Genomic DNA, 112,387 nt, shown 5'->3' on the forward strand with positions numbered 1-112,387 from the left:
TATGGACTTTTCAAAAGCTTTTGATATGGTGCCACACAAAAGGTTGATACATAAAATGAGAACAATGGAGATAGAGGAAAATATGTGTAAGTGGGTTAAGAGCTGGCTTAGGGATAGGAAACAAAAGGAGGTTATTAATGGAGTGTGAGGGTCAGCCAGGGCCATAGTCATGGCCAAGATTAATGGTTCAAGCATGCCCTGACCTCCCATCACATATAAACAGTGTCCATTACTCTGCATACCTGTGGCTTCACTTTCTGTGCCGTCAGGGTCCTCTCTGCATTGCTGAAGGTCCCCTATAGACAGTTCCGCATAAATAGAGACAGTCCATTTCAACTTTCAAATGAACAACTTTACTGGTTTCTTTATGAGCACATCCATATTCTTCACAGTATTAACAACAGGTTCCACATTGCACATTTCTTCCTCTTTCTCTGCACTTCTCTCTCTGTCACACAGCACGTACCCGGGTCAGACTGTATCATACGGTTCCATAGCGTCCTCCCTGTGCAGCTCTGCTATGGTTAGATGTTCCCTAGTCTATTTCGCCCCAGACATGAGAGTATCAGCCTCCAAAGTCAGCTGCCACATGGTGAGCGACCTGCCCTTCTGTACTGTCTCCTGCAGTGACACAGCATCCTCACAGTCCAAACTCTCTGCACCTGGGAGTTCCCTCAGCCATTTCACCCTGGATCTGAGGGCATCAACCCATGCGATAAGTTGCCATATTATGGAGCTACCTGCGTCCCCACACTGTCACTGTCTCTGTCTTTAGCCTCTGTTCCAATCCTGCTGTAGTCCGCTGCAGTTCTAGCCTGCTGCTGTGGATGGCTGGGCTCCTGCTTATAACGTTATGGGGTCACAATGATGCCCGGGCTATAGAGCCCACCCGAGCTTAACGGGTGCCCGGGACCTGACTGACCATAATCAGGAAGTCCTTCTGTCTTTACCATAGTGATCCCTCCTATATTAACTATTTACAGTGCTATATCTGAAACTATAATGTACTCCAACTTGTGGCTAAATTTGGGTACTACACTTTCCCTATGAACATACTCTTATAAAAAGCAGAAACATACACAATAGCAGTATTCACATATAAAAAATTTCCTTATACATAACTATACACTATAATATATGGTACCAGGACAAGCAAGGAGTGCAAGGACATAATATACATTTATACAAATATAAACAAAGGGAGTATTTACTCGGTCCTGGTACATCCCTTACAGGAACACACTCGGACTGGGTCATGGTTAGCAGCGGGGTACCACAGGGGTCAGTATTTGGCCTGCTTCTTTTTACCATATTTATTAATGACTTTGTAGGGGGCATAGAGAGTAGAATTTCAATATTTGCAGATGACACTAAACTCTGCAGGGTAATCAATACAGAGGAGGACAATTTTATATTACAGGAATATTTATGCAAACTAGAAGCTTGGGCTGATAAATGGCAAATGAGCTTTAATGGGCATAAATGTAAGGTCATGCACTTGGGTAGAAGAAATAAGAGGTATAATTATGTGCTTAGTTGTAAAACACTGGGCAAAACTGTCACTGAAAAAGACCTGGGTGTGTGGGTGGACAACAAACTCACATTTAGTGGCCAGTGTCAGGAAGCTGCTGCAAAGGCAAATAAAATAATGTGATGCATTAAAAGAGGCATAGATGCTCATGAGGAGAACATAATTTTACCTCTATACAAGTCACTAGTGCGACCACACTTAGAATACTGTGTACAGTTCTGGTCTCCAGTGTATAAGAAAGACATAGCTGAACTGGAGCGGGTGCAGAGAAGAGCGACCAAGGTTACTAGAGACCTGGGGGTCTGCAATACCAAGACAAGTTATTACTAGAGTTGAGCGAAACAGGTCGGTCAGATTCAAAAATCGCCGACTTTCGCCAAAGTCGGGTTTCGCCGATCGAAACCCAACCCTAGCGTGAGGTCGGCCATGAGGTCGCCGATCAGTGTGCCAAAGTTGCGTTTCAAATCATAGAATCATAGAATCGTAGAGTTGGAAGGGACCTCCTGGGCCATCTGGTCCAACCCCCTGCTCAAAGCAGGATTCGCTAAATCATCCCAGTCAGATGTCTGTCCAGCCTCTGTTTGAAGACATCCATTGAAGGAGAACTCACCACTTCTCGTGGCAGCTTGTTCCACTCATTGATCACTCTAACTGTCAAAAAGTTTTTTCTAATATCTAATCTGTGTCTCCTCCCATTCAGTTTCATCCCATTGCTTCTAGTCTTTCCTTGTGCAAATGAGAATAAAGATGATCCTTCTACAATGTGACAGCCCTTGAGATATTTGTAGACAGCTATTAAGTCTCCTCTCAGTCTTCTCTTTTGCAAACTAAACAATCCCAAATCCTGCAACCTTTCCTCATAAGACAGGGTTTGCAGACCGGTAACCATTCTGGTTGCTCTTTTCTGAACTTGCTCCAGTTTGTTGATGTCTTTTTTAAAATGTGGTGCCCAAAACTGGACACAATATTCCAGATGAGGTCTGACCAAAGAGGAGTAGAGGGAAATAATGACTTCACGTGATCTAGACTGTATGCTTCTGTTAATACATCCTAGAATTGCATTTGCTTTTTTTGCTGCTGCATCACACTGTTGACTCATATTCAGTTTGTGATCTATTAGTATACCCAAGTCTTTTTCACATGTGCTGTTGCTTAGGCCTATTCCTCCCATTCTGTATATGCTTTTTTCATTTTTATTGCCCAGATGTAATACTTTGCATTTTTCCCTGTTAAAAACCATTCTGTTAGTTGCTGCCCACTTCTCCAGTTTAATTATATCTTTTTGAATCCTCTCTCTCTCTTCTCTAGTATTAGCTATCCCTCCTAGCTTTGTGTCATCAGCAAATTTAATCAGTTTACCCTCAATTCCTTCATCTAAATCATTGATAAAGATTTTGAACAATACAGGGCCCAGGACAGAGCCCTGTGGTACCCCACTTGAGACATTCTTCCAACTGGATGTGCAGCCATTTACGACCACTCTTTGGGTCCGATCACTAAGCCAATTATGAATCCACCTAACAGTTGCCTTGTCCATTCCATACTTAGTCATTTTTTCAATAAGGATTGTATGAGATACTTTGTCAAATGCTTTGCTGAAGTCAAGATATACTATATCTACAGCATTTCCTTGATCCACCCAATCAGTGATTCCTTCATAGAAGGAAATTAAGTTAGTCTGACATGACTTATTAGTTACAAACCCATGCTGACTCTGTTTAATCACTTCATTCTTATCCAGGTACTGACATACATGTTGTTTAATAATTTGTTCAAAGATCTTTCCTGGTATAGAAGTCAGACTCACCGGCCTATAGTTGCCTGGGTCCACCTTCTTCCCCTTTTTGAAGATAGGAACAACATTTGCTCTTCTCCAGTCTTCTGGGACTTCTCCTGTTCTCCAAGAATTTTCAAATATTATGGAGAGGGGTTCAAAAATTTCTTCTGCTATCTCCTTCAGTACTCTGGGGTGTAATTCATCTGGACCTGGAGACTTGAATTCATTTAGGTTAGCGAAGTGTTTCCTCACTATCTTTCTGTTTATAGATATCCTGGATTCTTCTATTCCCTTAATAGGACAGTGAAGAACAGTTGATGTCACATTTCCTTTCTGAGAGAAAACAGATGCAAAATAGGAATTTAAAAGTTCGGCCTTCTCAACATCCTGTCTTACCATTTCATCATTTTCATCCTGTAAAAATCCTATAGTATCTTTGACTTTTCTTTTACTTTTGACATATCCCCAAAATCCTTTATTATTGCTTTTGACATCTCTTGCAAGCCTCAATTCATTGTCAGCTTTAGATAATCTGATTTGTGCCCTGCAGGTTCTACAGACAGCATTATATTCTTCTTTAGATATGCCTCCCTCTTTCCATTTTATAAACATTTTTTTCTTCCTTTTTAGCATGTGCTTAAGTTCTGTGTTCATCCATCCTGGCTTCCTTAAATGCTTCCTATTCGTCCCTCTTTTCGGAATTGTTAACAATTGTGCTTTGAGAATTTCATTTTTCAAGATTTCCCATCCTTCCTGGACATTTTTGTCTTTAAGGATATCCAGCCATTGGATCCCTCCAATTCTCTTTCTGAATCCCTTAAAATCTGCCTTTCTGAAATCTAACCTTGACGTCTGAGTCTTCACAGGTCTTCCTCCTCTAGTTATCCAAAATTCTAAAATAGCATGGTCGCTACCTCCTAGGGTCCCAGCCACTTTTACCTCCTCAACCATTTCCTCACTGTTTATAAGGATTAGATCCAAGGTAGCAGTTCCCCTTGTTTTCTCCCCTACCTTTTGAAAGATAAAGTTGTCAGCAAGAGAGGATAAGAATTTCCTTGACCTGTTAGTTTTGCCTGAGAGAGATTCCCAACAAATGTCTGGATAGTTGAAATCTCCCATGACAACTATGTCATATTTTTGGGAGAACTTGGCCATTTGATGCATAAAGAGTTCATCCATATCTTCAGCTTGCACAGGTGGCCTGTAGTAAATGCCTACAATGGTGTCCTTTCCATTGTTCTGTCCTTGTATTCTTACCCAAACAGTTTCCACAGAACTCCCAGTCTCTGAAGCTTCAATCTCTGTGCAGATATACGCGTTTCTAACATACAATGCGACACCTCCTCCTCGTTTATCAAGTCTGTTTCTTGCAAATAAGTTGTATCCTTCTAGTCTTGTATTCCAATCATGTGTATTGTCCCACCAAGTTTCAGTGATTCCAATGACATCATATTTCTTTTCCTGCGTTAGTAGTTCCAATTCTCCTTGTTTGTTGCCCATGCTTTGTGCATTAGTATAGAAACATTTTAGTTTGTGATTGGTTTCTCTTTCTCCAATATTTTTATTAATTAGATTCTTTTGTCTTTGTTCTTCCTGTTCTTCCTTTCCACTTCTAATAGCAGAGTTCTCAATAGCATTTGTCAGGTGTATGGCTTTTTCTAGTCTTTTGCTTCCCTTCCCATGTTGTTCTAGTTTAAAGCTCTCCTTATGAGAGATAATGCTTTTAGCGCCTTTTCTCACCCAATGATGGAGGATGCACACTGTGGACAACGCGATAACATGCGCAGCGGCCAGCACCATCTTAGAGAAGGGCATAGAAGTGATTGGCTGGCTGTGTGTGGCGTCACAGGGGGTATGAAAGGCTGTGAACGCCGACCGCCATCTTACTTCTGCCGATCTTACAATAGGGAGAGGTGCTGCTGCTGATTCTGAACAGGGAGAGCGTTAGGCAGGGAAGAAGAAAAAAAAAAAAACTGCTTCTGTTGATAGCGCTTTTCACTGTACAGTTAGTGTGCAGTGAAAGGGGAGGATTTTTGTTGTGTGCAGCAGCACTGGTGGTGATTAGGCTGCCTTTTAAGGCTACCTGCTAGCTGCATTGCTGTGTGCACACTGCTGTTCAAACTGCTTTTTTTCAAAGCACTCCAAATTTTATTATTTTGTCCTGGTGAGTTACTGAGCGTTCATTTTTTCACACACCGTCTAGCAGTGTACGCTCCTCACACACTACCGTGTACCGGCTGATATCACGGACAAATAGAAGCTATCTGGGTGTGACTCTGGAAGATAAAGCTGAGGAGTTTGTCCGTTTTTCCAGACCTACACCTTAGAGTCGTGTCCGTTTTTCAAACAGTTTTGAATATCTGCTGTTTGATTACAGTCAAAACTAGACAGAGACAGCGTGTGTCAGTCCGTATACAAATACACGGAGGTTGACAATTTTACATACACACACCGTACAGCGGTGTACGCTCCTCACACACTACCGTGTATTCCGGCTGGTATCACGGACAAATAGAAGCTACCTGTGTGTGACTCTGGAAAAAAGAAGCAAGGAGATTGTCCTTTTTTCCACACCTATGGGTCGCCCTCCCAGGTCTGTGGGGTACTCGGCCCTGGGCGCCCAAGTAAAAGGACAATTGCAATGGTGGAATGTGATGGATTAAATGAATAGTTCGTGACGCCACCTGTGGTGTTCGGCAAGGGAGGTGTTACGCCGACGCTGCATGCAGATCCGCTGGGACTGATGGTATGGTGCAGCAAAGATGTAAAAGCTCCTCAGAGGTGAAGCTGTAGTCCCAGGGCAGTGTAGATGTGGTTGGCACGGGGATGTAGCGGTGCCAGTAAGGTAGAAAGCAGACAAAGACAAAGCGGGGTGCAGTTTCTGTACCTTTACTTGACAAATGCAGTCCAGGGTCCTGATTACAGATGGTACCAGAGCAGGCTAGCCTGGAAGCAACTCAGGGATTCTCTCTCAGCAGATGGGCTGTGCAGTCTCCTTCCTAGCGCTTACTTGAGGGATCTCCAGTACCGAGTTACACTGAAGTTCCTCCTAATTCTCTTCTCCTAGCACTCCTCGTATGGCAGACAGCTGTAGCCGCTATTCCTCTCTTGGCTCACTCTGTGCTGTTGTGTCTCCGAGTCTTGGATGAGAGTAGTGCATTTACAGCCTCCTACTCCTCTGGTGTCTGTTGCAGGACCATTAGTATCCATACAACTGTGGAGACCAGGCTCCAGTTCATGCGCTCTCACTGGAGATGAGCCTTTCCTCTCTGCTCGATCTCCGCGCTTCTTCCTCACGTCTGCACACTTCACCCTCCTCACACTAACTAACCACTCCTTCCTCTTGGCCCTCAGAGAGCACTCCTCCCCTTAATTCCGGTTCAGAGTCCCCCCTGCTGGCCTGGAGTGGAACTGTGTTGCATGCATAGACAAACTGCTGGAGAGACCCTTCATTGCCTCCAAGCCTGGCATTACCCTCCCTGGAGGAAGGCAAAGCCACTGTGGCGGCCATACTCCTGGGGGCGCCACACCTACACCTTAGAGTGGTGTCCATTTTTCAAACAGTTTCGTACATCTGCTGTTTGATTACAGTCAAAATTAGACAGAGACAGCGTGTGTCACTCGCTATACAAATACACGGAGCTTGACAATTTTACATACACACACCGTCTAATAATATATATGTTGATTTAATTTGTTTAACCCTGCTGTTCTGTTCGTTTCCACTATACACTTATACTGCCTCGGTCATTTTTGACTGGACCTATTAAAATCCTGTTTTAGCTACTTAAAAAAACATTTTTGAATACCTGTTGCATTATTATACTGTATGTGAACATGGTTGGTAATTATAAAAAAAAAATACGTAAAAAACTCAATTTTTTTATTAATTTTGTGTTTATAAAGGTTACAAGGGCTTATTGAATTCTGCACAGAAATTACAAATTTGAGCTTAACTAACTAAAACAACTACTACTACTACTATAACAACTATAACTAACTATAACTATAACTAAAATTAACTATAGTATAAAATGCGTGCAAACTTTTTGAAAAAAATAGTAAAAATAAAAAAAATTAAAAAAAAAAACAACTGACAACTGAATTTATTTATTTTTAGAGGAAAAGCAGGGTAAATAACATACAGAGAAAAAAAATTGCACAGAACTGTACTGAAAGCCAATGCGTATGGTTTGTACTGAAAGCATGAGTAAATCTGCACCTAAAGCAACTGTTTACTTCATAAACAATAGTAGATGCAATAAGTAGTCTCAAAAGAAATTATAACGCATTTGTTTTACTCAAAAAATGGCTGAAATTAGCATAAAATGCTATTCGGTCATTTTTGACCAGAACAGTACAAGTGTAAAAAAAATGTGGCGCAAAAACTAAACCAAAAAAAAAAAAGTACCCTTAGAAAAAGAACCCCTCAAATTAGGAAAATAGAAGTAACCACAAGTTTCAGAACCGAATAATGAATTTTTTTAAAAATATCAAAGTTCAAAAACGGTCATTTTTGGCCGAACAGAACAGCAGGGTTAATACACCTTACACAGCTGGACGCTTCTCATTCAGTACCATCTCTCTGCTGATATTTTTGGTACATTTTCCCAAACATGAGGAAGTATGGTGGAAGAGTCCGCGGACGTGGCCAGGGGGGCGCAGCTGGTACTGATGGTGGCAGTGCATCGGCTGGTTCTGGAAAGCACAATAGCAGCTAAGGCAGGAGGTGTTGAGCCGGCGTCATCCTCTGGCCCAAGAAGGCCTTTGGAACTGCACCCAGCTGTGTCCTCTAATTTTTCCTGCATCACCTGCCCTGCACCACATCCAACAACATTATCTTTAACATCTACATCCAAGCTGCCCTGGGATACAGCTCTACCTGTGGAGAGCTAAACCATCTCTGCTGCCCTGTCATCATCCCAGAGGTTCTGCACAGCAGCGTCGGTCCCCTGACCGAATACCACAGGTGGCATCATGAACACTTTATTATAAACATCATTACAAACTTTATTCCCTTGTAAATATTCTTTTAATTGGACGCCCAGGACCACGGACCCGGTCACCGCTGCCGTGACACTGCCCCTTTAAGAAGCGGCCCGATACTGAGTATCCCCACTGCCCTGGCGGGCGATCCATTCAGACAACTGTAATATTTGTCCAAGTGCTGCCTATGAAAGAAAAATAAGCCTGACCTCAGACAGAGCTCTAGGAGCAATGTTATGGAACTGAGCTATTTAGATTACAGCTTGAAAATGTATGTGTGAGAAAGATCACAGCACCCACCGGTCTCTTCTGTATTTCGGATCAGACTCGCTTGTTGAAGTCTATGGGTGTGCAAAAATAAAAAAATTGGATCCCATATGAATCATCCATATAGCATCCGATTTTTACGAATACATTTCCATTACTAACACAGGACACTGTATTTCTTTAAAATTTATTCACTTCTTATGTCTAAAAATGGATGCCATACAGATGAAAATACAGATTGAAAATCGTCTTTTTCTAGATGAAAATAACGATTCTTTTTTATACGCTCATGTAAACTTCATCACATAAGCAACTGCTTTCTATAAAGTGACAAAATTAATATTATGCAGAATTAAGGGTGATCCGAAACCAAAGGTGACTTTCGTACTAAATTTAATTCATAATCTAATCACTTTACTAATATATTTCAGTTAAAAAATTTCTACCTTTCTCTACTCTAACTTCCTGTCTGCTTGTGTTTTTTTAACTTCCAATGACATTTTGTTTGAGAATCCCAGTGCATATTGGGTCACTCACATGGGACATCATGAGGGGGCAGAGGATGTGCTCACTGCCACAGCTGCTTTACCCACCATGAAAAAAAGCGTCATCTATTTCAGACACTGGACTGGTCCATGTCGGGTCATCTCTTCTTCTCTGAGAGCTAGCAAGGGAGCGCACTGTCACTGTGCATTCAAAGGAATATAGCACAGGGAGCTCATACTGAGTATGCGTCAGAATTTACGTACGACGCATTATCAGGGGAGCAGGACTAGCTGAACCTCCAAAACAGACATCAGTGATGGCGCCTCATTTTAGAGAGGTCTCAGAGGCTGTTGCAGCGTCCGCGGGGCCTGCCCCCTGATGACGGCTAATTTGAGTATCACAGCATGCACTGGTGAATCTCAAACAAAATGTCATGAGACGTTAAAAAACAAAAAAAAAGACAGTAAATCAGAATGTAGAGGATACGTTAGAGAATTTTTCATTGAAGTATATTAGAAAACAAGATTAGATTATTACACTGAATACATTTAATATGAAATTCACCTTTGGTTTCGGACCGCCCCGTTAAGTTCAGCCGATTGGTTTGGCCCTCCACAGCAGTGCCAGTTTCTCATGTGGCCACTTGGGAAAATTAATTGCCCACCCTGTACTACAGTATAATTTTTGCTGTTGGTAATAATATATGCCTGCATATGTCTAGTCTCCACATGGATCCAGTTGCTAAACTTATCAAAATGATATAAAATGATATGCCATACCATTTTGTAATCTGCAGTATACCTCTCTTTTTTAATTCTGTTCTTAATAATTCTTGTTGAAATAAAGATCTATTTGTGTCTATTTGTTTCTTATGGGATTAATTCTTTGTAGATTTTCTCTGGTTTAGACCTAGTAGAGAATCCAGTATGCTTCACACGCAAATACTAATTTCTCATTATTATAAATATACAAGAAAGGCCAAAGAAAGCTGATGACCCAGAAGTAAAGCCAGTACTACAGTACTTTGTTTGCTCTCGGCAAAGCAGAGAGAAGTGCAACTGGGCCGGAGCACGATCAGGCCACTGTATGGTCGACGTAGGACGCATCATCCACACAAAGCAGGGCAGGAGGATGGCGATCGCAAAAAGAGAAGATCGAGATGAGACACATCCATTGGACTGAACTGCAGTGTATGTCAGTATAATAGAAGCAATTTTTTCGGATCTGCAGACTGGATTGGGGCTTTTTACATTATTCCAGTAAGCTGTAAAAAAGGCTCCAATGTTGGCGACTGTACTTCATATTGTAAAAACCTGGTGACTGGTTCCTTTTAACCACTTTCCGACATGGTGCATAATAGTACGCCGATTTTAGACTCCTCCTGTTTGGTGCGGGCTTCGGCGCTGATCGCGCACCTTTCCGGACACATGTCAGCTGACATATACAGATGATATGTGCCGGCAACAGCCGCGGCGTAAGTGGAATAATAATCCACCCGCAGCTGTTAACTAGGTAAATGTAATGTCAATCTCTGACAGCGGAATTAACTCGCGCTTTCATTAAAAACGTCAGATCGGCGCACAAAAAATAAGCCCTCACCCAACCCCTGATTACGAAAAATGGAGTGGCTAAGGGTATTGGAAAATGGAGCAATTTTTCATTTTGTGGAATTTTTTTTTCACCACTTAAATAAAAAAGAACCTAGACATGTTTGGTGTCTATGAATTCGTAATGACCTGGAGAATCATATTGGCAGGTCAGTTTTAACATTTAATGAACATTGTTTAAAAAAACTTTGGGATTGCACTTTTTTTTGCAATTTCACCTCACTTTTTTCACACTTTCCAGTATACGATATGTTAAAACCAACGGTGTTGTTCAAAAGTACAATTCATCCCAGCAAAAAGAAACCCTCCCATGGCCATTTTGACCAAAAAATAAAAACAGTTAGGGCTCTGGGAACAGGGGGAGCGAAAAATGAAAATGCTGTCCTACTTCTATACAAGAGAAGCATTGCACATTCTCTCTGTGCTGCTATACGCAGTGCACTAATGTTCAAGTGCTTATTTACTAACCTCTATAATACTGTAATTCTTTACCCAAATATCACTAAATGACTTTCAGCATGGAATAATGTAGACCTAAATTCCTATATTACGGTGACGGCTCAGGCTGCTTTTTAACAGCTTCCTTCCACCATAACAAATCGTGGCTTGGTTAAAAGCCATGCAATTAAAGCGTTTGGCATCCTTGAAGCCTGTCAACTCCTCTCCTCAATACACAGAAGCAGAGTTGCCATTAATTACCTGCATTTTTTTCTAGATAGTTTGGCCAAAAATGAGGGAGGAATAGTTAAAAAAATTACAACTAAGTTTAGAAAATTAGTAACAGGTTACCGTACTTAGTTGTAAAATAGTAAATAAGAAAGTGATGATAGTTGATAAAGTACTTGTTAGGCTAGTTTCACACTAGCGTTCGTGGGCGCAGCGCAGGGCCGCCGCTAAGCCCCGCCCCTCCAGTCAGTTGCTCCTCTGATTGCGTGACACTGCATGCAATCACCGTACCCTATATTTAGCGTTGGGTACACTGACCGTGCGCTGACCATGCGCTGGTATGCGTTTGGTTGGCGCTGCGCCCAGCGCACAAAAGTGTGCTGTGTTGCATTTTTGTGCGCTGGGCGCAGCGCCAAAAGGGTGCAGCGCCAGCGCAACTAAAGATAGAGCGGTATCAGAAAAGGAGAAAAAATGGATTGTTTTTGTTTTATAAAAGTACAAAACTTTTATTAACACAATTGGACAAAAAACAACATAACATTTCTAAAAAGTGCAAACAAGGACACATAGTAGTGATGCCCAGCAATGTATAAATTTATTATCACTTATTACAATACATCATTGTTTGTACTGGCAAAATGTGCCATGTAAATTTTTAACCATCCTTGGCACCCGACTGGGATTTGTGGCAACTGCCTCGATCCCACTCGCGTGCACTTGGATGCTTTGCCGGGTCGCGTGGAAGTGGCGCATCTGGCCGTGGGCGCATGCGCTGATTTGACACAGCCAGTGAGCAATCCGATTATGTGACTCTCACGTGACCAGTTGCTCGGGATACAAAAGGTCCTGTTCGGGAGCACTCTAACACTTCCCCTTTAGAAAGCAAGGCATATTAGCAAGCGAAATGCGCATCGGGGTTGTTAAAAGGTCTGAGTGATCTGCCCTAAGTAATTGGTAAGATGATCCATATCTGTACTATTGAATATATATATATATATGATAGCTTTGTGTATGAAATTTATGAACGGTTTAACTCTTCTTTCAATACCTAGTTATGTGAACATGCCCCTGTAATTTATTGATCCACATATACTAAAGACTGTTTTACTGATGGTGGATAAGTGGCTATTATCTAATGAGAGGCACTGTTTCACAAATGGCTAAAAATCTACATGGCACATTTTGCCAGTAAAAACAATGATGAATTATCTGACTTTTTTTCTTGCTACGCCGTTTAACGATCAGGTTAATCCTTTTTTTTATTGATAGATCGGGCGATTCTGAAAGCGGTGATATCAAATATGTGTTTGTTTAATTTTTTTTTTAATTGTTTTATTTTGAATGGAGCAAAAGGGGGTGATTTGAACTTTTATATTTTTTTTATCTTTTAAAAAAAATTTGTTTACTTTTGGCATGCATAGTGGCATAGTATCAAAAATTTCATACCAGCTATGATGCCAGTAAAATTGTGGCCAAAAGTAGAGTCTGACACACAAAAAAATGTTCACACAGTTTGCTGCTTCAATATTTTTTGATCTCTTAGATGCTTCTGTGGTTACTGACGTACAATAGTCAGTATTTCATAAGTTTTTAAACTTTTATTGACAAATACATTAAGTTTATGCAAAGATGCAATATTGACAGGGTTAACCCTTTTTTTAAAAAAATTCTGCAGTTCACATTGGCAGCAGGATATCAGCTCCTGGGCCAAATCTTGACTTATTTCTTGTCTAATCAATTGCCCATTCTTGACTAATCAGTTTTGGAGTTTATCACAATTTCTGTTTTTGTTTGGCATCTGCTTTTTGGAGGGTTCACAATGGGTTTGAGCATTGGGCAGTTTCCTAGCTGAGAACACAAAATTGAAACATTTTGTTCACATAGGCACTTAGTTATCAACACTGTCCTTGATGATGTTCTTTGCTGCCCTTCTCAACAATAGGCCAGCTTCTAAAAGCCTTTGTCTATGGGCCCCGTCACATATAGGGATCTCGCTAGCAAGATCGCTGCTGAGTCACAAGTTTTGTGACACAACAGCGATCTCACCAGCGAGATCGCTGTGTGTGACAGCAATCAACGACCGGCCCCCCTGCCGGTATCGCTGATCGCTGCTCTCCCGCTGGCCGCACGCATCGCTGCGTGTGACAGACGGGAGACCAGCGATCAGCTGGTAACTAACGTACACATCGGATATCCAAGGGACGCGCGTCCCTTGGATACCCGATGTGTACGTTAGTTACCAGCGAGTTACAGGTGCCGCCGCCACCTCACGCTGGGGACCAGGAGCTCATGGAGTGTGTACCTTATTTGCCGCTGCACGCTGGGGACCAGGAGGCAGCAGGACGCCGCCAGGAGAGGCCGGGGATGCAGGCGCGCCCTCTGCTGGTGGAGGACTGGAACAGCAGGCGCACTTGTCCACTGCTCCCGGGCTCGCTCCTCACCTCGGCGTTGGCGTGCTGATCACTGGTGAAGCTGTCTGTGTGACAGCTCACCAGCGATCACATAGTGACTTACCAGCGATCCTGACAAGTTGATATCGTTGTCGGGATCGCTGGTAAGTCGCTATGTGTGACTCCAGCTTAACTTTATGTGCAGATACATAGACACCTGCCTGCTGCCATTCCTGAGCAAGCTCTGCACTGGTGTTGCTACCCTGAGTTACCATCCATTTCAAAAATTACAGACAGATGTTTCTTACAGACAAATTTGAAACCAATGATTTGTAAAGATTCTTAGTGCTATGTGTGTATACTGTTAGGGTCGGCGGAACGCACCAGATATAAATAATAGGAGGTGCGTTCGCCGCCCGGGGTCCACCGTGCGGTAGGTGACAAGACCGCTGCTGAGTAATGGCGGATGCACCGAAAGGTGAGGTACTGCACTCGGGTTAACGTCACCCGAACGCTAAGTACGGCTCTGTTCACACACAGAGTCGCTAAAACAACAGAGTTGTATGAGGACGCTGGCCCTGTTTACTTCACAGGATACCCAGCGAATGACGCAGCAACCGCAGACGCCAAGAACGCTGCAACCGCAGCACGGCAATAACTATCGCTGCTGAGCGACGGCGCCAGAACGACCGAGCACCGTCGGACGCTAGTGTGTCGTGCAGGAGGCACAGTGGCGTGTAGCTGGCCACAACCTGGAGCTGACTACCCAACAATCTGTCACCATTCATAATAACCGAGGGAAGGGGTTTCAAATGAGTCAGTCACCAGTCCATGCATCCATCACCATACACACACAGCATAATATGCTACACTAGCGCATGGCCGAGCCGCCATGCGGGCTTTTTATAGCCATGCGCTTCCGGGACCTTCCAGTACTATAGGAAGGACCAATTAGACCCGACATAGGACCTGCACATGTGACCCCTGCTCTCCACTGAGAGGACAAGTTGTGGGCATGCCTAGTAGCACGGCATGAGGACTTAGCCTCAGGAGCAGTTCCCTGCAAAGCAGGTTGCGTCACCATTGCTGCACCAGAGGTGGCAGCAACATCCAGGCTCACAGAACGAGTCAGAGGGAGATGCCTGGCCAGCTGAGATTGCTGAGCAGGTGTCCGAGCGGTCGGAGAGGAATGGGAGACCGCAGGATGTCTGGCTCTGGATTCCCGCTGTGCAGTGCAAGGAATCCGACGCCTAACATATACGTTACAAGAATTTTTATTGACCTGTAAAATAATTCTAATTACAAATGCAACAATTTGCAAAAGCCCCTCCATAATGATCAAATTGCTGATTCTTCATTATTCTAAAAAGATAATTTAATCTATATTAAAAATATAATTTACATACAGGAAAAATTATATCTACATAAAGTGGTACAACTAGTCTTGCAAAAAATAAGACCGGAGTCAGCTACACCAACGAAAAAAATACTAAACTGCAAAGAGGCAAGGTTAAAATTCAATTTTTTGTGAAATATAAGACAGCAAGTTATGCAGTTTAACTACTTTGAAAACATTTTTTTCAGACATTAAAAGGTAAATACATGTAATGATCACACATTTAGGACACCCATGCCCTTCTTCATAATCTAACATCGCTGCACCTGAATCTGGAATCTTAGACTTTCCAAACAGGCATCAAAGTTGACAATTTCTGAGAATTTGTGAACTGGAGATTTTCCAGATCAATAGTTTCTCCTCTGCTGTGGATTTGTGTAATTCAATGATCAGGAGCTGTGAAGAGTCAGATGATTGTCTGTCCCCTCCTGTCTGTCATTTTCTGAATCTCTTACATTTAGAGAAGCAGCCAAGCATTCAACTTAAAACACTTTTTAGGATTGTAGCAATTTAGCTCTCATTACCTTGTATATGCCCATTAAGGTCCCAAGCTATAGAGAGAGGAATTCTGTGCTACGGTGCTGACATAGACCTGCACAGTACAAGAAGAGGTCACAGTTATAAGGTTTGAAAAACTTTTTTTATAGAGAACAAACATCACATTATCAAACTTGTCCCAATAAAGCAAAAAGTTTAGTTGCCAAATAAAAGGGTCAGCCAAAAATCTTTGAATGAGTCAGCCGTAGAGGGTATGCAACATGTAACGCTGCTGCCGGCGACCACTTTGTCCTATACTGAGAATGGCTTGATGGAGAGAAGCATCCTGGTCGTGAAGATTGTGAGGTGTCATTTTTCCTTTAGTGGAAGGAAGTTGTGGTCCTGATGAGAAGTCGTGGGAGTCCGTGAAGAGGTGTTGGCTTCCAACTTCTCTGCAGAGAGTCCTCGCAGGCCTTAAGAAGAGGAGTCATAAGGGGGGTACTGTAAAGTTGCTGCTAGCGCCCCTGCATGGTGTCACCTTCCCACTCCATGCAGGGATTCCGGCTAACTCACTTCAGCCCCGCAGCGTGGTCCCCAGCGTTATCCTGCTTCCCGGTCTTGACTATGCGCTTGTTAGCCAGTGGTGTGCCTAGTATGCACGTGCCTACACTTACCCGATCTTAAAAGGAGCAGCGCATTATGCTAAATGTTCTCAGCTTGTGGCCGATAGGCATTTAGCAAAAGTAGTACACCTGCAAGATGGGACCCAGCCCGTAGCTGGGTGGAATCTTGTATAAGACTCCCTCTCACCTAGGGAGTTGCTAAGCAACGTAGTGAATTATTTGTTAGTAAGGTGTACTGCTAGTGAGTTGTGAGGTACCCTGGTCCCTGTGTGGCCAGAACCTGAACATTATCCCATGGTCCCACTGTGGCCCGCCTGTATCCTCATCCCCTGATCCTGAAGAGGCCAGCGCCTGAATCTCATCCCTTGGTCCTGCAATAGCCAGTACCTGAACCTAGTCCCCTGGCCCCGGAGCAGCAAGTGCCTGAACCTTGTTCACTGGTCCCAGAGCCACCAGTCCTGTACCCAAAGGCCCCTAGTCACAGTGCAGCCATTGCATGAACACTATTTCCCGGTCCATGAGTGGCCTAACCCTGTTCCTGAATCCTAGACCGGAGTGTCTAAACTAAGCCCTACAGTACTGTCTGCGTACCTGATCCCTGGAGGTAGCAGTTGCAGTACCTTGTGGCTACCTGCCACACAAGCCTGACCACATCACTAGATGCTCCAGTGAACACCAAGGTAGCCTCTTAGTTACCCGCCTTCCTGGGTAGGGCCGTTACTGTGTAAGTGGATCCACGAATTCTCCTGCACCACGGCTGAGCGTAACAGTCTGCTCGGCCATAATCTTAACATACTATATAATAAAGCTAGAATAGTTTTCCTGGGCATCTTAAAAATGCAATGAGCATGGGACTTGTGTAGAACACCATGGGATGAAGACATCCCAGAGTAACAGTTGTGTATTGATTTCTCTGTGGTGATTAGATAGGGAATGAAAATAGAACATGTGGAACGAAGAATTATTCTATAAAAAACAATGCATATTAAATTCTTTCTGCTTGATAGGTAATTATTGAACACTGAATAAGTGCAGATTATAGTGGAATGAACATATCCCATAAAACTGATGGGACAGCTGATAGAATCCAATGGCTTTCAATATCATCTCTATGCTGATGACACACAGATCTACCTCTTTGGACCCGATATCACCTCCTTACTATCCAGCATCCAACAATGTCTCACCGCTATCTGATCCTTCGTCTCTGCTCTGTTTCTAAAACTTAACATGGACGAAAAAGAATTCATCATCTTTCCCCAATCTCACTCAACACCTCTAACAAACCTATCCATCAAAGTCCATGGCTGCTCACTCTCCCCAGTCCCGCAACCTTACTGTCTCATGGTAAACCTCAAGTACGCTTTCATTCAAACCACATATCCAAGTTTTTTCCTCCTTCCAACTCTTTCTCAAAAATATTGCATGGATCCGTATATTCCTTAATCAAGAATCTGCAAAAACACTAGTAGTTGCCCTCATTATCTCTCACCTCGACTACTGCAACCTCCTGCTCTGTGGCCTCCCTTCTAACACTCGCACCCCTCCAATCTATCCAAAACTCTTACCTGACTAATCCACTGGTCCCTCAGCCAGTCCCTGGCCTGTTCTCTCTGGGCAAAGGGGAGCCAGAGAAAGTATTGGCAGAGACTCCAGTTCAAAACCCTAACTATGACATACAAAGCCGTCCACAACCTGTCTCAGCAATACATCTGTGACCTAGTCTACCAATACTTACTGTACCTAAACAGAACCTTCAATCCTCACAAGATTTCCTCATCTACTTCCATCTTATCTCCTCTTCCCACAATCACATACAAGATATCTCCTGAGCATCCCAACTACTCTGGAACTCTCTACTTCAACATATCAGACTCTCACCTAAAGTGGAAAACTTCAAAAGGAACCTGAAGACCTACTTTTTCCAAACAGGCCTACAACCTGCAGTAACCATCGTTCCACCATACTGCTGCACATCCAGCTTTACCCTCACGTACTGTATCCTCTCCCATCACTTGTAGGCTGTGAACCCTCGCTGGCAGGGTCCTCTCTCCTTCAGTACCAATTGGTGACTTGTATTGTTCAGGATTATTGTACTTTTGATTAAATTATTAAAATGTCCAAACAATTCAAACAATGGAATTTCAAATAACTAAGGTACACCTATTCCAGTTACATGTGCTTTACAAGAATGATGAAAAGATCCATTTGGATGTTAAAAACAAATCTTACTTATGAATAATAAAATCAATAAACTAAAAACAGGAAATGCCTCAAAAAAAGGAACGCTGAAAATCCTGATAAGAATGGTATATTCAATTGCAGACACTACCTTAGGGGCATGAAGTATGTACTGTTAATAGAAATAAGAAAACAGTCAAGTGACTTAAAAAATGGCAAGCCAACACAAACAACAAGTTTGGAATTGCCCCGTAATAATTATATAGACACAGTAATCACGAATTAAAAGTAAAAAATGAACCTTGTCATCAAAAGGTTAGAGAAAAAATTATCCCAATAGCTGTATACATTATACTGACACCAGTTAAAGTGCAATGAAATGTGAGCCAAAGTGCTGGGTGCATCTGTAACCCACTACTAGTAACCATCGGCAAGACTGGTAGTGAGTGTTAAACTAGCAATGATACTCTTTTCCCACTATAAGTAGACATAAGGTAACGAGATCTACAAGGTTAATAGCCACAGTTAAATACTAAACAGTGTAATAACGCTTAAGCTGGAGATACACTAGCGATTTAAAGATTGGTCCGATTTTGATGCAGGAAAGTAGGACAAGTGCAATGCACGTGTCATACGTTTATTCTGCAAGTATAATCTGATTTTTCACACCTAGCATCCGATTTACATCAGAATGCAGTGCGATTGCTATGCGATTTTAACATGAGCATTTACATTCATAAATTCTCTGTCATTTACACTTCGTTTTTAATAGAAATATTATTCAATCACACACATCATCACTGGCATGTTCCCATGGTCCTGAGGTCACAGCAGTTCAGGCCGGCTATGAGAACAGCTTCAGTGAATATCGGTGATGTCACTGATGCTGCGCTCCCTCACAGCCTGACCTGCGCTAAACTCTTGAGCGTGGGAAAATCAACTGGCATTTTCCCACGCTCAAGAGGTCATGGCAGTTCAGGCTGTGAGGGAGCGCAGACTCCGTGGGGTCACCGCTAGTCACTGAGGCTGCGCTGGCAGAATTTCATTCTTTCATCAGTAGTTTTACAGCAGGTACGGTGGCATCTTAACACCTTCCTGGTTGCAAACTGTATGTTCACCAAATATGGATTACTGCGTGGGACAGAACGACGGACAGGTATGGTATATTGTTGGTTTATTATTTTATGTTTATTACAGAATGAGAGCTTCAGGGAATTAGCAGAGGTTGTAAGCATGGTTTAATTAAGAGCAGTAAAGGAGTCTGTGTGCTTATTTCCATTAAAGGATTTTTTTAATGGGTGTCTGTGTTTTATTTACTACTAGCTGAAGAGCCCGGCGCTGCCCGGGCATAGTAACTAACTGTGGTTAGTTATAACAAATTATAATGATTATATCTATATATATATCTATATATATATAAAGCTGAGTGTGTAGCCCCGCCCACTCCGCATAGCCATATTCACTATAATATCCCACATCATCCCGTCAGCCAGAGCTACCGGACTACTACCCCTAATATCCCACATCATCCCGTCAAAGCCAGTAAAAGTAGAATAGTGAAATTGCACAGAAACATGGTTCACTAAGATCCAAGGTTTTCTAATGATCAGGCTGATATTCTCACTTATCTGCCACCATAAATATCACAGTCATGCTTTTCACCAATGGACAGGCACAGACCTTATACATTAGTAGAGAAAACTTCACACACATTTTCATGCACCATCAACTTGTAATTTGTCCGGCTGAGTTGCTCATGGATGTACAGCATCTGTGTGCAGTATAGTATCATATTTAATGGGTTGTTATGGGGAAAACATTATGTGTTATATGGGAATATTCAAGTGAATTATGGGGAAAGTAGCACTTTAAAAAAAACTCACAGCATCAGAGCACAGCAACACATCAATAACACATAAAAGTGTCTGTGAGAAAATATTAAATCCACATGACATTTAATATGTGCACTTTCCTACATTCATGTGTGTCACTTAATGATACCACACGGGAGGGGGGATTCATTTCTGTCATGTACTCACTGCTCCTTTCTGGGGGACAGACGATGGCTGGAGCTTATGTTCCTGGGGATGCTAGATTTCTCCCACCATGTCAGTGTCTGCTGAGGTGTTGGCAAGTGGGAAAACTTGCACATAGCAATCAATCACAGCTCAGCTACTTTTAACCAGCTCTGGTGAAATGAGAGATGCTTAGTGATTGGTTGCAAGGAAAACTGTTGGTCATAGCAACCAATCACAGCTTAGCTTCTTTTGAACAGCTCTGGTGAAATGAAAGATGCTTCGTGATTGGTTGGTGATACACACACACACATTGATTTTTATAGAGATTTAACTATGGGGTTAGTAATGGGGGCATCTAATTGATGTATCTTCATTACTAACCTCGGGGTTTCATGTCACAAAGGTGACATCAACACCAAAACCATTACCCCATATACCACCGCTACAGGGCAGTGGGAAGAGCAAGGCTGTGTGCCAGAACTGGCGCATCTTACAGATGCGCCTTTTCTGGGGAGGCTGAGAGCTGATGTTTGTAGCCGGGGTGGGCACTATCCATGGCCGCTTCCTAGGCTATAAATATCAGCTCTCAGCTGTCTGCATAGCTATTGCTGGCTATAAATTATAGGGGGACCCCACGCCATTTTTTCCCCATAAATAATCTTTTATTAATTACATACATGTCTCCTAATTTGCACACACACACACTACTAAGTGTATTAGTCACTGACATTTATATATCTCCATATTCTGCATGTATTTAGTGTATGTAAACCATGTCTTCTATCCTGTCAGCTCCTGCATTGTTTTTTCAGAAGCTGACAAATGCATTACCGGCTAGTCTTTTACCTAGCTATATATATTCAAACAATGTAAAAAACATATAGCCAGCTCACCATAAAGGAGTTCCTCTTTATGCAATAGTCGGTGTTCACCTTGTATTCTGCACGGATCCAGGCAGGGAGTATGCCCCAACAAATAGGAATAAGAGAGAATTGGGATCCAGCAAAAAGATGAAAGTTCACCAGAATTATAAAATCTTCTTCTTTATTTATCCATTAAATCATGTAAAAAACGTATGAGGAACTCCAAACAATTGGTAACATTCCAGCAAGGGACTGGAATGTTACCAATTGTTTGGAGTTCCTCATACGTTTTTTTATATGATATAATGGATAAATAAAGAAGAAGATTTTATAATTCTGGTGAACTTTCATCTTTTTGCTGGATCCCAATTCTCTCTTATTCCTATATATATATATATATATATATATATATATATATATACATACACACATACATACATGTTTTCTATCGTTTCTGTTCTAACCTGTCAATGTGATTATACAGCAGCCCCATATGAATTGCTGGCTTTTCAAAGGACACCGGTGCATACAAATCGGACAGCATTCGTATGGTGCGAGTGCTGTGCGAATTTTTTCTTGCACCCATAGACTTCTATTGCGGGATGCGACCCAATTTGCGATTACAATCGATTTTTTTCGATCCGATCTGGAAAAAAAAAAAAACAGATGAACACACAATCATTAATAATCATTATCAATTAACATTGGTCCGAATTCAATCCGATATTTTATCGGATTGAATTTGTCCGATTTCATCGCCAGTGGGCATGAGCCCTTAGAAATACAAGTGTATAAGGAATGCTAATTATGACTCTTCCTATATGTAAACTGAAGTGTAAACTTCATAAATTGAGGTAGCGCTGATGTGTTTAAACAATAATGGGTATTTACTTAATGGCTATTGAGAGATAGTAACCAAACAATAGCAGGATAAGCGTGCCCTTGCCCTGACAAGCGTTTTGCCACTTGCTTCTTCCGGGAGTGTTTGGATTCCATGTTTTTAATCAATTCTGAATAAAGTCTGAAATTTTTATACATCAGTGCAGAGCTTTCCTTCTTCTAAGCAATATTGGCTGAGCTTCACTAGCAGGACTGACACCCCCACACAGACTGCAACCAAGTCTATTGGACTGCACCGTGTGGCGAGCTCTCATTCTTTTCTTAGTCCATAATCTGGTTGACACAAATGTATTTAATAGAAATATTATTCAAAACGCGATTCAAAACGCGTTACAATTTTTTTCCTATGTCAGATGCCCTCTATTTTTCAGGGATCACATTGAATCTAGTTCTTTTAAACATGATGAATTAAAAGAAGTTAGAAGTTTTTTTGTTGTTTTTTAACTTTTTTCATGGGCGAGTGCAGGATTTTTCATTAAGCATTTTAGATTATGCATAGCAGGGTGTCTATCTATTGGTGGGGTGAAACACCCACTGTAGCCACAAAGGATGACCAGCATAAAGACCAACCCTGCACCAGTGGTAAATGAACCAGACATTAAACTTCACATTCAGCTTCCCACGATAGGGTTGCATCAAATGTAACCAACACCTGTGCTCCAACCACCAAAGAAAGCCTGCTATGCTAGCCACAATACAAGAACTCACTGGTGGCAGCATCAAAGACGAACAGAATATTGGGGGTAAGGTAACATTGACTACATACTTATTCTGTTCCTATAGAAGTGGAAGCCATATTTTAACATAATATATGTTTGTTTTTTCACTTGCCAGTTCGGCGTAGTGCTAAGAAAAACCTTCAATTCTATCACGCTAAGAGAATTTCATTCCAGCAGCATAGCCTGTTTTAAAACTGTTTCATCCATGATGGTGATTTTTTTTTTAACATAATTCATATATTAATCTTACTTACAAACAAACAGGAAGTACAAGTGTAGAAAAAATAAAAACTTAATAAAAATATTTTATTAATAAATTCAGATCATGCATTTTTTCCTAACAAAAATTGACGCATTTTGCTGATTTTATTTTTTATTGTACAGAAGAACATGTAGGTCAGACACATACAAACATTTACATGCTCAAAAAAAAGAGGCAAAATATTTTACCAACTGCCACATTGTAATAAGTGCACAATTATAATAAATTTTCTCTTTAAACTTTTCTTAATTATCTTTTTCTGTCTCATGCTCCTGTGTGACCACTAATACGCTGCGACACGTGACAATTATTAAAGCACAACAAAAAGAGTGAACAGCATCTCTTAACAGAATAAAGCAAGTGTGAACAGGTGTTAAAAAAAAATGACAAGTGCCCATAGGGTGACACTGTGTGGTATAATGGGGGGTGGGTGGTGATATGTTGGTCACCTGATGGAGTTGTGAATGCGCTATCTCCAATCAAAGTTTGTGTTAAAATCAGATACAGTCCAGCAGCAGGTAGGAGGATTCCCTATCTTCACACTTGTAGATCTGGATTAGCGGATAGGCATTTGAAGATGGCCGCGCTGCTGTAAGGGATGAGCGGGAGTCTGATTTGTAAAAGTGGAGTGGTTGGTTAGAGCCAGAAACGCATAATAAAATTACTTGAATCTACGTGGAGTGTGGAATCTCTCATCCCTTAGAGCAGTGCGGTCATTTCAAATGCCTATCCTCCAATCCATATCCACATGACTGCACAATATACTAACAAAGGCATAAAGCAGTACTTGGTCATTGAGCATACTCACTGTGTCATGGTCACCAGAGAGTGAGGGACAGAAGAAGGTATTTAAAGCAAACCGGTCACTCCATTCATGCTGCCAAAACGATGGGTAGTATGACTTACAGCTTGGTTGCACAATTGCATCCAGGTATGTTTTTCTATACAATGCTCCGGTGTTTCAGAGAAAACAATTTGAAGAAGTGGCCAAGGGCTATAGTGAGAGGCCTAACTATCTCATGCCACCTCCTGCTATTTGCTCGCTGCACCACTCTACTGGATTTACAGTTCTCTCCCATTTGTGGACATAGGGAGAGGCTGGTCAGTCACCTGGAGTGGTACAGGAGAAGATTGCTGGAGACCATAGGCAGATATGTGACAAGTCCAGCATTGCCCCCAGCCGGCTTCTCCTGTACGGCTCCAGACAATTGACAGGTCTCTCCCCATATACATATATGGGAGAGAACTGTTAATCAACTGGAGAGATGCGTAGAGAAACTGGCTGGAGTTGGTGTCTAACCAGCCTAGTCTCTGTCTAATGGTCTCCTGGCTGGCTTCTTTTCAAACTATGTTTTCTCTAAAACATCAAAACATTTCAGAGAAAAACTTACCTGACTACAGTTGGCAGTCATGCTTTGATTCATGCTGCCTACAATTTGGGAAGTATGAATCAAGTGACAGGTTCCCGATAAGGATAATAAGACACATTTTTTTTTTTATTGCAAGCTAAATCTTTGGCAATCCTACTGTGAAATGAAGGCACGGATGTTCTGAAGATTTCAGATACATAAATCTGTAATTATTATTTAGGTCACATCACAAAGTGCCAACTAAAAAATAAATCTAAAATAAAGAATCGTTATAGTGGACAGAGGGTTCAGTTTGGTTTCTTATGTAATCTAGCATTTATATTTTTCAACCCATACTAATAAAATATAATATTGTAATTCTGTGTTTTATTTTTTTTCCATATCTTGCTCAGTTCTGTTACGGCAGATATTTTTACTGTAATGACAACAGAAAGTGAAGCCATCTCAGTTGTCATTTTTTTTTTTTTTTAATTCTCTTCTCTACCAGTGGAGGAGACCTGATATTTTGTTAATGTTAGTACATTCTGACAAAATGACAGTTCTTGGAAATCAAAGAACAGCACCCAAGATTGCTGCATTTTCTGCCTTACAGGTTATCCTTGTAACTTCCTTATTTCCTAAACACATTGTCAATACTAAATTTTAGGACCTTCTACAGATCTAGTTACAGTAATCCCACTCTAAACAAGTGAGCAACAATACTACAGGGGATAATGTATCATTGACTAAGGAAGAAGCAGACAACTGTAATACGGCTGCGGAATGCCCCAAGGGAAAGGTCTGATTAGCAAACATAATGTAGCTTACATATTAACCTTAGAATGAATATTCCATAAAATACACTGATTATGTGCATTAGTTGAACCAAACAAGTCTTGACGGCAGCAAGTATAAAGAAGCACATGAAGAATTCCTTTCCATGTGACGATTGTGTGCTATACCGGCTACCTTATTAAGTAGGAACAATCACTGATCAGCCCATGACTGCTTTTTCTTATGGTGTTGGTCCATGGATTATGGACGGAAGACCAACATACTGGCCACTAATGTTATATTATAACATGATTTACTGTGCTCCTGTAATATAAGTCTTCTGAAATAAGGCACAAGAACAGACCAAAGTATAATAAGTCTTGTAATTTAACGTAAACCTAAGAAGTAAAATTTTTCCTTGCGGAGAAAAGCAAATCTCTATAAAGGAGACTTTTAGGCTGTGCAATGGTCTTCTTGGAAATTAAAGAAGGAAACATCCTCTTCAGAGGAAGACGAGGATAGGATTTCCTGTGTCAGCTATTCGATGTAGCTATACTAAAAGTCAATATTGTATTGACCCTTTAAAAAACCTTGCCACATGACCCAAGATAAAAAGCCAAACCAGAAGCTCCACTTGTTTCTGGGTGTTCCCCTCTTCAGAGCAAAAGTAGAAGAGCTAATCTGGCTGGGTGAGGATCTTCGACAGGGGATTGAACGGGTAAGGTTCCTCCTTGTGAAGATCACCTGGACTTACAGACCATACAATGCTTCTCTGGGAATGTAAATATGCAAATTGCCACTTCAGAGAGTAAACGTTAACACGCTTCAATGTCCCAGCGATCCCACCAACGATCCGACGCAGATGGGATCGCTGGGACATAGTTAGCTGATCGCTGGTGAGCTGTCACATAGACAGACCCACCAGCGATCGGGACCAGCGAGCAAGCTGATTTACAAGGTAAACAGCGGGTAACTAAGAGCCGCGCGGCTCTTAAATACCCGCTGTTTACATTGGAAACCAGCTCCCAGTGTCACTGATTGATGATCTCCCGCTGCCACACGCAGCGATGTGTGCTGGCCAGTGGGAGACAACGATTAAAAAATGGCCCAGGACGTTCGAGCGCGATCAGCGATACCCAGCAGGGGGGGCCGGTCACTGATACATGTCACACACAGCAATATCGCTGGCGAGATCACTGTGGCGTCACAAAATCAGCGATCTCATTGCCGATCTCGCTGTGTGTGACGGGGCCTTAAGAAGACAGGAAACTCTAATCTCATAAGCAGATATAAGATTAGTCTAGCGCTGCATTGCTCCATTCTCACTGCTTCTTATCAAACTATGGTTTCTCTGAAACCCCAGAGTGTTTTAGATAAAAATATACCTGTCTGCAATCATACGGAGAGGGCTAATTACATACAGAAATTTCCAGAGGCACATTGCATGGCTTATAAAACTCCTTAGACGGAGATGGCGCTCTCCAAAAGGAGAAACTTTGCACCTAAGGCCACCCTGTTAAAGGCACCTCTCACCCAGCTAAATCAGCTCTCTCCTGCTTTGTACTAATGAGGAGAAAACACCCCAATACATGTGTAAGCAAATGGAGTTTCTGATTTGGCTTCTTACCTGAAGTTACCAAATGTGGCAAGGAACTTTAAAGGGTCGATATTGACTATTAAGATTGCTACTTCCAATCCTCTTCTTCTCTAAAGAGGATATTATATTATAAATATTGAAAACACAAAGCTATTAGCAGGATTTTATGGAAGCAAGAACAGAGAATAATGATTTATAGTTTTGAGAGAAAAGACAGCACAATTAAAGAATATAAATTGCTTCTTCTGGGAGTGTAAGGCGTCCAGCAGGTGGTCCTACTGACAGCTTTCTTTGGCAATCTTCCTGTGTGAGAGCAGATACATTCATGGAGTCTGACCAGCTCTGAGAAGTTATACTGAATATTTTCCTACAAAACTAAATATCACTTTGTTCAGTTTTTCTAGAAAATTATCAGTTCATTAAAATATTGCATCATGATTAATAGGACAGGTTCCCTTTAACATCAAGAAATAATTTTGACATTATATCCTGTTTTTGTATCTATTCCTAATAAGGTACACAATGTGAAATATGGCTGTTATTTATTCACAACCACATAATTTATGATAATACAAGGAATCTGTTACAAAGAGGGTTGTGCTGCCATTCATCTACATATGAAGCAGGCAGCCAGTATGTGGCATAGTTATATTTCCAGCTCCCGCTCAGTGAGTGGTAACTTTTCATTAGGATCCGTAACCTCACTGATATGGAATGTACAGATGTGATGTTACCACTAGTATTTTTTTTATTTTGTACATTTTGAAAAATATATTCTTTGGTAAGAACCAAGAGTTTTTGTTTTCAGCTAGAACATGATAGAATGCATATGTGTTTTACAACATAAAAATATCAAAGTTAAGAAAACAACTATATAAAACCCATTAAAGAAATACAAATATAAAAACAAAAACTATAGTTTCAAAATTTTGCATTTTTTTTTTTTGTAAATTTGGCTGACACAAAAATAGAAAATGACAGATCAAAATAATATAAGCTGCCATCCATGACATTGACTGGCAATGGCTCAATAGGTTCAGAGGTGCTCATCATGTAGAAATGTGGCAGCAGCTGAATTCATATTCGTATCTTCAACAAGGAAATCACACAGACACACTGGAGTCCCTGAGTGGAAATCTGGGCAATTTGATATTTCTAGATCCCAAGCTGCTCCTTCATCTTCTCATACACGACATAGCTGATACTGACTGCAGGAAGCACTTTCAAGAAGTTTGGAGCAATTCCTCTGTACAGACCTAGAAAACCTTCTTTAGCTACTATCTTGCGGAAGAGGCCTCCCATGCTTAGCTGAGGAGCACCCTCTATGGAAGCTGAAAAAGAACAAAAAAAAAAAAAGTTAAGAACCACTGCCAATCATTTTTATCATTAGCAGTAGATTGCTGTAATAGTAGCATGACTTTAATAGGGCTGGGCAATTTTTCTAAAATAAAATCTTGATTTTTTTTTTCTTTCAAAGTTAAGGATGAGTTTTGATTTGATTTTTTTTCCGTTTATGGTTGGAGTTTAGAGGAAGAGTGTATCCAAACGCAGTCCAACAAATTCACAATAATCTATTCGAAAAAGTGGCACAACTTCTAGCACCGTCGCCTGTAGGCAGCACAGACGGTGGAGTACTTTTTTTGATCATGCTGATGTCATACCACTTTTTTGGGGTGGGGTGGATGGTGTTGGTCACACCGGGAAGAAGGGATGGAGGTGACAGACAAGCAATCAGAAACAATCTCTATTGCAGTCAGTTTAAGGAAAGCATGGAACACTGGCGAGAAGCCACATGGTCCAAATACAGAAGGTGGCACACGTGAGAAGGGGTAAACCGTACCCCAGGGAACAACACACAAGCTGGATGCAGGAGAGGAAAAGGTTGACGCTCTTGAAAGAAAAAAAAATATATATATAACAGTTCAAATCACCCTCCTTTTTGACCCATTGAAAATAAAACAAAACAAAAAGAAACACACATACAGTCATGGCCAAAAGTATTGACACCCCTGCAATTCTGTCAGATAATATTCAGTTTCTTCCTGAAAATGATTGCAAACACAAATTCTTTGGTATTATTATCTTCATTTAATTTGTCTTAAATGAAAAAACGCAAAAGAGAATGAAGCAAAAAGCAAAACATTGATCATTTCACACAAAACTCCAAAAATGGGCCGGACAAAAGTATTGGCACCCTCAGCCTAATACTTGGTTGCACAACCTTTAGCCAAAATAACTGCGCCCAACCGCTTCCGGTAACCATCAATGAGTTTCTTACAATGCTCTGCTGGAATTTTAGACCATTCTTCATTGGCAAACTACTCCAGGTCCCTGATATTTGAAGGGTGCCTTCTCCAAACTGCCATTTTTAGATCTCTCCACAGGTGTTCTATGGGATTCAGGTCTGGACTCATTGTTGGCCACCTTAGAAGTCTCCAGTGCTTTCTCTCAAACCATTTTCTAGTGCTTTTTGAAGTGTGTTTTGGGTTATTGTCCTGCTGGAAGACCCATGACCTCTGAGGTAGACCCAGCTTTCTCACACTGGGCCCTAAATTATGCTGCAAAATTTGTTGGTAGTCTTCTGACTTCATAATGCCATGCACACGGTCAAGCAGTCCAGTGCCAGAGGCAGCAAAGCAACCCCAAAACATCAGGGAACCTCCGCCATGTTTGACTGTAGGGACCATGTACTTTTCTTTAAATGCCTCTTTTTTCTCCTGTAAACTCTATGTTGATGCTTTTGCCCTAAAAGCTCTACTTTTGTCTCATCTGACCAAAGAACATTCTTCCAAAATGTTTTAGGCTTTTTCAGGTAAGTTTTGGCAAACTCCAGCCTGGCTTTTTTATGTCTCGGGGTAAGAAGTGGAGTCTTCTTGGGTCTCCTACCATACAGTCCCTTTTCATTCAGATGCCGACGGATAGTACTGGTTGACACCGTTGTACCCTCGGACTGCAGGGCAGCTTGAACTTGTTTGGATGTTAGTGGAGGTTCTTTATCCAACATCCGCACAATCTTGCGTTGAAATCTCTTGTCAATTTTTCTTTTCCGGCCACATCTAGGGAGGATAGCCACAGTGCCATGGGCTTTAAACTTCTTGATGACACTGCGCACGGTAGACACAGGAACATTCAGGTCTTTGGAGATGGACTTGTAGCCTTGAGATTGCTCATGCTTCCTCACAATTTGGTTTCTCAAGTCCTCAGACAGTTCTTTGGTCTTCTTTCTTTTCTCCATGCTCAATGTGGTACACACAAGGACACAAGACAGAGGTTGAGTCAACTTTAATCCATGTCAACTGGCTGCAAGTGTGATTTAGTTATTGCCAACACCTGTTAGGTGCCACAGGTAAGTTATAGGTGCTGTTAATTACACAAATTAGAGAAGCATCACATGATTTTTCGAACAGTGCCAATACTTTTGTCCACCCTCTTTGTTATGTTTGGTGTGGAATTATATCCAATTTGGCTTTAGGACAATTCTTTTTGTGTTTTTTCATTTAAGACAAATTAAATGAAGATAATAATACCAAAGAATTTGTGTTTGCAATTATTTTCAGAAAGAAACTGAGTATTATCTGACAGAATTGCAGGGGTGTCAATACTTTTGGCCATGACTGTATTTGGATATCGCTGAGTTTAGAAATGCCTGATCAAAGTATAAAATAAATAAATCCAATGGGTAAATGGCGTAACAGAAAAAAAAATTCAAAATACCAGAATTACAACATTTTTGCGGCTGCCGTAATACTGCAATAAGAGACGATCAAAAGATTGTATTAACCCAATGTTGTATCAGTAAAAATATCAGCTCATTGTGCAAAAAATAAGCCATCACACCACCACCTATCCAAAAGATTGAAAATGCTATGGGTCTCGGAAAATGGCGGCACAAGAAAAATTATTATTTTACATACAAATTTCCACATTTTTTTCACTACTTTAAAAAAACGACATATTTGGTATGCACGTCATCACACTGCCCTGAAGAAACGTATTGTAAGGTCAATTTTACCATATAGTAAACAAGACAAATAAAAAAAAAAAAATTGTGGCATTTCACTGCATTTTGAATTTCTTTCCCGTTTTCCAGTAGACTGTGTGGTAAAATGAATAAAGTCATTTGCAAGATGTGGCTGACAGAATATCAAAAAAAGTTATGGCCAGAGGGTGAAGGGGTTAACATAGCATTTTTGTTGTTTTTTTTTTTTAAAACTTCTCTTTTATGACTTCTATTGTAATTTCTTTATACTTTTCACGCGTCACACTAAATAATTTCAAATGGATGTGTTGCTTGCGTACAAAAAGAAAAGTTCCTTTTTTTTCTCTTTTGGTGGGGGGGTGGTTTAGAAATGGTATTCATTAGGTTTATTATTTGTATCTCTATGTACTGTGAGGTGCCAAGGGGAGAGGTACTAGAAAACAGGTATATTTCTCCCCGTTTCATTTCATATGTCTCCCTGTACTGATGATGAAGCCAGTTTATTTCACTGTAATCCAGTCCTGGTTTCCTTAGTGATCAGCATAGAAAGGACTGGTAGTTCCCCCTCCACTTATTCAATCCAGGTTTTGGTTTCCTGACTGGTCCAGCTGATATAATCAGGAGGAGCTGGGATCTCTCAGTCTATCTTGTCTGCTGAGCTGGGAGCTGACACAGTAAGATTACATGGACTTCTTTGCTGTTATATAGGTTTATTTTGTAGTTAGCCTGCTATTGTTAGTTAGTGGCCAGACGGCCTTAGATGTTTTTTTTCATGTTTGGCATGTGTAACATTGAATAACAAGTGTGCACAATAAATATGCCGTGTCCATATTCATGTGGAAATTGCTAGTCTGCTGAAGTGACTTCATAGCAACACGCTTGTGCCAAAGCAAAGATCCCAGCTGAGCTATCTATTCCCCACAAATGGTGTTTCGAATGCGGGCACTTGTGGCTGCTGGACTGTGACGGCAGAGAAAACGCTGTGTATGTCCTGGCTGAAAGCTTCTGCGCTTTTGAAGAGCCAAGAGTCCAGTAATATGGAGGAACTAGTGAAGCAGTTATTGCAAGCAAATGTGCAACAGCAGCAGACTAATGCTTGCTTCCAGAAGGCTCTGGAGCAGCAACACCAGATGCAGCAAGAGCAATTGGAGGCAATAAAACAGGCCTTGGTTCGGCAACCCCGAGATGAGGGAGACCGTGCACAAAGCGCTGCTAGTGCGCAGAAAGCCGTACAGAAGACTTTGCTTAAAATGACCGCAGACGATGATGTGGAAGCATACCTCACCATGTTTGAACGTATTGCAGAACGTGAGCACTTACCACTGGACAGATGGGCTGAGGTAGTTGCTCCATTTCTAAGCGGAGATCCACAAAAGGCCTATTACGATCTGAGTGGAGCGGATGCTATGGACTATATCAAACTCAAAGGCGAAATCCTGGCAACGCTGGGAGTAAACACGTATGTACGCGCACAGAGGGTGCATTTATGGAATTTTGTGGAGCATCAGCCAGCCCGCTCACAAATGCATGATCTCATTCATCTAGTAAAAAAATGGCTGCAACCAGAGGCTTTGACGTCCGCACAGATGGTGGAGTGTGTTGTTCTAGACAAGTACCTGCGGTCCTTACCCGCTAAGATCCAGAGGTGGGTTGGACAGGGTGACCCAACTACCGCTGACCAGTTGGTGAATATGGTCGAACGCTACAATGCTTCTGAAAGCCTACTCCAAGGGACGTTAGCAGCCCACTGGCTCCCCAAGAAATCGCTGGAGAGTCCTGCGAAACCTACTTCATCTTCAAAAGAAGAGAACGTCACAATGAAGGGTAGCAGACCTACAAAGGACTATGGAGGTGGTACGGGCTCCCATCAAGCCAGCAGACCTCGCCTGGGATCTCCATCGAGGAGACAAGGGCCTATACAATGTTGGCGATGTCGCGGGCTTGGCCATGTAGCAGCTAACTGCCCAATGACTACAGAGCCAATGGACTGTAACGCTATGAGGCGTCTTTTGTTATATGTGCAGTCAGTCTGTGTGGCGGAGACCCTCACGGGAAATGAACAACACGTGTGCCACGTCGAGGTTGACGGTTATAGGGTGAATGCCGTCTTGGATTCCGGCAGTCAAGTAACTTTGGTACATGCCAGTTTGGTGGACTCTAGCGCCCTAACGAACTTAACCGTGGGCATTAGATGCATCCATGGGGATACTAAGAACTACCCCACTGCCTGGGTTACTCTTGCCACGCCAGTAGGGACCAAAAGACATCAGGCGGCAGTCATAAAGTCTATGGGACACAGTGTAATCCTGGGGAGACACTTTCCCTTATTTTGGGACTTGTGGAACTTCAAAAGTGGCATGAACCCTCTAGTTGAAGACGGTACTCCGGAGCTAGCCCCTGAACCATTGCAGCAAGACGACGGAGAACCCATCTCAGAGGAAGTACTAGAATCTGCGGACTCTCCTCTGGCTGTGTATGCAGGCGAGGCAGACCAGCTAGAGGATGTTTTAGAAATGCCTGATCTTGAGGTGGCCCGTGGTAAGTTCGGGACCGCTCAGCACCAGGATCCTACTCTAGCAAGGACGTGGGAAAACATAAAGGTCTCCGAGGGAAGACCATTGTACCCAGGGGCTCAAAACGAGTTCCCACACGTGGCGGTGCAGCAGGATATGTTGTATCACATAGACAAGGTGCGAGGGGTGGTGGTCGAACAACTAGTGGTACCTAAGCCCTTTCGCCAGGTAGTTTTGGAGTTGGCACATAAACATCCCTTGGGAGGACACCTGGCGGTAGAAAAGACAAAACACCGTATTCTGCAACGTTTCTTTTGGCCGGGTCTAGTGGGAGACGTGACCCAGTACTGTCGGTCATGTCCTACGTGTCAATTGACCGCACCTATGTCACATTTTAGAAGCCCCTTAGTGCCCTTACCAATAATAGAGGTGCCCTTCAAGAGGATAGCAATGGATATAGTCGGTCCATTAGTTAAATCTGCCAGGGGTCATCAGTACATTTTGGTAGTATTGGATTATGCCACGCGTTATCCCGAAGCAGTGCCCTTGCGGAATGCCAATGCGAAATCAATTTCAAAAGAGCTGGTTAATATGTTTTCCCGCACCGCATTCCGAAAGAGATACTTACGGATCAAGGGACCCCCTTTATGTCTCGTATACTTAAGGATTTATGTAAACTACTAAAAATCTCCCATTTGCGTACCTCAGTATATCACCCTCAGACTGATGGTTTGGTGGAGCGCTTTAATAAAACCTTAAAGGGAATGTTGAAAAGGGTGGTGGATAAGGACGGGAGAGATTGGGATGCCCTACTACCATACCTCCTGTTCGCTATACGTGAGGTACCCCGATCCTCCACAGGCTTTTCACCTTTTGAGTTGGTTTATGGGCGGTGTCCTAGAGGCCTGTTAGATATTGCCAAGGAGACTTGGGAACAAGAGGTGACTCCTTATCGCAGTGTAATTGAACACATAACACTTATGCAGGACCGAATTGCAGCAGTTATGCCAATAGTTAAAGAGTGTTTAGAGCGCGCACAACATGCCCAAAGCACGGTATACAACCGAGCGGCAAAAACACGAGTCTTTCAACCCGGAGACAGGGTGTTGGTATTGGTGCCTACCGTAGAGAATAAATTTCTTGCGAAATGGCAGGGACCATACGAAGTGCTGGAACGAATAGGTGAAGTAAATTATAAAATACACCAACCAGACAAGAGAAAGCCCGAACAAATATACCACATAAACTTGCTTAAGGCCTGGCGGGACAGGGAGAGTCTGGTGGCAGGAGCTGCCCTTGAGGATGGGCCTTAAGGGGCACCACCTTCTAAGTTGAAGGACCCCCAGGTAGCTCCGCCAGAAGTGGGTATTGCAGACACGCTATCCGAAAGCCAAAAACGAGAGACAAGGGAGTTCATACAGAGGAACGCAGATATTTTCTCGGAACTTCCTGGCCGGACTCACCTAATTAAACATGACATTGTTACTGATCCACAGGCGCGGGTACGGCTAAAACCATATCGAATTCCGGAGGCTCGGAGACAAGCCATTGCCCGGGAAGTGAAGAAGATGTTAGAGCTCGGGGTCATTGAGGAGTCCCGGAGTGATTGGGCTAGCCCTATCGTACTGGTGCCCAAACCCGATGGGACTATCCTATTTTGTAACGATTTTCGGAAAGTAAATGAAGTATCGAAATTCGATGCCTACCCGATGCCAAGAGTCGATGAACTGATATAGAGACTGGGTTCGGCCAGGTACATATCCACTATTGACTTAACAAAAGGTTATTGGCAGATTCCCCTCACGGAATCAGCCAAAGAGAAAACTGCCTTTGTTACGCCCCAGGGATTATTCCAGTACCGAGATATATGTCATTTGGGTTGCATGGTGCCGCAGCCACATTCCAACATCTAATGGATATTGTCCTAAAACCCCATGGCCAGTATGCATCCGCGTACTTGGACGACATCATTATCTTTAGCGATGACTGGGACACGCATTTGTCAAAAGTACAAGTCGTCTTAGACTCCCTAAAAACAGCTGGGTTGACTGCCAATCCCAAGAAATGTACGTTGGGATTGGAAGAGGCTCGCTATCTGGGATATAGCATAGGGAGAGGCGTCGTGAAGCCTCAAGCCAATAAAGTGGACGCTATTCAAAATTGGCCACGACCGGTAACCAAAAAACAGGTTGGAGCTTTTTTAGGGATCGTTGGTTATTATAGGCGGTTCATCAAACATTTTGCGACCATCGCAGCTCCTCTCACAGATCTTACTAAGGGGTTGAAATCTGTCACAATAAAGTGGAACGCAGAAGCAGAGGAGGCCTTTCAGCGATTGAAAACAGTCCTCTGTGACCAACCAGTGTTGGTTGCACCAGACTTTAAACGGGAGTTTATTGTCCAAACGGACGCCTCTGGGGTGGGCCTCGGCGCGGTTTTGTCTCAAGAAGTAAATGGCGAGGAACACCCAGTGGCCTATCTAAGCAGAAAGCTTACGAGAGCAGAAAAGAACTACAGTGTAGTTGAGCGGGAAGCCTTGGCTGTGAAATGGGCCCTGTGCACCTTGCGCTATTATTTACTAGGTCGCCAGTTTAGACTAGTGACGGACCATTCGCCCCTAACGTGGATGTCCCGGGCAAAAGAAGGCAATGTGCGGGTGACACGCTGGTTCTTAGCATTACAAGGGTTTAAATTTTCCGTTGAGCACAGGGCGGGCACAGCGCACAGAAATGCAGATGTGTTGTCTAGAACGCACTGCTTGGTGACTCGTCGTGTCCGACCCCACGGGCTCGAACAGAGGAGGGGGGTGTGTGAGGTGCCAAGGGGAGAGGTACTAGAAAACAGGTATATTTCTCCCCGTTTCATTTCATATGTCTCCCTGTACTGATGATGAAGCCAGTTTATTTCACTGTAATCCAGTCCTGGTTTCCTTAGTGATCAGCATGAAAAGGACTGGTAGTTCCCCCTCCACTTATTCAATCCAGGTTTTGGTTTCCTGACTGGTCCAGCTGATATAATCAGGAGGAGCTGGGATCTCTCAGTCTATCTTGTCTGCTGAGCTGGGAGCTGACACAGTAAGATTACATGGACTTCTTTGCTGTTATATAGGTTTATTTTGTAGTTAGCCTGCTATTGTTAGTTAGTGGCCAGACGGCCTTAGATGTTTTTTTTCATGTTTGGCATGTGTAACATTGAATAACAAGTGTGCACAATAAATATGCCGTGTCCATATTCATGTGGAAATTGCTAGTCTGCTGAAGTGACTTCATAGCCACACGCTTGTGCCAAAGCAAAGATCCCAGCTGAGCTATCTATTCCCCACAGTACATACACACTTACACACTAGGGAAATCATTTTTGTACAGTTAAAATTCACTTCGATCTCTTGCACAATGGACGAGTCTGTGGCCGCTTACCTTGAGCTTGCATTCTAGTTCTGATGAGGGCTAATGGATAACTAGCCAACTGGCCACAGGTGCTGGAAGCTGTGCCACAGCCTAGGAGGACCAACACCCCTGGATTGGCAGAGTCTGTTGCATACTTCTGTAGCCAAGCATTCTTAAGGGTCTGCCACAGGAGAAGAAAATGTCCAAACTGTTACCATCAATCAAACCCAACAAGTCTCGTGGACAGTCATTTCTCTTAATGGTAGGAAGCTGCAGTAATGCTCGATTTCATGCTGTGTGCATGCGGCTATATCACAGCTCAGTGCAGGGTCTATCTAACTAAGGTCACCAATGACCTACTAGCCGCCAAGGCCAAGCGACACTACTCTGTCCTCCTCCTCCTGGACCTGTCCTCTGCCTTTGACACAGTGGACCATTCCCTATTACTACAGACCCTCTCATCTCTTGGTATCACAGACTTGGCCCTATCTTGGACTGTGTCATACCTAACAGACCGGACATTCAGCGTCTCCCATTCGCACACCAGCTCCTCACCGCGCCCCCTATCCATCGGAGTCCCGCAAGGTTCAGTCCTAGGGCCCCTGCTCTTCTCCATTTACACCTTCGGCCTTGGACAGCTCATAGAATCTCATGGCTTTCAGTATAACCTCTATGCTGATGACACACAGATCTACATCTCTGGACCAGATATCACCTCCCTACTAAACAGAATCCCTCAATGTCTGTCTGTTATTTCATTCTTCTTCTCTGCTAGATTTCTAAAACTTATTATGGACAAAACAGAATTAATCATCTTTCCATCATCTCACGTGACCCCCCCCCCATGGACCTATCCATTAAAGTAAACGGCTGCCCACTCTCTCCAGTCCCACAAGCTCGCTGCCTCGGGGTTATCCTTGACACTGATCTCTCATTCAAACCACATATCCAAGCTCCTTTCACTTCCTGCCGACTTCCACTCAAAAATATTTCACGGATCCGTACATTCCTTAACCAAGAATCTGCAAAAACCCTAGTCCATGCCCTCATCATCTCCTGCCTTGACTACTGCAACCTCCTGCTCAGTGGCCTCCCCTCTAACACTCTCGCACCCCTCATATCTATTCTAAACTCTGCTGCCCGACTAATCCACCTGTCCCCCCGCTATTCCCCGGCCTCTCCCCTCTGTCAATCCCTGCACTGGCTCCCCATTACCCAAAGACTCCAGTTCAAAACTCTAACCATGACATACAAAGCCATCCACAACATGAGTCCTCCATACATCTGTGACCTCGTCTCACGGTAATTACCTGCACGAAACCTCCGATCCTCACAAGATCTCCTTCTCTACTACCCTCTTATCTCCTCTTCCCACAATCGCATACAAGATTTCTCCCGCGCATCCCCCCTACTCTGGAACTCTCTACCACAACATATCATACTCTCGCCTACCATGGAAACCTTCAAAAAGAACCTGAAGACCTACCTCTTCCGACAAGCCAACAACCTGCAGTAACCACCGATCCACCAAACTGCAGCATGACCAGTTCTACCCTCGCCTACTGTATCCTCACCCATCGCTTGTAGATTGAGAGCCCTCGCGGGCAGGGTCCTCTCTCATCCTGTACCAGTCGTGACTTGTATTGTTTAAGATTACTGTACTTGTATGTATTATGTATACCCCTCCTCACATGTAAAGCGCCATGGAATAAATGGCGCTATAATAATAAATAATAATAATTTATGGTCAAGGACAGAACCGGATCACCGCCTGTAAAATCAGCAAAATTCTCACATATCGCCGTGTGCCCAAAAGTGACAAATGCGAGGTAATATTGGAATGAATCAATATTATGTACTTGTTGGAAATAGAACAAAAAAAAAAAAAAAAAAGTGTTCAGCAATAACCAAATATTCATTATATAATCTTTGCCCAGCGCTGTCAAACTGGTTGCTGCGTTAACAATTGTCATCAAATCAAAAGTGACCAATTTTTGTTTTATTTTACTCTTACTACTCCACCTGAATATTCAGTTTTTATTTAGATTTTTTTCTCTTTTTTTTATTTAATCCGTCATATGATTTCAGAGATGTGGGTTTTTCTATGCAGTGCTAATTTTTATGGTCTTTATAAAGGGGGCGATGTTCACAGGGTAATAATAAAAAGCGGCCTAAAGACACGCCCCCCCACATAAACTTGCAAACCACACCCCCTTGTAAAGATTATAAAAATCTAAATAAAAAGGCCCATATCTCCGAAACTGCCTGGTGGATTAAAAATATAATAATAACAATAATCATAATAATAATAATAATAAAATACTCCGAGGAGCAGCGGTTGTAAAGTAAGAGTGAAAACTGGTCATGGGAACTTCTGAACAATTAGTAACAATGTGCTAGCATATATAAAAAACAAAGTAAAAAAGATCACCTCATAGATGGCAAGGTCAATGCCAGCATAAGGAATGATCCCCAGTATGTTGGGTATATATCCCTTATAGAAGGCCCGCACACCTTCTTTTTTCAGAATCTGCTTTGCACAGTCAAACATCCCATTGTACTGTCCGGTCCTTGCTACAGCCAAGCGCGTCTTCATAACCTACAACACAATAACGAGCATTATTAAACAAGAAGTCCTCTGCTGTTAGGCTAGATTGTATTTTAACATACGAGATATACAGTATAATATATATATATATATATCTATCTCAAGTGTGTGTGTGTGTGTGTGTGTGTGTGTGTGTGTGTGTGTGTGTGTGTGTGTGTGTGTGTGTATGTATGTATGTATGTATGTATGTATGTATGCATGCATGTCCAGGATTGGCATCCGCACCGTCGCAGCTACAGCCACAAAATTTGGCACAGTCACACGTCTGGACCCCAAGAGTGTCCTAGGCTATGTTGTGAGGCGAAATTTTAACCCCGCGTGTTCCAATTCACCAAACAATTTTGCCCCTATCTACATAATGGGGAAAAAGTGTGTGCATCAAGCCCCGCCACTCATTATGATGTCATAATAGTTGACTATGGGATGGAGGATGTGTGATGGGTATATGGGCACTGGACTATGGGATGGAGGATATGTATGACGGGTATATGGGCAAGGGACTATGGGATGGAGGATGTGTGATGGGTATATGGGCACTGGACTATGGGATGGAGGATATGTATGACAGGTATATGGGCACAGGACTATGGGATGGCGGATATGTATGATGGGTATATGGGCACGGGACTATGGGATGGAGGATATGTATGATGGGTATATGGGCATGGGACTATGAGATGAAGAATGTATGATGGGTATATGGACACTCGACTATGGGATGGCGAATGTGTATGATGGGTATATGGGCATGGGACTATGGGATGGAGGATGTGTGATGGGTATATGGGATGGAGGATATGTATGACGGGTATATGGGCACGGGCCTATGGGATGGAGGATGTGTGATGGGTATATGGGCACTGGACTATGGGATGGAGGATATGTATGACAGGTATATGGGCATGGGACTATGGGATGGCGGATATGTATGATGGGTATATGGGCACGGGACTATGGGATGGAGGATGTGTGATGGGTATATGGGCACTGGACTTTGGGATGGAGGATATGTATGACAGGTATATGGACACGGGACTATGGGATGGCGGATATGTATGATGGGTATATGGGCACGGGACTACGGGATGGAGAATATGTATGATGGGTATATGGGCATGGGACTAAGAGATGAAGAATGTATGATGGGTATATGGACACTTGACTATGGGATGGCGAATGTGTATGATGGGTATATGGGCATGGGACTATGGGACGGAGGATGTGTGATGGGTATATGGGCACTCGACTATGGGATGGAGGATATGTATGATGGGTATATGGGCACGGGCCTATAGGATCGTGGATATGTATGATGGGTATATGGGCATGGGACTATTATTATTATTATTATTATTTATTGTTATAGCGCCATTTATTCCATGGAGCTTTACATGTGAGGGGGGTATACATAAAAACAAGTACAATAATCTTAAACAATACAAGTCATAACTGGTACAGGAGGAGAGAGGACCCTGCCCGCGAGGGCTCACAATCTTCAAGGGATGGGTGATAATACAGTAGGCGAGGGTAGAGCTGGTCGTGCAGCGGTTTGGTCGATAGGTGGTTACTGCAGGTTATAGGCTTGTCGGAAGAGGTGGGTCTTCAGGCTCTTTTTGAAGGTTTCGATGGTAGGTGAGAGTCTGATATGTTGTGGTAGAGAGTTCCAGAGTAGGGGTGATGCGCGAGAGAAATCTTGTATGCGATTGTGGGAAGAGGAGATAAGAGGGGAGTAGAGAAGGAGATCTTGTGAGGATCGGAGGTTGCGTGCAGGAAAGTACCGGGAGACGAGGTCACAGATGTATGGAGGAGACAAGTTGTGGATGGCTTTGTATGTCATGGTTAGGGTTTTGTAATGGAGTCTCTGGGCAATTGGGAGCCAGTGAAGGGATTGACAGAGGGGAGAAGCTGGGGAATAGCGGGGGGACAGGTGGATTAGTCGGGCAGCAGAGTTTAGAATAGATTGGAGGGGTGCGAGAGTGTTTGAGGGGAGGCCGCAGAGCATGAGGTTGCAGTAGTCAAGGCGAGAGATGATGAGGGCATGGACTAGGGTTTTTGCAGATTCTTGGGTGAGGAATGAACGGATGCGTGAAATATTTTTGAGTTGAAGTCGGCAGGAAGTGGAAAGGGTTTGGATATGTGGTTTGAAGGAGAGATCAGCATCAAGGATTACTCCGAGGCAGCGAGCTTGTGGGACTGGGGAGAGTGGGCAGTCATTTACTGTAATTGATAGGTTCATAGGGGGGGTCACGTGAGATGGGGGAAAGATGATGAATTCTGTTTTGTCCATGTTGAGTTTCAGATATCTAGTGGAGAAGAAGGATGAAATAGTGGACAGACATTGAGGGATTCTGGTTAGTAGGGAGGTGATATCTGGTCCAGAGATGTAGATCTGTGTGTCATCAGCATAAACTATGCTGACTATGGGATGGAGGATAATTATAATTTGCTATAACTAACCACAGTTAGTTACTATGCCCGGGCAGCGCTGGGCTCTTCAGCTAATATATATATATATATATATATATATATATATATATATATATATATATATATATATACACACACACACATACACACACACACACACACACATACATATACACTTTGATATAAAAGACATGAAAATAGTATTTAGAAAATATAACAAAAACATTAACCCTGTCCCAACAGGGCGATTTTCCATTTTTTTCATCCCTTTATTCCAACAGCCATAGCTATTTTTATTTTTCTGTCTATAGCCATAGGAACATTTTGTTTTGGTTTTTTTTTTTGGGGGGGGGGGCGAGTTGTACTTTTAATTGACCCCATCCTTTTTATCAGGTGATGTACTGGCTGCAAAAAAAAATTTAAGTAAGGCGAGAAAGCGAAAAAAAGCACAATGCCGCAATTGTTTTTTGAATTTTTTTTATCTACAGGGTCTATTTTACGGTAGTAAAAATGACCTGGTAATATAATCCTACAGGTCAGTACAATTATGCAGATATCAAATATGTATATTTTTATTTTATGTAACTGGTGAAAAAAAAACAAATTAGAAAGACATGCAGTCGCACACTCCGGTCCCAAGTACCGGTGGCAGTGCCGGGTATTGAGATGCGAGACTCGTGCGAGTTTCTCTCAAGTCTGACCCCTGCCTTAGAGAAAGATGATGGCTGAACAACACAGCCATTATCTGCTGGAAAAGATGCAGGTTCAGCATGCGAGCCAGCATAGGACATACCAGTATGTTCCATGAAGATAAGGGATTAAAGGCATTGTCTGATACGTTAATAAATATTGTCGAGTTTCACCCTTTCTGGTAGGCATTTGGTAGCGTTCACTATTGTGAATTCACTTTCTGGCCTACCTCTGGTTACTGCTGAAGGTGGTGGAGCTGGTCAGGTTGACGGGAGGGGTTGCGAGTTCTCTTTCTGGACTCCCTCTGGTGGTTACTGGAGGTAATGGAGCTGATCTGATTAACAGAAGCTTGCCACCTGATAATGAGGACAACGATTGGAGATCTGGGGTTTCAGACTGGATTTAAGACAGCCCTCTATTCCTGCTGGTGATTTTTCCAGCCTCCTGAGGTCTTAGTTTCCAGCTCAGTCCCTGCATGCTCAGCTAAGTGTTCTTTTGCTATTCTGTTCACATTTGATCTGGTTTTGTCTGTTTCAGTTTTGTGTGGGTCAGCTACGGCTGGGGCTGTGCTGAATCACCATCCATATGTTACTGCTTGTGCCAGTATGTTTTTGTCCCTTATTAGATTGGCATATTCTGAAAGCAGAGCAAAAAGAGGACAGAGTGCTGATATAGTGGGCGAAGTCGTGCGACTTCTTGTCTAGTCAGTGTGGGCCCCATTGTTTGCTCAGTCCATTTTTCCTACCTGCGTTTGTGTTTTCATCTTGTCTCACCGACAATATATGTTTGGGGGCTATCTATTCCTTTGGGGTCTGCTCTGGGGCACTTTTGGATTTCCCCTTTCTTGCTTTAGGCTTAGTTAGCTCTCCGGCTGTGCCGATGTGTCTAGGATCATCATAGGCACGCTCCACGGCTACTGCTAGTTGTGTGGATAGGATCAGGGGTCTGCAATCCGCTAAGTTACCAACCTCTCTGGTTCTCTGTGGCTTAGCTTGGGCTTGCTCTCCTCCTCGGTGATCCAATCATAACAGTTCACACAGTTAATGTAGTTTTGGTCCAAACTCGTGCAGTTTTTATTGATTTCCACAGGTTGCCCAGTACCAAAACAAACTCCAACATAAATCCCTAGCCTTGTCCAAGCGCTAACTAAACAGAACAGACCCTGGCTACTCATACACGACTGCGCTAGCCTCGGCTTGGTCCAACAAAACAGCTATTGTCCATAGAAACCACTGATACTTGTAGACCTCTTCACATGGCTTATGCATTGAATCATGATCAGCTAAGTCACTGCAGGCTCACCCAAACAGCGCAGTCTCCATTCAGAGAAAGACCCCGGCATGTCACACTCTCTACGCTACAGCTCACTATTCGGTGGGTCAGTCACTAGTAGCACACTCAACTCTGCTTAACATCAAGATGCTGCAGAGCTGGTATTTAACCCTTCCTTCCCAGCAATGCTACACTATTTATTCTTACATACTAATCACTTTTGTAATTCGCTTTAATATAGAATACAATACACTTCTGTCTATACATCTAATCCCAAGTGAAGTTAAAAAAACAAAACAAAAAAAAAACAATTTTTTTCTACTTCATTTGGTGAAGCGTCATCAGGAGGCAAGGGTTGCACTCAATTCCCTGCAGCGTCTATCACTCGGAATGGAGCAGAATGTCATCAAGTGATGGCTCTGTGGTCACTTACCACAGTTTCTTTCATTGCCGCTGTGGTGTAGTTACCACTGTGTCGGCTAGGGGGCGCTGTGTGGGTGTCCCAGGACGGGTGTACAGGCACATTCAGTGTGGTAACAGGAGCAGGGTCCTAAATGACCATTGTGGGTCTCAAGGTGGGTGGCCTTGGGATGCAGGCTCCAGGGTGTATTGATCAGCAGAGGTACTGCTGATCTTTCTGTTACACTGTATCAGGGAAGCCTGTGTGTCTATACAACCTTTGGTGATGTCATAGCCATGTGATCCCCTTTGGGTGTGGTTACAGGGCTATGTAATTGAGGTGTTTGGCACATGTGAGAGTGTGGAGGGAGTCTGTCTGAGTGTGGACAGACTTCCATGTGTCCAGGTGGGACACTACAGAGAGTGTATATGGGGAGGACTACAGCTCCCAGCATGTGCTGAGACTCTCAGTCCAAGTCTGAAGCCACGGACCTTTCTGTTCCTTTGCCTGAAGTGAAGGTTACATTTCAGTGTTATGCTGTCTCTGGTTTATGGAGTAATAAACCTGGTGAAATTTTAAAAGGAACGTGCCTCATGTTTGTCTCCCGCTGCACCTAAGCGAGTCACATCCCTACAATTGGTGGAGAATGCGGGCAGCGATTCCCAGAAGCACGTGTGGCAATGCTGGCGATTCTGAGCCAGGAGAGCAGACGGTCTGACAACCGTGAGTAATACTGACCGAGGTCAGAGAAAGTGACTATTAATATTTGTGGGATACCTCTGAGGAGAAGAGGCGTCCGGGAACCTGTGTGGCCGACACAGGTAACAGACAGGAGTCCGTGTTGCACTGACCAGGGTCAGTGAGAGACTGTGTTCCTGGAGGGGTCAGTGAGCAAGGTCCTGGAGGGTCAGTGTTGGGAGGTTCTGGGAGAGGAATCGGATCCCTGGAACACGTGATATGACCTTGGACCTGATGAGGCGTGTGTTGGGCAGTCTCAGGCGGAGACGGATGTCCTGAAGAGCACCCGCTGAGCCCCTGGACCTGGTGAGGCTGGTGTGTTGGGAGACCCTGGGAGGAGGGTCGGCTCCCTGAATAGCACCCGGTGTGCCCTGTGTGTTGGACGGTCTCAGGTGGAGACGGTACGTCCTGAGTGGCACACGAACAGGACATGTGAGAGACTGTGCATGTGTTTTTTTTTCTTTTTTTTTTTCTTTTCCTCTGCAAAACCTGAAGGTGCTTGCTGTGGCTCAGTGGGGTCACGAAGGTCTCGCAGCACAGGGACCTGGTGTTTTCTTTAAGGGATCTGCCCTGGGAGCATTGGTAGCAGACGCTGTCTGTCTACACCATCCTGCTGCAGCTTTATTGCATGTGACTAAGCGGATACAGTAGTTGTGGCTTTACACAACTATTAAGGGTGAGTACCCTGTATTATTGCTGCATAACCCATTATACCTGCACTGGTAAGGCCCTATGGGCGCACTTTTGTGGCTTTTTTATCTTTGAGGGTGACAAGCGGCTTCCAGTAACCCGGCGGGGTTACGAAGGTGACAAGCGGCTTCCGGTGGATCGGCGGGTCCACGAAGATGGCGCAGCAGGAGCTGCAGTGACACCAGCCGCTGTGTATGTGTGTGAACAGCAGCCGGAGGTGCCGGTGATCAGTGACAGCAGGAGCTGTGGTGGTGCCAGCAAAGACTTGTGTGGTATCGTGAGAGACAAACTGTACTGTGTGAACTGTGGCATAAGAAGTTCTGCAGAACGGACATGGGGAAATCCCAAAAGGGGGCGGTGACCCAAAAGGGGGCGGTGACCCAAAAGGGGGCGGTGACCCAAAAGGGAGTGGTAACCAAAAAAGGGGTGGAGTCCCAAAAGGGGGCGGTGACCCAAATTAGAGTGGTAACCCAAAAAGGGGTGGAGTCACAAAAGGGGAGGTGACCCAAATTGGAGTGGTAACCCAAAAAGGGGTGGAAACCCAAAAGGGGCAGTGACCCAAATTGGAGTGGTAACCCAAAAAGGGGTGGAGTCCCAAAAGGGGGCGGTGACCCAAATTGGAGTGGTAACCCAAAAAGGGGTGGAGTCCCAAAAGGGGGCGGTGACCCAGATTGGAGTGGCAACCCAAAGTGGGGTGGTGGTCCAGAAAGTGGCCAAGTGTGAAGTGACAGCACTGGGTGACTCAGTAGGTATGTCTGGAGTACCACAGTGTATGTGCAGGTCTTTTTCAGAATGTGGAATATCCTTTCCAGGTAGTAATGATGGGCCACAGATGTGTACAGTGATGCTGCACCGGGAAGGAGCCTTTGGTCGGCTGGACTCAGAGAGTCAGGTGACTGACAGGAACGCCTCTCGTTTTCTCTCTGACCGAGAAAAACGTCAGGGTTCGCTGTAAACACAGGGTCACGGTGAACTACGCAGTAGACACAGTAGTGTTTGAGGGGACCAAAGGTGGTGAGTGCCAAGGTAGAGGGATACCACGGGACTTAGTCTATGCCTGGGAGAGGGGCCGGGACTTTCTTTTGTTTGATGACATTTGGTCGGATGATGGAGATGCTTCGACTGTGGGGCCAGCGGACACTGAGACAGTGACGGCTCCTGACATGGACAGGTCAGAGGCAGAACTGACCAGAGGAAGAAGTACATCTGCCCAACTGACGGACCTGACGTCTCGTGATAAGACAGATGGTGGGCTGGGAGATGAGACTACTGGACTAGACACATTGGTGCTGGACGGTAACTGGAGGGTTCACTCGACTGGTGTGACTGACCCAGTGGTACCCTTTGATGATATAATTAAAGAGGTAGTGGTGAGACACGTGCTGGCCAAAAGAGAACAAGATCATGAGATACAGCTGATAAAGGAGACTGTAACAGAACATGTCGAACGGGAAAGAGTCCTAAGGCAAGCAGCTGAGCACAGAGTGGATGAGCTGGAGAAGGAAGTCTCTGAGCTCAGAGGTCACCTGTCAGCATGTAAAACCATGAACAAGACCCTGTTGGAAGATATGGAGGTGCTCAGAGAGGCCCAAGAGAAGCATCAACAGGAGATTCTCAGGAGAGAGGATCAGCGTCGCTACCTGGCAGAGGAGCGAGATAAAGTTCTGCAAGAACTCAGTGGAGTAGTAAAAGGTCTTCTGCAGAAGAAGTGGATGGGTGAAGACGTACAGCGGCCGTGCCCGACTGATAGCAAGGCAGAACTGCCAAAGCCCATCTTGGAAAAGGGTCCTGAAGACTGTAAATCTCAGGAAGATGGTGAACCAAGAGCTGCACAAGACAGTCACCCGGTCTTGGCAGATACCTTGAGGGAAGTGTCCGTGGGGAACCCAGAGCCATCTGTCCAGGATGAGAGCAAGTCCATGACCTTCAAGTGCGTGATGGAGGTACCCGAAGACGTGCGAGAAGCGTGTGCCAGCGAAGGTGTGCATGAGACTTTTAAAAAGGCAGTAAAGGCCTATAGTGTGAGCTGGGCACCAGAAACAGACCAGTTGGTGATACTGGCAGAAACGGAAGACACAGAGAGAAGGGTGGCTGTCCTGAAGGAGATGCACCTACAATGTCTCCGCACGAAACAGATGCTCGTGGAGCGTAATAGGAAAGCCGCTCGACGTCTGGAGCTTGCAAGGGAAGCACAAAGTCGGCTGGGCTTTGTGGAAGACATAATTCCGGTACCCAGAAATCTGGTGGGGAAAGTCGTTGGCAGACTTGGAAAGGTGATGCAGGAGATGGTGAATCGATCCTGTGTGAAGAGAGTGAGGATCCCACCTGCTGGTGAAATCCAAGTCGTTATTGAAGATGACATGGTTCCTGTCATTGTGGTTGGTTCGGTGGAAAGCATTGGGAAGCTTCGCATGCTCCTGGAATATCGGGTAGCGTACCTGAAGGAGATTGAGCAGCTAAGACAGGATCGACTGCAGATGAATGAGCAGATAGAGAACGTCAGGTGGCGTCCACCTCCAACCCAAGGTGTAAGGACCCGAAGGGATCCTCCAAGGAATGAAAGGACAGGTAGTCGAAGGCAAGAACGTCGAGAGTCCGCAAGTGGCCGTTCTAATCGTAGTAACATAGGCACGAGACCCGGTGGTGGACATAGTGACAGAGGGTCAGACTCAGACCAGCCAGTTGGCCCAGCTGGACGTGGGACTCATGACAGTGTGAACTGGGAGAGCCGGCCGGTGAGAGAAAGGTCAGGTGACGGAGCGCACTGCAAACAGGTGGAGACTAAAGAGTGTCTGATCACACTGACGGACGTTGACGGGAAGGCCAAAGCCCAAGGCCGAGATACTGACCGCTGGGGGCGGGGGAGGCCTAACGTGAATATGAGGCAGTTTGACTACCGAAACAGACGGAGATGGTCCTCTCGACTTGTAGGGCAAGGTGACATGGGTGCCAGGTCTCAAGATACCTGGGTGATGTCATGTGTTCAACCCCACAAGTTTGAACAGAGGGGGGAGGTATGTGGTGTAGTTACCACTGTGTCGGCTAGGGGGCGCTGTGTGGGTGTCCCAGGACGGGTGTACAGGCACATTCAGTGTGGTAACAGGAGCAGGGTCCTAAATGACCATTGTGGGTCTCAAGGTGGGTGGCCTTGGGATGCAGGCTCCAGGGTGTATTGATCAGCAGAGGTACTGCTGATCTTTCTGTTACACTGTATCAGGGAAGCCTGTGTGTCTATACAACCTTTGGTGATGTCATAGCCATGTGATCCCCTTTGGGTGTGGTTACAGGGCTATGTAATTGAGGTGTTTGGCACATGTGAGAGTGTGGAGGGAGTCTGTCTGAGTGTGGACAGACTTCCATGTGTCCAGGTGGGACACTACAGAGAGTGTATATGGGGAGGACTACAGCTCCCAGCATGTGCTGAGACTCTCAGTCCAAGTCTGAAGCCACGGACCTTTCTGTTCCTTTGCCTGAAGTGAAGGTTACATTTCAGTGTTATGCTGTCTCTGGTTTATGGAGTAATAAACCTGGTGAAATTTTAAAGGAACGTGCCTCATGTTTGTCTCCCGCTGCACCTAAGCGAGTCACATCCCTACACCGCCCATTGAAGATTTCACAGATCCTTGGCAGAGAAGCAAGGTTTGAGAGATGTGACCAATATACTGGAACGCTGCTTGTCTGCAGTCCCTTCCACCACAGCTCCTTACTGTGAAAGGAGGCAACATCAAGGGGCAGTGATAAAGAAGTGAGTGACACCAGCGCCACCCCTTGAAGATCATTTATTTGACAGTGGTGCTAGAAGCTGTGGGGCGGCACTGGTGTCACTCACCCCGATTTTATTAATGCTCCCCTATTGGGTCTTGTTTCATAGTAAGAAGCTTCTCCCACATCTTCAGAGAGTTCAGAGACAGGTGATAAAAGAAATTGTGGCAAGTGACCACAACACTGTCCCCTGTTGACATCTTGGTCCAGAAGGGGTGATAGATGCTGTGGTGAAGAGAGTGCAGCTCCAGCTTCCTAATGACACCTCGTTTGAGAATCCTCTCACAAAAAACATCACAGGAACTGAAGTAAAAAGAAATATATAGGGATTGTATAAAGGAGAAGTGTAAGGAATTTTAATATAAAACAAATTACAAAAGGGTTTAGGATTTCTACAGGACATTTTACGAATTGAACCACACCCTTAGAAGGGTTATACAATAATATATATATATATATATATATATATATATATATATATCATACATACACACACACGGACACACATGTATACACACACACACATACTAGCTGAAGAGCCCGGCGCTGCCCGGGCATAGTACCTAACTACGGTTAGTTATAACAAATTATAATGATTATATCTATCTAATATATATATATGTATTATATATATATATATATATATATATATATATATCCATATCTATCTCTGAGTGTAGAGCCCCGCCCATTCCGCATAGCCACATTCACTATAATATGCAACATCATCCCGTCAGCCAGAGCTACAGGACTACTACCCATAATATCCCACATCCCTACGGGATGGAGGATGTGTGATGTATATATGGGCACGGGAGGGGGGATTCATTTCTGTCATGTGCTCTCTGCTCCTTTCAGGGGGGCAGACAATGGCTGGGAGCTTATGTTCCCAGGGATGCTATATTTCTCCCACCATGTCAGTGTCTGCTGAGGTGTTGTCAAGTGGGAAAACTGTTGGTCACAGCAATCAATCACAGCTCAGCTTCTTTTGAACAGCTCTGGTGAAATAAAAGATGCTTTGTGATTGGTTGGTGATACACACACACACATATTCATTTTTATAATTATATATATATATATATATATATATATATATATATATATATATATATATATATATATATATATATATATATATATATATATATATATATATATATATATATACACACACACACATACTTACACACACACTGCAGACCAAAAGTTTGGACACACCTCATTCAGAGAGTTTTCTTTATTTTCATGACTATGAAAATTGTAGATTCACTCTGAAGGCATCAAAACTATGAATTTACACATGTGGAATTATATAATTAACAAAAATGTGTGAAACAACTTAAAATAGTATTAGTCTTACCGGTAATTCGGTTTCTAGGAACCTTCCATGACAGCAGCATCGGAGGATGTCTCCCCGCCCTAATGGGGGACAGGAAACGCACAAGAGGTTAAATAACCCTCCCCTTCCTACTACCTCCAGTGTTTTTTCTGTACATACTAACATGTATAGTTACCACCAAGTGTAGGAATCATCCAGTAGGATATCAGATAGGGAGGAAAATTAGTGCTGTTGTGGAAGGTTCCTAGAAACCGAATAACCGGTAAGACTAATTCTATTTTCTCTAGTCACTTTCCACGACAGCAGCATCGGAGAAATACCAACATCTAATTTCTTAGGGAGGGACAACAGCCTGCAGAACACGTCTGCCAAACGTTAAATCCCTGTTGAAATTTAGTCTATAGTGTCTGGTGAATGTATGGACAGATGACCAGGTGGCGGCTCTGCATATCTGCTCTGAAGATGCGTTCCCTCTTTCTGCCCATGCTGTTGCTACTGAACGAGTAGAGTGGGAACGTTCTGTGACAAGTAGGCGAGGTTGAGCACTTGCTTGATCCAATTTGCGATTGTATTTTTTGCCGCCTTTTTGCCTTTATTTCGACCTGAAAACTGAATGAATAAATTCTGGTCAATCCTCCAACTCTCTGTCTGCTGTAGGTAGAAGAGAACTATTCTGCGGACATCGAGGGTGTGGAACACTTCTTTCGTGTTGGAGGGGTTTGGACAGAAGGAAGGCAATACAATGTCCTGGAACCTGTGAAAGTTCGAGACTGCCTTAGGCATAAAAGAGGGATCTAATCTCAGGATGATGCTATCCTCCATGATAGTTAGATATGGCTCCTGTATTGATAGGGCCTGCAATTCCCCTATGCGTCTTGCGGTAGTAATTGCTACTAGGAACACGATTTTTAGCGTTGTTTTTCGGAGTTGTGGAAGACAGTGGTTCAAATGGCTCACTGGTCAGGCCCCTGAGAACTAGGTTCAAGTCCCGGGGGGGGGGGGGAATCAGGCTACGGAGTCTGGGACGGATCCTAGACGCTGAGGTCATGAACTGTTTGACCCATCGATGACTTGCCAGGTCCTGGTCGTAGAATGAGCTAAGGGCTGAAACCTGCACCTTTAAAGTGCTGGGTGTGAGTCCCAGATCCAGCCCGTCCTGAAGGAATTCTAAGATTTGTGCAATATTAGGATGGAAGGGATCTGGAAAATTTGGGGAGCACCAAGATGAGAACTTCTTCCAGACCTAACCATAGATCGTGTTAGTCACTGGTTTCCTACTCTTTTGTAGGGTTTGAATTACTTTTTCAGATAGGCCTCTAGCCTTTAGGATTCTGGCTTCAGTAGCCAGGCCGCCAGGTTCATTTTGTGCGGGTCTGGGTGCAGTAGAGGTCCTTGGCGAAGAAGATTGGCTCTCTGGGGCAGAAGTATTGGACTTTCCTGAGCCATGTTTCGAAGGGCTCCGTACCAGCTTCTCCCTGGCCACAAAGGAGCCACCAGGATTGTAGTAACTTGTTCTGCCCGTATCTTCTGTAGTGTTCTCGCTATCATGGTGTAAGCTAGATTGAAGCGCCAAGGATGGGAGAAGGTATCTACTTTTCCACCTTTGTATTTTGACCACTGGCAAAGAGGCCCACCTCGGGATGTCTCCATCTTGAGACCAGAGACAAAAAGACTGTTTGGTCTAGGCTCCATTCCCCGGGATGAACATCCCTCCTGCTGAGGAAGTCTGCCTCCAAGTTGTCCGACGCACTTAGATGCACTGCTGATATGGACAGTAGATGTTTCTCTGCCCAAGAAAAAATTCTTGCAGCCACCAATTTTAGGTTGGAAATTTCGTGCCTCCTTGGTGACAGATGTAGGACACTGTAGTCATTGTCTGAGCAGACACGTATATGATGATTTTGGACAATGGCGCATGCTGCCTTCAGCGCTTCCTCTACTGCTCTTAGTTCTCTCACATTTGAGGAGCTAGTTCTGACGTCTGGGGGCCATACCCCCTGGAAGTGTGATTTCTCCACTATAGCACCCCAGCCTCTCAGACTGGCATCTGTGGTGATGATTTTCAGGGGAAGCTGATCCCAGCTGACCCCCTGCTGGAGATTCTGGTGGTTCAGCCACCATATGAGAGACGCCTTCACATGACCGGGAAGAGGGGTTCTCCTGGTCAGTGTATTCCGGTGTTTCCTTAAACACTGGAGTACATAGGACTGAAGGACCCCAGTATGGGCTTGGGCCAGGAGACGGCTTGGATACATGCTGTAAGCGAACCTAGCAAGGACATTGAGTCTCTCTGGGCTCTGAACTCGAAGAGTCTCTGAACCAGGTCGAGTTGTCGTTCCCTGGGTAGATAAGATGTTTGCTTTCCCGAGTCCAGGAGTATCCCCGAGAACTTTTTCCTCGTTGAGGGATGAAGGTCTGATCTCTCCAGGTTGGGGATCCAACCCAAGGATTGGAAAATGTCTAGAGATTTCCCTACATCCTGGTTCAGGTGAGATACGGATGGAGCTATTATTAGAAGGTCGTCTAGGTATGGGACAATGCAGATCCCTTGCTGGCAAATGAAGATCATTGCCTCTGCCATCACCTTGGTGAATACACGAGGGGCTGATGACACTCCAAACGGTAGGAAGTTGAATTGGTAGTGGTTGACCTGGGACCCCTGAGATACCGCAAACCTGAGGAATCTGGATGAATCGGGACGTGGTAGTAGGCGTCCGTCAGGTCTATTGTAGCCATCACCCAATCTTGTCCTATGAGAGGGATTGCTGTCTTGACCGACTCCATCTTGAATCGCCTGTACTTCACCACTTGGTTTAAGGGCTTTAAGTTTATAATAACCCTGTGTTTCCCTGAGGGTTTTACGACTACGAAGAGGCGAGAGTAGTGGCTGCTGCCAACCTCCTGATGTGGGACTGGGGAGATCGCTCTTGTTTGCAGAAGTGTTTTTATGTCTGACAGCAAGGATCTCTGGAGGTGCGCCTGTAGAAAGGTTATTCTCAGGTATTGAGGGGGAGGACTCTCGAATTTCAATCTCAGTCCGTCGCAAATGGTGCGAAAAACCCATTGGTTTGAGGTTATGGACTGCCATTGATCTATGAAATTCGAGAGTCGACCCCCGACCGGAATATTGTCATTGTTTGTCCGTAGGGTTTTGCTGTTGCTGGGGGGCCAGAATATTTCTGCCCTTATCTCCTTTTGGGTAACTCCACCGACCCGTTTTGCCCTTCCCTTTAAAATCTCTCTGGTAGGGCTGGTCACGGGGGGGAATGAAAAAATCGTTTCCTAGGCTTCCTTTGTTCTGGAAGCGACTTCTTCTTATCCGTGGCTTTCTCCAGGATATCATCCAGAGCCGGCCCAAACACATAAATCCCCTGGAAGGGAATCGCACAGAGTTTTGTTTTTGACGTAAAGTCTCCTCCCCAAGACTTCAGCCACAGTGTTCTCCTGGCTGAGCTGGAGAGGACTGCCGACTTTGCTGCTACTCGTATGGATTCCGCGGAAGCATCGGCTAGGAACCCTGTTGCCTTTTGTAATAGAGGAAGAGAGTCAAGGATTTCTTCTCTGGAGGTTCCCTGAGTGAGGTGGTCTTCCAGTGTACGCAGCCAGCGGAATAGGGACCTGGCAACACATGTAGAGGCTATATTGGCCTTTAGCAGGGTTGTGGATGCATCCCAGGATTTCCTGAGCAGGCTCTCAGCTTTCCGATCCATGGGATCCTTGCGCGGAGATGAATCTTCGAATGGAAGAGCCGTTTTCTTAGTCACCCTGGAACCTGCACGTCCACTTTAGGGACTCCCCATAGGCAGCAATCTCCCTCTAAGGGAAACCGATTCCTCAGGTCTGAGGGAATACTAAGTCCTTTCTCGGGGAGGGCCCATTCATGCAAAACCAGGTTTCGGATGTTTTCGTGAATGGGAAACCCCTTTTGGTCTTTGGGCTTTAGTCCCCCAAACATTTCATCCTGAATAGAGCATTCCACTTCCGCCTCCTCCAATCCCATGGTGCCCCTTACCATACTAACTAAATCCCCCATGTCCTCAGACGAGAAGTAGTATTTCTTGCTATCGGGTTTGGGGGCGGAAGTGGAACTCTCATTCTCCCATGCATCCTCTGAGTTAGAGGTATCAATTTCGCCCGAGTCCGAGTCAGATTCCATAGGGGCCGCTTTCCTTTTCCTAGCAGGAGGGGGCTGTGGTGTCAGGACCTGGGCAACAGTCATCATAGAAGTTTGGACTTCTTGTTTAATGAGGGTTTTTATACTGTCCAGTAGGGAGGGCTGCTCTGCATGTATTACGTCATCCGTGCAGGGCTGACATAGTTTCTTCCTATGTGTTGAGGGAAGTTTGGTACCACACACACACTTGCGGCTTGGTTTCTTTATGGGGTCAGGGGCCTTGTCTCCCTAAAACAGAGAGAGAAGGCATGCTAAGTCACCTCAGAGACCACCCGGACAGAATAAAGGGGGACCCACCCCGCTACTTACAGTAGGAGGGTGAACGCTGGGCTCCTCAGAAGCAGATCGAGAGAGCTTATCACCGTCCATGGTCAGTCTGTCACAGTCACCAGTGCAGAAATGGCGTTACCTGGACACCCTCGACCCGGATTTTAAGGGTACTTGCACACGCTGCGGATTGGTCTGCGGATTCATCCGCGCGGATTTTGCAAAATCCGCAGGTCAAAAGACCTGCGGTTTATCTGCGGATTATTCTGCGGTTTGGCCCTGCGGTTTCACCATCTCCACAATGGAGGAGATAGGAATCCGCAGAAAGAATTGACAAGTCAATTCTATCTGCGGTTTAGAAACCGCAGATAATCCGCGCAGAAAATTCCGCACCGTCTGCACTGCGGTTTCCATTTCCCATTGGGAATAATGGTACTGTACACCGCAGCAAAAACTGCTGTGGATCCGCAGCGGCCAAATCCGCTGCGGAACAGCAGCAGAATCCGCAGCGTGTGCACACACCCTAATAGCCGAGGTCCATCAGCGTGTGCTGTGCTCCTCCTCCCCTGGTCCACAGGTGGTGGCAATCTAGATCACCCCTCCTTGCGGCTGATTCTGCAGCTGTCCGCGGTAGTCCCGTCCTCCGCCCCTCCTGGGGTCGCTGGCTCCGCCCCTTTGCTCCCAGTTCGCCTTGGTGGCCGATCAGTGGGGGAGGGGGCCATGGATTAGCTCAGGCCCGAGATGCCGCCAGCCCCTATCGGCGGCCTCCATATTGGCCGCTTAAGCGCTCCACCAGAGCACTGGGATGGTGAACCGGAAGTTCAGCGCCGCGTCAATTCCGATGCGCGTGTGCGCCAGCCGCCGTGGGGAGGACACCGGGGAGCTCACCGAGGACCCCGGCCGCACGTCGCCGCCTCGCTTTATCCCGCTGGGGGGGCGCAGGAGAGGCGGGTGGGGGTCCCAAGTCACGCCGCAGCTGAGACGGGAGCGGTCTGCCAGACGGAGGAGAGCGGAGTCCCCGACCGTCGGCCGCCCAGCTTCTAGGTAATTAGGAAAGTGTCTCCGGTCGCCGGCCACGGCAGCACTAGGGGACAGGAAAAACACTGGAGCTAGTAGGAAGGGGAGGGTTGTTTAACCTCTTGTGCATTTCCTGTCCCCCATTAGGGCGGGGAGACATCCTCCGATGCTGCTGTCGTGGAAGGTGACTAGAGAAAATACTGTATGTCTTATATTCTGGGTTCTTCAAAGTAGTAACCTTTTGCTTTGATTACTGCTTTGCACACTCTTGGCATTCTCTTGATGAGCTTCAAGAGGTTGTCACCAGAAATGGTTTTCACTTCACAGGTGTGCCCTGTCATGATTATAAAGTGGGATTTCTTGCCTTATAAATGGGGTTGGGACCATCAGTTGTGTTGTGCAGAAGTCTGATGGATACACAGCTGACAGTCCTACTGAATAGACTGTTAGAATTTGTATTATGGCAAGAAAAAAGCAGCCAAGTAAAGAAAAACGAGTGGCCATCATTACGTTAAGAAATGAAGGTCAGTCAGTCCGAAAAATTGGGAAAACTTTGAAAGGGTCCCCAAGTGCAGTGGCAAAAACCATCAAGCGCTACAAAGAAACTGGCTCACATGAGGACCGCCCCAGGAAAGGAAGACCAAGAGTCACCTCTGCTGCGGAGGATAAGTTCATCCGAGTCACCAGCCTCAGAAATCGCAGGTTAACAGCAGCTTAGATTAGAGACCAGGTCAATGCCACACAGAGTTATAGCAGCAGACACATCTCTATAACAACTGTTAAGAGGTGACTTTGTGCAGCAGGCCTTTATGGTAAAATAGCTGCTAGGAAACCACTGCTAAGGACAGGCAACAATCAGAAGAGACTTGTTTGGGCTAAAGAACACAAGGAATGGACATTAGACCAGTGGAAATCTGTGCTTTGGTCTGATGAGTCCAAACTTGAGATGTTTGGTTCCAACCACCGTGTCTTTGTGCGACACAGAAAAGGTGAACGGATGGACTCTACATGCCTGGTTCCCACCTTGAAGCATGGAGGAGGAGGTGTGATGGTGTGGGGGTGCTTTGCTGGTGACACTGTTGGGGATTTATTCAAAATTGAAGGTATACTGAACCAGCATGGCTACCACAGCATCTTGCAGCAGCATGCTATTCCATCCGGTTTGTGTTTAGTTGGACCATTATTTATTTTTCAACAGGACAATGACCCCAACACACCTCCAGGCTGTGTAAGGGCTATTTGACCAAGAAGGAGAGTGATGGGATGCTACGCCAGATGACCTGGTCTCCACAGTCACCAGACCTGAACCCAATCGAGATGGTTTGGTGAGCTGGACCGCAGAGTGAAGGCAAAAGGGCCAACAAGTGCTAAGCATCTCTGGGAACTCCTTCAAGACTGTTGGCAGACCATTTCCGGTGACTACCTCTTGAAGCTCATCAAGAAAATGCCAAGAGTGTGCAAAGCAGTAATCAAAGCAAAAGGTGGCTACTTTGAAGAACCTAGAATATAAGACATATTTTCAGTTGTTTCACACTTTTTTATTAATTATATAATTCCACATGTGTTAATTCAAAGTCTTGATGCCTTCAGAGTGAATCTACAATTTTCATAGTCATGAAAATAAAGAAAACTCTTTGAATGAGAAGGTTTGACCAAACTTGGTCTGTACTGTGATAGATATATATATATATATATATATATATATGCAGTGGTGATGTGCTGACTAGATGCACAAGACAGCTGCAATCGCTGGCCTCAGCAATCAAGTGCTGGCCACGCTAATGTCACCACTACACTACCACTGTAGCTGCAAGGAATTTACCTGGAAGGTATAAAGTGGTTTGGATATATTTGACAATTCTGGCTTTGTAACCATTTAAAAAAATAAATAAATAGGGAATCCCTTTTAGCAGAAAATTTCCAATTTTGGTTAATTGTAGGAACATTTGAAAATAATTTATTGGTTGCATAGCTGTTTGTATAAAGGTACAAAGACACTAGTCGCATTCTTGATTTTGTCTGGATAGGTTTTGATTTTAGATTTGCTTATCAAGACAATGTATTTTTTCATCAGGGAGACAGGGGGTAAATACTTTGCTAACTGCTCTGAGTAAATATAAAATACTCTAGTATAAGAAGAAATTTCAGAACCTCCATAGGATATATTGAAGTCTGCGCTGTGGCTCCAGCCAGAGACCCAGCAATAAATCGCTCTGCAGTGCCTAACTTGCCACTGTGGGAGCTGAAGATCTTCTTGTACTGAAAGAAAAAAATAAAAACATGACATTTTGGAATTTCTCAAGGGGTGTCCTCTTGTCTTGGAATTGCATGTCATACATTGTAGAAAGTTCATTTTACATAAATGTCATAGCCCAGAGACAGTAAGCATATGGCTCACCAGCTGGTCATGCCACTTTTCAGTCTAGTGTGTATTTCATCTACAAGTGCAAAGAAATATATGATATAAAATTTTCTTAAGCCCTTTCAGGGTGAAACGCGTAGGAAATTGCTCCCCTCCATACGCCTCTTTATGTCGTTTTTACCTGATGGTATGAAGATTTTATATTCTCAATAAAGCAATTATTATTTTATCTCCTGGAGACGCTGGAAAAATCCTTCTTTATGTTTTGCATGCACTATACACCCGGGTCAGGGTGTTTCCGTGCGTCGGAGGTGTGATCAGGAGTGAAGAGGGGTGAGCTGAATACTTCTTGTTTGTGCATAAAATTTTCTTAATTCAGCATCCTGGGGGCCAAGCAGGTGTTTAAGCTTGTTGGACAAACATGGAGAAAGAAGTAAATCTGACGCCAGATTCACAAAAATCACCACTATAGAAACGTATTGTGATCACCTTCACCAAATATAGAGTGATAAAAAGCTCCTCAGAAAACTGAAGTGGTCATACATGTGTCAGTACTTTGACCAATCCATCTCATAACATGGTGGCCTTCAACATGTTCAGCTAGTTTGAAACTACAACAGCACTGACAGTCTGTAGTTTAAAGCAACATGGGAGAAGAAGAGGTTAAACAAGACAGGCACAGAAGATGGTCTGTACCCTAAATATCTGATTGCAAACACTTTTACCCATCTTTGTTACCTATAGTTCCAGAAAGATTAGTATAAAAGAATAAAATCATGTTGTAAAATATACACACGGATTAATATAGTAAAACTGGCTTGGTTGTATTGAATCAAGAGAAAAAAAAAAGCTCTCTCTAGAGCACTATCTGCATGCAATGCCATCTAAGACTACTACAGGTCACTGTGGTCCGGCCAAGTATGGGCAACGTGTTGGTCGTAGCATGAAGCCATGCTGGTGTAGAGGACACTCGGTCATTGGAAAAATAGGCAACTAAACACCAAGATGGGCTAACTGATGGTGTGGATGATGCTCAGTCACTGCAGAAATAGGCAAGTAAGCACCAGGATGGGCAATCTAATGGTGTAGATCAGGGCTTTTTTTATTGTGCATTAACATACCAGGCAACCGCCCCCTCTATATATTGGTAGGCTGTGAGCGGTTGTTTCATCGGTATTCTTGCACCTGTGTTGCCATCTTAACTATATGGGTCCACTGCATTTCTCTGGAGGCCTGGACGGGTAAACATATATACACTGAGTGTAGAGCCCCGCCCATTCTGCATAGCCACATTCACTATAATATCCCACATCGTCCCATCAGCCTGGGCCACCGGACTACTACTCCTAATATCCCACATCATCCCATCAGCCAGAGCTACAGAACAACCCCTAATATCCCACATGGTCCCATCAGCCAGAGCCACCGGAATACTACTCCTAATATCCTACATCATCCCATCAGCAATAGCCACCGGACTACTACCCCTAATATCCCACATCATCCCATCAGCCAGAGCCACCGGACAACTACCACTAATATCCCACATCATGCCGTCAGCCAGAGCCACCGGACTACTACCACTAATATCCCACATCAGCCAGAGCCACTGGACTACTACTCCTAATATCCCACATCATCCCGTTAGCCTGGAGTCAGAACCAGAGCGCTGAGTGGAACGGTCCTAACTTCCATACTGGGGATCCCTTTAAGAGAGGCCTGGCGTCAGAACCAGAGCGCTGAGTAGATTTGCCCTGACTTCCATACCAATGATCCCTTTAATAGAAGCCTGGGTGAGAATCAGAGTGCTGAGGGATTTACCCTAACTTCCATAATGGAGATCCCTTTAAGAGAGGACTGGGGTCAGTACCAAAGCGCAGAGTGGATTTTCCCTCACTTCCGTACCGAGGATCCCTTTAAGAGGGGACTTGGGTCAGAGCCAGAGCGCTGAGTGGATTTATCCTAACTTCCATACCGGGGATCCCTTTAAGAGAGCCTGGGATCAGAACCAGAGCGTTGAGTGGATTTGCCCTGACTTCCATACCAATGATCCCTTTAATAGAACCCTGGGGTCAGAATCAGAGCGCCGAGGGATTTGTCCTAACTTCCATACAGAAGATCCCTTTAAGAGAGCCTGGGGTCAGTACCAGAGCATTTGAAGGCAATTGCCCTGACTTCCACACCGGAGATCCCTTTAAGGAGGGCCTGGGGTCAGTACCAAAGCCCAGAGTGGATTTGCCCTAAATTCCATACCAATGATCCATTTAAGAGACCCTGGGGTCAGAACCACAGAGCTAAGTGGAATTGTCCTAACTTCCATACCGGGGATCCCTTTAAGAGAGGTTTGGGGTCAAAACCAAAGCGCTGGATGGATTTGCTGACTTCCATACCAATGATCCCTTTAAGAGGAAAGATGTGCCTACGGGATGGAGGATGTGTGATGGGTATATAGGCACGGGAGGGGGGATTCATTTCTGTCATGTGCTCTCTGCTCCATTCAGGGGGGCAGACAATGGCTGGGAGCTTATGTTCCCAGGGATGCTATATTTCTCCCACCATGTCAGTGTCTGCTGAGGTGTTGTCAAGTGGGAAAACTGTTGGTCATAGCAACCAATCACAGCTCAGCGTCTTTTGAACAGCTCTGGTGAAATGAAAGATGCTTCGTGATTGGTTGGTGATACACACATTCATTTTTATATATAGAGATGCCACAGGACTGTAATGAAACTGCTGGTCCATGGTCATAAAAATGGGGGCTTCATAGGTTACAAATTGCAATTTAGCGTAGTGATCAGACAATGCCCAAACGACCCCTTTGCCATATCATGCTAGCAATACTATACTTGGCACATAATGGCTACAAAGCCGTGGTACATAATTTGTTTCAAGTATCTCAAATGATAGGTGGAACCGACCATAAATAATCCGGTATTAATTCTATTACCTGCTCATATGCATAAAATTTCATCGCAGTCTCAGGGGCAATTTTGATGACATTTACTCCATTTCCTCGCCAAAGGGATCGGATGCCTCCTTCCTTTACCATTTGCTTCAGACCACCTAACATATTCGAGCCTCCTTTTGATCCATGAACCTGGCAGATTGAGAAATGTATTAATCAGGACAAAGACAATGCTTATTTCTTGCTGCAAATTGCATCAGGACAAACAGAATCAAATTTGATGATCTGTGACTACCATGATAAAAGGTTAAAATACACTTAAACATTTATAGAAATTGATATGGATAGCCCTCGCTACTGCTGCTGCCTATTAGAGCAGGTAATCAAGTTTTTTTTGTTTGTTTGTTTTTTTTAAATCAGATAAATTTTTATTTAACCAAATTCAAGGTACAAAACAATAGAACAAAAATCGCAATGAGAACATTAACAATGGTCATTAGTTTCAGAAATTCCCTCCCTCCCTTCCCCTCCCCCCATTATATACAAGAGCAGCAAATAATGCATGGTGTAACCTAAGTTCAGGGTCATCTTCTCTCCACCCAAGGTGTCCAGTGTGTCTCAAATGTTCTTATGCCTTTTCTCTTAACGTAAATGTCTTTTTCCATATTAACAATAGACTCAGACTGTCGGAAAAATTCCCTCAATGTCGGCGGATCTTCATTTATCCAGTATCTTGCGAACAGTTTTCGCGCAATATATAATAATCTAGCTATAGCCACCTTATATTTATTATGTACCTGGACCTCCTCCACATATCCCAGTATACACACCACAGGTTCCCTTTCAATCCTACAACCATACGCTCCTCCTATGGCATTAAGCACCGCCGTCCAATGTGGGTTCAGATTTGGACACTGCCATAACATATGGAGAACTGCAGTCCCCTCCATTCGGCACCGAGGACACTCAGAAGTCTGTCTCAGACCTGCTCTATACAGCTGTTCAGGAGTCCTATATACTCTATGGAGTACATATATCTGCGAGAGTCTGCCCGGTTCACTCAGCGATAATTGGAGTATATATTCCATAATCACTTCCCATTTATCATCTTCCTCTATCCTACCTAACTCCTCCTCCCATTTCCCCTGTGCTCTAATAGGATAATTATTTAAAATAGTATGCATTAGATCCTTATAAATTCCCGACACTACCCCTTTTGTTCCCCCCTATGCACAGACATAAATCAATATATCCTTGTGAATCTCCATATTCATTGTCCTACTCTGCATAACATAAGCATGCCTAAACTGCCCATATTGAAATCTGCAGACCATAATCTTCCTGCAACTTTCCAAAGGGCACCAGTCCCTGCACGTCCTTCACCTGAACCATGTACTGTATTCCCTGTCTCATCCAATTTTTAAATTCTCCCATTTTAACAAATTCCGGTAGAGTCTCGTTTTGCCATATCGGGGAAAAATTTGTCAAGTGTTCCAAACCCCTAATCCTTTTAATTGCCTCCCAGACTATGTATCAGCGCTAAAGTAGGATAAATCAAACCCAACTTCCTTAAACTTCCTGCCTCCAACCCCTGAACCAAGGGACCCCTCCCCATCACCTGAACCCAGACCCTTTGTATTGAACCAGCCCCAGACACATCCCTCCACCCTATCATCTGTTGGCCCTGAGCAGTTAAGTAATAAATCCAAGGGTTCAGAAGAGCCAGTCCCCCTCCATCCTTGGGCTTCTGCAATATCTCAAGTCTGATCCTTGGCTGCCAGGTAATCAAGTCTGATAAAGTCTTTAACTATCCACTGGTAGGTGAAAACTGACAAAATGATATGTATCTCACTAACGGCCAGGATGGGGGACGTCTGTGTCCTCTTCTTCCCTGGGTGCAAGACTGCTTCCTAGAGGAACTGAATTGATGGGCAGGGTGCATGGACCACCTGCCACTACATTCAAGCCCATGACACTGATCAAGACAGTCAAGCACACCGCTCAGCTACAGACTGCAATTCTATTGAGGCACACAAGTACTTCATTTTGGCAATCAGTGTGGGTCCTACACAGATCTAACTCATAACATGTATCTGGTCAGTTTATAGTAACTTGTTTAGGCTGGAAAACCTCTTTACGGTTCAGTCCCAAGCTCACCAATACCAAATATGAAACAATTGAATGGATGGGCCAAATTACATTAGTCATTAACCCCTTCACCCCCAAGGGTGGTTTGCACGTTCATGACCGGGCCAATTTTTACAATTCTGACCACTGTACCTTTATGAGGTCATAACTCTGGAACGCTTCCATGGATCCTGGTGATTCTGACATTGTTTTCTCGTGACATATTGTACTTCATGTTAGTGGTAAAATTTCATTCAAATAACTTGCGTTTGTGAGAAAAACGGAAATTTGGCGAAAATTTTGAAAATTTCGCAATTTTCCAACTTTGAATTTTTATGTCCTTAAATCACAGAGATACGGCACACAAAAAACTTGATAACTAACATTTCCCACATGTTTACTTTACATCAGCACAATTTTGGAACCAAAATTTTTTTTTGTTAGGAAGTTATAAGGGTTAAAAGTTGACCAGCGATTTCTCATTTTTACAACACCATTTTATTTTTAGGACCACATCACATTTGAAGCCACTTTGAGGGGTCTATATGATAGAAAATACCCAAAAGTGACACCATTCTAAAAACTGCACCCCTTAAGGTGCTCAAAACCACATTCAAGAAGTTTATTAACCCTTTAGGTGCGTCACAGGAATTTTTTTGAATATTTAAAAAAAAATGAACATCTAACTTTTTTTCATAAAAAAAATACTTCAGGTTCAATTTTTTTTATTTTACCAAGGGTAACAGGAGAAATTGAACTGCAAAAGTTATTGTGCAATTTGTCCTGAGTACGCAGATACCTGATATGTGGGGGGGGGGACGACTGTTTCGGCGCATGGCAGAGCTCAGAATGGAAGGAGCGCAGTTTGACTTTTTCAATGCAAAATTGGCTGGAATTCAGATTGGACGCCATGTCACGTTTGGAGAGTCCCTGATGTACCTAAACAGTGGAAACCCCCTACAAGTGACCCCATTTTGGAAACTAGACCCCCCAAGGAACTTATCTAGATATGTGGTGAGAACTTTGAACCCACAAGGGCTTTACAGAAGTTTATAACGTACAGCGGTACAATTAAAAAAATCATATTTTTTCCACAAAAATGATCTTTTCACCCCAATTTTTATTTTCCCAAGGGTAACAGGACCCTAAAAGTTATTGTGCAATTTGTCCTGAGTACGCTGATACCCCACATGTGGGGGTAAACCACTATTTGGGCGCATGGCAGAGCTCGGAAGGGAAGCAGCGCCATTTGACGTTTTTGGCTGGAATTGAGATCGGACACCATGTCGCGTTTGGAAAACCCCTGATGTACCAAAACAGTGGAAACCCCCCCACAAATGACACCATTTTGGAAACTAGACCCCCTAAGGAACTTATCTAGATGTGTGGTGAGAACTTTGAACCCCCATGGGCTTCACAGAAGTTTATAACATAAAGCCATACAATTAAAAAATCATATTTTTTCCACAAAAATGATCTTTTCACCCTCAATTCTTATTTTTCCAAGGGTAACAGGACCCTAAAAGTTATTGTGCAATTTGTCCTGAGTACGCTGATACCCCACATGTGGGGGTAAACCACTATTTGGGCGCATGGCAGAGCTCTGAAGGGAAGCAGCGCCATTTGACGTTTTTGGCTGGAATTGAGATCGGACACCATGTCGCGTTTGGAAAACTCCTGATGTACCAAAACAGTGGAACCCCCCCACAAATGACACCATTTTGGAAACTAGACCCCCTAAGGAACTTATCTAGATGTGTGGTGAGCACTTTGACCCCCCCAGTGCTTCACAGAAGTTTATAACGCCCGGGCGTGAAAATAAAAAATTCGTATTTTTTCCACAAACATGATCTTTTAGTCACCATTTTTTTATTTTCCCAAGGGTACCAGGAGAAATTGGACCTTAAAAGTTGTTGTCCAATTTGTCCTGAGTATGCTGATACCCCATATGTGGGAGAAAACTACTGTATGGGCACACGTCGGGGCTCAGAAGGGAAGTAGTGACGTTTTGGAATGCAGACTTTGATGGAATGGTCTGCGGGTGTCATGTTGCCTTTGGAGAGCCCCTAATGTACCTAAACAGTGGAAACCCCCCACAAATGACCCCATTTTGAAAACTAGACCCACTAAGGAACTTATCTAGATGTGAGGTGAGCACTTTGAACCCCCAAGGGCTTCACAGAAGTTTATAATGCCAGGGCATGAAAATAAAAAAATCGTATTTTTTCCACAAACATGATCAATTAGTCCCCAATTTTTTTATTTTCCCAAGGGTAACAGGAGAAATTGAACCCCAAAAGTTGTTGGCCAATTTGTCCTGAGTACGCTGACACCCCATATGTGGGATAAAACTACTGTATGGACACACGTCAGGGCTCGGAAGGGAGGTAGTGACGTTTTGGAATGCAGACTTTGATGGAATGGTCTGCGGGTGTCATGTTGCCTTTGGAGAGCCCCTAATGTACCTAAACAGTGGAAACCCCCACAAGTGACCCCATTTTGGAAAGGAGACCCCCTAAGGAACTTATCTAGATGTGTGGTGAGCGCTTTGAACCCCCAAGGGCTTCACAGAAGTTTATAATGCCCGGGCATGAAAATAAAAAAAATCGTATTTTTTCCAAAAACATGATCAATTAGTCCCCAATTTTTTCATTTTCCCCAAGGGTAACAGGAGAAATTGGACCCCAAAAGTTGTTGTCCAATTTGTCCTGAGTACGCCGACACCCCATATGTGGGAGAAAACTACTGTATGGACACACGTCGGGGCTCGGAAGGGAAGCAGTGACGTTTTGGAATGCAGACTTTGATGGAATGGTCTGCGGGTGTCATGTGCGTTTGGAGAGCCCCTGATGTACCTAAACTATTGAAACTCCGCACAAGTGACCCCATTTTGGACTCTAGACCCCCCACGGAACTTATCTAGATGTGTGGTGAGCACTTTGAACCCCCAAGTGCTTCACAGAAGTTTATAACACTCGGACGTGAAAATAAAAAAATCATTTTTTTCCACAAAAATGATATTTTTGCCCCCAATTTTTTTATTTTCCTAAGGGTAACAGGAGAAACTGGACCCCAAAAATTGTTTTGCAATTTGTCCTGAGTAGGCTGATACCCTACATGTGGGGGTAAAACACTGTTTGGGCGCATAGCAGAGCTTGGAAGGGTAGGAGCACCATTTGACTTTTTCAACTCAGAATTGGCTGGAATTGAGATCAGACGCCATGTTGCATTTGGAGAGCCCCTGATGTGCCCAAACAGTGGAAACCCCCAATTCTAACTCCAACCCGAACCCCAACACGCCCCTAACCCTAACCCTAGCCCTAACCCTAGCCCTACCCCAACACACCCCTAACCCTAGCCCTAACCCTAATGGAAAAATGGAAATAAATACATTTTTTTTATTTTATTATTTTTCCCTAACTAAGGGGGTGATAACGGGGGGTTTGATTTACTATTTATGGCGGTTTTTATGTTTGGCGGCTGTCGCACGCTAAAAGACGCTTTTTATTGTAAAAATAGTTTTTGCATCACCACATATTGAGAGCTATAATTTTTCCGTATTTTGACCCACCGAGTCATGTGAGGTCTTATTTTTTGCGGGACGAGTTGACGTTTTTATTGGTACCATTTTCGGGCACGTGAAATTTTTTGATCGCTTTTTATTCCGATTTTTGGGACGCAGAATGAACAAAAACCAGCGTTTCATGAATTTCTTTTGGGGGGGGTGCGTTTACACCGTTCCGCGTGCGGTAAAATTGATAAAGCGGTTTTATTCTTCGGGTCAGTACGGTTACAGCGATACCTCATTTAGGTCGTTTTTTTATGTTTTTGTCGGTTTTATGCAATGAAAACTATTTTATATAAAAAATAATTATTTTTGCATCGCTTTATTCAGCGAGCTATAACTTTTTTATTTTTTCGCTGATGATGCTGTGTGGCGGCTCGTTTTTTGCGGGACAAGATGACGTTTTCAGCGGTACCATGGATATTTATATGCGTCTTTTTGATCGCGCGTTATTACACTTTGTTTGGCGGTATGATAATAAATCATTTTTTGCTTCGTTTTTTATTTTTATTTTTTAAGGGGTTCGCTAAAGGGGTTAACTAATGGGACAGTTTTATAGGGCGGGTCGTTACGGACGCGGCGATACCTAATATGTGTACTTTTATTGTTTTGTTTTTTTTATTATTTCCAAAAAAATGGATTTATTGGGGGAATATTTTTTTTTTTTTTTTTTTTCTAATTTATTTGGCGATTTTTTTTTTTTAAATTATTTTTACACTTTTTTTTATTTTTTTTTACTTTATTAAATAGTCCCAGGTGGGACATCACTGTCCTGTGACAGATCGCTGATCTGTCACATCACAGATCATTGTGACAGATCAGCGATCTGACACAGGCACTGCAGAAGGCTTCCTCATGCCTGCGCTTTGCAGGCACTGAGGAAGCCAGCTTCCTGCAGGCCCCCGAAGGCCCCCGTCGCCATCTTGGATTCGGGGGCCTGGAGGAAAGGAGTCCCCCGCAGCAGCGCTGCACATTGCGCTGCCGTGGGGGGCTCAGGGAAGCACGGAGGGAGCCCCCTCCCTGCCGATGCTTCCCTTTATCCCCCGGTACACCGCGATCGTGTTTGATCGCGGTGTGCAAGGGGTTAACGTGTCTGGGGCGGTCCGTGACCGCCCCTGACACATTGTGCCGGGTGTCAGCTGTGATAATCAGCTGACACCCGGCCGCGATCAGCGGCGCTCACCACGCGGGCGCCGCTGATCGCGCCGACGTACTATCCCGTCCATGGGCATAGGGGCCCAGGTCCCATGGATGGGATAGTACGTCGGATGGCAGAAAGGGGTTAATAGACTCTTGGGTGTGTGAGGCAGTGACCCCTGTTACAGCTAGGAGGCACTGTATGTGCTCCTCAGAATACGCACGGAGGCGTATTGAGACCATAGGACTGCATGGCAGTCACAGGCGTATCTGTGATTATGATGGTGACACAGTGACCGGCATGATTGTAAATGGCCGGTATGTGTCGAAGAGGTCCTCTGTGCTGTAAGCCTGAAATAATGCTGTGCTGGGACTTGTAGTTGCACGAGTTTTTAGTATATAATAGGGGGGCTTATAGGGTTAGTCGGAGAGCTGGGCGGGACTGACTAACCACACATTCACCGCCCACCAATGGGGGTGGTTTCAACTATATAATGTGACTGAGGTCTGGTCACAGGACCCGAGTGTATGGACCTGAATGGTCAGTGTGTAAGGTGCTGAAGGTCTCTGTGTTGGAAGGTCCTGTGTGTATGTGGATCGGATTAATGGAAGTACGGGGTGAGGCCATGGACCTGTAGAGCCTGTGACGGCTACTGCGTTGAGGAAGCTACCATCCTGCTGAGGATCTGGATTGTAGGGTGGCCTGGTGAGCAAGGCACTGTCCGGGACGGTGATCCCAGTTAGGCAGCTTCCTCAGGGACTTAGGACTGACGAGGATTCAGCATGGGGAGCAGGAGCTCCTGGAAGGTAACACAGAGAATGGGGGAACTGTGTGCACTGACAAAGGTCAGTTAATGAACTGTGCGGTCACCTACGAGAACTGGACGGAGCATGGTCCAGCGTGTTTAGAGACCGCAAACTTAATGTTTATGTTCCGGTGATGTATGTAATGGACTGTTCGTGGTATGGTTTATGATTGCATAATAAACCGCATGGACTTGTTTATGTGAGAAAACCGTTACGGTGTGCCTTCCTCCCACTGCCAAACAAGTGTCCCCCAACACATGCAGTAAGAGCTGTCTTACAGGGGCTAAACCCAATGTGATATTATAGTACCTGCATCATGACTTTGAGACGATCGAGGGGCGCCGTTCCTGTACGTGACACCGCTCCTGCCATCCCCCCAGCCAGAAGCTGTTTCCACCATTGGCCGGTCTTCTTCTCTTCTTCAGTGAACTCATCAGGGATGGTGAGGCTGTCACCAATATCCAGAACCTGGCCATTGCAGGAGTTGAAACGGACAAAAAGAGAGACGTTAATCACCCACTTTACTCACTGTGGTGCACAAACTCTATATAAGTTATTAAAATGATTACAGGTAAATACTGTAAGGAATCAAAATCTATGGCTGGAGAGGTTTCTCCTTAGCTTTAGTCTTACCGTTGAATGCTTCCAGTAACGGATAATTTCCTGTATGTCAGCAGCCGGGTTAAATAGGAAATGGTCCCTCCACTCATTCCAATCAACAGTAAGGGTCCCGTCTGCATCCATACTGTCAGAATAGGAAAATAATTACGATACTGATAGAGGTTTTGTAAAAAAAAAACCAAATGCATAAAACAGACAGAAACTGGTCAAATTTAGCAGGACAATATATTTGTTCCTTGGACCATGTCAGACGCCTTTCTCTTCCTCATGCCACCACATGACTGGTGCTCATTACTCCAACTCTTTCCACTGAAACAATCACATCCTTTTAATTACCGTATTTTCCGCTTTATAAGATGCACCTGATTATAAGACGCACCCCCAAATTTGGTGAAGAAAAAGAGAAAAAAATGTTTTTTTATGTTAAATGGAGGTGGGTCTTATAATGCCAGTGTCCATCTTTCAAATCATATACCGTATATGTCCCTCATCCTGGTATTTATATAACCCCCATTCTGGCACATTGCCCCCTTGTGCTGGCACATAGCCCCCCCCCATCCTATCCTGGATATGGCCCCCGGTCACTAAATGCCCCCCCTCCATATATTCCCCCCTGCTGGCACACCTTGTCCCCCCTCCATATATTCCCCCCTGCAGGCACACATTGCCCCCCCCTCCATATATTCCCCCCTGCAGGCACACATTGCCCCCCCCTCCATATATTCCTCCCTGCTGGCACAATGTGTGCCAGCAGGGGGATTATAAGACCGGGGGGACAATGTGTGCCAGCAGGGGGGAATATATGGAGGGGGGCTCCATATATTCCCCCCTGCTGGCACACATTGTCCCCCCCTCCATATATTCCCCACTGCTGGCACACATTGTCCCCCCCTCCATATATTCCCCAATGCTGGCACACATTGCCCCCCCATCCCTATATTCCCCGCTGCTGGCACACATTGTCCCCCCATCCCTATATTTCCCCCTGCTGTCACACATTGTCCCCCCATCCCTATATTTCCCCCTGCTGTCACACATTGTCCCCCCATCCCTATATTTCCCCCTGCTGTCACACATGGCCCCCGTTCAAATATTTCCCCCCTGCTGGCAAGCACATGCTAAAATAATAAACAGTTAACTCACCTACTGATGATCGCTCCTGCTCCCAGCTCTCCCGTGGCTTACCTGTGTCTGTGTCGAGTATGCTGTCAACCTCCTCCTGCAGAGCGCACGCAGCTGCTGCTCATTCAGGCAGCTTATTGTTGCTACAGGACCTTCCATGATGTGACCAATAGGAGCTGCTCAGCTGCAGTCATGTGACTCGCAGTGCACACTGGGAGTCATGTGACCGCAGGTCCTATTGGTCACATCATGCAAAGTCTAGAAGCGATGAGCTGCCTGAATGAGCTGCTGCTGCCGCTCGCCCTGCAGGAGGAGGATGACAGCAGACTCGACACAGGAAAGCCACAGGGGAGCTGGGAGCAGGAGTGATCATCAGTAAGTGTCTATAGTGATGGGGGGAGAATGCAGGCACATGTGATATGCACCGCTCCCCTGTGTACCAACTCAGCTCTGTTTCAGCACCAAGGTGATGGACAGCAGGTGCAGTGAATATTACATGAGCCTAATGAGCGGGAGCACAGGACCTCCTGCTGTCTCTGCAGCCCCATCCAGCCCACCCCAGCCCCCTGACTCCACGCCAGAGCCGCCCCCCCCCACACTCTATAGCACAGCAGCACACAGATTCACTTTATAAGACACACCCCCAACTTTCCCCCAAAATTTGGGGGAACAAAAGAGCGTCTTATAAAGCGAAAAATATGGTAACTTTAATGTTTGTTACAACTTATCACAGCCATGTCCTACATTTCCTTAACAGTTTTACTAGAGTATTTAAAATAGTTTTCCTGACCTTTTTAGGATTTTCTCAGCATGATCTGATGAAATGTTTATGCCCAAAGCCTTAAGCGAATTCATGATCTCAGATGATTCGATCTTCCCTAAAATACAAGGGGAAACTTATGAAACCACCACATTATATATACACAAGCAAAAATAGCATTTATAATTAGGAAAGAAAGAGGCTTCCTTCTTCAACCATCTTATCTTTTGGTAACGTTTTCCCACAAACAACCTTTATTAAACTTAAAGGAAAGTGACCCTCAGCACGACATAACCATGTCATTGGCTTACTGCCGTGACGCTGCAACCAAAACACCAAGACCTGAGCAGCAGCGGAAAGTCCGTGCTGAGCCTGGAGAGAGCATGTCTCTGCTCAACTCCTTATTTTAGGCATTTTGGAGATCTTGGGGTCTACTTCCCTGAAGTTGGAAAACTCCTTTGGTTATGTTAGATGCATGTGGGCTACACTGGTCACTATTACAGAGGTTCATAGGCTAGAAAATGAATGTAGGATTGTTCTGCAAAAATCCAATAATCATGAAAATTATTAAAATTTTTCTAATCCAAGGATATTTTCACACGTTGCACTTTTCAGCAGGGAAAACCTGTATGTTTAGCATGAGTAAAGGGTAAAACCGAAAGGATTCTACTGTCTCCTCTACCTGAGATTAACCATAAACTGCACACCGTAAGGATCCCAACCAACATCTCCTGATCCCTTACCCTCCAAGACCACTGAGAAAGGCAATACATTTGACTTATTCTTATTGAATAGTATGCATTGTATTAACTAATTAATATAGGATAAAATACAGCACCTAAGATACAATGATGATTTGCAAGATATTACGAATGCCTCACCATCTTTATTTTTATCCAGGCTGGTAAATGCAATTCTCATTTTTTTCTCATGCTCTTCCAAATATTTCATAAATTCCCCAAAATCCAACTGTCCATCCTTGTTTGTATCTCCAGCTGCAACGATTTTCTATGGAGAAAAATGCTAGTCATCAGTGTAAAAAACAAAAACATGGATTTTTGTGAGTACTCACCGTAAAATCCTTTTCTCCGAGACGCTCATTGGGGGACACAGAGACTGTGGGTGTGTGCTTCTGCCGTCTGGAGGCCGACACTAAGTGTACAAAAAAAGAGTTAGCTCCTCCTCCGCCGCATACACCCTCGCCCCTAGGCCGGGCGTAACTCAGTTTAGTGCATAAGCAGTAGGAGAACGCGCCTTAAACTCAGGCAAGAAACTATATGTCTGAAAAAGGGGGCCACCCTAAACCTTGTACAAGGATTTGTAAAACTCAAAATAAGCAAATGCCAACTGGCTGATAGGGTGGGTGCTGTGTCCCCCAATGAGCGTCTCGGAGAAAAGGATTTTACGGTGAGTACTCACAAAAATCCATGTTTCTCCTTCGTCTCATTGGGGGACACAGAGACTGTGGGACGTCCTAAAGCAGTCCTCTGGGCGGGATCTTAGCTCACCCAATCCCTGCTAATTTGCGCCCCTGATTAGAGGTGCGCAACTGCTGCCTGGAGAATCTTTCTTCCCAGGCTTGCATCCGAGGATGCCTGGGTATGTACGTTATAATGTTTGACAAACGTATGTAAACTGGACCAGGTAGCTGCTTTGCATACCTGCTCCGCTGAAGCCTGGTGTCGTAGTGCCCATGAGGCACCCACTGCCCGTGCCGAGTGAGCCTTGATCCCTGCCGGAACCGGCGTGCCACTGATTTGATAAGCTTCTTGGACCGTCAGGCGAACCCATCTGGCCAAAGTCGCTCTGGACGCAGCAAGCCCCTTCCGCCGTCCCTCTGGAACCACGAATAGAGCGTCTGTCTGGCGGAATGGCGCCGTCCTTGTCACATACCTCCTAAGAGCTCTTACCAGATCCAGGGTGTGCAAAGCCTTCTCTACCCTGTGCACCGGTGCCGGGCAAAACGAGGGTAAGACGATGTCTTCGTTGATATGAAATGCAGACACAACCTTCGGCAAGAAGGGGGGAGCTGGCCTTAAAACTACCTTATCCTTATAAAAGGTTAGGAACGGTGGTTTACAAGATAAGGCCGCCAATTCCGAAACCCGCCTAATAGACGTTATGGCTACTAGAAAAACGACCTTCCTGGACAGGTAAGGTAAGGAGACCTCTTGCAATGGTTCGAAAGGGGCCTCCTGAAGGGCTCTGAGCACCAAGTTCAGGTCCCATGATTCCGTCGGCGCCTTATAGGGGGGTACTAAATGTGCGACCCCCTGCATAAACGTCCTAACCTGCCAGACGGAAGCGACTTTTCGTTGGAAAAGTACCGACAGGGCCGAGATTTGCGTTCTGAGGGAACTCGGGGCCAACCCTGCGTCCAGCCCTGCCTGTAGAAAAGCCAGTACGTTGGGGATCGAAAAAACCAGAGGAGCCACTTCACGATCCCTACACCAACGGAAGAAAACTTCCCAAGTTCGATGATACACCCTCGCCGAGGAAGGCTTTCGGGCACTCACCATCGTGGCCGCCACATCGCGTCTGAATCCTGCCTGTGTTAACAGCCAAGATTCAATGGCCACGCCGTCAAACACAGGGCCCCTAAGTTCGGATGGCAGATCGGCCCTTGGGACAGTAAGTCCGGCCGATCTGGAAGACGCCAGGGTACGTCCACCACTAGTTGGACCAGATCTGCGTACCAGGCCCGCCGGGGCCAGTCTGGGGCCAGCAGAATTGCTGGAACCTTCTCTCTCCTTATTTTCCTGATAACTCTTGGAAGCAGCGGCAGCGGGGGGAACAAGTACGGGAGACGAAACTGGTTCCACGGGAGCACCAGCGCGTCTGCTGCGATTGCCTGCGGATCGAGGGATCGAGCGACAAACCTTAGTACTTTGGCATTCTCTCTGGATGCCATAAGGTCCACGTCTGGTGTCCCCCACCGTTGGCAGATCTGCTGAAAGATCTCGGGGTGCAGGGACCATTCTCCTGCCGCGACCCCCTGTCGGCTGAGAAAATCTGCCGCCCAGTTTTCGACTCCTGGAATGTGCACCGCTGAAATTACCACGCGGTTCTTCTCCGCCCAACGTAGTACCAGTCCGACCTCGCGCATGGCTGCCTGGCTGCGCGTGCCCCCTTGATGGTTGACATATGCTACTGCTGTAGCATTGTCCGTCTGGATGCGCACCGGCCGGTGTCTCAGGAAACACTGGAAATGTTGTAGGGCCAATCGTATTGCCCGTATCTCCAGAATGTTGATCGGGAGAACTATCTCCTGAACGGACCACCGCCCCTGGGCTATGTGACTCTGGAAAACTGCTCCCCAACCTTGCAGGCCTGCATCGGTCGTCACCACCAACCATTGTTCCGGGGGAAAGGGTTTCCCCTGGACCAGAGACGAGTCGCGAGTCCACCACCGGAGTGAACCCCGTACCAGCGGAGACAACTTGCACCGATGACTGAGAGACAGCAGCCTCCGGTCCCATGCTGTCAAGAGCGCATGCTGAAGCGGACGGAGATGGAACTGGGCAAACGGGATTGCTTCTATCGCCGCCACCATTCTGCCCAAAACACTCATGCCATACCGGATGGATCTGGAGCCCGGCTGTAGAAGGTTCCGTATCCCTTGCTTGATTTTTTGCGCCTTGTCCTGAGGGAGGATCACCAGCCCCCGGGAGGTGTCGAAAATCATGCCCAGGAACACGATTTTTTGGGCTGGAACCAAAGACGACTTGCTCCAATTGATCAGCCAGCCCAGACGGGCCAGGGTATCCAGAGTAATACTGACATTGTCCTGGCACTCCTGAAACGACGGCCCCTTTACCAAAAGGTCGTCCAGGTAAGGTAACACCGTTATGCCCCGTGCATGCAGGATGGCCATAACCACCGCCATTATCTTTGTAAAGACTCTGGGGGCAGTGGCCAGACCGAAGGGCAGAGCCACGAATTGGAAGTGACGTCCTCCGATCGCAAATCGCAGGAACCTCTGGTGTGGGGGGAATATCGGAATATGCAGATATGCATCCTGCACATCGATTGAGGCCAGGAATTCCCCTGGATCCATGGCTGCAATGACCGAGCGGAGGGATTCCATCCGGAATCGCCTGACCCTGATGAATCTGTTTAGGATCTTTAGATCCAGAACCGGCCTCACAGTCCCGTCTTTTTTGGGGACCGAAAAAAGATTGGAGTAAAACCCCTGCGACTCTTCGCCCTGCGGCACTGGGGCGATGACCCCTTTGTGCTGTAGCGATGTTACAGCCTGTAACAAACTCTCCGCCTGCGAATCTGTTTTGGAAAGTCGCGAACGGAAGAATCGCTGAGGTGGCCGTCCGACAAACTCTATCTTGTACCCGGACGATACAAGTTCTGCCACCCAAGTGTCGCGTGTCACTGCGACCCAAACGTGGCTGAACCTTAGTAGGCGTCCGCCCACTCTGTCGTCCGTAGGTACGGAGTGCCTCCAGTCATTTAGCTGGAGGCTTTTGGGGCTTGGCCCCCTTCGCTCTGGGTAAATGGCCTCGGCCTCTACCCAGCGGATTGGCCCTGTAAGAGACTTGTTTTTCCCTACTCTGGCCATCGTTTGCGGAGGAGTACGCCCTGGCCGAAGTCCCCCCCCAGGGGCTACGAAAGGGTCGAAAACGCCTTTGCGTTTGCCTGAATGCCGGGCAACTTCTCTGCTGCGGAAGGAAACTACTTTTCCCCCCTGTGGCTTCTGAGATAAGCTTGTCCAGCTTCTCACCGAACAGTCGATTGCCCTGAAACGGCAATGAGGTTAAGGATTTTTTAGAGATAGAATCCGCTTTCCACAGTCTCAGCCATAATGCACGCCTAATGGCGATCGCATTTGCCGCCGCCACCGCCGAGCACTCGGCCGCGTCCAGTGAGGCGCTGACAAGATAATCACTTGCTCCTGACATCTGATTTGCCACCTCTACGACCTCCGCGGGGAGATCCCTGTCCTGGAGGGCCTTATACAGAGCGTCCCCCCACGAAACCATGGCCTTAGCCACCCAAGTCGCCGCAAAGGAGGGGGCCAGAGCCGACCCTGCTGCCTCATATACCGAGCGGGCAAGCCCGTCCATGAGGCGATCAGTTGGGTCCTTTATAGAGGAAACACTGGGTATCGACAATAGCGATCTTGATGCTAAACGTGATACCGGAGGGTCCACTACTGGCGACTCTACCCAAGCCTTATGGAGCTCAGGAGGAAACGGATACTTTGCCTGCAGCGCTTTTTGCATTGCAAAACGCTTATCCGGGTGATCTCTATGTTTCTGGACTAGCTCCTCAAACTCCGGATGCGTGGCAAATCTTCTATGTGGTCGCCTGGATTTCTTAAAAGAGACCTTGTGACCTGAGGCTGTGGGCACATCGTCCTCGATCTCTAATGTCTGGTTGACTGCCTCAATGAGACTGTCCACCGAATCCTGGAACCCCAGACTTTCTAGATTCCAGGCCTCTTCCTCCTCTCCTTCATCCTGATCGCTCCCAGAGCTCAGTGACGGGGAACGGGATGCCCTAATACCCGCCGCCGAAGCCCCGGAGGGTCCGGCTGACGGGGAACGAACCCTCTTGATATGAGCTTGCCTGGTACTGGAGCGACCTCTAATGGTTGGAGGGTCCTGAGACGAGGACGAGCTCTCTTCCGCCGGCAGACCCCCCTCCCTGCTCCTGCCCGGGCCCTGAAGGGATTCAATTGCCCTTGTAAGGGACAGCATAGACTGCGATAAGGACACCGCCCATTCCGGGGGGTCCTGACCCCTGGGTTCAGAAACAGTGGGGGGCTCCTGGGCGCGCTCCGACTCACAGGCTTCACAATATTTACCCGCCTGTGCCTTTGGCAGCCTGACCCCACAGGACACGCAAACCGCGTAAAGGAAAGAGTGAGCTTTCCCTTTGGCAGACATACTTGCACAGGCTGAAGGCAGAGTAGAAGGAGGAGGAGGGTAACCTCTTCCCTGACAAGCAGCGTGGTTCTCCAAACGGAGATACACTCACCCACCGGCTCCTGTCTGCAGTACCCCTGCGTGGATGCGAGGTGTTAGGGCGGAAGTCTCTCCGGAACCTATATCGCGCGTCTCCGCATTCGCCGCCGCCACCGCCACGTCAGCGGGCGGGATTTCCGGCTACCACCGGAAGTCAGCGGGCGGGACTTCCGGCTACCACCGGAAGTCGGCGCGCGACTTCGCGCGATTGCAGCGGGGCCGCGACCGCCGGCGGGCTTCCGGCCGCGCTCCGATACACGCGGCGTGCGGAGCCCGGGTGCAACGCCAACTTGCGGTGCGCTCCAGGAGCGGATCCCCCATATATTAAAAGGTGAGCAGGACCATCCGCCGTGCAGGCGGGGGGGGGGGGGGGCTCTGTCGGTTTTACTCGCGGCCTCTTCCCCCTGTACCGGAACCCCCGCTCCCGCTCTCACCTGCGCCTCCGATTCAGCCCCCTGGACTCACAACCAAGGGGTGGACGGGGCCTCCATACACTGCTGTTGTAGGAGAGGAACAACGTGGAGGCTGACCACTGGTTCTGCTCACACGCGCCTGATGAAGTTGTGGGGAAACCGAGTCCTCTAATCAGGACGCGTTGCCCCTCTTTCGTTAAAAAATAGATGTCTGGAAAAAAGTCCCAGATGTGTCCCTCGGTGCGGGAGAGGACACGTGGAGGGTTACTCACACGTGGTCGCCCGTTGGTGATTTGGGGAGATCGGATCCTCTCTATAGGATCCGTCGCCCCTATCTTATCTTCATAGAAAAAAGGGAAAGAAAAAAAAAAAAATCTAGTCTGGAACTCCAGACTGCGTGTGCCTCCATCAGACACTAAGCAAAAACTGAGTTACGCCCGGCCTAGGGGCGAGGGTGTATGCGGCGGAGGAGGAGCTAACTCTTTTTTTGTACACTTAGTGTCGGCCTCCAGACGGCAGAAGCACACACCCACAGTCTCTGTGTCCCCCAATGAGACGAAGGAGAAACTGCACATTTAAAGAACATTAGAAAATATAACATGCAAAATGACGCAAAAGCAGCGAGGTTCAAAGGTATAACGATCGCGGTCAAAGAGGCTGCAACTTCAACTGGGTCCATGAGGGAGAGGGCCCCGCAGATGCCAAAGGCTATTTCAGCTGGATGTGCGTACGAGGATACACATTCAATTGAAATACTTTATGGTGCAGAGACCTGCTGAGTCCCTGCACTGCAATATACTAAACCGGCTAATGAGAGGCCAGCAGCTGACATCGGCCATACGTCACCCATAGCAGGCACACCAATATTAGCGGCAATCATCTGTGCTGGCTACAGAAGAGGACGCCGCATGACATGGGAGCGGGGGTAAGTGAGTAGAATGAACGTTTACTTATTATGGGTTAGAGATCAGCAGCAGGAAGGAACCCAGCATGGGGGAGTTATATGACAGGAAGGAACACAGGATGAAGAGCATATATACCAGGATGGGAACATGCAATATATAGCAAAAGGGGTTCAGGATGGGGGGCATATATATCAGGATGATGGCTTTATATACTAGGGAGGAACCCAGGATGGAGAATATATACCAGAATGGAGGACATATACCAGTATATCAGGAAGGAACCCAGGACGAAGGGCATATCAACTAGGAAAGGGCCCAGGATTGGGGACATATTAACCAGAAAGTGACACATATATACCAGGAAGGAACCCAGGTTGAAGGGCAGGATGATGGCTTTACATACAAGGAAGGAACCCAGGATGAAGAGTGTATATACCAGAATGGAGGACACATATCAGGAAGGAACCCAAGATGTGGGACATATATACCAGGAAGAGTCTCAGGATGAGGGACATTACTACATAATGGAGAGGGGACAACATATAGGTATGCCCTTATAGGGTTTAGAATGCTACAAGGGTCCATACATTTGAAAAAACATGCAGGGGGGGGGGGGGGAGGGACAGGTCCAAATTTTGAACCGGAGCCCATCAGACTTTAGTTACGCTATTGATGAGGACCATGCTTACTGTAGTTATTCTCAGCAGGGAAGCAACCCATTGCCTCATGTAGAAAAATTAGCACAGCAAAGAACTGGAGGAGTTGCCATTAGCAAGAGGTCTGATCACCTCTTACTTGTCCAATGTTATAAAGAATAAAAAAGGAAAAATCTGGTCGCTATTGGTAACAAGTTCGACCAATTCTTGAATTATTCCTGAATATGTCCTGTAACCTACTTACTGTACAGTATCCAAAAAAAAAGATATTGGTAATCTGTCACATGATTCATGCCACCTGAACCACAAGCAGCACAAGTGTGAGATGCCTACAACCATTGACAGTAAGTTTTACTCAGAAATTCATAGTTAAAAACTGGATGAAGAGACTCGTCCCAAAGAAAGTTCCCTTCTGCCTCCCAGATCGTGGAGGAATGTCACTGCGGGCTTCTTCTCACCCTCTCACATAGACCAACTGGTCCCTTCTAGTGATGAGCAAGTATACTCACTGCTCGGGTGGTCTCCGAGTATTTTGGCGTGCTCGGAGATTTAGTTTTCGTCGTCTCAGCTGTATGATTTGTGACTTGCAGACAGCCTAATACATGTGTGGAATGCCTGTTTGTTAAGGAATTCCCACCATGTATTCAGCCTGTCTACAAGTCACAAATCATGCAGCTGAGACGACGAAAACTAAATCTACGAGCACGCCAAAATACTCAGAGACCACCCGAGCATGCTCGGGAAAACCTGAGCAACAATGCTACTCGCTCATCACTAGTCCCTTCCTATGTGTGTATGGGGAGAATAGGGCAGGGAGGAGTTCAAGTGGATGTTTTTATTGTGGGCATGTACTACTTTTTCCTGTATAAACTGTTATCTGATAACTTTTGTTAAGTACAAGTGGCTGCTGACTCATTAGATGCCAAATACTTTGATTGCTAATATCTAAGCAACAGTGAGACAAACTTAAAAAGAAAAAAAAAAATTGTGAAAAGGTTCTTGATGGGATTCTCTATTTTTGGGTTTTTTGGGGGACAGTTTTGTTAGTTTATTTGTTGTTCTTTAAATTCAGGTTTTTGTGGATAATTATTTTTGCAATTGGGTTTCATTTTGCAGGTTTTATGTTCCATCCACATTTAACTTAGATGTGGTCTGTGGCTATTAATCAGCTGAAAAGAGTTCAGAAAAAGACAGATAAAAAGTTACTAACTTTCCCATCAGAACAGGCAGATTGACATACTCACAGTTAGGATGGAATCAGACTTGAGCATCAGATGTGATGTACTAATGACCCTAGTCTCCAGCTCTGCTGCGAGCGTGATCCGAGTGTCAGTGCTCTGTGCTCCGATCCTCTCACATGACAAAATTGCGGCACAGGTGTGGAGGAGACGGAGAAATTAATTTCTCAGTCTCCTCCATTGCCTGCCTTGGCATATATTGGACTGCACTCGGATGACATCTGAGTGCAGTCCAATTTCACACGCACTCAGACTTGTATGGGTGCCTGTGAGCAGAGTTTGGTTGTCAATCGCAACATGCTATGATTCGGTATTACAAAATAGTCGCTGACCTGCACTGCCCCATAGTATAACACTGGGGAGAGTGCTATCTTATATAACATGGCCACGGACTACACAATGTTTTATGTTCATGTGACCCCGGCCTTAAAGTGACTGTCAGCAGAGAATGATTTTTTAAGTCATGTTGCGATAGATGGAAATCCAGCAGGGGGGAAAGTGTATATAAATGTTTGATGATGATGGACCGAGCGCCTGTACTTGGGTTTAAACAGTCATTCTGTCCAGAGTGCCTTTTACTTATTTTGCAGTCAACAATGTGCAATGCAGCAGAAAGAATGTAAAGGCAAACTGCTAAATTTTCATGAAACTCAAAAAAAAAAAAAAAATTGAAAAAAAAATAATAATTTTTACTACAAATTACGAGAGTTTGAGTAAAAAAAAAAATCCCCAATTGCTGATCTATAAAGTTCCATATGTGCTCAATGGGAGACAAGTCTGGAGACCCTGCAGGCCATGGCAGCAAGTTCAGGCACTCACAGTAACACCAGCAACATATGAAGTGCAACATTCATATTGAAAAACAGCTCCTGGCACACTCTTGGACAAATGGTGGTACCATTGGTTCCACCACCCATTATAATTCCATTTTTTCATCAGCTGCATATTATTCACATAATTATCGATTCTGCCATATTCATAATTCCATGAGCTTTCCTTCTGGGTTTTGAAATTTCAAATGTTGAGTGTAAATATGTCCAAATGTGACATTGACAACAATAGTTGCTGTCCATACAGGGGTTATAGTAACTAAATGTAACAAACTGCAAACAACTATTGTGCCAGAAATAGGAATAATGTTTGCATTATGATGTTATAGTTTGGCTTTCCTTTGTCTGTATTGTAAGCTGTAGCTTCTGGGTTTTCTCGCCGAACTGATCAAGTGAAGTCAGGACCTGGAATCCACAGGGAAATCCACAGAGTAAATCTATACAGACAGTCTGATGCTTGCTATGTGCAGCAGACTGGAGAAGGCCATTATCTGCACATACTGATATGGAAGCACAATCAGCTGGTGGGAGCGAAATGAAAACCTGCTACATTGTGTAGCTATACAGCGAAGGCCGATTCACACCTGAGGTCCTAAACGGGACAAAAAGAATTTATGTGAAAACCAGAAACGATGCACAACTCATGGAGATGGAAGCAGACGTGCACCACTTATTATTGCGCCCAATTCTGTGTGGGGGCTGGCCGCCTGAATGTGTCACGTTATAAATGGGGGAAACTAAATCTCTGCTGGAACAGATGTCGCTGACCGCTCCTGCCAGTGATTCAGCGGCCTCCGCTGACGTCACATGGAAAGAGGTGGCTTCACATGCACTCTGCTCTATTGACGGGGCATGACTGTAGACATCATGCTGATTGACAGTCGGCTCCCTACTAACTGTGGGGAACCAGCTGTCAGTAATGTCGGCAAGTCATGCCCAGTTGACAGTAGACTGGAAGAAGAAGAGATGCTCAGTTGACGTGGTGGAGCAGCTGAATCGCTGGCAGAAGTGCTCGGTGATCACTCTTGAGCCGATGCCAGATCAAATTATTATAATATGCATAGTATAATTTTTTGAATCATAGAATCGTAGAGTTGGAAGGGACCTCCTGGGCCATCTGGTCCAACCCCCTGCTCAAAGCAGGATTCGCTAAATCATCCCAGTCAGATGTCTGTCCAGCCTCTGTTTGAATACTTCCATTGAAGGAGAACTCACCACTTCTCGTGGCAGCCTGTTCCACTCATTGATCACTCTGTCAAAAAGTTTTTTCTAATATCTAATCTGTGTCTCCTCCCATTCAGTTTCATCCCATTGCTTCTAGTCTTTCCTTGTGCAAATGAGAATAAAGATGATCCTTCTACAATGTGACAGCCCTTGAGATATTTGTAGACAGCTATTAAGTCTCCTCTCAGTCTTCTCTTTTGCAAACTAAACATTCCCAAATCCTGCAAACTTTCCTCATAAGACAGGGTTTGCAGACCGGTCACCATTCTGGTCGCTCTTTTCTGAACTTGCTCCAGTTTGTTGATGTCTTTTTTAAAATGTGGTGCCCAAAACTGGACACAATATTCCAGATGAGGTCTGACCAAAGAGGAGTAGAGGGAAATAATGACTTCACGTGATCTAGACTGTATGCTTCTGTTAATACATCCTAGAATTGCATTTGCCTTTTTTGCTGCTGCATCACACTGTTGACTCATATTCAATCTGTGATCTATTAGTATACCCAAGTCTTTTTCACATGTGCTGTCACTTAGCCCTATTCCTCCCATTCTATATATGCTTTTTTCATTTTTATTGCCCAGATGTACAGTCATGGCCAAAAGTATTGACACCCCTGCAATTCTGTCAGATAATACTCAGTTTCTTCCTGAAAATGATTGCAAACACAAATTCTTTGGTATTATTATCTTCATTTAATTTGTCTTAAATGAAAAAACACAAAAAGAATTGTCTTAAAGCCAAATTGGATATAATTCCACACCAAACATAAAAAAGAGGGTGGACAAAAGTATTGGCACTGTGCGAAAAATCATGTGATGCTTCTCTAATTTGTGTAATTAACAGCACCTGTAACTTACCTGTGGCACCTAACAGGTGTTGGCAATAACTAAATCACACTTGCAGCCAGTTGACATGGATTAAAGTTGACTCAACCTCTGTCCTGTGTCCTTGTGTGTACCACATTGAGCATGGAGAAAAGAAAGAAGACCAAAGAACTGTCTGAGGACTTGAGAAACCAAATTGTGAGGAAGCATGAGCAATCTCAAGGCTACAAGTCCATCTCCAAAGACCTGAATGTTCCTGTGTCTACCGTGTGCAGTGTCATCAAGAAGTTTAAAGCCCATGGCACTGTGGCTAACCTCCCTAGATGTGGCCGGAAAAGAAAAATTGACAAGAGATTTCAACGCAAGATTGTGCGGATGTTGGATAAAGAACCTCCACTAACATCCAAACAAGTTCAAGCTGCCCTGCAGTCCGAGGGTACAACGGTGTCAACCCGTACTATCCGTCGGCATCTGAATGAAAAGGGACTGTATGGTAGGAGACCCAGGAAGACTCCACTTCTTACCCCGAGACATAAAAAAGCCAGGCTGGAGTTTGCCAAAACTTACCTGAAAAAGCCTAAAACATTTTGGAAGAATGTTCTTTGGTCAGATGAGACAAAAGTAGAGCTTTTAGGGCAAAAGCATCAACATAGAGTTTACAGGAGAAAAAAGAGGCATTCAAAGAAAAGTACATGGTCCCTACAGTCAAACATGGCGGAGGTTCCCTGATGTTATGGGGTTGCTTTGCTGCCTCTGGCACTGGACTGCTTGACCGTGTGCATGGCATTATGAAGTCAGAAGACTACCAACAAATTTTGCAGCATAATTTAGGGCCCAGTGTGAGAAAGCTGGGTCTACCTCAGAGGTCATAGGTCTTCCAGCATGACAATAACCCAAAACACACTTCAAAAAGCACTAGAAAATGGTTTGAGAGAAAGCACTGGAGACTTCTAAGGTGGCCAGCAATGAGTCCAGACCTGAATCCCATAGAACACCTGTGGAGAGATCTAAAAATGGCAGTTTGGAGAAGGCACCCTTCAAATATCAGGGACCTGGAGTAGTTTGCCAAAGAAGAATGGTCTAAAATTCCAGCAGAGCATTGTAAGAAACTCATTGATGGTTACCGGAAGCGGTTGGTCGCAGTTATTTTGGCTAAAGGTTGTGCAACCAAGTATTAGGCTGAGGGTGCCAATACTTTTGTCCGGCCCATTTTTGGAGTTTTGTGTGAAATGATCAATGTTTTGCTTCATTCTCTTTTGTGTTTTTTCATTTAAGACAAATTAAATGAAGATAATAATACCAAAGAATTTGTGTTTGCAATCATTTTCAGGAAGAAACTGAATATTATCTGACAGAATTGCAGGGGTGTCAATACTTTTGGCCATGACTGTAGTACTTTGCATTTCTCCCTGTTAAAAAACATTCTGTTAGTTGCTGCCCACTTCTCCAGTTTATTTAAATCTTTTTGAATCCTCTCTCTCTCTTCTCTAGTATTAGCTATCCCTCCTAGCTTTGTGTCATCAGCAAATTTAATCAGTTTACCCTCAATTCCTTCATCTAAATCGTTGATAAAGATGTTGAACAATACAGGGCCCAGGACAGAGCCCTGTGGTACCCCACTTGAGACATTCTTCCAACTGGATGTGCAGCCATTTACGACCACTCTTTGGGTCCGATCACTAAGCCAGTTATGAATCCACCTAACAGTTGCCTTGTCCATTCCATACTTAGTCATTTTTTCAATAAGGATTGTATGAGAGACTTTGTCAAATGCTTTGCTGAAGTCAAGATATACTATATCTACAGCATTTCCTTGATCCACCCAATCACAGTGATACCGTCATAGAAGGAAATTAAGTTAGTCTGGCATGACTTATTAGTTACAAACCCATGCTGACTCTGTTTAATCACTTCATTCTTATCCAGGTATTGACATACATGTTGTTTAATAATTTGTTCAAAGATCTTTCCTGGTATAGAAGTCAGAGCCATCGGCTCAAGAGTGATCGCCGACCACTTCTGCCAGCGATTCAGCTGCTCCTGGACGTCAACTGAGCAGCTCTTCTTCCAGTCTACTCTGTCAACTGGGCATGACTGCCAACATTACTGACAGCTGGTTCTATCTATCTATCGATAGATAGAGATTATATATATATATAATCAAACTGTCCCACTTAGGAAGCAACACTGATTGACAATCAATTTCACATGCTGTTGTGCAATTGGAATAGACAACAGATGGAAATTATTGGCAATTATCAAGACACCCTCAATAAAGGAGTGGTTCTGCAGGTGGGGACCACAGGCTACATCTCAGTACCAATGCTTTCTGGTTGATGTTTTGGTCACTTTTGAATGTTGGTTGTGCTTTCACACTCGTGGTAGCTCAGCTACTCACGCAAGTTGCTCAGGTAGCACAGCTCATCCAGAATGGCACATCAATGCAAGCTGTGGCAAGAAGTTTGTGGTGTCTGTCAGCGCAGTGTCCAGAGGCTGGAGGCACTACCAGGAGACAGGCCAGTACACCAGGAGACGTGGAGGGGGCCGTAGGAGGGCAATAACCCAGCAGCAGGGCCGCTACCTCAGCCTTTGTGCAAAGAGGAACAGGAGGAGAACTGCCAGAGCTCTGCAAAATGACTTCCAGCAGGCCACAAATGTGCATGTGTCTGCCCAAACGGTTAGAAACTGACTCCATGAGGATGGTCTTAGTGCCCAACGTCCACAGATGGGGGTTGTGCTCATAGCCCAACACTGTGCAGGACGCTTGGCATTTGCCACAGAACACCAGGATTGGCAAATTTGCCACTGGCGCCCCTGTGCTCTTCACAGATGAAAGCAGGTTCACACTGAGCAGATGTGACAGAGTCTAGAGATGTCGTGGAGAGTGATCTGCTGCCTGCAACAACCTTCAGCATGACCGGTTTGGCAATGGATCAGTAATGGTGTGGGGTGGCATTTCTTTGGAGGGCTGCACGGTGTTGGGCTGTGAATACAACCCCCATCTCTGGACGTCAGGCACTCATATCATCCTCATGGAGTAGGTTTCTAACTGTTTGTGCAGACACATGCACATTTGTGGCCTGTTGGAGGTCATTTTACAGGGCTCTGGCAGTGCTCCTCCTGTTCCTCCTTGCACAAAGGCGGAGGTAGCGGTCCTGCTGCTAGGTTGTTGCCCTCCTACAGCCCCCTCCACGTCTCATGGTGTACTGGCCTGTCTCCTGGTAGCGCCTCCAGCCTCTGGACACTACGCTGACAGACAGCAAACCTTCTTGCCACAGCTTGCATTGATGTGCCATCCTGGATGAGCTGCACTACCTGAGCCACTTGTGTGGCTTGTAGACTCCATCTCATGCTACCACGAGTGTGAAAGAACAACCAACATTCAAAAGTGACCAAAACATCGGCCAGAAAGAATTGGTACTGAGATGTGGTCTGTGGTCCCCACCTGCAGAACCACTCCTTTATTGAGGGTGTCTTGATAATTGCCTATAATTTCCATCTGTTGTCTATTCCATTTGCACAACAGCATGTGAAATTGATTGTCAATCAGTGTTGCTTCCTAAGTGGAAAGGTTGATTTCACAGAAGTTTGATTTACTTGAAGTTATATTCTGCTCTTTAAGTGTTCCCTTTATTTTTTTAGAGCAGTGTGTATATTATATATGTATATTATATATATATATATATATATATACACACATACATACAGTGGGGCAAAAAAGTATTTAGTCAGTCAGCAATAGTGCAAGTTCCACCACTTAAAAAGATGAGAGGCGTCTGTAATTTACATCATAGGTAGACCTCAACTATGGGAGACAAACTGAGAAAAAAAAATCCAGAAAATCACATTGTCTGTTTTTTTTTCATTTGATTTGCATATTATGGTGGAAAATAAGTATTTGGTCAGAAACAAGCAATCAAGATTTCTGGCTCTCACAGACCTGTACTTCTTCTTTAAGAGTCTCCTCTTTCCTCCACTCATTACCTGTAGTAATGGCACCTGTTTAAACTTGTTATCAGTATAAAAAGACACCTGTGCACACCCTCAAACAGTCTGACTCCAAACTCCACTATGGTGAAGACCAAAGAGCTGTCAAAGGACACCAGAAACAAAATTGTAGCCCTGCACCAGGCTGGGAAGTCTGAATCTGCAATAGCCAACCAGCTTGGAGTGAAGAAATCAACTGTGGGAGCAATAATTAGAAAATGGAAGACATACAAGACCACTGAATCTCCCTCGATCTGGTGCTCCACGCAAAATCCCACCCCGTGGGGTCAGAATGATCACAAGAACGGTGAGCAAAAATCCCAGAACCACGCGGGGGGACCTAGTGAATGAACTGCAGAGAGCTGGGACCAATGTAACAAGGCCTACCATAAGTAACACACTACGCCACCATCGACTCAGATCCTGCAGTGCCAGACGTGTCCCACTGCTTAAGCCTGTACATGTCCGGGCCCGTCTGAAGTTTGCTAGAGAGCATTTGGATGATCCAGAGGAGTTTTGGGAGAATGTCCTATGGTCTGATGAAACCAAACTGGAACTGTTTGGTAGAAACACAACTTGTCGTGTTTGGAGGAAAAAGAATACTGAGTTGCATCCATCAAACACCATACCTACTGTAAAGCATGGTGGTGGAAACATCATGCTTTGGGGCTGTTTCTCTGCAAAGGGGCCAGGACGACTGATCCTGGTACATGAAAGAATGAATGGGGCCATGTATCGTGAGATTTTGAGTGCAAACCTCCTTCCATCAGCAAGGGCATTGATGATGAAACATGGCTGGGTCTTTCAACATGACAATGATCCAAAGCACACCGCCAGGGCAACGAAGGAGTGGCTTTGTAAGAAGCATTTCAAGGTCCTGGAGTGGCCTAGCCAGTCTCCAGATCTCAACCCTATAGAAAACCTTTGGAGGGAGTTGAAAGTCCGTGTTGCCAAGCGAAAAGCCAAAAACATCACTGCTCTAGAGGAGATCTGCATGGAGGAATGGGCCAACATACCAACAACAGTGTGTGGCAACCTTGTGAAGACTTACAGAAAACGTTTGACCTCTGTCATTGCCAACAAAGGATATATCACAAAGTATTGAGATGAAATTTTGTTTCTGACCAAATACTTATTTTCCACCATAATATGCAAATCAAATGAAAAAAAAACAGACAATGATTTTCTGGATTTTTTTTTCTCAGTTTGTCTCCCATAGTTGAGGTCTACCTATGACGTAAATTACAGACGCCTCTCATCTTTTTAAGTGGTGGAACTTGCACTATTGCTGACTGACTAAATACTTTTTTGCCCCACTGTATATATACACACATATACACACACACATACACACTAGCTGAAGAGCCCGGCGCTGCCCGGGCATAGTAACTAACTACGGTTAGTTATAACAAATTATAATGATTATATATATATATATATATATATATATATATATATATATATATATACACAGTGCCTACAAGTAGTATTCAACCCCCTGCAGATTTAGCAGGTTTACACATTCGGAATTAACTTGGCATTGTGACATTTGGACTGTAGATCAGCCTGGAAGTGTGAAATGCACTGCAGCAAAAAAGAATGTTATTTCTTTGTTTAATTTTTTTTTAAATTGTGAAAAGTTTATTCAGAGGGTCATTTATTATTCAACCCCTCAAACCACCAGAATTCTGTTTGGTTCCCCTAAAGTATTAAGAAGTATTTCAGGCACAAAGAACAATGAGCTTCACATGTTTGGATTAATTATCTCTTTTTCCAGCCTTTTCTGACTATTTAAGACCCTCCCCAAACTTGTGAACAGCACTCATACATGGTCAACATGGGAAAGACAAAGGAGCATTCCAAGGCCATCAGAGACAAGATCGTGGAGGGTCACAAGGCTGGCAAGGGGTACAAAACCCTTTCCAAGGAGTTGGGCCTACCTGTCTCCACTGTTGGGAGCATCATCCGGAAGTGGAAGGCTTATGGAACTACTGTTAGCCTTCCACGGCCTGGACAGCCTTTGAAAGTTTCCTCCCGTGCCGAGGCCAGGCTTGTCCGAAGAGTCAAGGCTAACCCAAGGACAACAAGGAAGGAGCTCCGGGAAGATCTCATGGCTGTGGGGACATTGGTTTCAGTCAATACCATAAGTAACGTACTCCACCGCAATGGTCTCCGTTCCAGACGAGCCCGTAAGGTACCTTTACTTTCAAAGCGTCATGTCAAGGCTCGTCTACAGTTTGCTCATGATCACTTGGAGGACTCTGAGACAGACTGGTTCAAGGTTCTCTGGTCTGATGAGACCAAGATCGAGATCTTTGGTGCCAACCACACACGTGACGTTTGGATGGATGGCACTGCATACGACCCCAAGAATACCATCCCTACAGTCAAGCATGATGGTGGCAGCATCATGCTGTGGGGCTGTTTCTCAGCCAAGGGGCCTGGCCATCTGGTCCGCATCCATGGGAAGATGGATAGCACGGTCTACCTGGAGATTTTGGCCAAGAACCTCCGCTCCTCTATCAAGGATCTTAAGATGGGTCGTCATTTCATCTTTCAACAAGACAACGACCCAAAGCACACAGCCAAGAAAACCAAGGCCTGGTTCAAGAGGCAAAAAATCAAGGTGTTGGAGTGGCCTAGTCAGTCTCCTGACCTTAACCCAATTGAAAACTTGTGGAAGGAGCTCAAGATTAAAGTTCACATGAGACACCCAAAGAACCTAGATAACTTGGAGAAGATCTGCATGGAGGAGTGGGCCAAGATAACTCCAGAGACCTGTGCCGGCCTGATCAGGTCTTATAAAAGACGATTATTAGCTGTAATTGCAAACAAGGGTTATTCAACAAAATATTAAACTTAGGGGTTGAATAATAATTGACCCACACTTGTATGTTTAAGATTTATTAAAATTTAACTGAGCAACATAACTTTTTGGTTTGTAAGATTTATGCATCTGTTAATAAATCCTGCTCTTGTGTGAAGTTTGAAGGCTCTAACTTATTTGCATCTTATCAAACCTGCTAAATCTGCAGGGGGTTGAATACTACTTGTAGGCACTGTATATATATATCTATATATATATATATATATATATATATCTATATATATATATATATATATCTATATATATATATATATATATATATATATATATATATATATATATATATATAATGTGGTTATGCAGAATGGGCGGGGCTCTACACTCAGCTTATATATATATAAAGCTGAGTGTAGAGCCCCGCCCATTCTGCATAACCACATTCACTATAATATCACACATCATCCCGTCAGTCAGAGCCACCGGACTACTACCCCTAATATCCCCCATCATCCTGTCAGCCAGAGCCAACGGACAACTACCACTAATATCCCACATCATCCCGACAGCCAGAGCCACCGGACTACTACCTCTAATATCCAACATCATTCCTTCAGCCAGAGCCACCGGACAACTACCACTAATATCCCACATCCCGTCAGCCAGAGCCACCGGACTACTACCCCTAATATCCAACATCATTCCTTCAGCCAGAGCCACCGGACAACTACCACAAATATCCCACATCCCGTCAGCCAGAGCCACCGGACTACTACCCCCAATATCCCACATCATCCTGTCAGTCTGGGGTCAGAACCAGAGCGCTAAGTGGAACGTTCCTAACTTCCATACCTTTAAGAGAGGCCTTGTGTCAGAACCAGAGCACTGAGTGGATTTGCCCTGACTTCCATGCCAATGATCCCTTTAATAGAAGCCTGGGGTGAGAATCAGAGCGCTGAGGGATTTACCATAACTTCCATACAGGAGATCCCTTTACGAAGAGGCCTGGGGTCAGTACCAAAGTGCAGAGTGGATTTGTCCTCACTTCCATACCGGGGATCCCTTTAAGAGGGGCCTTGGGTCAGAACCAGAGCGCTGAGTGGATTTCCACTGACTTGCATACGAATGATTCCTTTAATAGAACACTGGGGTCAGAATCAGAGCGCTGAGGGATTTGCCCTAACTTCCATACAGGAGATCCCTTTAAGAGAGCCTGGAGTCAGTACCAGAGAATTTGAAGGCAATTATCCTGACTTCCATTCTGGAGATCCATTTAAGAAAGGCCTGGGGTCAGTACCAAAGCGCAGAGTAGATTTGCCCTAAATTCCATACCAATGATCCCTTTAAGAGAAACTGGGGTCAGAACCACAGAGCTGAGTGGAACGGTCCTAACTTCCATACCGGAGATCCCTTTAAGAGGGTCCTGGGGTCAAGACCAAAGCGCTGGATGAATTTGCTTTGACTTCCATACCAATGATCCCTTTAAGAGGGAAGATGTGCCTATATGATGGAGGATGTGTGATATGTAAATGGTTACAGGAGGGGGGGGGATTCATTTCTGTCATGTGCTCTCTGCTCCTTTTTGGGGGGCAGACAATGGCTGGGAGCTTATGTTTCCAGGGATGCTAGATTTCTCCTACCATGTCAGAGTCTGCTGAGGTGTTGTCAAGTGGGAAAACTTGCTCATACCAACCAATCATAGCTCGGCTTCTTTTAACCAGCTCTGTTGAAATGAAAGATGCTTCGTGATTGGTTGGTGATACACACACACATTCAGTATATATAATTATTTATATAGCACCATTGATTCCATGGTGCTGTACATAAGAAGGGGGTTACATACAAATTACAGATATCACTTACAGTAAACAAACTTACAATCACAGACTGATACAGAGGGGAGAGGACAGTGCCCTTTTGGGCTTACATGCTACAGCATGGTGGGGAAGGAGACAGTAGGTTGGGGGGGGTTGCAGCATTTCCATGTTGGTTGAGGTGATATCTCCAGTAGTGGTGAGGAGGTAGTGGGGTCATTACAGGCTGTAGGCTTTCTTGAAGAGGTGGGTTTTTAGATTCCGTCTGAAGGATCCGAATGTGGTTGATAGTCGGACATGGTGGGGCAAAGAATTCCAGAGGATGGGGGCTATTCGGGAGAAGTCTTGGAGGCGGTTGGGTGAGGAGCAAATAAGTGTGGAGGACAGAAGGAGGTCTTGGGAGGATCAGAGATTACGTGAGGGAAGGTATCGGGAGATTAGTTCAGAGACAGGTTATAGATGGCTTTGTAGGTCAGTATTAGTTATTTGAACTGGATACGCTGAAGGAATGGAAGCCAGTGAAGAGATTTGCTGAGGGGAGAAGCGGAGGAGTAGCGAGGAGAGAGATGGATTTGTCGGACAGCCGAGTTAAGGATGGACTGGAGAGGTGCGAGGGTGTTAGCAGGGAGACCACAGAAAAGGATGTTAAAAACATATGTGACATGCACAAGTGTGAACAAGTCAGTAAGACAATGCTCACACCACCCAATGGCTGAAACACAACAAAAGAACACAAAATGACAAATTTGCAAAAATACTCTGCAGTAAAAACATGACAATAATCAGCAAGTGCTGTATAACAAATACAGGGCATTTAGTCGATACGTTTTTTGCAAAAAATGTATACCAAGCCGCTTCACCACGTCACGGTAACCCTTCACGAAGCAGTCCCTATCTAATGTATTTAAAACCTGAACATGTGAACAGTGTCTAAATGAACAGGATACAGACAGGCGCCTCCTAGTATATGGGCTTGTGGTGTAAGACAGCTCATTTATGTGCATGTCACACAGGAGAGGGGTGCGGTCTCCCAAACCATGCTTAGCAAGGAAAAACGGATTAAAAACATATGTGACATGCACAAGTGTGAACAAGTCAGTAAGACAATGCTCACACCACACAATGGCTGAAACACAACAAAAGAACACAAAATGACAAATTTGCAAAAATACTCTGCAGTAAAAACATGACAGTAATCAGCAAGTGCTGTATAACAAATACAGGGCATTTAGTCAATACGTTTTTTGCAAAAAATGTATACCAAGCCGCTTCACCACGTCACGGTAACCCTTCACGAAGCAGTCCCTATCCGTGACGTGGTGAAGCGGCTTGGTATACATTTTTTGCAAAAAACGTATAGACTAAATGCCCTGTATTTGTTATACAGCACTTGCTGATTACTGGACGTGCAGCTCCAGGAGTTTGGAAACGAATGGGAGCAGCAATATTCGGCGATAGCTGGACATAGCGGTTGGGTCGAGGGTTGGCTTTTTAAGGATAGGCGTGATTGTATATATGTTTTATAACATAACAAAAGTGAGTGCTTCATTGCTGTCAGGAGTTCTATAGTCATTGTATAAAACATAATTTTATGGAGTCATACAGCCAGGGAGGAGGAGAGTAGATGAGCCCATGGTGTATTTGGAGACCGTGTTTATTTAAAGGTGTGTGCGGCATGACAGTGCTTGCAGGCACAGATGACGTGTTCTGAGATCGGGGAACTGAACATAGATAATATCCTGGCAGACTATGTGATAATGGGATAGTTCATTATTATGTAGTGCAGCACATATACTATTCTATATGGTAACCTCTATGCAGTATTTGGCCCTTTAGGCTGTGTTCACATGTTGCAGCCACATAAATATCATGTTTTGCTTTTGATAAGTGCTAAAAGCAGCTTCATCATTAATACAATGTACATCCATTGCGCTGCAAAATCAAGTTATTTGCTATCCCTTTGCAGATCGCTTGGGATCCAACTGCTGGATCTCTCAGCGATCTTGAAATTGGTGTACTGAAATCCTGTGAGCTCTGCGGTCCAATCCTGAATGAAGCAGAGATACACAGGCATGACCTCCGCTCCATTCACTGCCTATGAGACTGTACTCCGCAGCCCCACAGATAATGGATGGACCTGAATGCACACCTCTGCGCCATTTAGCAAGAGACCAGTCAATCACCTGGAGCTGCAATCGTGTAGTCAGACTCTGGTTCATGCTGCCCGTGACTTGGGCCACCTGAATCAGCCAACAGGTTCCCTTTAAAGCACAATAGCCATCATTTATCAAGTGTAGCAGTTTGTATGCCATTCCAGATGACGTGTGTACTGGAGTAAAATGCACCAAATTTATAAAGAAAAGTGAGCCCCTTAATTAATTTTGAGTATATTTTAGCTGCCATGCACCACCGCAAGAAATGTATGTGTGTGTCAGAAATTATGATGAATTTGTCAAGTATGCTCAGTCACGCCCCATTTTCCCACTTTTCGAAAAGTCAGTGATGTGGCCGAAACTGGTATTAAAATGTAAAAATGTTGCAATATTTTTGAGCAACTATGAGTTTCAGAAAAAAATTTACAAAATTTCAAGTAGTTTAACTCCAGGAAACTGGAAAAACTGATGAATCGGGTTTGATGAATATTACTATAGTAATAAGTAACACTGTATAGAAAGTTACTGTGTGCAGACGGCGACAACACTCTGAAATGATACCATGATCGTGGTGATCATCAAAGTATCTTTGCATGCAAATAAATCTAATATATAAAGCTCAATGTAGGTGTGTGTGTGTGTGTGTGTGTGTGTGTGTGTGTGTGTGTGTGTGTGTGTGTGTGTGTATGTATATATGTTTGTGTGTGTGTATGTCCGGGATTGGCATCCGCACCGTTGCAGTTACAGCCACAAAATTTTGCACAGTCACACGTCTGGACCCCGAGAGCGTCATAGGCTATGTTGTGAGGCAAAATTTTAACCCCGCGCATTCTAATTCACCAAACAATTTTGCCCCTATTTACATAATGGGGAAAAAGTGAAAGGAAAAGTGTTGGAGGCAAATTGGCAGCTGCCAGATGTGAACAAGGGGGGACTTAAAGAATGAGAGCGATGGCGCCAAAGAGTATATACCGTACAGTTGCTAAGGTGGGGCCCTGACATGAGATACTCACCACACACGGGATATGAGCACACACACACAAAATGCGCCACACACTACCATGTGCTTCAACACATATACCACCCTCAGCACACATTTCACCACACATACACCAACCTCGCCACATAAAAGTCGAAACACAAAAGTTGCCACTCAAAACTCATCACGCTGTCCCAGAGCTGTTTAAAAGATGAAAAATGAGCTGTGATTGGTTGCTATCAGCAACAGTTTTCTTTGTAGACAGTTGTGGTAACTGAGGCCTATTATTCTTATCATTTCTATGGTGTTATCGTCCTTCTGTAAAGCTGGAAATAACACAATTTATTACCGTGCCAACACAGACCACCCTCTGACACAGACTGCAGGGTGAGCCCAGTATCACACAGGACAGGATTAGATACACAGCTCAGCAGTCAGTATCACACAGAATAGGATTAGATACACGGCTCACTAGTCAGTATCACACAGGATAGGATTAGATACACAGCTCAGCAGACAGTATCACACAGAATAGGATTAGATACACGGCTCAGCAGACAGTATCACACAGAATAGGATTAGATACACGGCTCAGCAGTCAGTATCATACAGGATAGGATTAGATGCACAGTTTTTATGTGCAATATAATCATTATAATTTGTTATAACTATCCACAGTTGGTTACTATACCCAGGCAACGCCGTGCTCATCAGCTAGTAAGCTATAAGTCTGATCAGATTGGTGCTGGTTTAATGGCTGGCATCAAAGCAGATCAGCCGCTAGCGAGGGCTGCCATGTACACGACAGGCGAGCATGTATGTGTTCTCAAATGGGAGGGAATTATGCCACTGCCAGATACATCTTTCCTCTGACATTTGCCATGGTGATGAGTAGTGGGAAAACCATTGTTGTTTTGTCCCAGCAATGTCTAAGGCCGGTTTCACATTTGCGTTAAAGGCCGCAGCGTCGGCCCCGCCCCCTGCCACGCCTCCGCCGGTAGCTCCGCCTCCGGGCGCATGACGCTGCATGCGTCCCCTCTCTTTATCACTGAGGACGCAGGCCGTGCGCAGTATGTGTTTTGGCGGCGCCTGCGTCCTTTTGACGGTGCGCCGATCAGCGCCAAACGCAACCTGTTGCAATTTGGTTACGCTCGTGAGATAACGTCACGCTCGCGAGAGCGCGACGTCATCGCAGTCATTCGCGCAAAGCATTACTGGAACCGGAAGATGCCAGGAGCGCCGCAGAGCAGATCGGGGGCCGTCGCAGCGGAATATCGCCGCGAAAACATGAAAAAAATGCAATGTGTGAATGCAGGTGGGGAAGGGGGGCCTCAAACTGTCCCTAGAACTGGAACCCTGACTATCACTGTCCCAAGGGTACTCTTGATGGTAGAGCGGCCTGAGCCTCCAACCTTACTATGCTCCTGTTAATCCCTGATCTGTCTCTTCCCCCATGGAGCCTGGGAAAGAAATGTAATGTGAACAAGACACAAAAGACAAAACTGGTATCAACCCTCTATCATACAAAAGCACCAACCAACAATAGGAAGGAGGATAGGGACAGGACATAAAACTACATGGGAACAGGGACCAGGAGATAAATACACAAATACTACAGAACATGACCACAATAACTTCTCTCCAAACACTTAAGCACACAGCACAGGTAGACAAATCTCCAATAGCAACAACGAACTTCTATTCAGCACAGCGTCTCCTAAGAGCAAGCAAGCAAAGCTTTCACTGGCAAGACAGAGAGGTATGGCCAGGTTTTATAGGAAGAGGCAACAACCCAACCAGAAGCAGCTGAAAATGGAGCTGCACGTTTCTGACCAGCATAGAAATGGTCATTAACCTCTTCAGCACCAAAGGAAACCAAATTAATTTAATATAGGACCCAAAAACTCAAGTTAAATGGAAGATATGCAACTCACAATATGCAATGATCTTCTACCCCCAGATCTCCCAGAAGGACGTGACACACTAGTGATTGATGGGGGGCTCCAAGGACTGGACTTGGGAAATGCTGATCTAAAGAATCAAGTGAATATGCGGATGCACACTGCCTGCAATACAAACACAATGTTACAGCTGAGCTCTCAATGCAGCCAAATAATTTTATGTTGGATCGTTCCTACAAACGTTCCAAATTGAAACATCCCAGAATGACCTGAGATTACAGATTTGAAGATTTTTTCCAACCTATGATGTGCTATTACTGGAGAGGCTGTTGGTGCATATAGCAGGTTCAGTAGATGAGCCTGCTGAAATGGTAGATATCGGTTGTGTAATAAAGTAAACTCCTGTCTCTAACAGCAGCGATAGAAGCTTGCTCTGATTGCTGCACTTTATCTACTTAAATGCTCCTGTCAAATCTCTAACAACAGTTACTAGTTTTTTTGTTTGTTTTTTTAAAGAATTTTGTCCTAAATAAAAGCTAGGAAACTTTGCAAATCACTTTATTAGGAGATTTGTCTTCCTGTAAAATAAATGCATGTATATAGCTTCCAAACCCCTGCTTTTCCCCAGTCTATTTGCCTGCTTTTAGCTCCATTGCTATAAGAACACATTTGGAGTACAGATGATTGCAGTGAAAGGGTCAGCAACTGTGTCTCACTATTTCTGGGGATAAGCTGCTGCAGAGGTAAAGGTAATTCTGAGAACACTCATGAGGAGACAAGTGCTGAACCTTTCACTGTCATCATCTGTACTCAAAGTGAGTACATTTTGATAGCATGCAGCTAATTGCAGGCACATAGACTGGGGAAAAGCAGAGGTTTGGAAGCCACATTCAATTTTTTTTTTACAGGACTAACGACAAATAAAGGGATCTGAACAATTTAATATCTTTTCGTGTTGGGCAAAACTATTTAAAAAATAATATGAAAGTTTAGCTATTCTTAAGTAGCGCAATCCTGATGGGGTGTCAGTTCGGGTGCCCATTGGCCCCCTCCCACCATGATGTAACTGAGGGTTGTGATACCAGCCGAGAACCTGCTGAAGCCACTGTTGGTGCCAGGCTGGGTTTCATAAGAGACCATGATTTATCTATATACTGCTAAACTGAATTATTGCTGTATACAGGACAAGTGATCTAATGGTTATAGTGTAAAGTCCCCTACAAATAAAACAAAGTGGAATGAAAAAAAAAAAAAGTAAAATCAAATAAATACCGTAAGTAAAATAGGCCATTACCAGTGGTATACATATAGTAAATTCGGGGAGGGGATGAGGCTAGCATTCACACCTGTGACCCTGGAGCCTGAAGGGGACAAAAGGCTCCTTCTGTGCATAAAAGACTACAATATGATAGCACACAGTCTGTTTAGGCCCGGTTGCAGATTTTATACTGGGGCCAAGGAGGTTTAGGTTCTGACTGTGACCACTACTGATAAAACATAGATACATACACACCAGGCCACACTTAACCCCTGCTTTACAGTGAATGCCTATCAATATGGCATCGGCCTGATTTATAGTCTGCAGAGTTAAATACAGAGATCAAAGTAACAACCTCCTCATCCAGATGACAGGCCTCACCACTCCCTGCAGATATTGATCCTGCAGAGATCACACAAAACAACTCAGCATAACCTCCCGAGACATGGCAGAAAGCTTAGGGAGTCTAAAGCCAGTGTTACACAACACAATCACGGCCATTAATCGAGCAGCTACATGCAACTCGTCATTTATTGGCTAGCGTAAAACAGCCACAATTCTATGTGCACAGAACGACCATTAAGACGATTGTTCTGTGTTCACATAACATTATCTTGTCGGCAGCACTAATCCCATTACATGATGTGCTGACGAGAACAATACTAAAAACCATCACGCCCGATGAACGAGCATTATGTGTGGTTGATCAGCTGTTCAGATGGGACTATAGTTTGGGGACCAGCTTTTCTGTGAACGCTCATTCCCAGATTATTAGACCAGCTAAATGGGGGATTTTAAAAAATGCTCCATAGTAACAATTACTAAAACCACAGAAAAAAAATAACGATCAGGTCTGAAATGTCATAACTGTTAGACAATGGTCACATGTTCATTATTTGGTCAGTATTATACCTCAGTATTTGTAAGTCGAAACCAGGAGTGCTGACGTGTTTCTATTATTAAACTCTTCCTCTGAGTGTTCCTCTCCTGATTTTGGCTTACAAATACTGAGTGTGTGAACGTGGCCTTATTGCTATTTTGTCTCTCAGAAGCAGATTATATGTAACATGTCACTCCTACTGCCAGCACCAGCCTAAGAGGCCCTGCACAACGGTGTCATGGCTCCCATTCATAACCACGCTATCCCAGCTATCAGAGCCAATTTTAACTCATAATGGAGTCTGTCAGCGTTCAGTATTTTTGACAGCAAGGAGTGCTGGAGCCATTTTTGTCAACCAAAGTAACGAGTCAGTGAACAGAAATGACAGAATCCAATGTGAGCCGAGCCTTCAAGGGATTTTCTGGGTTTATGACACTAACACTAAATTACTGTATATTAAAATCCAACTTTCAGATATTATCTGCTAAACCCACCAAGTGCAAATCCTGACTGTGTGAACAGATCTCACTTTCTAGGTGAATGGGATCTTTAAAATTCCAGTTTTAGGAAAAAAAAAAAAAAATGTGATTTACGACGTGTTTCTAATTATTGTGCAAACATTTTACAAATCTCAGCATTTCAACTGAATGTCAAAATCTGCATGAAACATATATACGGATATAATATTAAAAGGAACCTGACAGGCAGCATGTATCAGGCACTGGCTGTATGATTTCAACCATGTATGTTTGACTCGGAAATGTTGCAGCAATTCAGAGAAAAACTTACTTTGAGGGTGTGTGCACACGCTGCGGATCTGCAGCGGATTTGGCCCTGCGGATCCGCAGCAGTTTCTGCTGCGTTGTACAGTACCTTTATAGCCTATGGAAAATGAAAACCGCAGTGCAGACGCTGCGGAATTATCAGCGCGGATTTGCTGCGGTTTCCAAACCGCGCGGATTCCGCTGCGGTTTACCATCTGCTCCATTGTAGAGATGGAAAACCGCAGGGCAAACCCGCAGGCTAATCCGCAGATAAACCGCCGGTCTTCTGACCTGCGGATTTTACAAAATCCGCGCGGGCAAATCCGCAGAGCATTCCGCAGCATGTGCACACACCCTGAAAGTCACCATGGACTGATCTGCACAGGTGACTAGTCAGATAGGCAGGTCCCTGCTGCTTCTCCCCGCCACTGCCAATGACTAAGGGTATGTTTCCACTGTGAGGGAACACTGCGGATTGGACGCTGTCCAATCTCGGGGACCGGGCCCCGGCCTTGCGCTTAGAACTCCTAGGCAGGGTTCTTCCTCTAACCCACGTCCTCTGTTCCCTTTTTCTCCTACTTTCCGTACTTGTCTTTTCTTCTTATGGAAGATCAGGTTTCTGTTCAATGACTTTCTCCTTCTTTCCTTTCTTGTGCCAGCTGGCTCAGATCACTGAGGCAGCTGCAGCACTCCTTCCTCCATCCCTCTCTCAGGGATCCTCACTCCTCCCCGAGTGACTCTCTGACTAATTGCCCTGAAATCCTATCCCTTCCCGCTCTTTTATGTATTCTAACTCAACCTGCCTCCCAGCACGTTTCGTGTTCCAAGCAGGGAGCCACCAAAGGTGCTCTGCTACACTCCAAGCAGGGAGCCACAATGTGGCTTTGCTGAACTACCGTGTTGTGTGGGATGCGAGTGTTGGAGCGTGGTCAGGAGTTTCCACCTTACCTGGATGGTGGGGCACCACACCTCAGGAGGAGGTGCAGTACCTCTGTGGCGACTGAGCCTCAGGGGCGCCACATATACATAACACATTCAGGCTAGAGGTGAATAGCCCAAAGAAATGAAGAGAACCACAGTTAAAAGTGTAAATTAATCTTTATTGAAATTAAAAATTTGTAAAAAAAAAAAATACAAGGTGCCTTGTATGAAGGACGCCACTGTGTCCTGACCCAAAGTTTAAATGCCGAGGTTATAAGACAATAATGTAAGGTAACTCCCGATATACACTGTCATAGTAATGTCCTTCGAGCCTCTCGCACAGAGCGGATCAGAGCACAGCTGCAGAGGAGGCGGAGAAACTAATTTCTCCATCTCTTCCATTGTCGGAATATATCGCACAGCACTCGGATGATATTCGAGTGACGTGCACTGTGTCACTTGCACCCATAGACTTATATGGCTGCGAGTGAGCCGAGACTCGCTGCCAATCGGCATGCGAGAGCAATCTAAGATATGATATGCTCCATAGATTAACACTGGCCCAGTGCTATGCGATGTTTTCTCGCATAGCACTCGTCCGTATTCTACGCTAGTGTGACCCCAGCCTTATGGTGCAATTTGTGCAGTGTATACTGACCAAGCTAGTTATGATGTAAAAACCAGGCCAGCCTATACAATGAAGTAACTTCTAGCAAACAAGTTTAAGTAAAGGGCATCATCTGTTAAAATAGCCAGATACTACAGTTATTCCACATGCACAAATAATCTCATGAATATGACTGTTAATAAAAGGAGACAGTCACATGAATCTACATAAAAAAAAAATTGAAGAGCCCAATAAACAACTTGCTAATAAGGAATGTTATAAGGAGCCAGCCGTGGATAACGTCAGGACAGGTCACACAGGCATCCCCACACCTCAACACGCATTTCGCCATAAGCTTCTTCCAGGGGCCTTCCCTATACCTGCAGTCAGGGAGAGATCTATCATCCAGTGGAGCGGGCGGGGAGAATCCACTGTGGACTCGCCTTTTCAACAAGTCACCCTTGAGGATCTGTCCTCGGCAGCTTTTAATGTATGATTGTCTCTGAAATGCTCCAGCGTTTCAGAATCAAACATACCTGGTTGAGATTATACAGCTAGTGTCAGATACATGCCGCTCAGGTGGCATGTATAGGCTGTAAGGTTCCCTTTATTCACAGACATCAGTATCCAGTGAGCCTAGCCCAAAAAGTTATCTAAAATTGGTACAAAATATTAAAGGAGGAAGGTCATCGGATTATTTTGAATGGCTGAATGTAGGAATTTCTGGGACATGTTTTGCAAATTATGGTGGCTATATGCATCATAAGAATGTCCAGCCCACCTCTAATTTGTATGGGGAACTCCCAACTTTTACGCAGATGGCAGATTTCATGGGGAAGAAGGATCAGGCACATGGATTTTAAAATTCCTGATCCTTTTGTGGAGATCAGTTGATGACCAAGGTGTCAGGAAGGAGAGATGCTTCCTGCTCTGTCCCCATTAAAAACACAGATGTGAAAGTGTGCCCTATATACCCACCATGTCTTGTGCTTAGGACATCATTTTACTGGTATGTATGGGGGTGGTGTTTGACTAACTTGAAGTGAATCACCTGGGTTAAAAACGGCGCACATCCTCAGGACTGTGGACACTAAAAAAGGATGAAACTGGGGGCCTCTTGGACATTTAAACAGTTTAGTTAGTCGTAGGTTTCTGTTGGTTGGGCACCCTGCAGTGAAGTTGTCAAACGTGAGGTAAATAGGCATGCTAGACTTTACAAAGGGTAATATGGATCTTATGAAGCACGCTAGGCTTAGTCTTTAGATTTGTTGGGCATTTGCCTCTAGTGTGAGCTATTCCTGAGAAAGTAGAGTTTATCAGTAGGACACAGGACCAAACCAGTCTAGGGAGAGAAGAGTCCTGCGAAATGGGTAGCTATGTAGGAGAGAAACTTGCCTTAAGACCCCCACACAGATTAGATAGCTGTTGGGTGAAGAATCATTCAACCGACAGCCATCTCCCTCATACACAATAATGCTCAGATCTGCCGAAAGTTCTCATGTTCTCGATGAGAGAAGCACTGTCAGTCTCCTCTGGGTTAACTCAACAACAAGATCAGCCATTGGCAATCTAACACGCCGCATTCTTCTCACCATCAGGCGGCAAGGAAGGCTTAGGAAGTCCTTCACACATTACACTGTCATCCGATCCTGCCAATATCATCAGCTTCAGACAACTTTCGACAAAGTGTATGTTGGCCTTAAGTTTGTCAGAAGAGAGTGAGAATGTACCTAAAAAGTTGAGGTCCAAATTGTTGTAAATGTGGCTTTGGTAGTTGAGGGAGAGGCTTGATGTGTAGTGGTAGCACAGTATTATCACAGCAAGTTACCCTATTGTTTCAGTGCAGAGGGGAAGCCCCAACAAGTTGACCCTAAAGTAGACTAATGTCGACTGAACCCGCTGATGTTGATGGGTTTAGCTGACTCTCTACTGTGTATGGGCATGCGAACCAACTGATTGTTCTCCTGGAGGTAAGCCGTCAGTATGAGAGAGTTAAATATGGGAGAGACAGCCAAGATGGCTGTCGGCTAAACGATCAGCCGAAGGATTGTTTGTACGACAACCATCTATGGTTTATGGCTGGCTTTAGACTGTGAAACAAATGCTAGCACTTATGAGTAGTTGCCAAAATTTTCCTATCCATAGGATAGGTGATAAATGTCTGATCACTGACAGCCTCACTGAAGGTAATCAAACAGATACTCTAAAATGGAGATCCAAAGGCCCTAGTTCCTTCTCAAGGTACAATCATGGAGGGGTCTGAACAGAGCATTTATGGGCAGCTTTATACTGGGACACAAGCGCAGCTAGCTTTATTGCTCATTCAGACGGGCATATATTCCATTTTTGTGAGCCAGAGACTCCACACAAACAGCACATGGACCCATTACAGCCCATGTGCACATGGCATGGGGAGGCGATCCATGAGGAAATCATAGCATTTTCCACAAGGCTCATTGGGAAGCTGCAGCTAGCATTATTTTGTTTTATACACCAGAATAGTTCATGCAATGGAAAAATGGCTCTGGCACCTGTCTGCAATGTGCACAAGCGCAAAGAGCTTTACAAGGAGGAAGTTATGTCTGCAATTTATGGATGTGACTGGACTGCCTTTCATTAGGGTTGGCTCAACCCGGCCTCAGGCCTCATTCAGACGACAGTGATTTTTTTTTTAGATCCGAGTATTATCAGCGCTTGGCCTGTGTCTCAATTTTTACCATCAGCATTTCATCAGTGATTTTCTCATTTGAAAAATTAAAAAGGGACTGTCAACACAGAATGACTGTTCAAACCAGGTACAGGAGCTCAGTGCTTCACGGCAGAAGTGGGCAGCAACTAACAGAATGGTTTTTAACAGGGAGAAATGCAAAGTACTACATCTGGGCAATAAAAATGAAAAAAGCATATACAGAATGGGAGGAATAGGGCTAAGTGACAGCACATGTGAAAAAGACTTGGGTATACTAATAGATCACAGACTGAATATGAGTCAACAGTGTGATGCAGCAGCAAAAAAGGCAAATGCAATTCTAGGATGTATTAACAGAAGCATACAGTCTAGATCACGTGAAGTCATTATTTCCCTCTACTCCTCTTTGGTCAGACCTCATCTGGAATATTGTGTCCAGTTTTGGGCACCACATTTTAAAAAAGACATCAACAAACTGGAGCAAGTTCAGAAAAGAGCGACCAGAATGGTGACCGGTCTGCAAACCTGTCTTATGAGGAAAGGTTGCAGGATTTGGGAATGTTTAGTTTGCAAAATAGAAGACTGAGAGGAGACTTAATAGCTGTCTACAAATATCTAAAGGGCTGTCACATTGTAGAAGGATCAACTTTATTCTCATTTGCACAAGGAAAGACTAGAAGCAATGGGATGAAACTGAATGGGAGGAGACACAGATTAGATATTAGAAAAAACTTTTTGACAGTTAAGGTACTGTCACACTTAGCGATGTACCAGCGATCCCGACCAGCGATATGACGCGGTCAGGATCTCTGGTACATCGCTAAGTGGTCGCTAGTGAGCTGCCACACAGGCAGATCTCACCAGCGACATCGCTGGGGACGGGGGTCGCTACTTACCTGTCACACCAGGCGATCCTGCGTCCTCCCGCCCGGCTCCACGCGTCGCTCGTCTTCACAGCAGGAAGCGCCGCAGGAAGCTGACGACGAGAAACAGTCCAGCCTGTTCTCGCGCGATCAGCGATAACCAGCGGGGGAGTCGGTCGTAGGTAAGTATCAAACACAGCGATATCGCTAGCAATATCGCTATAACGTCACAAGTTATAGCGATATTGCTAGCGATATCGCTTAGTGTGACATGCCCTTTAGAGTGATCAATGAGTGGAACAGGCTGCCACGAGAAGTGGTGAGTTCTCCTTCAATGGAAGTCTTCAAACAGAGGCTGGACAGACATCTGACTGGGATGATTTAGCGAATCCTGCTTTGAGCAGGGGGTTGGACCAGATGGCCCAGGAGGTCCCTTCCAACTCTACGATTCTATGAGTCAATCATTTATATACACCACCTGCTTGGTTCCATTGATCTCCTTTCTCTGGGTCTATAAAGCCAAAAGTGTCAAAGAGGGGGGATGGAGATAGGGAGAAACCAAGCAGGTGGATATAAATGATTGGTCCCGCCATGAAGCACTGAGTGGCAGGACTTGGTTTGAACAGTCGCTCTGTGCTGACAGAGTGCCTTTAAACGACAAACCTCCTCCAATTTATTACAGTGTTAAGTATGGCCAGCACATGGATTGTACACTGATGTCATCTGTGTACCGACAGTGATTTTCAGAGACAATTACACTAGTATGTGTATAGATTGTTCTATCCATGAAAACCAGATAGAAACACATACCCATTATTGTTAAGGGGCTGTTCACATGTACCTGTTTTTTTATGCAGGCAGTTTGTCTGCAAAACAAATCAGAGACACGTCAGATTTTGATCCCTGTCATGGAAAGAACCTTACCCATACCTAGTGTTAGTTTAATGGTCCGTGAAAAACACAGATAAAAAAACATACGTGAAAAACAGTTGTCTACATTGTGCATTAGACAAGGACAACATCAGTGCCAACAACTAATGCATCTACTGTGTAGCACAGGGGGCCCCAACCTGCGGCTTGCGGGCCCGTGATGTGCGGCTCGCGGCTGTCTGCCAGCTTGGTGCATTAGCACCAGATGTTACAAACAGCTATTAAAGGGAATCTGTCACCCTATTTTTGCTCTATGAGCTGCGGCCTCCGCCATCAGGGGCTTATCTACAGCATTCTGCAATGCTATAGATAAGCCCCAATGTAACCTGAAAGATAAGAAAAACAAGTTAGATTATACTCACCGGGGGGTGCCGCGGTCCAATCCGGCGCCTCCCATCTTCATACGATGACGTCCTCCTTCTTACTTCTGCTGCGGCTCCTGTGCAGGCGTACTTTATCTGCCCTGTTGAGGGCAGAGCAGAGTACTGCAGTGGGCAGGCACCTCTCTGACCTTTCCTGATGCCTGCGCACTGCAGTACTTTACTCTGCCACGCAAGAGCCGAGGCAGAAGTAAGAAGGAGGATGTCATTGCTAAAAGATGTGAGCCGCCGGACCGGACCGCGACACCCACCCCCCTGTGAGTATAGTCTAACTTGTTTTTCTTCTCTTTCAGGTTACATCGGGGGCTTATCTACAGCATTACAGAATGCTGTAGATGAGCCTCTGATGGCGGTGGCCGCAGCTCATACAGCAAACATGGGGTGACAGATTCCCTTTAGTAGATCTCTAGATGGTGACTTGAGTGTAGCTCTGCACAGAAGAGTAGATCTAAATTGGAGTAAGAGAGGAAACCCTGGAGTTTAACACACTGACGGTGTGATTTCAGTGGAAAAGCTTTGGGGGCTGTGGGTGTTACTACTGTTAGTGGGTCAGGAGCTGGATGTGGCTCGTGACCCTCTCTCAGAACTGAGTGTAGCTCTTAGGCCAGAGTCACACTACCGTACAATACTGCCGAGCGCTAGGAGTTAAAACATCACATAGCACTCGGCCCAACGATACTCTATGGGTACCTCAGATCTGCGATTATTTTCTCATGACAAATCGGCATGCAAGAACAATTGCAGCTTGCTGCGAGTGGCACTGAGACTCGGTAGAGTCTCAGCTCACTCGAACCCATATAGGTCTATGGGTGTGAAAGACAATGCACAGCCCTCGGATATCATCCGAGTACGGTGCGATATACGCCGACACCGCAGGAGATGGAGAAATTAATTTCTCCGCAGCTCTGCTCCGATCCTCTCTGCACAAGAGGACCGGAGCACAGTAGAATGACACTCGGCTCCCGCTCGCAGAAGATTAGGAGCCGAGGGTCTTGCATCGGATGCCATACGCTAGTGTGACTCCAGCCTTAAAGTCAGAAAGGTTGGGGACCTATGCTGTAGCACAATCTTCTAATTGAAGTACATGCTGTACCTACACCATTCAGGTAACATTTAGGGATCATGCAGAAGATGTCCGTGCAACGCAGTCTGAGCACCGACTGCAATGCACAGACTTGCGCGGGACTCTGGACAGGAGGGTGACCACTTTCTATGAGGTTGTCACACTTAAGCCAGGAGACCGGTCTGTGTATAGTGGTCTATGCTCGGACCGTGTTGCACGGACATCTGCATGAGCCCTTGGGTTAACTTAGCATGAACATATGAGAAAAATCATCCAATTTTCATCCATAACAATCGGATGATTTTTCATCTGTATTGTGATCCGTTTTTATACTTCAGCAGGGAATACCCATAGACCTGAACGGGCGGGTCTCATCCAACACACATAAAAGATTAGTGTATGCTGCAATTTTTGTCATGTGCACATTCTATCCATGAAACAATGGCCATCTGAATACGGATACACACCGTCCCAAGTGCTGTCAGTTGTTTTTTTTTTCACAAACAGCACTCGGACCGAAATAGGTCTGTGTGAACACAGCCTTATGCTATGGAGTGTACAGCCCAGGCCCAGTTTTAGGGATTCGTACCCGAGCATTGATCATACAGATGGCAGTGCAGGAATATGGGCGGTGTATAGCCAGGACAGTGAATGCACCACAATTACTGACATCACCATATCATTACATGGCTCATACTAAACTAATATCGCTGGAATTACCTCCCACAAAGGTAACGCAGATACTAAGGCAGGCAGCGTACACACTAGTGCTCCAGGAAGCTGGAACTCTATGGCCATACATGATAATCTCACCTCCTCGGCGCCTGGCCCGACTGCCATGCCCATCGCCTTCAGGCCCTGCTGGAGCTCCAAGATGTCCACCTTGCCATCCTTATTGATATCCAGCTTATTGAAGAGCTCGGCATACTTAGCCGGGGAGTCTGATCCCTCGCAGACAGCTCTGCTCAGCACCGCTCGCCTGATGTACTCGTACATTGCAGATGTGGAAGACTTGGAAAAAGAAGAGAATACAGAGTTACGAGAAGTGGGAAGGATTGGGACTGTAGAAAAGGAGCAAGACACTGCAGGCCAAAATAAGAAATGTAGAAAAGCAAGTCCTAGAGCAGTGACAGGACACCGCCCAGGCTAAGGGAGGACTGGGCCGCCTCTGGGAGGACCACATAGGGATTCCCTGCATGTAGGAGGAGGGACTGGGGGATCACTTTGTAGGTCTCCTCCCTGGCTGCCTTCTCTACACACAAACCTCTCCAGCCATTGATGTTAGCGCATAGACTGTGCAGAGTTTCCTCATTAACCCCTCCCTAACCAGAACTCTATGCTGAGCAAAGTATGCCAAGTAGGAACTGGGGGGTCCTTGTGTTACAGATGCATCTAGACCACACGGAACAATTCTGCAATTTTCTGACTGGTAATAGGCCACATAAAGAAGCATCAATAGGATGTGAGCAATTACTTACAGCAGTGGTTACTAATGCAAGCCCCTCCGTATTGCCATCCATGTGCCATCTGTCTTCATACATCAGTAGATGATGTCTGTAAAGCGCCGTGGAACTAATGGCACAATATAAGTGAGGAAAGTCAATAAACCAGCAGTGAAGACGTTTACAAGACGAAAAACCATTTCCTATGGGAATAACGGCAAAGTCCAGGCGTACCTGTAAGAATCAGAGGCTCCACAGTTGGTCCCTATGGGATCTGGTTTTTATTGCACCCAAAGACGCAAATGGGCAAGTGTCATTCAGTACGGAGGAGAATGGTGCACGCTGCGATTTAGGCCATGTGCACACGATGCAGATATTCAGCGGATCCGCAGCGGATTTTAACGCGCAGAAACGTTGCATATCCGCATTGTGATGTACAGTAGCATTTAAATCAATGAAAAAAAAAACGCTGTGCAGACGCTGCGGATTTTTCCACACGGTTTTCCTGCAGTACAAAATCCGCAGCATGTTACTTCTTTTGTGCGGTTTTCCACCTCCCCTGTCACCAAATCTGCAGGGGGAAAACCACAGTGGAAAACCGCACAAACAGGTCATTTGACCTGCGGATTTCTTCAATTCTGCGCGGAAAAATTCGCAGGGCAAAAAAGTCTGTCTGCACTCAGCCTTATTGTTTCCCACGGTCCGAATGCCGTCTGGATAGCCCCAATAAATAACATTGGTGCTGTGCGTGTGGGGAAAGCGCTGGGACTGAAAATACTGTCGTGTCACTGTAACCTAAGGCCGTGTTCACACTGATTTCTTTACACAGTTTGGGCTACGTTACCATGATGAGTATTTGGTGCATTTTTGATGTTGCAGATTTTCTTCACCTCCATAAATTGTTACTTTTTTATTGCGCTTTTTCACACTGCAGTTTGTGTTTCTTGTTGGTGTGTCATGTTATAAATAAAGCTGCTCTGTTTTTGATACTTCCTGGTATTTAGCTTTGACAAAACTTTATCGATACAGTCATTTGCAGATTACATGAGTGTTTAGTGCATTTTCACTGCAGAAATGCAGTAAAAACAGATGTGTTTTTTACCCGCGGATTCTCTGCATTTGGTGTAAATCTGCACATGAAACTCAGCATATCAGTTAGGCCATGTTCACACAATGAGTTTTTGGTGCGTTTTTGAAACCTCATGTTTTTGCTGTGTCAAAAACACAGTGTCTTACAGTGCTAGCAAAGTGGATGGGATTTCTAGAGACCTCATGCCCCCTGTGCTTTTATTTTACTCAGCATAAACTGAGCTGCGGTGCGTGTTTCACATCCACAACATGTCAATTTCTCTTGAGTTTTCTGTGCAGAGTTTCCCTATAGACGTCACTTGCATTAGGTGCGGAAAATCCACAGGTAAAAAACCACACATGCGTTTTTAGAGCATTTCCACAACATAAATGTTTCAAAAACGCATCTAATCCGTGCCTAACCATAGCAATAAAGCTTTGTGAAAGCAAAAAAAACAGTAAGTATAAAAAACAAGCAGCTTTATTTACATAAAAATGTGTGGTAAACACAAGTTAAAAAAACTGCACACAAAAACACAATGAAAAAACGCAAGAAACCTAATTTAAATAATAGGTGCAGAAATTCTGGAACATCAAAAACGCACCAGAAGGCTGATCATGGGAACGTAACCTAAGAGACACGTTGTCGATGTGAAACACACACCACAGGTCAGTATACGCTGAGTAAAAAGAAATCCAGCGGGCATGAGATTTCTATTAGTGCTGAGTGAATGTGCTTGTATAAGATGTTATCTGAGCATGCTCGGGTGCTAACAGAATGACTTCGACGTGCTCGAATACTGTGTTCTAGTCCCCGCGCCTGCATGTGTTGTGGCTGTCTAACAACTGCGAGACATGCAGTATTCGAGCAGGCTGAAGATACTTGGTCAGCACCCGAGCGTTCTCTGATAACACCTGAGCACATTCGCTTATCACTAATTTCTATAAATCACATCCACTGTCCTGGAACTGTAAGACGCACAGCGAAAATATAGAGCACTAAAAACTCATCATGGGAGCTTAAAGGGGTTGTCCAGGTTTTTCAAGAAAGTCAGTCTATATGGCCGGGGTCACACATGCGAGGAACTCGGACGAGTCTGGCATCTTAATACCCGGCACTGCCGCCGGCACTCGGGAGCGGAGCGTGCGGCCGCATAGAAAGACATGCAGCCAAGTGCCGGCACTCGGGAGCGGAGCATGCGGCTGCACAGAAAGACATGCAGCCAAGTGCCGGCACTCGGGAGCGGAGCATGCGGCTGCACAGAAAGACATGCAGCCACACGTTCCACTCCCGAGGTGTGTTTTACGCACCAACATCTTGTTTTTGGTGGGTTTGTGTATGATTTTTGCAATGGATACATACCCCGCCTGTATGCATCCATGTACAGCACTGCTAGACAAAGCCTGTGCAAGGACAATATATGGGACCTTTCCAGCCCACGAGCTCCTAAAAATGCAATATTGCACCTTTGAAGGTAGAAATGTCCCCCTTTATCTCCTGGGCCCCAATGTCCGCCCCTGATGTACAGATACACACCATATTATAATTAATAAAGCATTAAAAACACACTGGGGAAAAAAGGTCACAAATTGCATCAAAACCGCAAGAAAACCGCACCAAAAACACGTGTCTTTTTGAAGCAGTCTTTGAATATGGATTTTTCAGCCAGCAAAAAAATTGCTTTACGAAACTCAGTGAATGCACCATATATACACGGCTTCTTTGGGTGAAAAGTGCAACAAAAATGCTGCAAAAAGTGAACATAATGCACCAGAAAAATCAAGATTTGCACTAAACTCGTTAATTTCCACCAGAATGTGTCACTTCTGGTGTATGCCGTGGCTAAAGACGTCCTCTAGGTAATATTGCACATTTTTCCTCTCAGCGTGGTTCACACACAAAGGTTTTTGGAAAATACCACTAATATTTTTCACATTTTTCATGTAGTATTTGTAGCATTGGTTCAGATTTGTTTCTTACTTTCGCTGTTTTTTTCCGCCTTAGTAAAAGTATTGGACGTGCTGAATCCCCGACATCTTGGATGCCGCAGACCCCATTATTTTACCGGGGGGCCGTATGGTCTCCATTTGCCTCTTACTGGCACGCTGCGCTATTTTGTTCAGTATTTCGGGCCAGATCTGCAGTAAGGTCTCCAACACAGTTATGAAGAGAAACCGCTGAGTGTGAACCCAACACAGTACTTTCTGCTCCATGGGCCATAATATACTGATGGCTGTTTCTTCTGAACAACTCTATGA

General features: G+C 44.9%; 1 protein-coding gene across 1 annotated transcript; it reads right to left on the minus strand.

Annotated features, from left to right (window-relative positions):
• Positions 1-23,174: 23,174 nt before the first annotated feature.
• LOC141086003 (mitochondrial adenyl nucleotide antiporter SLC25A24) lies at positions 23,175-108,830 on the minus strand. The gene is made up of 10 exons (XM_073571716.1): positions 108,432-108,830; positions 72,416-72,542; positions 71,565-71,652; positions 69,665-69,776; positions 69,341-69,499; positions 61,438-61,587; positions 58,283-58,390; positions 39,179-39,346; positions 36,778-36,928; positions 23,175-28,200 (listed from the first exon to the last, which is right to left on the minus strand). Exons 1-10 carry the CDS (start codon positions 108,612-108,614, stop codon positions 28,025-28,027), a joined length of 1,422 nt encoding a protein of 473 aa, XP_073427817.1. The 5' UTR covers positions 108,615-108,830; the 3' UTR covers positions 23,175-28,024.
• Positions 108,831-112,387: the final 3,557 nt, after the last annotated feature.

Source organism: Dendrobates tinctorius, unplaced genomic scaffold (assembly GCF_039654945.1).
Source record: "Dendrobates tinctorius isolate UK_male_01 unplaced genomic scaffold, ASM3965494v1 ptg000029l, whole genome shotgun sequence".
NCBI classification, from domain to species: domain Eukaryota; kingdom Metazoa; phylum Chordata; class Amphibia; order Anura; family Dendrobatidae; genus Dendrobates; species Dendrobates tinctorius.

What these genes read in the sequence shown, in the direction of transcription:
- LOC141086003 (XM_073571716.1), bottom strand. Translation starts at nt 108,614, where the DNA reads ATGTACGAGTACATCAGGCGAGCGGTGCTGAGCAGAGCTGTCTGCGAG. An exon ending in CCTGGATAAAAATAAAGATG is followed by an intron (nt 71,653 to 72,415) that starts GTGAGGCATTCG and finishes CTTGTATTTTAG; the next exon opens with GGAAGATCGAATCATCTGAG. An exon ending in GTTACTGGAAGCATTCAACG is followed by an intron (nt 69,500 to 69,664) that starts GTAAGACTAAAG and finishes TGCAATGGCCAG; the next exon opens with GTTCTGGATATTGGTGACAG.